The 144,179-nt window shown below is 37.6% G+C and overlaps 1 protein-coding gene across 1 annotated transcript; it reads left to right on the top strand.

Moving 5' to 3' along the window:
• Nucleotides 1-28,910: 28,910 nt before the first annotated feature.
• On the top strand, nt 28,911-140,661 carry SORCS2 (sortilin related VPS10 domain containing receptor 2). Its single transcript, XM_034064787.1, has 26 exons — nt 28,911-28,916; nt 31,045-31,209; nt 35,346-35,419; nt 47,399-47,463; nt 49,625-49,743; nt 54,033-54,122; nt 64,509-64,688; nt 69,731-69,877; nt 71,228-71,330; nt 80,750-80,826; nt 88,157-88,248; nt 89,660-89,767; nt 102,748-102,868; nt 104,200-104,333; nt 104,973-105,101; nt 106,490-106,661; nt 110,041-110,227; nt 113,979-114,112; nt 115,275-115,398; nt 117,176-117,288; nt 119,508-119,633; nt 123,892-123,991; nt 124,889-124,991; nt 134,451-134,608; nt 136,758-136,837; nt 137,166-140,661. Exons 1-26 carry the CDS (start codon nt 28,911-28,913, stop codon nt 137,187-137,189), a joined length of 2,931 nt encoding a protein of 976 aa, XP_033920678.1. The 3' UTR covers nt 137,190-140,661.
• Nucleotides 140,662-144,179: the final 3,518 nt, after the last annotated feature.

Raw genomic sequence — 144,179 nt, 5'->3', positions numbered from 1 at the left:
AGAAAAGCACATATGTTTACGCAAAAGACATGAACATTGGCTGCTAAGTAAGTGGCTGGCCTGCTGCCATCTTTGGGTAATCTACTACAATAGCATATGTTGGCAAGAAAACATGTTTATGTAAATGACCAATTTGTAGACAAGGAATGCTGAGTGGGATTTGTCTTGTCTGAGCATGCCTGACGTTAGAGGGCTGGAAGATTAGCCTTGTCAATAGTAATTACTCTCTCTTCCTCCAGCCCTTGCAGGGGAAAAATGATACTGCAAGCACTTTGCTGTTCACTACTTGCTGCCATGTGATAATTGCTTTGGCTCAGTCATTCCTTAGTTAAAAAGTTATTGATAATTTGTCTACAGAGAAATGCTCACATGTCTTAATGAAGGTCAAATCATAGAGTCACAGACTCATGTCATCACTTGCCTTAATCAGCTAAAACTTTTAATATGAAATAACTAAAATTTCCCTCGGTCTTTGCTTTATTGTGGAAATGTTGGTCAGTAAGTTTTCACACATTGATTTCCATATGTAGAACTAACTGGTGAAAGCAAAGACTATAGGATAAGATGCAAGGACCTCAAGGGATGGCATGCAAAAAAGTTGAATATAGAGGTAACACTTTGCAAGTAAGATATCAATTACTCAGCAACTATAGCTGAGCAAAGCTCAGCAATTTTATTTATTTTACATCTGTTTAAAGACTTTCACATAATTTTGGACCCAAAGTGTAACAATTTAATAAACAATTTTCAGTTAATATTCCAGTAAACTCCTGCCTTCTCCATACCCCCCCCACCCCAGTAGATTCTTAGTAAAACTCAGATCTGCATTGATTTGCACTGAAATACCTATTTAAAGTGATTTGAAAGAAAAATCACTGAGATTAACTCCACTCAGGTTACTTCAGGAAAAAAGATTTCCTAAATCTTAGCATGTTTGTAACACATCATCTTCTCTTTGGAATTCATAACGTGCAAGAATGCTTGAATAATGTGCTTCAGGTTAATTTGGTTTGCTGAAATAATAGCTATGTTTTGTGCTTACAAATCAGGTAAAGTTTGGTTGCCATGATAGCCACTAACACAATCATTTGCATGTTTTTAAATCAGTAGTAAATGCATGTAGATGTCATAGATGCAAGCAGTAGTTGCAGATGTGTTAGTAGATGCAAGTACCTTTAAATCATCTAGATGTATGCAATGAGTCAACTTTTATGCATCACATATGAGTTTACAATTCTGTTTTCATTAAATTGCCAAGTTAGCATTACTGTTGGTAGCATAAATGTCAGTAAATACTATTGACATATTATATGTGTGTGCATATGAATGTGTATATGTGCACATATATATATATATATATATATGAATTTCAAAACTGTATGGGGTTGTAGATGAAATCTGTTAAGATCTTGAATTGATCACATGTTTGGCCAAGAAATTTGGTTTCTTTGATCCCTGACAGCTCTTAAGTCCCACTTCAGAGAACATCACTATTAGCTATGTACCTGAAGGGATGATACCTTGGCAAAAATATCAGTGTGTGGAATGGTGCCAATGAAGAACAAGGGGTTTATATTAGCTGTTATTACTGTATACGTTTGTTTTGATTTCTGGTTGGAAAAAGCCTTTGGAGAAAACCTGTCATTGACAATACAGTCTGCTTTTGGCTGAGTCTTTCAACAAATATGTGATCAACTCTCTTTGGATATATTGCGGTAACCTGTGACTACTTTTTGTCCAGTATTTATTGGTCTTTCTTGACTATACATCCTGCTAGTGTATAGGATGTTGTCTCCACTTGCCTTTTCAGTGTTTTTTAGCATTACATTGTAACTGCTTTGTGAATTTCTGTATTGTACTATTTTCATTCTGAGGCTGAGAAACAATTTATACTTTAAACTACAAGGTAAGAGCAGTAGCTTGATTATAAGCTTGATGGAGCTAGTGAGTTTGGTTCTGTTAAAGGTTAAGTAAAATCTGACTGGGAAAGGTAATGATGCTGCAAGACAATGCTGTCTTAAATTTCTTCTAATATTGCACAGGAAGGAGTGATTCAGTTAACTGCAGTTGTCAGTGCACAGCCTTGTTTGTGTCATTTTGGGGGGAAGGTGGGAGGGGAAAGGACAAATTAGTGTGTTAACTTCAAATGACGTTTATTCAGAGAATATTATAATTTTCAGAAGCAAACCAGTTGTGCCCAGGAAATGTGTTGGCTAGCCTGTGGTCTGGGGCATCATTACTAAGCATTCTGTATTGATTTTAAATGTTTTTCAAACCGTTATAATTCTTACTTTGGAGAGTGATTTTCCTCTTTGGCCTTCATCCTCACATCAAAGTCTAAACATCCTGATTGCTTCCATGATTGAGGTAAATCTCTGTGGGAGATTTATTTCAGTATACATCTAGAAGATAGGGTGGTGTTTTGTTTGCCCTCATAAGTAGATTATGTAAAAGTAAGCATAAACTGAGTCTCATTAGTGCTGGATATAGGGAGGCCAGTTCCTTCATTCTCTTTCCACCAATAATGAGCATAAAATGTTGCTCCATGCTCCAATATGCTTTTGTGATCACTTTTTTCATAGCTGACATAACTCAAATACACTTTATGTTCAAATGGTGCTCCATATTACCAGAGTGTTGTACAAATCATTAACAGTCCTTGTCATTAGCCTTTCATTTTCGTGATGAGAAAGGTATCATCATCATCTTTACAGAAAATTCTAGCAGACAGGAATGTGAAGAGGCTTCTTTATCCTGATTCACTGGCAGAGAGTCAGCCCCAGATAATGACAACGCCTGGAGTAGAGTGGGTGGTCACTAGGGCACAATTCTGACTACTGAACCTTGCTGCCTTACTCAGAGGAGAGGTAAGAAAGGGTTTAATAAGAACTGCTAGGTGGCCGAAGGCAGCTATGTTAGGAAGTGAGGCAGTATATATTGCAAGATGCATATAGCTGTTATATTTTCTTGCCAGGGAAGTGAAAGCATAAATATTCAGCCAGATTTCTCCTTATTTTTAGCCAGTTAAGGGGACTATACAATCTGTTTAAAGCTAGATCTCTGTGAACAGTATAGCCATTTTTAGTTGCAAGACAGTTTCCCTCTCCTATTCTGCTGTCCTAAGCGGGGGTATGCATCAGATTTCTGCAGTTCCTCAATGCACTAGTCCTGTTTTCCTGCTTTGAATCTACCCAGTAGGTGAGCAGTTTCTGGTTAGATTTTTCAGAAGTGGTTTTGTTTCAGCTGTAGTGAGACCCAGTTTTTAAGTAAGAAATCTGATTGCACATCAAACATTTATTTTCTGGCTCCAGTGAAGCACTGCTTGATCATTTTTCTTCCAATTCACACTAGCCTTTAGACTGCTTTTGTGTTACAGTGAATATTTTTGTCACTGGCATATGAATAAAGAACTGAAGACAAATGACAGATGGAGACAAAGCACTATAAGTTGGGTTGAAAAGTAAACGTTTGTTTTGTCTCTTCCTGATAGCTTAGCATAAATGCTTCCCATTTAGCCTATTACATTGATGTCCTGTATTCTTAGTGTCTGACACATTTATGTCTCATCATAATTTGACCAACATAACCCGAAAGTATTAGCAAATTTCTTGTAGCTGCATAATATACCTTTCTGTGAAAGATAAGCCTTTCAAGTATGTACCCTATTAAAAGAAAAAAGCTGAAGGGGAATATGAAGCTGTGCATGGTGGTTTTGGATTCCTGCAGATGAAAAGTCCCAAGGACTTTGTATAATGAAATTTTGTCATAAAAAAAATATTATCCAACTGAAATTCTTCCCACTTCTATATACTATGTAGCTGTAGTTGTCAGATAATGCAGCAACCAACTAGTTCAGCCTTTGACAGGCTTGTATGTGTCTGAAAAGTCAAATGATGAAATAAAGTACAATCTCTTACCATAGGAGGTTCCATAGTTTTGTAGTTTGAGGTCTAAACAGAATTGCCAAAAATCGTGACCATGGGTTTGTGCCAAGATAACATCTCATGCTGTGGATCAAGTTCATCCAATCTGCCCGGTTTCTCTTATAGTCTAATGAATAATTTGTTTCCTGACTGGCTGTGAGAATAAAATCTTAAATAGGATCTGTAGGGGGGCATCAGAATTTTTGCTTGAATATTTATTTATTCAGGTCCTGATCATGTTTGTTTTTACCCTCTGCTCAGGTCTGGAAGTTGACCTTTTCTATGTTTGTGATACAGTGTTTAACTTGGAGATGACATACAGAAGTTTTTCAATAACTCCTCTCCTATTATACTTCATATTCAGCCTTGTATTCTTGGTCTAATAGGCATATTCTTTCCAATGAATCAGAAATGCAGCTCTTCCAACACAAGAATTGTTACAGCAGTGTTTTCCTGCCTGAGTCACTGATCTATTGTACAACTGTCTACTGAAGAAATTTCATCATTTCCTGAAATATTCACTGAAAGAGAAGGGAATAAAAAATCCTTACAGCAATAAAGAGTAGTGAAAGTGTGTGCAGAAGAAAATGTGCTTTTCTTTTGCTCTTCTTGCTAAGGTGTTTTATTTTCCTCCAAATATTTGTTTCCATTAAAATCCAGTGGCCTCTAGTCTAGAGTTTGTTTTACATAATTGATTTTTTGGCAGGGAAACCCTAAATGACACATTAAGGTATACTGCAAGCATCTGTTCTTAGATGGTAAGTCCTGATAGAACATTTTAAAGCCTTTCAACTACCAGATGGCTGTATGAGTTTAAAAAAAACTTCTTCATTTTGAACCTGGGTCAGGTTATCTCAGTCTAGTTATTTTTGTTTGTGAATTCTGAACAAAGTAGTGGAGAAGTACAGGAGTAAAATGCCACTCAGTTTAATGATACGTACTCATTGACGTTTTCCTTTTTCTATGTACCAACATTTAAAGGAACAAGTCAGAGTGGTCCGTTTAATGATGGGCTGGTTTCCTTAGCATTACATGCTTTTTTTTTTGAGTTTGTGACAGTTGGATCACTTGGGAAATAAATACTGAACTTTCATATTGAACCTGAAGAACCTAACTCTGCTTGGCACAAAGTGCTATGTCTTACCCAGTAGAATCAGTATGTCTCTTTGCGCTTCTTAAGATAAGGTCATGGTTTAACTGGGTTTTTAATTTAGAGACCTGCTCTTTAGTTTAGGGATTCCTACCATTGATTGTTTGAAAAACAAAATCAAACCACCACCAAAATAAAGGAAAAATTAGAAAAGGCCTTTATATGAGTTAATTACTTTAAATATTAGGTTCATTTAGAGTTTTAAAAACTTAATTAAGTAATCCCAATAGATACAGTCACCCTGTTTGATTTTGCTATTGCTCATCTTAATTAACCATAACAAGAAGAATTGTTTTAAGTCCCTAAATGACTTACAGGAACATGCAGCAGTGGCATTGGCGTATTTAGATACCTTTGAAAATACTGTATCCGCTGCTCACTGTAATCTGTGCAAATGATGAACTTTACAATTACATAGGGCAAAATGTGCATCAATCAACTCAAGCACTCTGATGCATTCAGTAATGATTTTGATAAAAATCCTTTTGGGGCATAAGCATTGCTTTAAAAATATTAAAAATGGGTTGGTGAAACCACAATGAGACCTGAAATCTTGGTGGGATTTGGTGTGGCCCTGTCAGTCGTAAGCAGAACCAGAAGTAACAGGAATATTTTAAACAGCCAAAGGGATGGAACATCCATAAATAATTGAGAGAATGGAATTGACTTTGACTGAAGTTTGGGTTCCTATATGGTCTGCAGTTAAACAGAATCTTACGTTTTGCTTTGCTTATCTGTTACACGAGAGCCTGATTTGAAGCTGAATCTCCCCATATCCTCCACTGGGATAGGAGGTTTTGATTAGGTTTCAGATGAATCTCACATGGTTATTATGAAGTTTAGTAAGTTAATGTTTGTGCACGCATAGAAAATTTAAAGTAATCCCTAGCCAGTGAATATGTTAAATTTAGATGCAGCTGAAGTCCAGGTGTAGATGGAGAGAAGGGAGGTGAACTGTTAAGGTAAGATACATATCTAAGCAACTATGACTGTGTCATGTGATTCAGGAATATATACTGCTGTGTCTAATGATAATTGCAGAGCTATAGCCTGTTTAAGCTTCATTATCCAATAAATTTATCCTATCTGAAATAAGTCTTTAAAGAAATCTAATGAGTGGCAGCCTCTGAGAAGACAATTGTTTCATGCTTTTTTTGTAGCTCCGAGTATGGTTTTACTCTTCTTTTAAAAAATTATCTGTTTCTTTGGAGAAAAAAAAAAAAAGACTTTCTTTGAGTTACATAGGTATTGTATTATGCTAAGTGTCAGGGATTCATAGAATCATAGAATAGTTAGGGTTGGAAAGATCATCTTAAGATCATCTAGTTCCAGCCCCCTGGGGAATGCTTCAATTTTGTAGCTTTGCTATTTGTATCTAGACTAACTAGTGATGCTAGCTTGTGGATTTTTTTCTTAAGCTGTTCTAGACAGGCAGAAGATTTGATTATCTACAAACATGTCCAAAGACCAGCTGTTAGAGTATGGTGGCATCATGGAATGGGATGCTTTCAGGTTAGCTCTTGTAAAACTTTCTTCCATAAGTGAAATAAATATAGGCATATTGCATTTGAGTCCCCAGTCATGATATGCCACCTTTGAATCTGAAGGATACCCTCTGGGGGAGGAAGCCATAAAGGGAGGATGATGAAGGCAGTGGAGGGATGGACTTGGAGACTATTCAAAGGAAACCTGTGTTGTGTCTAGAATAGTGAAACTAGTTAGTAGTATCCTGGACTTGTAGAGCAGTCTATACAGTCTTGTTAAGAGAGGAAAAAAACTACACTCTTTAACTTACTGGTGGGTACCTTTAAAGATGCTTGGCTTCCTGCTCAGTCTGCCCCTTCCACATGGAGATTAACTTAAGAGACTGTAATATCAAAAGAATGAATTGTTTAAATAATATTTAATGTGTTTTTCCTTGGAAGTAGAGGTACTGTTAAACTCTGCACTATTTGTTTTGTTGTGTTTTTTTGCTTTTTGTTTTGTTTTGGTTTTTAACAGAAAACTATTGCCAGAAGACTGATCCCATGTTTTATTACCTGACATTTCTTTGCCTCACTTTTTCAGTGTAGCAGAATTGAGATCAAAGAATATAATCAACATTTTAAGTAAAAATCAGGGACAGCTGCAAGGTGTGTTTTACAGCCAAGGAGGACCACTTATCTGTGCTGCTAGGAGCCATGTGGTATCTTCTGTCTCTATACATTTCTTGCAGAAGAACTTAGAGATAACCAGAGATGTTGAGAAACATTCTTTTAATCTTGCCTCCTACAACAAAATGCCTGAGAATTGAACAGAAATGCTTCTGGAGTGCTGCAATAAATAAATATATCTGGCTGTGGATAAAGTTGGCTGGATACATCTTCCTCCAGAGATGAAAAATGCAGCCCTGTGTGATAGCCAAAGGGATGAATTAAGGGTGATCTAAGTTGCTTGCAGCCCCCAGGCGATATTAACAATCACATTTAATGCTTGCTTACATAGCACTTTTCCAATGTTTAACTGGATTACTGGAGGCTTGTAGCTTAAAGGCTTCTGGTGACTTAAAACAGAAGAATAGCTGAAATCCATCAAAATAAAAAATACCCACGAAAAGCACAGTGTTCCCTGCATTAATCTCCAGCTCCACAACAAAAGCATGATAAAAACCAAATACAACCAGGGTATAGAAACATCCTGCTCCTTATGGACCTACCCTGGAAGAGGAGCACTCAAACAGGAAAATATGAAGACATGAGTCCTCTCAAACTTGAGCTTCACACAAAGTAGCTTGTTATGTACAGAGTATACATCAGGATATACTCAGCAATTGAACAAAACCTACAGATTGTGTCATATTGATAACAGTGGTAGATAACAGGGTTTTTTTCAGCATGATAGCAATAAATTAAACTCAAGTTCTTGCTAGCCAACATGTGATCTGGCCCTAACACGTTCATAAAAAAGACGGTGAGGAAGACATAAAATAAGTCTGAAATAAAGCTATACTATGTGAAAGAAGAAATATGTTGCAGTTTGTGAAGTTGGTATGAACAGCTAAAAATTTGTTTTTATCTGAAGTGAAAGTGAAGAAGTTGGTAAAGACTTTTGATGGTACAAAGTAAGAGTCCTCTCCCTGGGTTCTTTGCAAACTGATGGACCTAAGAATTGGTTCATGCACAGAACACTGAGCAGCAACATTCTAAACAAACCTCCTGTTAATATCGGGTACAGACAAGATAGCAAGGTTTTGAAGAAAATTATACCAGACACCTTTTGTAACCCAACAGTGACAATACATTATTGCCAGCAGATACTTTGGCATTATAAAGCACATTTAGAATCTGTACATTAAAATGGATGTATACCAAAGCCATGGGATTATGATGTGTGTGTTGTTGAAGGGATAATTTGTGATTGTCATTAACGTTGCCTAGTATTTCCTAATATGGGACTTACTTTTCATTTGCTTATAAGTCTGACTGGCTTTACTTTGATGAAATTTAGACTGAATTTTTGTGTTGCTTATCTGTTATGTGAAAGGAACATATCATCAAAGACTCATTTGTAAGACATACCTAAGAAGCTGAACCAAGTGGTACAAGCAGCATCAGTGTTAAGTTTTGGCAATTACCGCTCCAGTACTTTTGGTCCGTATCTCTGGGACAGGAGTGCTGGAATATTAAGATCTGAGTAAGCATGTTTGTGCTGGCCCATGTAAATTGAGTTCTGGATCACTTATTTCTGTGCCTTGTTCACCAAAAAAAATGAATTCTGGAGGCCTCTATCTGCTCAAGTGCACTCCTGTGCCTGCGGCATTCCCTGTTCCTTGAGAAGGAAGTGCTAAATCCTGTGGATCTCTCCTCCTGCGCTGTACGTGCTTCACCCTCCCATGTGCATGTGGCAGTAGAAGTATTATTTGTTTTTTCTTCCCTCCCCTTCCTTCAGCTCCTAAAACTGGAGGCTTGAGTCTGATGGTATTTTAGGCTATCTTCTGAAGAATATATCCTTTCCTGAACATTTATCCTTTTGATACAGGACAATTATGTAGCAGTTGTGTTACCTCTTTAATCTTTCCCCTGAAGTACAAGTGAAAACAAGTGTGGTTTTTTTTGTCAGCAGATAACATGTTGGAGCTCAGTTTCAGTGACTTTACTTGCCATGTACGTTAGCATCTAATTGCAGAAGCAGCCCTACTGGATTCATTTGGTTTGCTCATAGAGTAAGAGGTCTCCCACCATAAGTGAATGCAGAGAAGTGGTTCTCTAACATGACCAGACAGAAGATCTGGCAATAAAAAAAAAAATTGAGGTCTTCATTATTTCTTTCTGATTTTGACTTCTGGCAAGTTTTGTTAAAGCTGCTAGGAATTCATAGGAACATGCAAAGAAACAAATACTGAGGTAGTATATTAAGACTTGGCTTCTCTTGGTAAGGGAAAACAGACATTCTGATGCTAATAGCTCAGCACACTGCAAGTACAGCAATGCACAGGCCATGTGAGCAGTTATGTGCATGGTTGACCAAACAAATATAATTGTGCTCAGTCAACCTGATGAATGGTGACACATGACGTGTTCCTTCCCAGCAAGACATGATGTGCGGTTTCATCATGCCACATTGCATGGGCCAGTAATCAAATGCTTTTGGTATAGAAAATCGAGTAGTTCTGTTGTAAATATTAAGGAAAATACACTGCAGCTATAATTCTGTTTGGTGGTTTTTGCATCAATTTTTCTCTCAGGTGAAATTTGTTTTGCTTTATAAACCTCAAATCACTATCTAATTGAATACGCATTGTCATTTAATCACAAACTTAGCATTTTCTATTATTTGCACCTTGATTTCTTGGTTTGTTTTTTTTCAATTCAAAGTGTATGTGAAACCAGAAGATTATATTTTGTTTTCAATAAGTCTGGTGACTTTATTTGTATTTTTGGAACATGTACGTACAAAGATTTAGAGGTCTCTGTGAACACAAAACTCTAACCGGTGTTCATAGTGATGATAAAAATTCAGTAGTTGCTGCTATAAACATCCAGTTACATCTTTGTACCTACTTGCACACATAATTAGGCATGCAACATTTTAAAACTTAAGTTATTCATAATTGTGGTTATTCTGCAACTGACAAAATGGTGTTCATCTTTAATGCTTCTGGAGTGTGCTTGGCAGTATGTCCATTAGTATAAAATACAGGTAGCAAGTTTATGATTGCAAAAACACTTCAGTCCCCAGATAGTTGGGAAAGCTGATAAATTGTAGACAGTATAGGCAGCACCTTGGTAGCAAGAATACCTAAGTCTGTTTATATCAGCTGTCTGTCTACTCAGCTGTTCGGAGCATACCTGCTCTTTTGGGACCTAGAGAACCATCTTTTGCTTGGTTTTGGTTTGTTTGTGTGGCTTTTTTTTCATGGCAAAAGTGTAGAAAAGCAGCATTTCCATGCCATAGTCCATAACCAAACTGAAAAGAAGAATGCTAGAATCCTCTTCTATTTTCTTTATGAATAGAGGAGTGCTGTTAAAAGGCTTAAAATAACCAGTGTTTTTTCAAAGAATCTTTCTTATTGTGGTTTATTCTCATAACGGAGCTCAATGAGAAGAACTTGATGTCTTCATTTTTGTTATTCACACAAATCCTTCATGTCCTACTATGAACCTGAAGGGACATCACCCTGCCCACTGCCTTTTTACTTTTTCTCTTGCTATTTTAAACTGATGTTAAACTGAAGGGTGTGCTCAGTGGATTGCTGGTTGATTTCAGGACTTTGTGTAGCTTCTCTGTCAAGCGATTAATTTTTCTCTGGAATTTTAGTGGACAAAATAGGTTTAAAGTTTCTTAATCTATTTCAAAACCACACTTCAGCCAAACTTTACACTTCTGTTCCATCCTCCTTTTATGAATACCTGCTGAGATGGAAACTTATTTTTATTTCTTTGATGTTTTGGCCTTTTTTTTCCCTGCCACCTTGATTAAAAATGCCAAATAGCAACAAATACTTGTCTTAGACTGTGTCTGCACAATATTTTTTAGTAATTATGTAATCTGTCTGATTACATAGGCTGATTATAAAAGCAGGTGTTCATATCAATTACATAAACCAGCTTCCCTTTTGCAAATAACTGTCATGAAGGGGCAAATTGTGCTCTCATTCTAGTTTAATTCCAAAGTCACTCTGTTAAAGTGAATGGACAGTCTTTGGGTTTCAACCAAGATAAGGAGTTTAGTGAACAGTTGAGATGACAAACTGACAGCTGTATGTATCTGGTATCTTACTGTATAAATATTTTTTCCCAGGTGTTCTCTTACAGCCAAAGAGAATGTTTTAGAGTGATTGTGCAGAGGTCATTACCTGAAATACAGATTAGAGAAAGGAGCTTTGTAAAGTGGAATTTTTGTTTGTTTGATTTAAAGAGTGGGAATTTGAGGTCTGGTATAAACAAAGTATTTCATTTTGTTGATATCATTAATGGCACTGAAAATTTTCTTGGATTTAAGCCCCAGGCAAAAAATGCAGTGTATTTCAGGAGCACCATTTATTTGCTATGGATACCTCTGCAGCTCCTAATGTGGGTAGCGGTCTTCCTTGACAGCTGCACATCTTTCTTCAGTTGACATATATCTCCATTAACACAGAGATGCATTGAGGTTCCTTGGATACTAATGGTGTCCCAACATCTCATGATAAGACCTGAAGTATTCTTACCTCCCCTGCAGGAGATTCATTTGCTGTGATGCTGAGTAGGATGGTGTTAGTATGTCTCTCACCAGTCCCTCTTGATCTTTGGGTTATTCTGCTTCATGAGATTAAATACATTTTTACATGCAGTGAACCCTAATCTAAGAAATAAAGTTGTACCAGTTTGAAGTTTTACTCTATATGACAGTGTTTTTTTGTATAACAAGTATAGGCAGTATAGTATTAAACAGACAATTAGTAGAGATCTGGGGAAAAACCAGCAAGCCAGCAAAAACATGTCAGTGTAAAAGTGATGTTAGAAATCGACAGTACTATCACGTGGAATTTCAGCAGTGTTCTCTCTTAAGAGACTGTTGTAGTGGCCTCTTCTAGCCTTAAGAGGTAGGAATCTGTGATTTTTATAGTTAGGAAAAAGGCAGCAATTGTTATATATTTTTATGTCAGGTACTTCTAAAAATTGTTTGGTGTCAATAACTTAATGCATAACTGACTCACCTGTTTACATATGGGTTGCAGTCTGCCTTTTCAATAAATTCCTCCAACAGATATAAGCCTTATAATAGATATATTTGAGCACTGTCTGGTGCTCAGAGTTAACATTAAGCAAGGCAAAGCGTTTTGTGATTTTCTTGCAGGGCTTCATTGTCTTTTTTGTATCATGGAACAAGAGATAAAGGGTTCTATCTTTAAGGGTTTCAAGTTACTTGACTTTTTAAGCGTGCTCTGCATTTGAACAAGAACACTGCTTAATGCTGTTTATAACATTGCAATCCAAGTTCATTGCACTAAACACAACACTCAAAATTTGAGCACAGCTGAGTTGATTCTCTTGTCTAATCTGTGAATTCATAACCTGCTATACAAACGATAGCTTATCAAAATTTGATTAAGAGGTAGAGACTGGGGAGGCATAATAGGAATCTCAAATGTTACATCTTTTGAACTCTCTTGAAAACCCCAGCTGCAAATAGCTGATAGTAGTAGGTTGCTATCACAAAGGCTTGAACAAGCCAGTGGTGCACATCAGTGTCAGCTGCGTAACAGCAGTGATACCTGCCTCTCAATTACACTTATGTCTGAGGTTTCATGGGTATATACTACCTTCACAAGACATGCTAAACAAGAATATTCCATGCACAGAGCTCTGTAAAAAGTTGCCTGTTTTGTATGATGGTGAGTTGGAAAGTTACAGATGGAGGACCTGTGAAGGGGGGTGAAATTCAGAAGAGAAAAACACTTTAATAAATCCTAACTTTTGACTCTAATGGATGATGATTTGACTATGTAACTTTAGGTGGGTTTGAGTTGGAATAAATGTCAAATATAATTCAGTTCGCACAGCAGTGTGAAAAAAAAAACCTGTTACTTCTCTCAGAGAAAACCTGACAGCACAGCTTTCTTAAAGGGCTTTTCTGTCTTGCTCATTTGTTCTCTCTTTTTAATGAAGGCTTTCACAATTGACATTTCCTTAACAAAAGGTAACACAGGTCATTCTATTAAACAGAATATTCTTCCATCAGCAACATCACAGCTGTAATATGAGATCAGAAACTATTATTTCTCTTTCATCTGATAAGAAAGGATGAGTTGTTACTCATAAGAATAGTGTGTTATGAAGTGATGTCTGCAGACTGCAGGTGCTTGATATTAATGGCACATGTTGAGAAAAAGGTATTCAACTGCCATTTTAAAAGAAAGAAAAATAAATCTATACATACATGTAGTTCTTGAGTGAAGCAACAAAGGCACTACATTAATACCCAGTTCTGCAACAGACTTCACACTTACAGAATCCTTATAGGAATGGATCTGGGGGATGGTGGGAGAGGAGAGAAAAGATCAGAATTGCTTAATGCCTCTGATTAAGATCAGATTTTCAAGAGCTTAGAGTATCGAGTTCTGAGATAATTGGAAAACGTACTCATGGGGACACAACAGGAGCTGCTGTATGCGCAGCAGTTTTGAAAACCATGCCTTTGTTTGCATGCTTCAATTGAATATTTTCAGAAAGCTGGTCTTTTTCTCCATCAATTCACAACATGGAGAGTGATGGTAATATTTTTCCCTTGTACTTCAGTCTGTTTTCTGCATTACAAATAATGGTCAGGATTTGTCTCCCATTATTTGTGGTCACGTTTCTGATCTGCTGTGATTGGTACAGAGCCATAAAAGTATTCAGGAGTCCTTCAGGTCCATCTGTTGTATTTTAGCCTTCTGGGCCAGGATCACTCTGCTTTTGATTGCTGGGGATTTCTGAGAAGACAACAGTATGTGTGCCAGTCAAAGTTAGGAAGAATGAGAGTGTTGGATTTGCTTCTGATAGGGTAAAGACCAAACCAGGGTGGGCTGAAAAAGGAACTTTCCTTCCAGGTGCAATCAAGAAAGGTTCAAAAGCAGGGGAAAAAAAGGAAGAGCCGAAGCAGAAAGTTGTAGGAGCTGGAAATGCTTTTGACAAGTGATTCAGGAAGCAGCTGTTTTGTCAATAATTCAGCCATGTTGAGCCAAGCTACCTACGATGCCACTCCTTGTTGAATGTTGGGATATGAGTTAAGTCAGCATTGTACTGAAAATAAAGCAATAAATGTGTCTGAATAGCAGGGAGCTGGGTTGAACTACTAAGGGCTACTATGGAAACATAAAAAAGATTTGTCCTTGTAAAATGTAGCAAGTTCTGTTCTGGATGAAATTAAATAAGCAAGACTGACAGATAGTAAAGACATGATGGAGGAGAAAAGCACCTGTATTGTTCTCAGGTAAGAGTGAGATTCAGTTTGTTACAGAAAACATGGCAAATAGAGATTGGTGAAAATTGAATTATTTATGGACAGAGTAGGAATTGTGAAGAAAAATCTTTCCTATTATTGGCAGTGTTTTTTTATGTTTCTCTTGAGGTGATTAAGAAAATCATTTTGGTAAGCCAGTCTGAAGATAAATTTTGACATTTTCCAATCATTCCTTAATTATAGTCGTTTATGACTTGGGAGAAGCTGGCTGTATGGGGTGTGAGTAATGATGATATCCCCTGTGATTACTCAGAAGGCACCAGGACTTATAAGGTCTCCTGCAATTTTTATCTACGTGAATTGTACAAAAGCCACTCTGAGATATAGTATTTCTCAAGCAGCCAAATACTGTTCTTAAAGGGTTCTTTAAATTACTCTAGGAAATATATTTTCTATGGAGATAAAACCAAAATAACTTAAATCTTAGAATTATGTATACTGCTATATTTCTCTGTCATATTTTGCTGCCATGGCATGTATTTCCTCTTGCAGTGTAAATCTATAGTACTGCTTTGAAGTAAAAATCATACTTGACTTCCCTTCATTTTAGCCATTTGTGTTTTTACAAGATGACCATTTTGGGGTGGAAGGCTATGGTACACAATTAGTGCTTTCTTAATTGCTCTTCTGAATTGAATAGATTGAATTCAGGATGGCTACTGGGGAGTGAGGGAGACAAACATTCTGATTATTCAGCAGGATTTGCAAATCACACATTTATTTGTGTTGGGATTCCGAGGGTCTTGAACTCCTGCTTCATCCTATTACTCCAAAGCCCAGTGGAGAAACTTGTCTTTGCAAAAGACAAAAGTTTCTTGTGATTTGGACTAAGGGAACACTAAGAACTGCCAGCAGCCTTTTTGTCTTCCATCTGCAAGGGACACTCTTGACCTTGTATTTTCCAGAATGTGTATATTGTAATAAAACTTCAGATTGAGACTGTGCACGAGTCCCTCCTTGAAAAATATTTTCAAGGATCTCTCTATGATCAGGCTGTATCACTTTCTTAATTCAAATAAACAGATACAGAACTCAGTATCCAGAAACATCAGTAACTCTTAATGATGATGGAATGACTTTTTTCTTGGAGGCAAATAATGTTTTATACTGACTTGTAGTCAGCGTGATTTTGCATGATGTGACTTTTGATTCCTTTTTTGAGTGAGCCAAGTATGGTTCATTCAGAATTTGTAATATAATGGTGAATGCTGTGATTCAGCTTTTTGTTTAGAGTGGAGAGACCGCTAGTGGTAATTACTAGGTCTGAAAATATGCACATTACCTAACTTGCAAATCAGGAATGGGGGGAGGGATGGAGTGCTAGTACAAGTGTTAACTTTTCACACTGAATTGAGTACCCCTTGATAATATGAAAGTCACAGAACACTGGTGTGCTATAGAGGATAAACCAGCTCCAAGGCCTGAATTCTTATACCTCTGAAAACCAAGACATCCATCACAAGCTGTTTAACAGATGGTCACAGCAAACCTGATTCTGCAGCCTCCTCTTACATAAGAAAGGATTATTTATTTCGCTAACACACTGCATATATTAAAGTGAAGAAGCACTCTATAGACCCCTAACTTCAACACTTTGGGATTTTTTAAGATCAAATAGATCTGGACTTCACAGCTTTAAACACAATTTTTACACCAGAAAATGAAATTGAACCCTATTTTATAGCAAGGTTTTTATTTCTCATGGTAAATATTTGTATATGTTAGACTGAGCTTCAGCAGATTTAATGGTCTTCATCTTTGGCTCTGTCCTTTCTAGAGGGAACTAAGAAGTTGAATGGGTGGAAGTTACATTTAAATTAAGGAAAATCTGCTTTTGAGACTTCTTTTGACAGCACAGGTGATGTTTCTTTTTCTTTACTGTACTGTTTGTTTCCTTGTTCAGTGTCTACTACTATTTTAATCTACATTATGTCCATTACAACAACAGTTTTACATTAAATGGTCAGAATCCCAGCAAGGAAAATAAGAAGCTCACAGGAATGAAACCTCTTTGGTTTTTATTTTGGAGAAGTGTAAGTAGAGATATTCTAAAATGCTTACATCAGAGGACAGTTTCACATTAAGTTTAATAGTTTAAGTCCATCATCGTAGTCCTACAATACATATAAATATTACCTCCATTATAAAGCACAGGTAGTTGTGTTAAGCAGCTCTCTGAATCTTACACTGAATTGCTGAGAAATCTCACAATTCTCTAATGCCTTGGTTTGCTGCCTGATCCTAACAGCCATGCTCTTGTTGGGATCTAGGAGTCATCTTTAGGTGAATCCTGTTTAAGCTATCAGTGTAGGAGTTCATTGGTCCATGGCCGGAGAGGCATTTTGTTGTTCCTTTTCTAGAGTGTAACTTTCAGCAGAGAGGTTGCAGAGATCCATCTCAAAATACAGCAGAGTTCACATAACTTTAGGGTCTTGTGTTGAGGGAGGAGGCTTTATGAGCCTGTAATTTTATTACAAATCTTAAACTGAGAAAAAGCTGTATGATTCCTGCAGCTGTGATCTCTGTTTGTGGAATGCCATGTGCTTTGGGAAAACAGTTACCGTGCCTTGTCAGCTTGCATTATGCTACAGCATTCACAGCAAATTGTTTTGTTACCATCACTGTATTGTGAACGAATCTTTTGAAGGTGTGGGGTTTTTTTTCCCCTTATAAACCAGACAAGTATGGCTTAATAAAGATCACAGCTGATTATTTTGCCTAAAACTACAACAGCTGGGTTTAGGAATAGATACAAATAATACAATGCATTCATAAGCTCTGAAGGTGAGTATAGGCAGAATACTGACATAAAACCGAACTGGTTTTCATTATATGAGAATGCTATCATGCTACATAATAGGAAGTAAAGACCACCAAGTGCTTTCCCAAGGTGCCCAGATCTGATAAAGTTACAGGGCAGCAGAGAAATCACTTTCACTGCAACTTTTGATGGAGATGCTTATATGAATATTCAAATTACCTACACTGCTCATTCTCCTTCAGCGATACTTATCAACTTGCAGTGTCACCTAAATGTGAATAATAGGAGAGGTCAAAAGATGTTCTTGGGGGTTTGAAGAACAAAATACATAAAGTTCCAGCATGCGCATGGTGAATCTTGGACACTCATGACAATACAAACTTGAAGTGCAAATGAATGTAATTTGCATCCCATGAATAGTTCCAAAACATTGCAGACATGTGAAGATTGTGTCCATATTGACTTTATTGGTTAAAAACAACTTCTGGTTAATAGGTTATGATGTAGACATATGGATAGGCTGCAAAATATAACTTTTTCACTTCTTTCTGTGAATGTCTCAAAGTGAGGCAGACTTTATTCAATGGGACTTTTTTGTTGTAGAGCTGGTTTTAGTTGGAAACCAAATCTTCACTGTATTGAGCCATGCTGCACTATGTTGAGCCATATGGCCCCAGTTCACTGAACAGTGTTTCTCTCTTGTAGATATAGGTTCCATACTCCATAAGCAGCTCTGGCCTAAATCTGAAATCTCAAATTCTCTCAAAACCCAAAGACTAAACATAGTGAACAAGATTTTTTTATATATATATATATTAGGAGAATACTGGCGTCATGCTGCAGCTGTTCTACCTGGTTCAGTTTCTGTAACTGCTTGTATTGGTGACTTGTGCCCTGAACAGGGTCTGCTGAACACCAGAGGGACCTTAAAGTCCCCCAGTGTCACCAAGAGAGAAAGATGGGAACCAAATGGCAGATCTTACCTGAGGCTTTGACAAGTTGGCTATGTTGTTGAGAGTATGCAGGAATTTACTATTCCCTAGAATTGATATGGGCCACTCCAAAAACATAGCTTCAACTTCTTGTTTCATCTTGTTTTAACTAGCTGTTGGCAATGTGATATTTCTTAGTCAGAGTTTGTTTTCCAGGTGAATAGCACAGCTTCTCAATGGATTGCAGTGATTACTGTCAGTTAGCATGTTGCCACAACAGGTTATTTGAATGTGAACCTCCACTGTTCTCTTTTAATCTCTTCCTCTTTTGCTGCAGTGATTATAACACCCTGAATCCCATCTACCTTTTCATTAATGTCCACTGCTGTGGTTGTTTGAAAAGCCACATTCATAGCTCCAGAATGTTTTCTGTATATGATGGTGAAAATGAGGGCATTGTGTAGCTCATTTGAATTAATTTGCTGTAAATATTTGATGTCTCTTTAAAAATTGCCAAGTTTTCATTTAGGGGTTAAAAATAGTAGAACTGAGCTCAGAAAACAGCAGTTCTCAGCACTCAGTGTGACCAGTCTGGTTTTTTGCAGCTGTATTTATTTTTATCATGGTTGCATCTACAGACAAAGGTATGATTGAGCTTGGCACTGCCCAGATGTGAAGCAGAGACTGTCTTGCCCTGGGCAGCTTGTAATCAGGCTGACATAAAAGTGGATATGCTGAAGCTGTCTGAAAACTTAGCTAGGACTATAGGCATGCTGACTGCAGTGGGATCCTTTTGCTGCATTGTTTATGTTTTGATACTATTTCTTCATCCCTAATCATCACCTTGATTTATACAGCTAAAGCGCACAGAAATCTTGATTTAGGTTCCTTTGGTTCTGTATAAATATACAATGCTGTTTAGTCATCAAAGACAAATTATTTCGCAGACCACAGAGGTCTGTTTAGAGGCAATTTGGGAAGACTAGCTATCCTCCGGAGCAATCTTTCTTCTTGAATGAGGTTTATTTTTTCTCTGAGTTTTGGGTATTTCTGGGGGCTTCTTGGTTTGGGTTTTTTGTTGGTTTGTTTGTGTTTCTTCTTTTCTTTATAAATGTAGCATCTTTGATGTCTTTTAAGTCTCATGGGCCCATCCGTTTTCAATAGCAATCAATGAGTTATAGTTTATGACTCATACAAACTTGTTATTGTCTGCTTATTAGTCCTCTCAAAAGAAATGCTTAGGAGCAAGCTGATGAAGCAAGATAGATTTGACCGAGACACTGTTGGGCAAGAGAGTAAATGACCCACTTCCCTTCTTCCTCCTCCCTCCCCTTTTTTTGTTCTTTTTCACCTTCCTTCCTTCCTTCCCAGCTTGTCACCAAACTGTTTAACTTACAATAAATTATCAAGAACTGTTAGTAAATTAGTTTGCCACCTGGGATGGGCTGTTGATTATTGTGTGAGTTCTATTTACTTTTCTGGAATGGGCTGCAGTCCCAGGAGACTGCTTCTTTCAAGAAACTCACTTGTAGAAATGACAAAAGGCCACTTTTTTCCTGGATATAGATTATACTGAGAGGTTTTAATTAAATTTAAATTATGTGAAAGAGGCTTTTCATATCTCCTACTGTTTCTTTTTTTTCTATCTCATCCTTTAGAGCTAACTCACACCACTCAGCCTCTACCCACTCAGTTGTTTTGTATTATGGTGACTTTGGTGGTGCTTACAAGTTTTTAGGAGCATTACCTCAAATACAATAGATATAAAAGTTCATAAACCTTTTTATGCTTTTGATCAGTGGCTAGCCATGGTCCATGGCTGCAGTGGATTAAAACATAAGAGGTGAAGGACAAGGTGTCTTGGAAAGTTACACTGGGAAGGATTTTATAAAAATAAGCAAGTATGCTATGTAGTTTACAGGACTAATACTAATAGGGGACAAAAATGTAGATTAAACATTTATAATTATAACCAATGGCAGAAAATCAAGGGTGGAATCTTATCCTTCTAATATAGGAACCTGTGATCCTGCCTCATCAAAATGGTAGGGTCTTGGACTTTACCTAGGCATTTAGCTTTTTCCAACAAAATAGATAGAAACCTCTGAAAAAACAAAACAAAACAGAGGGTAATCCAGCCTTCCCAGCTTCAGTGCCTTCTCTTTGCTGTGGATTGTAAAGAGAGCAGCATTTGTGGAGGACACTTAGGTGGTGGTTGTAGCCACATAGCCTGCCTGTTAGCACAACAGGTGATCTGAGAAGCAAAGGAGAAGGAAAAACAGTGAGATAAGCTGACATTCTTATCTATGAATAAAAACATGTCCATTTGAAAGAAAGGGAAAGAAAGTGAAAGCATGCAACTTTCAAGTCAAAGAGCTATGTTCTAGTGCAACATCTGTACAGTATCAACCTGGGTCTGTCAAACACTGGAACTGTGACTCCCAGAACAATACCTAATTACCAACTGAGATTAATTGTTTTTATCCTACTTGTCTAACCCAGGTTATTAAAGACTGCCTGTTCAAATCTGAAGACATACAGGTCTGTGTTCTGTTTGCTGTGTATGTGCTTGTCAGTTGAATAGTAGATTTAATCAAAAACATACACATCTGCACAGCTGAGATTAGAAATAGGCTCTGGAGCAGTAAGGCATTCTTCCCTCATGGAAATTAACTCCAAGATGCTGAGACCTCTGAAAGCATCAGTACAGTGTGGTCTTAATGTATAGTAAAGAGATAAAATGCATTATTATACCTGCCCATGGCAGCGGGTTGGAGCTAGATGATCTTAAAGTCCTTTCAACCCTAACTATTCTATGATTCTGTGATTCTGTTATTGGAAGTGGACAGTACTTTAAACTGGAAGTTTGAGGTTACATTGCAATAGGTGGGAATTTTTGGATTTTGTTTGTTTTGGGGCTTGTTTGTTTGTTTGTTTGTGGTTGTTTTGTTTTTTGCATAACAACAGCAGATATTTATATGAATGCTGTCTTTATTAATACTTAATTCATTTGTATTTTACTGACAGCATTGGAGGAAAATTAAGGGGGTGTTGGTTTTTAAAAGGGAGGAGCTGCTTTTTTGTTTACTCCTAAAGTGTATTTTGTTGATGTGAGACTGTTTCCAGTAGCCCCATATTTGCTTCCAGTATTTTTTAAACATATTTCATTTAAACAATGAAATAAAAATGTGAATTATATAAAGATTCTGAGGATAATGGCAGATATGGGGTTTTTTTTCCTCCTTTCTTTGGTGAAATACAGATGTTCCTGTCAGTATACCTTCTATAATATTTTGTTCCCATTCTTGAATTTCTCTGGGTTTTTAGTTCCTCTGCTTCTCTTTTAAAACCACCTGTAAGCACATATTTTTATTCCCATCTTGTTGGTATTGATGTGAAATGTAGAGCAACTGTGATGTATGTAAAGTCTCACAAGACATTCGTGTTACAGCCTCAAGAACCACTGCAGACTCTTGTAAGTGCCAACACAGTGGTAAGACCAATGTTTTGTTTGGATTCTGATTTAGATGAGGTCAGTCCCAGGGTCTGTAAAAAGGTCAGTTTGCCAGAGTTCCAGCTGACTGAGAACAGAATTGGTACTCCAAGACTAACCTTGGTCTGCTGTTTTTTTAGAGCTCTCTGGCTGTAGTCATATAAGGGAAGAGAAACAATATCACCTGGATTTTCTTTTTCAGTATCAGTCATAATTCATAGCTGAATCTCTAGCAGCTCCTGAAATCTTCCTAGCTGCCTTTTGTGTCTGTAAACATCCGCAGTCCAGATCTGCAGTCTCCCACTTCTCATTTTCAGAAAATATTATGTTAAAAAAATAAAAATCCCCTGGATTAATTACAAACTTTTCATGAGGATTAAATGTTAGTGAAAGTGAGACAAAGAGGATTAGTAGAAATGTTTGTGCATTCATTTAATTTCCTTTTCTATTCACTTCTCAACTTTTCATTAAAATGTACTGAAAAAGAGCCAAAATAACATGCTTGGGAATAAATATAGAAGCAATAACCCTTGCACCTACATTTTACCAGTTTAGCAAATGAGCAAAATACCATTTTTGCTATTTCTGTCTTGGTTTTGATGATGTGCAGCCTTTTCTTTCTCTCATATATGAGAACGTGTACAGAATTGTCTAAGCTTCAGTAATGACAGCATTCAGCTAAGATACCAAGACTTGTAGCAACATATGCAAGTTCTCTAACAACCAGTCCACAAAGTCAGCATCTCTGTCGTAGCATATATTTTTTTTATCTATGTACATAAGGTGGAACAGTCCCAGAGGGAATAACCTCACCCCCTAATTCCCTCGTGGGCTTTAGGAACCATGCTGGTAAATCTTCTGATGTAAGTTTTCAGCAATACATTTCAGTTATGGCAAAATGATACTTTTCAACGCAAAAAGTGTTTTATACATCACCTTTCAAAAGCTCCAGTCACCAATCTCAAGTACACCTGATGACTAGCACAATGAGTGCCAGGTATGTGCATTTACTAAAACCCTACCTCAGTATAAAATGGTACTTCAGAACTGTAAAAATCTAAGCCCTGATGGAGATAGGTTTATTATCTACAGTGCCGCTAGAATCAGGCACAGCAGTACTGTATGCTTCTGAATATAAAAGGTCTATTCTTCACTGAAGTCCTTTTTCTATTAATGAGATTTGCTTTAATGGGACCAAAAATTACTTTAAAAGACATTTCCTTTCTGCTTTTTAAGAGCTTTTTTTCCAGTCCATTTGGACTGGATATCAAAGATAAGGGGGAATCTTTCAGTAGGAAGAGTTTTTGTAATTAAGCTTTGTAGCCTACATAATGGAGATATGGCAAAAGTGAAAAATTACTGTTTTCTGAGCGCTTCCTTCTGCTGCTCTGACTCCCTTTCTTCCACACTTCAGTTTTTCCCTTCAAAACCACATAATCAGTTGTGCCTTATTTATGAAAGACTTGCTCAACACAGCTCTTTCCCCCAGGTTTGTATTTTCCCCTGTGGCCTAGGAGAAAAGAGCTGTTCAATCTTTAACTATACCCGGACCTCCATTAAAGAGAGTGCCTACAATTCTCAAAAGGAAGCAGGTGCTTCCGAAAGGGTAGGGACTCTAACAACAGACTTCATAGTGCTAGCTACCCCTTTAGATATGGGAATGGAGAAATTCAAAATGCAATATGAGTCACATCTGAGAGACTGTAGGTGGTGCTAAAATGGTTATGATGCTAATTGTTTTCCAGTCTTCAGGAACATCTCCAAATCATTGGAGCCTTTCACAGCTCTCAGTGATTTCAGCCAGCTGCTTTAACAATTTCGGATGTAGCCCATCTGACTGCATGAACCTGTATGGTTTTGTGGTGTATATACACACCACCCCCCCTTACCCCCCCTCCAAGTCTGGAAAATGACACTTATTCCTTATGATTTGTAAGAAAGTACAGTGATCTGCATAAGAAGTGCTCTATAGAATTGGGAACGAGAGGAATAAAGATGCTGAACTTGATGCATCAAGTGGCACTAGGAACATTATGGTTTGGCCTTTGGCTTTGAGAATACCAGGAACCTGTTGATTGTTTGGGAGTGGAGCTGACAATTTGTGCAACGTGAGACTCCCCAGGGTAATGTTTTGCAATCTCCATTTTCTAATTTTCCCAGAAAATTCTTATGTGGCTTTACAATAGAGCTGAGTATAAAACACCAAAAGGCACACCTGTAATATTTTTAAGGCAGATGAGGGTTTTCCTATTACAGAAGACAATGAGGCCCTGATCAATCCCATATGACTGATATTCTTAACCACAATTGCTTTTTCTTCCTTCATATTTTCTCCTCATCCACTAGTTAACATTCATGTAATTTCTCTTTTAGTTTAGTGCAGTTTTGCTGCTGACAAATTAATGGCTGTAGACTAGGAACTGTTTGACCTCTTTCTTCATTAAATTAGATCAACATACACATGCAGTCATTTGTTGTGCATCCATTATCTTGTTTGGGAAGCATTGTTTTATATTTTTGCTTTATGATCTCTTCAGGCAGAATATATTTGCAGGTTTATTGGAGATCTGCAAAATAACTAAATGAATTAGATTAGTCTGTGAATGACCAAGTTTAAAAGATCAGTATGTGCCTGTTCCTGTGTGGGAAATACTAATATTCGTGGAGATGTTGGTGAGAGAGTAAAATTCACCCATTTCTGTTGTGCAGTCCAAACCCCTTTGTTTTCTCCAAGACCCTCAAATGTCCTTATTTTATGAACAGTATAAAACCTGGTTAGGGAATAGAATTAGTTGTGTGCTTCCCTACTCAAACTGCTGTTCTAGAGCATACTGGGAAATACTGTCTGATTTAGTTCCTGGTACACTGGAGGGCATAGTTTTAACTGAAACAGTTTGAATATGTAATTACACAGGAAAAAGAACTAGCTCTCTATGAATGTGAATATGATGAATATTCCACAAAACATCTCAACATTAAGTTTTGCTCTTTTTAGATTTATGAACTATACAAAGGCTACGTTAAGTGATTACTTTTGCTGAAGAATTAGCAATAACCAGGCTAACACTGGACCTTGCAGGAAAACCAAAGGGCTCTTCTGTTTACACTTTTAACAAAAACAAAAAAGTAGTATCTGTGACAAATAGTAGTAGGATCCTTTATGTCAACCTTAGGTACCTAATAAAGCTTGTATTCCTCTCAAAGTAAGTTCAGCCTGTGCCAAAAAGATTCATTGGGTATGCTAAATATACTCCTTATTAATTACTTGCTTGTAACAGTACCAACATATTTTTCAGAACATAAGCAATGCATGTGTATCTTAGCTCTGCAAGAAGGGGGCAAATAGCAGTAGAAAAATTAGCTATTAAAGAAAGGATTGTCTATGAAGATGTTGAATACTGTTTTTCCTCTCCCTCTGCTGTGACCTTTGGCATATTCATCCCTCTCATTATATTGCAGTAATACCAAGTTTGCTTAATATATTCTAGGGTTTCTTTAAATTCTTGGGCTGGCAGCACCAGTTACTGCTCTGAAACGGTTTTGAACAGAACATTCCTCATAGAGATTTGGCCAGTTGTGCTAGTCAAGTGGCAACAGTTTTTTGGTTCCAGCAGGTCGAAAATGGATGAGAGTTGTTCCCAGATAGGTAGAGGTAATGACCAATTTGCTTATCCTGCCTGACAGTTCTCTGAATAAAAAGACTGAAGAATTGACTCGTAATTGGTATCCCCTAGAAAGTTGGCATAGTTAGCATCATTGAGGTGTTCGGTTATACAGATCTGGCAGATTCAGATGTATACAGGTTGCCAACAAGTGTAACAGAGCAGGATTTTCGGGCTGGTTGTCAACATCAGTCAGAATTTTTGTAGCTGGTTCTCTGGGCATTCATTAATATGACATGTAACAACCCTTAAGCTTGTTTCCACTATGGTGGGTGCCCTGCAGATAAAGCCAAATATTTAAATATATATTTCCAGTATTTCAAAAGGGGTTCTTCAGGAGAAAGTAAATATGAATTCTAGAGGAAGCTGTGAATGAAAGGTGTTTCACATTGTTCTGGGATTCTGGGTTCACATTCCCACTGTTCTGGGATGTGTGTACATTCATATATATATACATCGATGTGCATTTATGTAATTCAGTTGCGCAGAGAAGCTGATTTTCTAGCTCTTGTTAATTCTCAGTGATAAGCTAGTAATTAGAGTCACTACTAACATTTGTGATAAGTGATACTGGGTGCAACTTCCAGGGATAATCTACAAGATTAAACTGCTATTTGGAAGGCATTTTATTTCACTCTCTGCTTAGAATTATCCTGGGTTGATTCTTAAATATTGTTTTTACCACTATGTAAGTAAAGCAACTACATTCACTCTGCAGCTTTGCCATTCTTCAGTTATCTGGTCTTTCATACCATCCAAGATAAAAATCATAACCCTTGGCAGTCCACTTTGTATGTTTTATGAATTCTGTCTGGGAAGCAACATCTCATTTACAATTGGGACCAGGAGCTAGAGTAATTTCTGTTTCAACCAAGCGTACCTAATAACACATAAATAATGTAAATTATGAAAACAAGAAAAACAGATGAGTTAGTTACTTAATCTGAAAAATGTGGAGGGTATGACTGCAGTACTGTTGAAGCTATATGAATACTTCATAGAGATTCGCAGTACTGCTACAAAGAATATTTCTTTTCAGAACACAGGTAGGCATGCAGGTTTATGGGATGGTGTCACTGGCAGAGTGGTGCAGCCCTGTGCCCAGCAGCCTTGTCTCCAGTTTAGCTAAACCCCTTCATCTAGGCATTAATGTAACATGTTCTTAATGGAAATTATTTGACCTTAGGGGGGATGGGTCATAACTTTGCATTGTTAAGATTTTGGCTGCAGTGAGTCCAGCACTCTTCAGGATTGAATCCCCACAGCCAGATTGTCTGTGTCCACCTGAGGGGACTAAACGGGTGTAGGCGGCTTGGCCTGTCAGTGTACGACTTCTGTGTGCTTAAATTGAGGGTTTCTGTGCTTTGATTTCTTACTCAGCCTGGTTTCTTCCTTCCAGGTCAGCTTAGAGTGCGGAGGCATGTGAGGTGTCTTGATTTCTGACCATATGCAGTATTATAGAATTAAAAATTGGTGTGTCTTATCTGTATTACCAGTTTCTGGAGAAACCTCCTGTGGCAAATTAGATGCTGTGAGTCTAGAAATTTCTTCATGATGGACATTCTGACTTGTTTTTTCCTTTTTTTATTACTAGAGAAACAAAAAGGAAAATAAAAACTAGAATTACAATTACGACCAGTTGCTGAAGCTGAAAGAGACAGCACAACTGTAGTATGTTAGAAGATTGCCTTGTTTTAGAGAAAGTGCTGATTAAGATCAAATTTGTCTTGAGTTTACATTTTGATAGGACCTAAACTGAGGGGAGGGGGGTTATATTTCAGACACAGTGCAAATGATGCATGTTAATATCCTGTGTTTATTGTCACTTGAAATTACAGCATAGCTTTGAATTGCTGCCATACCTACAGTTAAGACTCCCAAGTAATCACTGATTATTCCAAATCTTCATGGTAGAAGTGGAAGTAGTATGATACAAAAGGTACTGTAGCCTAAGTTGTCAGAGCTTTTTTATCTTTGGGGCTCTGATTGTGATTCCACCCAGTAGAGGGAATGGTTAGACATACACATTGGCCAATCATTCCTGAAAGAGAGATTAAATAAATGGATTTAATTATGTTATTTTCAGATTTATGTGGCTTTTGTATTACCTCCTGCCTCACTAGCTTTTCCTGAAGTGAGGAAAAGCATGGCTTTTCTTTTTTTGGAATGCTTTAATTCATATGTTGGCACGGTGTGGTATTTTTCATTTTTATTAGAAATCTTTTTTTGCTTTCCTCTCTGTTGATCTATAACATGTCTTATAGTTACTCATTTTATTTACAGTCCATGGGATAGTTTATCTCCTTGAAATATTATTTTACCTTTGCTTAACTATTTGAAGTTGTAAATTTACATCTGATCTGTATGTATACACATATGTTACTGTGTTTCATTTAACTGATGGTAGATTATGAAGTGAGGTCAGGATAAACACCAAAATATAAAGTTACAGTTTACTAAGAAAATACAAGAAGAGTCTCACAGGAGGGAGATATGCTCTGTAAAAAGTTGTTTAAAAGAAGCTTAAATGAAATTTAGATGTGATTAAAATCTGTTCTGGTTTTTGGATATGCAATTGTTCAAGCAAGTAGTTGTTTATTTTGAGTTCAAACCCTCAGCAATCACTGTTAGTTGGTTCTCCAGATAGTATGTCCCAGTTGCATCCCTTCAACAGTTGCTAGCAGGAAGGTTTTGCTATTTGTTCCACTTGCAAAGTAAATACAACTTATTATGGAAAGCATTTAAGGTGGTACAATATTTACTCTGGAATATTTTTCTCAATAAGTAGTGCTAGCCAGCAGGCAAGGCTGAGCACCCAGTGTGTTAGCTGTGGGTAGCAAATCTGTATGCTTGGCACATAATGATCAGTTTAAACTATTGAAATATAAATCAGAACATTGAGTGAAATTCAAAAACATTTCATTAAATGAATTATGATGTGTGTTGAGTAAAAGTATAGTTAGGGACTTTGCATATATATACTTAGATGTCTACAGTCTTTAGGCTATTTTTTTCCCAGTAGATTTAACTACAAAAGAGATAATACTTTTGAAGGACAAGATTAGCAAATATCACATTGTGTTTGCATTTCATTATAGCTAGCATTTTTCTAACAATTTCTGCAAGCTGCTCTGTGTCCTCATTATGAAACCTAGACATGCCTATACTTGAGTCTCAGTAACAATGAAAACCACTCCCAAATTTATAATCCGCATTCCTTCATTATTTGGAAGCCAAAATTAGTTATTTTTGGAAGTGTAAGATTTACTGGGCCAGAAAAAGAAAGCAACACAATAGTGCTGTAGGCCAGAGATTAATGTTCTGTGCAAGTGCAGTTCATTCGTTTTGTGGAGTACCTGACATACTGATTCGTTGTCTTAGTTGTATATGTTTTTTAAAACATTAACAGGAGAGAATGAAGAGATTGGTATTTACAGAAAGTGTTATTTGGACTAGAAGACTGTATCCAAAGCTATTAGGCTTTCTATATGGAATTACTACCATAATGCTTCCAGTGATACAGCATGGAGGTACTAGTACACACTACAAGCTAATCATGGGTCTCAGGAACAGCTTTGTGCTTGTATTCAAATACAAGAATGTGCGTAGATACAGGCATCATCAGGAATTGTGGAGCTCCTGTTGCAGTCTTGCTTGTGAAGTTTAGTTTAGCATAGGACCTGGTCCTTCTTTCTGTGATCTGGTGAGGAACCAAGAGGAATGAGCACACAGATAGTTTGTGCCCATTTATTTCTAAGGTAAACTAGATATCTGCCTGAGTTGCAGATGATAGTATGGCAAGAAAAGTACAAATCTCCATGCTGGCCATAAATGCTTCTTCATTCATCCTTGCAACGTAAGCAAAACAACAGGGAAGCACATACAACCCACATTCAGTTTTAGGTGGGTGCTGTGCCCTCTTGCAGAAAACCTGCCAAATTAGTGTGCTACAAGAATCCTTGAATCCTCTGTCTAGGCCACCAGCAGCATATGTGGAGCATGTATAGTAATAAATAGATACTGTCTGAAGAGTTTACCAAGAGATGGGAAACCATTGCATACAGCAGGAATAAAAGATGGCGTTTGTGATAGCCTCATTTATAGAGGCTTTCCAATAAAAAATACTGTTTCTTACTCTTGGGCTATGTGTATCATTAAAATAATACAAGATCACAGCACAGCTATAGGCTATTATCTTGCACTTTCTTCCTACCTAGTCACACAGCTAACAGAAGCAGATTTGGCTTCACATAGGCTTTAGTGTGCGGTTGCAGTAGTGGCTGTTGACCTGGGACTATGTGCAATTCTCTGTCTTGTTCAACAACGTGCTTCAGTATGTGCCCCATTTGAAGTATATGAAAGCTATGTAGAAATTAGTGCAACTGTGTATGTGCTTCAACTACAATTGCACATGCTTAAGTAACCTGTCAGATTAGAGCATCTAAAATTGTCGTATTTATAGTTTTTCCCCCAAGACCAATTGCACTAAAGGCTCAGTCCAGCTGTCGTATCTGTGTAATTCACTAGAAATTTCAAACTTCAAACTGCAGGTTCACTCTAAGAAAGTGTCTACATAAAAATTATCCTGGTTTGTCAGATATATTTCATTCTCTGTATTTGCATTATTGTAATTCTGTTTGCATAACTCATTGCCATTTATCTCTGTAAGCAATTTACAGTCAGTGTATCATGGTGATCAGTATTCTGTGGTGTTTTCTGCATCATTTGCTGAATATTCTAAAAACATTTTGAATTCAGGATTTTATTCTTTTTTATTGTTTTTGAAGTACAAGCCAAATAGAGCCCAGCTGGGCTTTGGAAATCCGTGTTTTGTTTCTAGGTTACCAACTGGGTCTGTTTGATCTGGAAGGACAATAAAAAAATGGATCCTCACATTGGCATTTTTAGACCCATGCTATAACGTGTTGGCTGGCTGCAAAATGTAAAGAAGTTGAAAAGAGTAAATTCTATTTAAATTATGTGGGGAGAATGTTTTTGTTGCTGAAAGCCTGACACAAAGTTCACACAAGGAAACAGCTCAAGATATTACTGTGTTTGAGTTAAGGCACTATTTGGGCCTGAAAAGGAAATACAAGCAATTGATTTGCATATTTTTCTGCATCAAAGTGAATTGTCTTTCTGTCCAAAATGTGTCAGCATGAGGAGAATGAGGAAGCAGTGGAGAGATGTTATGAGCTAGTTCTTTTTCCTGTGTAATTCTTCTGAGGTAACTGTAGCAGTGATTATTTTTAAAGTGATTATTTTTAGTATTTATAAAGGCAACCATACTAGATAAAGTGAGTATTTATATGTGTGTGTTTAAAACAGTCATTACTAGTATTATTTCTATTTGTTAGTCTGGAGACTAACATGGCTTCATGAACCTTGCACAAGGACCAAAATCTAAGGCAGTCATTTTGAGTAGAGATGGGGAGTATGATCAATTGCTGTGGTTTGCAAGAGAAATTATAGAACTTAACGTTCACATGTTTGAGGGAAGATTAACAGGATCTTGCAGTCCTTACCCCTTACATGCTTTCAGTTTCTTGTCCACAGAATTTTGATAGGTAAGGCATGAACAAAATCTGACACAAGAAAAATAAGGCTGTGTTCTTATAAACAGTCTTCTGAATGTATGCTGTCATTCTTGTCTTTTAGATAATTCTTGTAAGTTCTTCCCATAATGATCGTGACCAAAGCCTTTTCATAAGCACGGATGAAGGAGCCAGTTTCCAGAAGCAACCCATTACTTTCTTTGTGGAAACTCTCCTTTTTCACCCAAAAGAAGAAGACAAAGTACTTGCTTACACCAAGGATAGCAAGGTAAGGCTTGAAGATACTGCATCATTTGAAATTTAGTAATTATGTAGTTAAGGAGATGTAAAGCAGTTTTGATATGCTGATTAGTGTTGGGTTTTATGAAATATCAGTTGCTCAGAAACGAATCATATCTTGGCTTTGACTTTTATGTAGATATTGATTGTCTTCATGTCCAATGTTTGTTTTTAGTGAAATTTCAATCCTGGTATTTTCAGCTGATACAGATATTGGTAATACTTATTCTCCTGCTTAATATTGTTAAATAGTGCTTCTGAAATGTGCTCCTCCCTAGAAAGTGACCATAAGCAATTCTCCTGTAATTTATGGTGTAGTAGAAAGTTAATGAAGCTGAAATAGTGCCTCCAAAGGCCGTTCATGGAATGCAAAAGTAACATAAAACAAACTGCACAATAGTAGAGCAGAGGAGTATTTTGGGAATCAGTAAATCTGTAGAAATGTAAAATAATTCTCTCTCCTATGAGGTATTTCTGCTGATTTCTCATTCAGGATTTAGCATGTTTGTACATTTTAACCATCTTCCAGATTTCTTCTGGTAAAATTGTAAAGTCATTTTCCTGGATGGGTTAGGCTAAGCATGAACGAGTTTGCACAGTCTGCATATAGTTCATCTTTTTTTCACAGTGCCAAAGCTGCAGCTATAAAGTCACTGTGATTCTGGTCCTGGCCATGGTTTTGACTCACCTCCATTGTTGCACCTGTTTTAAACTGAAATTAGTAAATTGTAGCCCATTTTAATCCTTGTCAGACTTTACAGAATGTGCATATTTTGGTGGTGAGGTTAGTCAGAGACAGCTGCTCATGCTTCAGCCAAATATTACACGATTTTCAGTGGTGTTATATCAAGTCATCCTTTAGGATGTTTTCTGGGGTATATAAGTTAGCTGATCCCAAAGCAATTCTTGTTTACAGGCATTTGCGAATAAAGATAAAACTAGAATAAAATATTTAACAAACCCAACTCAGTCACAAATTACATTAAATATTTTACTTAGCAGTTTCAACTTGAAATCCTCACACCATTAAAAATATGTTGGATGCATGTTATATAAACAAAATACTTCAGGGAAGCCTGAAGTTACAAAATGCCTATATTATGATAGCCTTTTTTATTTCAGTTTGAATTTTGCTTCTAATGATATATATAACTCCTGAATTCTGTATAGTTACAGAATGGCAGAATCTTAAGTATGAGTTGAAAGAACTGTAGGGAAGAAGTTGACCAGCCCATAACAAGTGCTTGGAAATGTTTGCCAGAAAAGAGAAGGAGGCAGTAGCATGAAGTGAAGCATTTGCTTTATTTTTTTTTTTTATGACTTATGCATATTAAAGAGATTTTCAGGCATTTTATGCTTTTATAATCTTCCAAAAGGAGTGATGCTGTTATTTGCCAAACTTAAAATGTGATTGGACAAAAAAGCCCTACAAAATGTTCAGTAAAGAATAGATCTACAGGAGTAGCAGGAAGGGTTAGGTATTCTGCTGGACACTACTCAGGCTTTCAGTGTGACACTAAATGCAGTCAATCACAAAGACTTACTGGACAAATCCTACAGCTTTACATAAGATGTGTGGGAATAAAGGATGCCTTTGATGATAACTGAGTCAGCAACCTGCTTACATTTTGTTTAAAATCTAATGTAGTTGGCCTTAGAAGGGAGAAGGAAGATGAAGGGATGTTGGCAAAGAAAGAGTTGAAAATCAGAACTGTAACTTTACATAAGAAAAGGTCACTGCATTAAAATTAGTGGTCTTGAAAGTGTTGATCTGAATTTGGCCTAGAGAGATTGTATAGTCTAGAGTTTTGTGTTAAGTAACTTTACCTCTGCTGGAAAAAAGTAGTATCAGGATGTACCACAATCTAAAACTCAGGGGAAGCCATTACCCCTGCTACTCAAATGATTTCTTACAGAGGCACTTTTGAGAATACAAGGAGTACAGGATCACATCCTTCATAAATAGCAATCAGCAAGGCTTCTCTGTCTACTGGAGTCTCACAGCCTTTCTCACAACTTCTGATTTGATTTAGGGCATATTTTATGCTGCAAAATATGCATTTCGAACCCTAGATTTTGTTTAAATAAACCTCTAGCCTCTAGTTGACACTGTGAATGAATGCAAATCCAGTCAATATGGTTGGATTAATCCATTTGCTGCCTCAAATCTATATTCCCTTTTTCTGATTCTATCAGTTATAATGAATAACAGTCAGCCATTCACTGAGTCTATTTAAATACTTCTACATTATTCTTAAAACTCGACAAGGGTGCAGTAGATTTTAATTGTTCATTTGGAAGCTGAAAGGATGACAAAATGGCAAAACAGAGAAAAGCATTTTCAGGTTTTGAAAATCACACATTTATCATGTGGGTGATAATAAATGAAAGCGTAAGATCTAATAGATTTCTTTACTGAAGCTGGGGATGTTAACTATCTACTAATATAACTGTTTTCATCTCATATCTAATTTCATTTAGTAGTTTTATCACATGTATCTGTTAAAACCCGAAACACCTATGGGTATTTTTTTTAATTACATGAAGTTGAATGCGTGCATGTTAGCTGCATGTTATCTTTTATTAATTTCAAATACTGCATTAGTTAAGCATTCCTCTCAGTTTGAGTATACCTTATTAGTCCTACTTCACTGTCTCTTACAGGAAGCTTACATGGGCTTCTCTCTACATGAAAGCAAACTGTTCATTCATAAGCTCCCAGACTTCAGTCTTAACTGTGTGTGAGGGGAAGTAATTTGAGCTCTGCATCCCCGTCATTAAAGCATTTAGCTCTGAGGGTGAAAACCTTTTGATCCCTGATCACTCCTGTCTATGCATTGACTGAGCGAATGCTAAAGTAAGCAATCTGAGTCTAGACTGTGGTCTACCTGCTTTAACTGTGTGTGCAGTGGAGCAAAACCTGATCGTTGTGAGGTGAAGAGTAACTGAGAAATACTGGTTTATCTCCAATTCAAATTTCAGTAAATTTGCCCTTAAAGTTAATGGTAAGCTACTTCAGCCTCTATCTTTACATATTAATATTGCTGGGTTTCTATAGTAATGTGGGGTGAGGAGGAGCAGTGTTTTGTCATTGAACCTGTCATTTTAAACCAAAAACATTCCTCGCTAGTCCTCACAAGACACTTTCCCCCCCAACAATCCGTGACTGAACTGGTGACTTATTCCCACAGCAAAGGAGTTTTACCTGCCTTTTTCTTTTTTTCCTATTAGAGTTATTGAGAGAAAACCCATCATGTGTAAATTGGATCAAACAAGAAATGCATGCAAACAGCAGGGGGCTTTAAATCTGTCTGTTTAGAAGTTTGATAGATATTTCCTATTTTAGCTAAAGGAAGCATATTATGAATGTAAAAGCTGAAGGACAAAGATTTTTAATAGCTGTTTTATATTCCTCCTTTTTTTGTGGGAAAACAGCTTTTATCTGCATTCTGCATGAATATCCATCTATGTCATTAGCATTTGGTTAGAAGGAAGGGTGAGCTGGAGTTTTCCTCTAGGCCATCTTCTGCATCACTCTTGAGTGACCATTTCTCAACAGGTCACAAATTGATATCCATGAAGCAAGCTCTCAAGTGTCTCTGTCATCAAATCTCTTAAAAATTTCTCTTATATCTTTTGGTCCTATTTTAGTAGATTTTGAAATCCATTGACTTTCTATTTTACATGTGTTTGTTGGAATTAAGGCTTGAAGCATAAAGGGAGCATTTGTGCTTGTTTGGTCAATGAATGGGAAAAGGGGAAGGAAGGTGTAAACTTTTGTGTAACCATGCTGAGGTAAAAAGAATCTCAAAATGAAGACTTAAATCTAAAAAAGCCCCCTAAAACTCAAGATGAACTGTGAATTGTTTTCGTGGGAAACAAGAGGACATTGTCACTGAGTTTTGTTCATTCTAGATTATATTTAAAACAAATATTCTCCATGAAAGGTTATTACTCTGAAAAATGTTGTGGAGAGTTCCTGGTAATGCTTTGTTTGTTTGTTTGTTTGGTCTTTCTTATTGGTGTAAAATCTGTCATTTTAACAGTGACATAGGACTTGTCTCTGAAGATGTGCAACATTAACAGTTTCCTATCAGCTTTTGTTTTTCTTTCTCTCTTTTGTAGGTTTATGCATCCATTGACTTGGGGAAAAAATGGATCCTTCTGCAGGAAAGAGTTTCAAAAGATCATATTTTTTGGTAAGGAGTCTTTTATTTTGCAAATAAAAAATGAAGAGCAGAAGTGTTTAATTCTAATCAAGAAAGATGTTTTCAGACATGCTGACTGGGACAGTGTGAGCCTTGGCTTCTTTTGTAGATTATGTCAGCATTGCTGCATCTGCTATTGCAAATTCATACTCACACCAGTGATCGTACTGAGTGTCAGCACATATAAGGGTTATAGGTCTGGATCTGTGGAGCCCAAGATTTAAAGAGGGCTATAATGTCCAATGAAATTGCTTTTCATTTTACTGTTGGAATTGATCTTTAGAAAGCAGAGCAGTGTTTTTGCAGAGGAAAATCCATAACATTTTTTTAAGAGAGGTTGAATCAGACCTTTTAACTGGAGTCATATATAAACTTAACTATTAAGGAAATTGGTAAAAAATATAACTTTGTTTAGTACACATACATCAAATTATTTCACCTTCCGCTCAAACATTTTTCAGTCTCTCAAAATGTTTAAGAAGTGATTTCAGCAGGTTGATAAAATGTTTGAGGAGTAGGTTAGTGTCTTTTATATGAACTAAATTAATTTGAAAATATTATAACTTTTTCAGTACCAAAATTAACCTTTTGATAGTGTTTTAATTAATTTTATATTTTAATACTGTCAGTTTGCACACTCAACATTTATCTCATTTCTATAGAAAAAAATAGGGAATTCTCCATTTTACTTTGTAGTTCAGCGTTTAAGTATGGACTGTGCAGAACTGTATCATTACCAATAATTGTATTTTTTTTATTGCAGGATCGGTCATAATATGCTAGACACTTTCCCTAAATGACTTTCGATTTTAGTTTTAGAATGACTATGATCCATGTCAGTTGCGTAAAGTATAATTATCCATGTGTCTGTGAAGCCATATCTGGCTTTCAGCAATATTTTTGTGGTGTGCTAGTGGTGTCACCAGTATTGAAATGGATATACCTGATCTTGGCTGCAAGATTTACAATGTATTCGTGCTGTGATCTTCCTTGTTCTTCAGGTAGTTGTTTGCCTCTTGAGTTGAAATAGATACTCATCCTGGTCGTACTCAGGGAAAACCAAAACCATCAAAACCCCAAACTGATTAAACTCCTGATGAGTTTTTACAATACCTACAGAAACATTTGGCACTAGTCTAAAATGGAACTGGGCAAGTCCAAAGGTGTGCTGGCATGTGTGCTGCTGCTGCTGCTGCTGGGCCGCAGGGAGGTTGTGACCGAGGGCAGGGATACATTGACATGTTAAACCCTTTTAGAAAGAGCTAGGAGCATAAGACCTAACCTGCCATGGTGCCCTGTTGGTTTAATCATCCTTGGGCATATCAAGGGAGCTTTGTCATGTATTCAAGGACCTCTTTTTCAGTCAGCAACCTACTTATTGTCCATACTTTTAGAAAACCAGCCTGCAGTTGCTTTGTAGGAACAACTATTTGATTTACTCCAGCTTGTTTCGAACTTTTCTGCTGAGATACTTGAGTCAGCCTAACACTTTTTTCTTACTTACTTCTGCAAAATGCAGCCTCATTGAAGAAGTTATTTCTACACAGCAGCTAGAGTTTCACAGACGATGCAGTTTACAGGTCTCTTAACTGTAACATAGAAGAGTATAATCATTTAGAGGTAGCGCAGTAGGTCAGAAGTGTCATGTCTGCCTTAAACCCTATTTTTCCTTAGCAAGTTTATACAGGGTATAAATAAGGAGGGCATGTGGCTCTCTGTTTTTAATAAAAAAGAAAAAAATCATATGCATTAAGTCTGACAACAATCCACTAGAAGAGTGGAAGCCTCTCTCTTGCAGACTTGTTTAATGATGTTTTTCTTATCCGAGTCTCTGTATATGTAGCACACTCAAATAATGAAAAATGCAGCATACCACTGAAATACGTGTCAATTTTTCTCTGACTCAATCTGTCGATGTTTTTTGTATTAAGAATTAAAGCCAGAAAGTGCATGTTCAGTGTTAAGTCTATTTTGCTGTGTTTCAGTATCCTTATGTCTTTCAGTATTCCTTATATCATTCAGACACAATCAGGGAAATGTCCTGGAGCTTTGATAGGAATAACTGCCATATAGTATTTCAAAGACATGGTTGTTCATAAAAAATCGCATTCCTCTCAGATAAGAATAATAAATTCTAACAGTCTGTACATTTATAACCTTTAGAAATCTTTGATATATTCTAGGTTTTTGTTTTCCCATTTTCTGTATATAGACCATTCTGCTTTCTCTCAAGAACTGTATCAGCCAGCAGCAGCAATGATTGATGTTTGGTGCCTCCTCAGTATCAGATGATCCTTCTCTTAAGCTTCCTTAAGCATAAAGTTACATAAGTATACATAAATATTTCTGACTTCTATCATATGGGACGTTGCAATATACAAAGAATTTAGTGTGAGTGGAGACGTGTCCAGTCATATGAGTTGGACGTGGTCTTCCAGTGGAAGTTTGTTTGTCATTACACAAAACTTTCCACTATTTTAAGGCCTTCATCACCCAAGGTAGAAACAAATACTTGTGTAGTTTTCAAGAGCTGTAAGAACATGGGCTTTGTCATACCTTGACTATTAGAGCACTAAGTCCAGAATTATTTTCTTGACAATAGATAGCATCTGATGTGTTAAAGATTAGTGAAATTAATTCAAACTAATTTTACATCTCACTATAAATGAGGGTATGTGTCTTGCTGTTACTGGATGGTTATGCCAAGAACATTTTACTGGCCAGATCTTTAGCAGATGTTTCTTATTTGATTTCAGTTGACTGAGATTGGTAATACAGCCTAAGATTTTTATTTCAGCCTGGTAACTACAAATATTGTCAGTCATAATATTTTCCTGTGTTTTGTAAAAACATTTTTTTCCAGTGCCTTCTGCAGCAGCCAGATCTTCATGCAGTTCCCAAAGAAGCGTTATTTTTAGTCAATGAAAATGTAAATGCAATTAATTTAATGGAATGTCTTATGTATTTATATTAAGAGAAGCTCAGTAGGGACTATTTTAAACTGTTTATGCTAAGTTCTTATACCGTACATTTATAAGCAATATATTAAAAACAACTTCTGGGCTTTATTTGTTTTTCAAGTATTCTGGACCATCCCTGAAGTGTCTTTGCAGGTTTAATGTATGGAATGTGGTCTTTCATGGAAAGGTCATTGGTATCAGTGGAAAGTGTATACTGCCATCTCTTGTTTTAGGAGCACAGAGTACTTTCTTCCTATCTATGATATTGTGTAGCATTTTCTTACCCCCTCCCAGCCATTTTCCCAATTTGTTTCATTTATTCTTTTGGAGAGGAAAGTTGACTAATTCTTCATAGCAGTTTGTCTTACCATCTTAGGAGGCAAAACAGCCTTCCTAGAGAGATGGTTGATGCTCCACATCTGTCAGTGTTTGAGGTGAATGGACAATGCCCTTAATAACATGCTGTAACTTTTGGTCAGCCCTGAAATGATCAGACAGTTGGATTAGATGATTGTTGTAAATCCCTTCCAAGTGAAACAATTCTATTCTATTCTAAAACCAAACAAACAAACAAAAGGAGCTGTAAGGCTGCAAATAGATTAAAATATGACTGCAAACCAGATACATTGTAGAAGTTTGTTTAGTTTTATTTGATTGATTTGTCATTCAAGTTGAAATTAAAAAAAAAAGAAAAATATTGTTCCGAAAATATGGAAATACTGAAGAGAAATAGTTCATTAAAAGTCTGTTTTTGATATTTCAAAGAAAAATCAGGAAATATGGATTTAATAATTAATAAAATTAATCCTACCTCACACTAATTTAAAAAGAAAATTATCAGCATTTAGAAAATAAATCCGTTATTTTTATATATATAATAGCTAAGAAGATTCAAATCTTTTTTTTTTTTTATTGTGGAAACCTTTAATTTTGAGCAAGTTCTTCTGCTTTAAAACTATGAAACTTTGATTACCATGATTTCGATTACAGTTCTACTTCTGCATACAAACTGTAACTGGCCATGCAGCATTGCCTTAATGTGATGATTTCTGTTTAAGCGCTATTATAGTACCCATCTTTTATGAGTACTTTTTCCAGTTCTAGGTGTATTTATAGGAGGAAATACAAAAAGATAAGACATAGCACAGGCAAACATTAAAAAAACAACCACCACATATATCAATCCCATTTAAAAAAAAAAAAAGAATGATGAATTTTGTGGTAATCCTTGAGAGACAGTAGTCTAGTTTGGCATTCCTCTGGCTTTGCTGATATTCTTCACAATCCCCAAGGCTTTTATGCCATCTAAGTTCCTTCCAGTTGCTCAAAATAGTAATACGAAAGTGAAGAATAGATTGTGAATCAGCTGTCTACACCAGCACGAATATACCCCAGGACAGTCATGAATCAGTAATTACCAGAGAATTAAGCCCAGCACATTTCCTTTATGATTCTGTCTAGAGCCTTAGGAATGCTTTATCCTTGACTTGCTAGGGTATGGAATCCTGTACTGTGGGTATCTGTTACTCTTATTTTTAGCTATAGGTTCTCCATTTCCATGAGAGGTGAGAACATAAAAATAAAAAATGACGAGTTTATTTGGGTAGAGCAGTTGTTCTCAAGGGACCAAACTTCTGTTCTCATCATGAAATCCCATACAAGTAATCAATCACAGCTGTACCCATTAATGTCAAGTGTAGTGGGTTCCTGGCTGTTCAAGTGTCAGATGAAAGAGGAGATTTCAGCAATGTTATGCCCTGAAGGAGAAAGAAATGCAAAGAGGATTTCATTGAGCCTTTAACGTTGGATTTTTTGTGAGGAGTTCTTGTGTGGGAAGCCAAGAATCTGTGTGGGCAATCGTTCTTACACTGGGATGGTATTTGTTCTGTTTCTATCTGTGTGGTGATGCATATGACTGTTTTAGGTTTGTGTGGCAAGATTTGGTAGCAGGAGTGTTCAGGGCTTTTGTGAGAAGAGACTGTCAGACAGAGGCGGCTCCAGTCGGCTCAAAGACAGACCCATCTCTGTCCAAAGGTGATCCCATGAGCGACACTGGTGATGCCTCTATGCTAAAATATTTAAGAAGGGGTGAAAAAACTGTGCAACAGCTCTGGGAGAGAGGAGTGAGGATATGTGAGAAACACCCCTGCAGACCCCCGGGTGTGTGAAGAAGGAGGGCAGGAGGTACTCATGAACCAGAGCAGGGATTTGTCTGCAGCCTGTGGTCCAGCCCATGGTGAGGCAGGCTGTCCCCTGCAGCCAGTGGAGGTCCACAGTGGAGTAGATATCCAGCTGCAGCCCGTGGAGGACCTCAGAGCATGTAGATGTGCCCTGAAGGAGGCTCTGATCTTGTGGAAAGCCCTTGCTGGAGCAGCCTTTCGCACGAGTAGTTTAGGGTCACTCAAAGACTGACCAGGAAAGATATTAGCAAGAGCAGTTTTACTGTGATTTATAAAGGCACAACTAAACAGAATGTGATGGCAAGGTTCACTCTATTATGTATTACATGGATGAAGAATATAAAGACAAATTGAGGTAAAATCAAGCTGAAGATGATTGTATCATACTGAAGGCACAAAGGGTAAAGGACACGCTTCTGTTTAGTCACGAGGTTCAGAACAGACCCCTTGCTTTCTAAACTGACAGAGCCTAGATGTAGCTGGATCTAGTCTTAGAGCTGGTCAGTTGTATTCATATGGAGGGTTACATGTGTCATTTAACAGCAGTTTGCAGTTTTAAGGTGGATCTTACTGAGTGTGTCAATTTACCATGATTGCTATAACAATCTATACATGCATACATACATACAAAGATATAAAAGTATATGTATTAAAAATTCTCCTTGAATAAGTGAAATATTCATGTTTGATTTCTCAGTGGGTAAAGCATGAATGTTGGGGAGTGGGGTATTCATGATGGAGAAATTTGTGAAGGACTGTCTTCCATGGGTGGGACCCCATGCTGGCACAGGGGAAGAACACAAGGAGGAAGGAGCAGCAGTGCATGATGAACTGGCTGCCACCCCAATTCCCTATTCCCCTGTGCTGCTGTGGGGGGTGGAGGTAAAGAATGAAGTGAAGCTGAGCCTGGGAAAAAGGGAGGGGTGGGGGAAAGATGATGTTTTTAGTTTGGTTTTTGTTTCTTGCTATCTTACTCTGTTATTTATTGGCAGTAAATTTAATTGATCTTCCCCAAGTCAAGTCTCTTTCACCTGTGATGATAATTGGTGAGCAATTTTCCTGTGCTTATCTCAACCAAGGAGCTTTTCTTCATCTTATTTTCTCCCCCTGTCCTGTTGAGAGTGGGGAGTGATAGAGCGGCTTGCTGGGTACCTGGTGGCCAGCCAAGGTCAACCCACAGCAATGACAAACACTCCAGCTCTGTTTGGATAAAGGTGGCAGGAAAAAAGCATCTAAGCACAGGGAGGAAATTAGTAGCAGCACACGCTGGCTGTGTGCGGCATTGACTGAATCGCTGAAGGCGAGTCTTTCAAAGCAGATGCAAAGATTGCAAGGCCTGAAGCACAATCAGTCACAAGCTTGTATGAATCAAAACATAGTTTTTTCTCCCTCAGTTACCAGGTTGTCAATACCATTTTAAACTACTTAGTGAAAACATTTGCATGCTTTTGCCTTGCTTTGTAAGCAAGGCAGTGCTCTTCAGTCAATCGCTAGAAATCAGCCAATATAAACTGGGAATTTGTTACCTTCTGTATAAACTTAATATTCAGAGATTATGCGACGGGCAAATTGAGGAGGCTGTCATGTATTCAGATGTCTTTTGGTTGGAGGCTCCTGCACATCAGTGAGCAGGTTTCAGATGTCCTGTTTGAAGGTGTCTCTTCATTACTAGGCATCAAAGTGAACTACATCAAATATTTAACAAAGAAGGGATCCATTGGCAGGCTGTACTTGATTAAGTGTTTGCAGGCAACTGTTCCCCTACAAAACAGGCTTGAGCTACTAAAAACAAAGAAAAAAAATTCCCTGCTTGTAGTAAAATCAAACCATTATTACCATACAAGGGACTGATGCTGATGATTCATATTTTGAGATGTGTAGTGTTAGTGGTAATTTTTGTTCATGTATGTTACATAAATATCAAGTTTCAGCGAAGTATTGGTCATAATACTGCATATAACTAGAGTTAGAAAGTACTGGGGCAGTTTGTGAAGACAGGTACCTAAATAAAATTGAAAATATTGCAATAATGACAAAGGTCTCATAAGTAGAGTTTTTAACATGAAAATTCTAAATTATTAGAATTTTAGTATGGTTATTTAAAAATATAAAATACCTAATGGTCATATCATAGAGTATACATATATGCACAGACTGAGGCAAATGCAGAGGGCTTGTTACTCCCTTCCATTGCATGATTTTCATGCTGATGTAATGCTGTTAAGGAATTACCTGGTGAGCACTAAGGCAGAAACATTAAGGTCGTACAACAGATAATGTTACAGAAGAATCTCCCTTAATTCCAAAAAATGCATATGCATAATAAAGGGCTCTAGTGTCCTTCAGGAGACAAAATCCAGGCCTGAATGGAAACAAAAATGCCTTGATTTCTTCTGCTTCTCATTGTGTTTTATTAGATGCGGCATTATGACATAAATGAGGTTAGACATGCACAAACACTGCACTGGGGCTGAGGCGGTTTAGCTTCTGCACCGTCAAAAGGGGCTATTTTGCTGCTTTTCTTCCGCAGGATTGGAGCACAACTGCTGGAATGATCCGTTGATTTAAGTAAGAGAAAACTAATCCCTCCAAATAGTTCTAAGATTACATTCTGCAGGACTAGTTTTCCCAAAAGGCTCAACATGGTGTCAGACAAGCATCAGAGAGATAATAGAACGTGTGTTCACAGGGAAGAGAAGAAGCATATTGAGGCTGCCTATATTTACACTACCCTACAATCAAGTTGGGCTATTTTAATTCTGAAGTGTTGCAACCATGCTGTTACGTGATCTGTAGTGCTGGCGTGTTGCACTTGCTTTAACCAGCATGGTATATTTGGTCAAGAGATATTTCTTTTCCTAGAGGAAGAATTCTTTGATCTTAAAGTTAGTCTGAATTTCATTGGAAATTTTAATGGTTGAATGTAAAACACTAAAACAGCCTAAACCAGAAGACCCTAAATTCAGTGGCCAGACCTCCTTTACTGAAGTAAAACAAAGAAAGAAAGAAATAGTCCCAGACTGCTGAGATATGAACATTTTCATTGCAAACTACTGTGAGAAGTGGGGGAATCCTAACCAAGCCAAACCAAAACCCCTGCTGAAATTAAATAAAAATTGTTCCTGAGAAAGTTCTTATTCTGCTGGGGGAGGAAGTTGATGCAAAAATGTCAACTAAAAAAGGAGAAGCTGTTAGATTATCAGGGTCCGTTGAGTCTGTGCTTTATAAGACAGAGTAAGTCCTACCCTAAAGCCAGCTGAGGAACAATCAGTTGTGCTCGTGAATGGATGTGTGGGCACAATCCTCACACTGGTATAGTGTGTTTATGTTGTGGTAGGAGTAAGTTTGTAAATGAAAATGCATTAAAAAATTGTCTTACATTTCTCCCTCAACACAAAAAAAGCAGATAATTGAGCCTTCCTTTCAAGTGGATCATTTACTATATGTGTTTCTGCATGTTCATTGTTTGCTTATCATTTTAAGAAAACTATATTGCATGGGTAGAGGGACCTAGACTGTGGTTTGCCTGCGTAGTGACATATGACTTTTGCCTTGGTTCGTGATTTGAGCACAAGTAAAATAACTATTGCTTTGAGTACTGTTTGCAGAGGAGTCCACTGAAATGAGTAAAGTAATTTATTCTTCAGGAATATAGCTTCAAGTTCTCTGCATTTTTTATACACTTTTCTAAAGATTTTCTTAATAGGCATAATAGATGGGGGGGGGGGAAGGATTTATCAATAAAAATAGGTCTATTCCTAAGTGCTTGTAAAGCTGTGTAAAGGGACTTTGGAAACTCTGCTCTTTGGAGTATGGAAACTCTGCTGGTATTCAAAAGTAGACTGCAAGGTGTAATGTCTTCAGTGAGCAAACAAGATTCTTTTCTGTTACTAGAGTAGTGAAAAACAGAAAGCAAGTTTTTGGAATAATCTACTTAATTTTTGCCTTTCAGAATAGATAAACTCTGCACTTTAAGGATGCATCTCAGCTGTTACACTTGTTTGACGTTAGAGATCTACAGGTATAGCTTAATGATATTTTTTTTTGCAGCTGTATGGCTTACACCTTTAAATTAGAGAATTCCTAATGCTGTGGCCTGGTAGGTTCAATTGGACAGCTGAGGTGGTGAAAGAGAAGCAAGACTAAGGACAAAGAACAGGGTGGCTTAATCTGGCAGAACAACAACAAGAAATGCTTATGAAGCTGTTGTACTAAACATTTATAGTCAATGGACACTGTGAGAGGTGATCCATCTGGTTTAGGAATAGAGGACTTCCCTTTTGAACTGTTCTCATGGTTAATAAAAGGTAGTTTTAAGAGGGAGGGGTAGGAGAATTGCCTGAACTTCAGGGACAAAGAGGTATTACTTTTTCCCAGCTGGGCTAAAAAAACCCATTCATTGTGATTTATTCATATCTACTCAAATAAAAAACGAAAGAAAAGTGGTCTGGGTTGGAAACTTTCATTTTCTGTGTCTATAACAGTGTTCATTAAAATAGATCAGTTACAGCCTCTTGCACTAAAAGATTACACTGGAAACAAGATTAGAGGCTACTTGTGCCAGCCATCACAGTTAGGAGGAGCATGGTAGACATGAGACTGTTATCACTCTAAGCTGTTGAAAGAAATATGAGAAGGTAAAGATATTGACAAATATCTCAAACTGTGCATATGAAATCATGTGTGATAAGTAATAGACATGAGAGGTTGTTTCAGAAGTACCCAAAACCTATCTTTGCATTATTGATGCTGATCACTATGTCAGGCTGAGACTCAGAAAATTTCAACCCTGAGTTTCTATTAGATGGTGTTTCAGCTGCATGGGGCCCAACACAAAAAGTAAAATATTCATCAAACGTAATTTTCTTCTCTCAAAATGCTGACTGCAGTTGTTTGGTGTTGCGAGTGTCTAGAAAAGTATATAGAGCACACACAGCAAAAAAGTTCACATCCCTTGTCTTTGCTCATATCCATTCTTATCAGATCTCAGTGAACAGAACATCTTCTCTGACTTAATGTGTTGCCTGCAAAATACTAGAATAGTTCATGTTTCAGGGACCAATTTCTTAGTGAATGCAAGATTTTTCTGAGCATTTACTAAAAAATTCCCACTACAAGTTTCCCTCACATCTTGTGGTTTGGCGGAGACTTGTGCCTCCTCCACCCTTCCTTCTTTGGACTCATCATTTATCTGATTAGGGAAGAAAGAGCTTATGTGATGATTTCTGGTTGTTATGCAGTGGAAATCATCCAGCCTCTTCCCCCTGGCCTGTGCTCCCAAGGAGCCACCAATTACTGAGTCTGAGTTTCAACTCTCCTCATACATCAATCCTATTAAAATCATTAAACAGTGATGTAATTTCAGTCCAAAGTATAGTTTTATTGCATTTGATTATCAATAATTGTATCAAAATGATAATTTTCTCTTAAGTATTCTAATGGGCTTTTTAAGTATCTGCATCCAGGTGCACTTTATCAATCAATGTGTCACCTTTGCATATCTTCAGCTCACATCTGCTGATTCAATGGACTCTTACCATGCCTGTGAAGAGCAATGTGGTTGTGCTAGTGTGGCTGGATTCTGCTTTACTTAGTGACAGGACAGTTGTCAGCTCGAAACTTTCTCTGCAGAATCTGCCCAAATAATGATGATGGAAGGACCAGAAAAAAGCGTAGCTGGGGCTGCCATTCCCAAGTAGGGATGGAAGAAGCCCTTAGGGTAGAAAACTCATCTTTTGGCTTTTATCTTATATCGTCTTGACTTATATCATCTTTTGAGTATATTTGACATGGGAAATGTTATGAGAAAATCGGCCTGTATTCCCATTACACCTTTTATCTTTCTTTTCTTTCTTTCTTTCTTTCTTTCTTTCTTTCTTTCTTTCTTTCTTTCTTTCTTTCTTTCTTTCTTTCTTTCTTCTTTCTTTCTTTCTTTCTTTCTTTCTTTCTTTCTTTCTTTCTTTCTTTCTTTCTTTCTTTCTTTCTTTCTTTCTTTCTTTCTTTCTTTCTTTCTTTCTCTCTCTCTCTCTCTCTCTCTCTCTCTCTCTCTCTCTTTCTTTCTTTCTTTCTCTCTCTCTCTCTCTCTCTCTCTCTCCTTTCCTTTCCTTTCCTTTCCTTTCCTTTCCTTTCCTTTCCTTTCCTTTCCTTTCCTTTCCTTTCCTTTCCTTTCCTTTCCTTTCCTTTCCTTTCCTTTCCTTTCCTTTCCTTTCCTTTCCTTTCCTTTCCTTTCCTTTCCTTTCCTTTCCTTTCCTTTCCTTAATTCCTTCCTTCCTTTCTTTCCTTTCTCTTTATCAGAGTGGAATCTTCTCTTTAATATACTAACCAAAGATATACCAATTTGTTATGAAAGCTGTATGTCAAGTGTAAGATATTTCTAATAAGAATAGAATCTCAGTCCTTTTTAGCACTAAATCTGCCTTGTAGTCTCAAATGTCAAACATAATTGTAAAAAGATGCTCTGGCTCTTGCCAGTCAGTGCATGTGAGTATGTGTATCGGTATGTGTATATATGTCTCTCAATATGTTTCTCAATTTATGATTATGAAGTTTTGTTTCCAGTTTTGTACCTATTTCATTTCTCCAAGTGATCCTATTTGTATGTATATTTTAGTAAAAGAGATTCTGATTAAATTTGAGAAAAACATAATGGCAAGTACAGAAAAAAAATAGTTTCCAGCTAGATGTTAGTAATAGGACATTATAAATGAGGTTTATTTTAATTTCCTAGCTAGAATGTTAAAGCTGGTTAGTATGAAATCCTCTTTTCTTTCATCCACATAATTACTATTCTGTAGCTGGCTCTGCATAACTTGATTATATTATGTTCTCAGGGCTGTTGCTGGAGTTGACGGAGACCCTGATTTAGTTCATATGGAAATCCAGGACCCCAGTGGAGGTATGCAAATGAAAATGTTATTATCAATTTATACCCTAGTGTATAGTCATTTCTCTTTGGTTTAGAGCATACTTTTTGGATTGTTCTTAAACCTAGTCAGAAGAGAAACTGTGTAAGTCAGATTCATTCTCTGTTTATCTGTAGTCAGCAAAGCTGTCCCATTATATAAAAATGTAGTATAATTTCAAATTTACTTGTTTTCCACTCTGAGACAAATTGACGTCAAGATGCTATGCTCTGTTGAAAATGTCCATTAATAGTGCAATTTATTCTGGCAGTTAAACATTGAACATTTTATCCTGATTTGAAATAAAACTGGCAATGTAGTGTTAGTGCTGGATAAGGGTTTGTTAAAGTGAATGGTTGCATGTGCCAGTCCATCTGCACTAACCACCATCTCCCAGAATTTCTTCATGTTACAGTATCCATTTATTTTCAAGAGGAAAATAAATGAAAAAGAGATTAGCAGTCAGGATGTGCTGTACTAAAGAGTCACCACGCTTCCAAAAGCTTGCACAGTTTCTTGTTACCAGCTGTACTCTTGAAAGATAATTTAATTCCTTGAATCAGATCATCTAAGTTCTTGTGTACTCTTAAAAATGAGTTGTAAAGAATGCACAGTTTGACTTTCCCTGATCCAGAAGCTTTTCTTTATTTCAGTCCTATTAAAAAAATCAAAGTTACCATGTTAAAATTTGGATGGCAAGGTTTCTAAATCTTTTAGCACTGAGATTTCTGAGACATAGTGACTCCAACACAGCCCAGTCAGTTTCTCTGTTTAGAGACAGCGTAAGAAGATACTTCAGGAGCTGCATGAAAAGTATCTTTTTTTATTGAACAGAAACAGCAGAAAAATTAAAACTCCCATAACTGTCTGCTGGCCGGGTTCTCAACAAATGGATTTTGGGCACTTGTGTTCAGTACATGCACTGATTTTAGTGGAAAGAGCTTCTTTGTGCTGCCTATCCGATCAAGAGCTGTGGTCCTTGTCATGTGTATTATGAATAGCTACAAGACTTTTTGATGGCCCATTTTTGTGCTTACTCAAATATCCTCGTGATGATGATTTGGACATAAGCAGGAGAACTTAGATTGACTCTGGCTGCCTTTTAAATAGATACAGATTTTAAAACAAATATTTGTATCTAGTATACTGGATTAGCCTTTTCTAATTAAAAGTCAAAATGTGGAATGCATTTCCTATCACACTGCAAAAAATACTGAAGGATACAGGGATGCATTATTCACTCCTTCATACTGTTTCTGGAGCATGGGGAGAACTGGTGATCTGGACGCAGGATTGTGTAGTTAAGATTTTTCTCACTGCACTTCAGAAAGTCACTCAAGTACTTTGTGCTCAGAAGCTTGTGACAGAAGCTGAGCTGTACAAGGAGCTTGCATCTAGGAGAAGGTCTCTGGGCCACAGCTGGTGTAAGGTACGATTATTGGCTCTGCTCTCTCTGATAAGAGCATTGTGCATCAAAGAAGCGGTGATGCTGTTCTGACAGCCCAGGCAGAGAGGATATTCCTCACCCATTGCTAGCTGAAGAGGAAGACAGAGGCCATAGCCTCCAGTGATATAAATCAGTCCAGGCTTTTTCAACAAGGTATTAACTCTGAATATAGAAGTCTTGCCCCAACAGAGCAGTTCCAGTGGTCTGTTAAAAGCGTGTCTTAACTTTCCTACAGAGCTTTGAAAATAGCCTTTAAAATTCTGCACGCTGTCTATTAAATGGAGTCTGATTCTCTTTTCGCTCATCACAATTTTATAACACGCTTGATATATTGATTTCAGTTATGTTGTGTCAGGCTGCTATTTCTCCAAGTGAATAATACGTCTCTGTGCATAGGTTAAGTGAGAAAAGAGGCTCCTATTATCCCCACCCATGAATGTCTCATTCATCTAACCCCTAATCTCTCTGGACCAGCAAAATTTGGATAATAACAGGCTGCCTCCCAGGAATGATCTGAAGTGTAAGCAGTTAATATATTCTCGGTACATTGGAGATTGAAAAAATCTTGTATGAGGGTTTAATATAATAATTTTACAACTAACTCACCTGGCAAAGACAGCAATTCCCCTACATGAATAACATTTTATACTGCTTGCTTCTTCATCCCTTGATAGCCCTGTCATATGTTTCTGTCTCTGTTCCCTCAGGTTATCGCTACATCACTTGCCAGATTCAGAATTGCTCTGATAAGACAATGACAGTCCAGTTTTCTGGTGGCACTGATCGGGATTCCCTAACTGTGCAGGATGACTACATATTTCTTCAGGTACTGCCACGTCTTGGAGACACAGTCCATTTTCAAATCCAAAATTAAAATCTTATACAATGCAGTAATACAGCTGCACTGTGATAGTGTAATAGTGTGGAGAAACCTGCTCCAGAGTATAAATGATGATTGATAAATTTTTACATGGAACAAAGAATTCAGTCAAAAAATCCAAAGCCTCTTTAGTTTGTGCAACCCTTTGCCTATTTATCTGGTTGATTTTATCACTGATTTAGCTTTAATGGTATGAAAATTTCCAAGTGGATTGTGTGGTTCAGAGTTACTTTTTTTAAATATGTTTGTGCTTTAGGCAAAGCACAAGCCTTTTGTTCTTAAGCTTGCAACCTCTTCTGGGTCCTTTCCAGTACTTCCATAGTACAAAGTTGTCTGAGAAAAGCATTCAAGGAAAGCTACTGAGAGAATAGCTTCTTCTTATGGATTGGTTTTGCTGGGAAAAAGCTTTACATGTATGTGCTTAGGAAGCAAAAGAATGAAATGGCCATAGTTGAGGAGCTTAGAGCAACTTAGAATAATCATAGAATCATTTAGGTTGGAAAAGACCCTTAAGATCGAGCCCAACCATAAACCTAAAACTGCTAAGTCCACCACTAAACCATGTCCCTGAACACCATGTCTGTACCTCATGATGGTCCAAAGAACACTGGGTTTATTCCCAAACTGCAGGATCTGCATGCAGAAACTTGGGTGGGAACTCTGTCAGCTTTATGGCACCAGTACAGCTCAGGCACACTGGAAAATGTTAAGAGTATGTGGCTGGGGCTCGTGATTTGAATCATAGAATCATAGAATAGTTTGGGTTGGAAAGGACCTTCAGATCATCTAGTTCCAACCCCCTGCCAAGGGCAGGGACACCTCACACTAAACCATATCATCCAAGGCTTCATCCAACCTGGCCTTGAACACTGCCAGGGATGGAGCATTCAATACCTCCCTGGGCAACCCATTCCAGTACTTCAGCTACAAACTTCTCAAAGAATTTTTATGTTCTTCCTGTTTTTTAAGATTTTATAAGGGAAGGTGCCTGTGTTTTCCTTAGTGGTTGGCTCTCATTTTTCCCTTACTTTGGTATGATTTCCTTGTTGCAGGGCTTCTCTACTTACTGACTATTGCAGGAAAGCAATATCATGGCAAAGGATAGGTCTCCCCACCACTGTCATGGTGTACAGAGATTGACGTCTTTGCATCTTACCCCTCTTGTGTCTGTTTCTTCTAAAAGGATTTGTAAATTAATAGAGACACAAAATATCTGTCTTCCTCTCTTTTGGTACAGAAGTTTCAAGGACCCACGTGGTTTAGAACATTTAGCACCACAAAGTAACAGAAAAATGGACTTGGGAAATATTTTTTGAATAAAATTAAGCATTTTTCAGCCCAGGTCTAACACTTGTGGGACTTGTTTTGCTCAAAGGTATTTTTATTTGTGGCTCTCTCCCATGCACATTGTAAAATCCATTTCACGGTGTGTAGATGGTGTGAAGTGCTTCTCACCACGTGAACTTCCCAACTGCTGTGCTCAGCAGAACACTGGCTGCTTCCTCTTCAAGCATTTGTTTTGCCAGATGCCTTGTATAATTGCATCTTGAGCTGTTGTTATCCTGTCTCATGCCAGGCATGGGCAGACACAAAATGGAAGTGCAACCTGGAAAGGTACACATAAAGTAATAGCCAGTGGCTACTACCAGAAGGGTGCCATTGTTAATGTAGGCTCCGCAGATCTGAGACATGTTGAGGCCAGTAAATGAGATGTGCATGTATTCCACATAAAGGGGAAGTATCTCTAGTCTTTTCCTTTCAGATTTATCTGCAGTATGTAACATAAATCTTGTTGCTAAATTGGTTTACAGTTAGCCATATCTATATTACTGGAGGATAGAAAATAACTCTAGGATCTTACAGTCACATCGGAAGTGAGGCCACCCCTGAGGTGTGATGCAGGACCCTACTTGCCTGTTCCAGTGAAACCACACAGCAGCTGCACATCTGACAGACAGCACACTTTTGAAATCATGTGGCAATTCTTTTATCACTAGACTAAAATATTGCTATATAAGTTAGAATATTGCTTTATAAGTTAGACTAGGGACTTCTCTAAATATCACAGTAATATCCATCAGAAAGAAGATGGAACAGAATCATCTGTGAAAAGGAGAGCAAAGTTTGAGACTGTCTTATTGTCCCTGGCATTGCTCACATTCCCTGAGCTGTGCCGCTGTGAATTAGTGTTGCAGGTCTGCATTTCTAATCCTGGTCCAAATTTCAGACTTTCATGATCTTAAAGGAAGATCTCAACCCTGTTTCTTTAATATGTCTATACCCATGAAGATCAGGAACTTTCTAATAGTCATTTCGAGTTTGCACTGACAGTCAGACAGCTCCAAAGGTGATTTAAGTCAGACAGCTCCAAAGGTGATTTCAGTAGGAGGATTAAAGCTTCAACACTGTTTTTAAGCGCAGACCAGCTTTTAATGTCAGTGACACTAGACATGGCTTGCTGCTTCAGCCCTGATCCTCTGCTGCCTTTGCATCATCTTGAGTCATTTAAAATGAGTGACATTAAAAAAACGCATAATGAACAAAAAGGCTATGGAAAGATGGATAAGACTGCTATTTAACACTAATTAAATAAATGGTGAGGTTTTTGGTTTAATCCATCATTTACCAAATCACATTTCTAAAGGGCATCACATTCTTTCTAGTACAAAAAAAAAAAGAAATTGATCTAAAGAAAGAGTGAAAATTATTACAATATTAAATTCTTTGATATCTTTAAAATATTCAGTCAGTGGACCTGCTCTCATGCATCAACTCTATTTTTGCCAAGTGAAGACAAGTTTGCATCCTTCAGGAGAAGCTGTCTTCCAAATCAGGTTCCCTTTTTAAACAGAGAAGTTGAAGAGAAAAGCAGTGAGATTGGAGTAGGATTTTAAATGAATTTCCTAAGTCAAAGAAAGAAGATGAGTCTGTGCTTCTGTTCCACAATCTGACTTGTCATGGACAACCAGAGAAAAAATTTGGACATTTCGTTTCACTTCTTCCATTTTCTTTTTTGATCCATGCGTTCCTGCCAGGAGCCCACCCTTTATGAATTTAGTGAAAATGACTGAATAGCCCATACCCAGCTGATCTGAGGGAAAAAGAACATGAAAAAACAGTGAGATATTATTTACCAAAGGCTAAAACCTTTGCTAATCTCCTCTGGCAGTGCTCAAGAGGTTCAACTGTAAATGTGCCAATGTATGTATGGCTACAGATTTTGATGTTACATTTGTGACTAGGAAAACCTGGTGAGGCTGTTGGTTGAGTGTTTTCATCAATGTTAATTAGAATCATCCTTTTGGTACTTTGGAACAATATTTGCAGTAGACGCTTTTTATGAATAAGGTAAAAGTCTTAACATGACCAATGTGTCTTCTGTTATAAAGAGGAGAAAGGGGCTAATGGGTAAGATTCATACAGCGGTGTACCTTTTAATGTGTATTTCTGTTGGGTTTCTTTAGTGAAAATCTTCATGAGCCCTCAAGTATTTTACGTAAAACCTAATTTGTCTTCAGTTACACATGTGCAAGAAGTTGAAATGCATGGTTTACCTCTCTAATTATGCATATCATTGTGTCTTCAGGACATATCGCTGACTTTCAAACTGACTGACCAATGTATTCAAAGTTGCATCATTATCTTCCATGTGGCATGTCAGCATCTTCCACTGGCAAATGTTTTACCCTGTATAAAAAATATTAGTCAAATACAGTGAATTATTTACATACTGTTAGTGTGAATTTATTTAGCCTTTTGTGTTGTGCTTTGAATTTTGTTGCTAGAATATCACTTGCCCTTGAGGTACCTGGTGTTCATGGCCTGTGGGCCTCTTCCCTACCTCTTACCTGGAGGGTGCTGCTGCCTGGACTTTTATGAAAGGGCAAAGGTATGGGAGGCCAATGGGTGCAGATATATGAGTGAGGACTGGGGCAGAGAGATGCAGAAGTCTCAGGTATCACTCAAGACAGCTGAAATGGCAAAAGAGGGATTTAAATCACTTTTCCTAAAGAGGAGGAGAGCAAAAGAGTTTGAGTCTGTTTGGGGTCTATTTTGTAACAACTTTGATCTATTCTCTTAGGAGTACATTGTGCAAATTCATATCATGCAATAAAAATAATAGCTGTGTATTTCAGTTGCAGATTAGAAAGTCTGCAGGTTAGAGAGTCTTCCATCTCAGACTCTTTAGATTTAACATAAACTATCACAGATCTCATTTTTTTCCTTTGTTATAGACAACATCAGCAAATCGGACCAAGTATTATGTCTCTTACCGTCGAAATGCCTTTGTACAGATGAAGTTGCCAAAATATGCCTTGCCAAAAGTAAGTATACATCTTTTTCTTTCTATTTATACATTTGTTGTCCTCTCCTTCTACCTAAACTGGTTTTGTTCTTTTTTACACTTAATTATTCTGAGATCACAGTTTCCCTTGTAAAGATTTCTGAATCCTGATTTTGGTATATTATCAAATCTACCATTCTTATTTTTATTCTAGCAATGTAGTAGCTCATAAACTGTAGAGGGTAAGAACATATGCTAGCTTATTTGTCATCAAATTCACAGCAGTTTCTGAACTTTGCTTCCATGAAGCGGTGCTGCACACCCAATGGCAATGTAATGATTTTGAGTGAGTGATCTTTCAAGAATCAATTACAGTTTAATTCCACGTGGTGCTTTCTGGTATAAGCATGAATAGCAATATAAAGAGAATTTTACCAGTTGATGGTGCTCTCTTTCATTAAAGAATCCCAGTTTGGACTTAACAAAAACACAAGGATTCTTGAGAGGTTCATTCAATCTAGTGTATTTTTATAGTGACAGGGTTTCTGTATTTTTATTTGCACAGCCATTTAACCTTTTTTCATCTTTGATTTTTTTTTTGTCCAAATAGACCAACTGAAATCTGGTTTTAAATATAAAGCATATTAATAAAATCCTTAAATCAAATCCTCGTGTATTAGTTGAACAAGAATATGAAATTAGGGTATTCTAGTAGCAGTACAGATGTAGCTTTATATTTGTCTATTTTGACAGGAAATATATAGCTAATGAAAGGTCAAAAAATCAACTCTTCCACATGATTATTTCAGTGTTTTAAAGTCCTTCACAGTAGCCTTTATGCTTTCTCTGGATGAATTTGTAATTGGGAAGACAGCAGGAGAATATTCAGTTTTAAATTTTATAATGTGCCAAACATGGGCATTCCAAGAGACCACAGCCCAGGTATGACCCATGCTGGAGTAGAAGAAAAGTAAGGGGTGAGGGAGAAAGCAAAGAATGAGCAAGGAGCAGCAGAAGGAAACCCTTCTGCAGATGACTTCTGCACAGCACATTGCCTCACTGAAGGAGCCGGAAGGAAACAAATTATGACAAGGTGAAAACAGGGAGTCAAGAGTAGCAATGAGGGAGAAGAAGCATTTGATTAAGCTGAGCTTAGAGAAGAGAAGGAAGGATGTTTCCGTAAGTGATTTTTATGTCCTTTTTTTTTCATCAATACACAAATTAGTGATGTAAAGCTTGTGTTAATTGGAAATAACTTTAATCAGGTAACATTCCCCAAGCTGGGAATATTTTGCCCTTGGCAAATTTCCTGAAGAAATGCCAGCACATTAGTGCAGGTGTTGACTGTACTTTGTGTGGAAAAATATTGCATGTTGGGAAACAGTAGGGCAGAAATTTTGTAAGATAGAGCAGGGCATTTCTTCCTTTTGTTTCTGGATGTCCTGTGGAGGAGGAATCTGCACCTTTCCATTGCAGTTGCCTTCTCACACCCAGTAATCTGCTGCATTCGGCCAAGACAGCACTGTCCTTTCTGATTCTGCTGTCACATAGAAGATGAATATGCTAACTCAGCCTTTTTGGAGTTGCACAAAATGTTATGATTATAGATGCTATAGATGGTAGTTCACATTCCATGTGTGAGTGATTACTTCAAGAATTTGGGAAAATAAATTATTTTTAACAAGTTGGATGTGTATTATACCTCCTTAATGACACATGCCTCTGATTTAAGTATCAATATTGTAGCACACTGTGTTAATAAAGGGCATGTTATTTGGGTTCAGATCTAGCTGTCTGACAGATCAGAATGAATTGGTGGAGGTTGTCAGAACGCGAGAACTATAAGACTGTTGTCATTATAGGCATCCATTCACTTGTAATAAGTGACCTAGGGTCAGTTGTGAAGAAGTGCAGCAAATATGGGAGGGCTGGAGACAACTGCACGCAGTGGGTAACCTAGATCTGTGTCCCAAGGAGTTTTCCTTGGAAGCAAAATCATTTTAAGAAGTCCTCCACAGTCATTTATTTCTGCAGTCCATGAGGACCTCTGTTGTGTTTGTGGGACTGCACTATAAATAAGAGGAGTGTAGTGATCTCAGTGAAAAATAGCCCTGAAAAAAAGTGTAATTTGTTTTTCAGAAAGGCAGATTAAGAAGCATCTTTATTGCAGTGAAGAAGCCTCCTCAAGGGGACAAAATACTGACTCATAAAAGCACTTTAGTAGAGAAAGTCCCACTACAGTTGGGAGCTGAATCCAAATTAGAAACTGAGCTCAACTTCTTAATGATGTTGGTGATTATGTATTTGAAACAGTGCCAAGGAAAGTGACAGATATTCTGGGTTTTGAAGTTTTCAAATCATAACTGAGTGCCTTTCTGAGAGATTTCTTCTAACCATATAGATGTTATTCGCTCCTTATGTATCTTGTAAAATATATGCATCATATATAATATGCAGAAATAATTATTGGCAATTTCTGTGCTTGGAAAAATAGCAGAGAGCGAACTAAAGGAGCTAATAATTACTTTTAGCCTTAAAAGCCATTAATCTGCAAAGGGTGTTTAATTTACTTGGCATATGCTCTTCCTGAGTGCATTTCTGACATACTCACAAAGCATCAGGCGTAACTTCCCAGTGTTTGTATCATATGTAGTCTGGATTGTTTGAAATGGTGCTGCATGTGGAATTCTTTGTCTTCAAGAATATGTTTTTTGTTTATTTGGGTTTTGTTTTTTTCCCTAAGCAGATTAACTCCAGGCTTGACTGAATAAATAAATTAGAAGTTAATAGTTTCATTTTGGATAGAGTCAATAGCTAGCTGGAAACAGGATGACTGTGTCATTTGGAAAGGGATGGTTTTGTGTTCTTCCTAGTTCAGGCAGTACCCAATGAGTGGAACAAAATAAACTGTATCTCTTTAGCATTTTGATGATGCCTCCAAGAGAAGTTTCTTTGGTATCTGCACGCAACAGAGCTGAAAATTTCACTAAGAGGGCCTGGAAGCCAGACATCCATTAGAGCAGTGGTAAATGTAAGAGATTTTAACCTCTTCTGTAAAGATACTTTTCGTACCTTCACATTACAGCTGAAATTGTAGACATTGAAGTAAACAAGAAGAAATTTTTTATCACATCATAATTCAGTGAGGATCATCTGAGCACAGTAGAAATATATATTCCAATCTGGTTTGAACAGAAGGAAAAAGATTCATGTGAGCAAATTACTGTTGAAATTTTCCTGATGAAATTACTTTGCAAAGAAGCAGAAAATCAGTACATAAGGAGTACAACTAGAACACATGACTGTAGAGTCGCTACTTTTATGGTGGTAGGCGATAAACAGAACAAAAGAATTCACAAAGATATTACCTTTTTTCTTAAGACTGATTAAAGCACATAATTTTTGAAAGAATTGAGTTTCAGAGGTTTTAAAGTATTAGACACTGCCTAACCAGTGGATCTGCTATAGGCTTTATTTCATTTTATTCAAAAGAATTGAATGAGGCTTCAAGAAACCTCTTTCCAAGTGTTCTCTGTAAAGTGCTGAATGTCACTTACCAGAGTGTTTGAGCAATGATTGTGTACAGGGACGGAAGACTGTAGCTAAGTAAGAAGATACTACAGGCTGGTCAGGGATGTGTCTGACATTAGAAAAGCTGCGCTGGCACACCAGCCTCTAGCCTAAAGCAACTGTGCTGGGCTTTTCAGATACTATTCTTTTGCTGCACAGATGTGTTTCATGGTGATTGTACATATGGAGATAAAATAAACATTTTCAGACTGAGCAATTAGAAAACATTATTGATGTCTCAGTTTCCTTTTGATATGAAGAGGCTGAAAATCTGAAAAAAAAGTTTTATATTGTTTTTGCAATGTTTGTATTTGCATTTATGTTGTATTTTTCCAACTGTACCCCCAGTGAGGAACCTAAAAAGGGTTGTTCATCTTCGGACATATCTTGAGGCCTCTTTACTTGTGAATCAAAGGCTACTTTGATAAGCATAGCTTGTAAAGCTATAGCTATAGCTTCCAGCTATGCTTTACATGTGCTAAGTCTCTAGGCTCCAGCTCCACAGTGCCACTTACACCACTTTTTTGTAGCACATTGTAGCTCCATATATGTACAGAGGGCAGAGTCATTGGTGACCATCTAATGAACAGGATTCAGGTAAATTTTGTTATATTTTAGATGTTTTCTGTGCTGTTAAAAACTAAAAGAGCTCTTAAGAGCTATATTTATTTTTGTTTTAGTAGTTTTGTTCAATACTAATACTACATCGAGTCATACAACTGTCTCCTGAATTTGACTGGAGTCAAGTGCCGGCTGCTGCTGCAGGCTGGTAGCAAAGGTTGGTAAAAACATATTGAAGGCTGCCTGGATGCTCCTCAAAACAGAAGAGAAAATTCAGAGCAGTTGTTTTAAAAACAGGAATTGTTTCTTATACTACATTCCATTTCACCAAGACTGCTTGTTCTGTGCTGCTAAAACTAGATTATAAGTTAATAACTTGTAGGAAGGCAATATGAAACAAAAATCAAGCCAAGAACAGCAGGATTGCATTTTTGTGTTGAAATAGCTGGCTGGGCATGCAGAAGTGTTCCAGGGAGTTCCAGCATTCCCCCTTGGGCTGTTCTCAACCTGGAGCAAGGGCTCTGCTGCCCATGCTTGGAGAGCAGGTCTGCTCAGCAGCACAGGCTGCAGCTCTGTCCAGGGAGTCATCACACTTGTATTTCACAAAAGTTCCTGCAGTTCTTATTGTCCTCTCCTAGAGAAGTGTCCTGTGGACAAGGATGAGTACATTGGGTTCTGGTCCTTATTCAGGATGTTGAGTCATGGTCTAATGTGATCAGCAGGAAAACTGGGAATTCATTCATTTTGAGAGTTTAAGCGAAAAATTTGTTAACAAAATTGCTGACCAAACCAAGGAATCTGTTACAAATCATAGTAGTTTTGCTGTTAGAATTTGGGATAATTTAATTATTCTGAGTCCCCTTCCCACCTCTTGTAAATAAACTCCATTGATAATTACCTCCTTTTATGAACTGATACAGGACATTCATTGATTCTGTATTTGTTCATTCTAGCTACAAAATCTTAATGTGAGAGCTCTATTGTCTGTAATATCCTACTGCAATTCAGCATGTTTAGCTCTGAAAACCTATGGTGTGGAAAAAGCTTCATCTATTTCTATATGTCTTTTCAATCTTGTGAAATAGTCAATAACATAATTTTTTTGGGGGGTAACAAAGATAAAAGAGAATACAGGGGGGAAATAAACAGAAATAAAAGATTAAAAAAATCCTATTGCCTTAGAGATAAGTTAGTCTTTCATATATTCCTGGTAATAGGAATCTCCTGTACATGCCTTTCCTTAACTCCATATATGCTTTTTATTTGATTATCACTTTGTGCCCTCCTGAGGGGCTTGAAACAAGATCACCTCTTCTTTACCTGAAGTCTGAAATATGTCACTGTTTGAACCAGAGTTTTTTTTCCAAAGTAGTGTGTATCTTTCACTAATAGATGTAACACTTTCAAGAGGAAGATATTTTGAACAGTTTTATTCTTTATCCATAAATTGCCATGAAGCTTTTGAAGCATATATTCCCTTCTCTGTCAAGCTCCCTCTCACTTTTTCAAGCATTCTTTAAATGCATTTGTTAGCAGCAGAAATGTCAGGAGAGATTCCTGCATCCCTTGTGTTAGCAAAGTTCTCTTGAGGCTTTGGGCATGTGATGATAATGAAGGAATGAGGCTATGAGAGCTCGTTTAGCAAGGCTCTTAGTCTCCCAAGAACTGTTTCCCTGCTTGGGTAGCCCCTTCACCATCTCTGTCATTTGCCGCTTTGAGGCATCAGGTTGGTCCTCTTTGCCAGGTAGAAAAGCAGTTTGCAGCTGTAGCAGCACTAACTTATCCATTCTTCTGAAAGTCCATTGGAATGGCTGTTGAACAAAGAATAAAGAGGAAGGAAATAGAAATACAGGTAGCAGTGATATTTGATGCAGGAGAAATACTCTTTTCCAGGGCAGTGTCATGGCAGTAGGCAGTGAACTTGAGCTGTAGCAGCTGTATGGATCCCCAGTTGTACAAATCGATCCAAGGTAGGTTCAAGGAACTGTTCTTTTCTTCACGGTGTAACTCGTAATTGATTTTTCTCCTTGCACTGTTTTACTCAGCCGGACAAGGAAGATTAGGAATGTTATCTCTGGGATATGTGCCATCCAGTTACCTTGAATGCACTTAAGAGTTTACAGGGGTATAAATGTGATGCATTTGGAGGTCAAGGCTGAGACTACACAACCTTGAGTGCTTGCATCTGTTGTGCTTCTGATGCATTTACTCAAAGGAAAGTGTTTTGGACAATACAGCTAGTAGCATTTCAGAACTGTACAAAAGCTTACAGCCTGAGAACATGAGATAAAGTAAATAGAGAATACTTGTATTTGGGAATCAGTCTATTGCTGATACAAATTGTCATTGGTGAGCCTGGGGAGGGGGGGGGGGGGGGAGAAGGGAAATGACAAGGAAATGGATGCTTGGGCAGCAAGACATGGAACAGAGAAGACATGGCAGACAGGACAGAGCAAAGGTAAAGTAGTAGAGACAAGAGAAGGGATGTCCATGGAGGAATGGGTATGTGACAGAAGAAACAACATGCTTGCTACAGCAAATCTGGAAAATGGTGCTTTCTTGGGGCACCTGAGAGTTAGTGGACTCTGATTTGAGCATGGAAATGACAGGAAAGCACAAGAGCTCAAATACTGAAAGTATGCACAAAAAACAGTATGGAAAATAATAAAAATCTGAGTAGTGACAAAATCCTGAAGATCTCTCACAATAGTAAAGATCTTTTAAAATGAATTTGAATAAATCATGTGTGAATAGCATAATTACAGAAAAATTAGATGATCAGCAGGACTTTGAGTAGCCTGCAGACTGTGGAGGGAGAAAGCAGGAGGTCTAGCAAGAAGGCAATTACAGTAGTCCAAGCATGAAATCACCAAAGAATAAATGTTTTCCTTACAAGATTTGCTGAAATTACAGCTTAAGGTAGTATCTGTGGCCATGAAATAGATAAAGCAATAAAACCTTGCATTCCTTCTGTGAAGATATTTCTTCTTTCTCATGTGTCCTTACGATTTAACTCTTTAGTGACAGTAAATTCTATGTGGCAGTATTTGCTGACATCCCATCTTCATGTGCTTGTCATCTGTTGAACAGTAGGTAGCTGGGCTGAAGGATTGGACTTGACACACTGAAGACATGGCCTCTGTATTTGTCAATCAATGTCTTCTTCCTCTTTTTAAATTCACTGTTCCAGGATAAGAATAGTACAAGAGTGACAGGACTTTGCTTTAGCTAGATTTTCAGCAGTCTGTGTCATCCAGGGTTTCGAAAGTTAAATTTAAGAATCAGGCATGAAATTTGCAGTTTTCTCTACTTTGTCAATTAATTTTCCCAGAGGGTTATATCATAGCTGGGCAGAGGGTGTTGTGCAGGATTATTGTAGGACTGGTTTGCTTCTTGAGGGAAGTCATTGTGAAAGGAAAATAGCGGTAAGGCTGAAATGGAAATCTGAAAATGTAAATTTTGAATGGAAGGAAGAAAGTTCAAGACCATGAAGGACAATTTCACTTGTTAAAACCAGGATCTGTTAGGTTCTTGCCTCAGGAAAAAATTGGCATCTGGCAGTCTGCGTGTACAAATCTCTTCCTTGGTAACAGTCACTGCCAAGGGAAAGCTAAACTCATCTGCTGCAGTCAGCTTCTGCAGTCCAACCCTGTTCCCTTCACCTGATCCCTCCAGAATTAATCTTCCTGTCCTTCTGCACCACACATTTCAGCTCTTTGTAAATTGTTTCTGCTGGCTCGGCAGCAACTACCTCACACTGAGGTGAGAACCAAAACTGTTCCCATCCTGGCAGCTCTCACCTCTGCCACCACTGATGCTTGGGCCAAGGAAAGTGCCATTCACTGGAGTTTTACAGTTGTTTATGATGCTGTATAAATGTTTTATTATAATAACGTAGCTGGTAATTTTGCTGAAAGCTCCTAGCATCGCATTAGAGTAGGGTTTTTATAGAGATTTTCACAGTAAAATATGACTTTCTTTATCTCTTCTTTTGACTTTCTGCTTCATTTCTATCCTTACTTATTCGATAATCAGGGGAAGTTTTCTCATACTGCAAAAGAAGAGATGAATTCAGCATTTAGGTGCAGTGTAATGTGGGGCTACCCAGCCTCATGTAGCCCTGGTTTAAGGCAGGAGACAAAAGTATTCCATACACTTAAGAGGCTTTGCAAAAAACCTGTTGGGATCAGTTGCTGTGTTTTGCAGGCATTTCTGTTAGACTTTCTGCTTCTGAGTAATTTCTGAGTGCAAGGAAAAAGCAACTATTAATGGGATGCTAAACAAATATCTACTTTTGTACATAGTTCAACATGAAAGTCTTTGAAAACAGCATTGAGCTGTCATTGACAGGAGACTTCATTGAAGTTCTTTGAGATGTCACATGTGTAAATACTTTAAATTTAAATGATTACTTACTTAATAGCCAGCTTTTGTTCATATTAATTTTTTTTAACCATATTATTTCTACTGATGTATTTTTTAAATCTAATGGCCTCAGTCACATCGTGCACGTTGCCTGAAGTGTGACTGCCCTGCTTTGCCAAGTATTCAGATACGCACTGTTACTCGCATTTTCTTCAGTCTTAACTGGATTCTCATAGAATTTATTTTATTTCTGTCTTACAGATCGAAAAAGCTTTTTTTTCCTTACTTTTTTTTCTTTTTGTAAAAAAAAAAAAGTTGTTTATTTCCAAATTCATTTTCTCTTGACATTTTGGTGGCTTTATTTAATATTCATTCTTTTGCCTTAGTTATTTTCTTCTGGAATAAGATGACAGAACTGGATATAGTGTCACAGTTAAGGACCAAAATCATAAAGAGTTTACAAGTTTAAGTCTCTGTGACTAGATGCCATTTCATATGCAGTCCCAACAACTGCCTTTATGCTGCCATATCATGTTGCAAACTCATCTTCTTCTGTTTGCTGAGCTTAGTTCTGTGTTCTTACTTTCTGCTTTATTTCTTCTGTTTAATATTAGTGCTAAATTGTTTTCCCCAGCTGTGCTTTGTCTTTTGTCTGAGAAAGAAGTTTGGGGTGAAGAAATGTGAAAGCAAGCTGCTGCAATATCTGTTCCTGAAACTCTTAAGAAATTAATGCAGAATGTTGATTCTTGTGCTACTAGTGTTGAATATTTAAGTGAATCTGTCTACATAGATAAATTAGCCTTATATACTATAATATGCATGAGCTGTGTGCAGGATATGTACTGCTTTCTATGTGTAACTGCTGTAAATTATAGAATCATAGAATGATAGAATAGTTAGGGTTGGAAAGGACCTTAAGATCATCTAGTTCCAACACCCCTGCCATGGGCAGGGACACCTCACACTAAACTATATCACCCAAGGCTTCATCCAACCTGGTCTTATATCTGATTCTCTGTTCTATGTTATGCTTCACCCAGGACAAAATAGTTCTGAATTCTCTAGAAACCTGAGAATTTTTTTTTAGATCAGCTTTGTTTACGTTGTTTCAGTAGAATCACAGAATAGTTAGGGTTGGAAAGGACCTTAAGATCATCCAGTTCCAACCCCCCTGCCATAGGCAGGGACACCTCATATTAAACCATGTCACCCAAGGCTCTGTCCAACCTGGCCTTGAACACTGCCAGGGATTGAGCGCTCACAACTTCCCTGGGCAATCCATTCCAGTGCCTCACCACCCTTAGTAAAGAATTTCTTCCTTATATCCAATGTAAATGTCTCCTGTTTAAGTTTTAACACATTACACCTTGTCCTATCCAGGACAGCTAGTCACACTCCTTTTGATGCAACCCAGGATACGGTTGGCTTTCTGGGCTGTGAGTGCATACTGAAACGTGCTCATGTTCATTTTCTCATCGACCAACACCCTCAAGTCCTTCTCTGAAGTTCTTCTCTGCCCAACCTGTAGCTTTGCCTGGGATTGCTCTGACCCAGATATAGGACCTTGCACTTGACATGGTTAAACTTCATAAGGTTGGCATCAGTCCAACTCACAAGCGTGTCAAGGTCCCTCTGGATGGCATTCCTTCCCTCCAAAGTATCAACCAAACCACACAGCTTGGTGTCATCAGCAAACTAAAAGTTATTTAGAATTTTGATCTTCCCCATGATGTTTTCTGCTTATATACCCTATAGACAAAAAGCAGTGGTGGGGTACTGCCTGTTGGTTAGTACTGAGTTGAGAGATTACTGTTACTGAACTTGCAGATGCATCTTTTGTCCACCATATTAAAATCTCCTGGCCAGTTTATTGATTATAAAATAGAAATCATGGAAAAATTAACAATTCTGTGTCTCATTTTTTCTACAGGATTTACAGATAATCAGTACAGATGAAAACCAGGTGTTTGTGGCTGTTCAGGAGTGGTACCAGACAGACACGTACAACCTATACCAGTCTGACCCGCAAGGTGTTTACTACTCTATTCTTCTGGAGAATGTCCGTAGCACAAAGCAGCCAGAAGAAAATGTCCTGATAGATATTCTGGAGGTAGGTCTTTATCTTTTCCAATGCATGTAGTCCATGTGAAGTTTAAATTCTTTTTATTCTGGTTATGAGTATAATTAATTTTATGTTAATATATTTTCACAGTTATCTTTCATGTAAAAGGACTTCTCAGTAGTGCATTATTGCTTACATGTTTCCCTCTTGCTGTGCTAATGTGCTGTGTGCTCTAGGAACTAGATTCTTGGTAAGATGTTCCACAGATGTGCAAAACCACAATTAGCTGAGGGTCTTTTTCAAGATATTGAAAAGTGAAGCTGGCAGCAGAATTTATTATTGAAGCATGAAGTTACACAGCTGCTTACATAGAGCTTTTTTTCTTCTAGGTGTCTTAGTGATACACTTCCTGACTTAGAGCAGCACATCTTTTAGCCAGTTGGGTCTTAAAAACTGATCCTGTGAGCCTTGCGCTCCATGTATCAGCTCTATCAAGTGGAGAACTGACAAAATTAGATACTGGACAGCAAATCCACTTGCTTTCAGTAGGTATCTTGTGCCAACAGCATTTGGTATGAGACAGACTCTCCTGTAAACAAATTTATTTTGGATTTTAACATCAGTGTACTTGGCAAAGTAAAAGACTGAAGAATATAGTGTTTTGGAAGAGTAGCACAAACTGTTCTCAATTCCATCTGTTGGTGATGACATTTAAATGTAATAAGGTGTACATTCTGGTTCTGTTCTGTTCTTTCTTGCAGCACATAGGACTGGCCATTATCAGAATATTAAAATAATGGATCTTAGGTCCCACCCAGTTTGACCACTGTTACACTCTAATCTGCCTGGTGTCAGTTAATTAAAAAAAATAAATAAAAATCTCTATGAGAGCACCAGATTTCTTTGGGTACAAATCATATGCTTACAGAGTTGTTAAATGGCTGTAATTAGATTCTTCTTGGTGAGTGATAATTATAGCAATTTTTTCCCCCTTATCTCCTCTATCTTTGTTGATCTTGTCCTTTCCAAATGGCTTTAGTAAACCAAAAAAGTTTTATCGTTATCACCGATTATTGTCTGGACTCTACCATGTTATAAATGAGGCTTCCTAATGAGGGAAGCTATACATTATGTGTAGCCACATTCGCACAAGGTAATTTATCAAGAGCATTAGTTTGCATCTCTTTGCTCCTGGTCACTCACTCCTGCACAATACAAAGCTAAAGGGTAGTCAGGTATGATCTCTACTCCCTATGTTACATGTAGCATGTAATTTCAAATGAGTTTGTACAGAGATGCCACCCCTGACTGTCCTTTTGTCTGCAAAAGTTATTCTCTTAATTAAGTTTCACTGGTGATTTCAGAATTTCATAGTCTTGCTGAGGGCATATTTGGTAATGTACAAGAGAGAGAGAGATCCTAGATTATTGTGTGTGCTGGATTAATATGTAGGGTTGCATTAAAAAGAAAATGTGCACATGATAATTGAAAGACAATACACATGGAGCCATACAATTAAATTTTTAAAACTATGTTTGGAACAGATTTGCATTATAAGAGAACACTTATTTTTGCTTACAATAAGAAAGCCTACAGCTTTCTTTAGATAGCTTATACAATAAACAGTGTTCATCTTCTTTATTGGAATGTGATCAAGTACATGTGTACAAGTAATGCATGGGTTGTTTGCACAGTACAAATAGCTGATAAATATAACACATATTGCATTTCTTGATGGGATGATTTTTGCTCTAGTCTAGGTTTTCTCTCTGGGCATTTTAATGCAAGTATCGCCTCTTGGGAAGAGGAATCTTTAGTGCAACACAGAGACAACAACAGTCCTCAACAGCTGACAATTTCTCTTTCCATCAGTGAATAGATCTACTTAAAATTTGTGCTCTTCATCTTTGTTGTCTTCTGCTGACCTCACTTAGTCTTTTATATATATATACCTGCTACAACATCTTCTAGAGGTTTCTACCTGTCTGCATTAATTTTCTTTTATGTGCTTTATCTTTTTTATATCTTCTTTTCATGTTGTGTGTGTGAAAAGGGAGTAATTCACATACACTTGTTCAAACAAGGAAAGAAAAAGAAAGAAGTATTGAGTGGCTATCCAAAAGGAGCATGTCCTTGAAATTGTATCAAGTGATGCCACAGTGAACCAGTCACAAATTTGATATAGGCATATTTACAAAATGGGCATACTAATGTAATTCTTCTAGACTGGATCTTGCTGTGACTCCTCATATAGATAAGAGCTACACAAGTCACAGTACACATTATTCACGCTTTATTTCCCAAACAACAAACTGTATACATTTACATTTTAATCACAAGCGTATATTGTGTAGCACTATTTTTTGTATTTCAGTAACTGCTTCTGGTAAACACTGTTGGGCCATCTGAACTGTGCTTCTTGCTACCAATAACATAGAATATTGTTTGGCTGTAAAATAAACAATGTAACAGTACAGCAATTAATGTGTCACAAATTACATAGTCATGGCAGAAAACCTGTTTAGAAAATAGGTTTGTAAGGTACAAAGTGCTTTTCTAAGAGTACTATGGAACATGTAACACCTGAACTGTTGTGGAAAATAGGTGTTCTGAGAAATAATCCAAAAATCCAAAGGAAATCAAAAGAAAAACACTTTTGAATTTCCTCATGTTTATCTGTCTTGGGCAGCTACTGGACTGTTCATCCGAGTAACTGAATGCTCCACAGGGTTGAAATGTCTTCATTTCCATAGCAACTTATTATTAACGTCACTCTTTTTCCCTCCTTGGTAGAAAGATTCTAATCTCCCAATTTTAGATTAGGGAATTAAGTCAAGGAGGAAAAAGTACAGAAGCATTTGGATGCCTCAACATCACAGGTGAATCCAGAAGGTAGATATGGCATACAGCATTTACAGAAAGAGTCAGGCATGTATGTATGTCATTCACAGGACAAATCACAGAAAACCTACAGAGGCAGGGGAATATTTTAAAGCTGCCATTCTTTACAAACCATAATTTTATGTTAGTTAGGTTTTTAGGCTAATGCACCACTCTGAAAATTCTGAACTTGCTCTGTAGATAGATGTCTGAAACTTTTGCACTGTTTCAAACACTTCATTCAAAATACAACTGCTGAGGTGCTGGTTGGCTTTTATCTTATAGAGCAGCAGTGAGAGAAGTTAACTGAGATATTGGAAGAAATTTTTCCATAACCTTTCTGTGTCTGATAGATTCAAACATTTATGTCCCATATTGTAGAGAGGAAAGGTTATCCTAGTGCTTGGTTAGCTGGGAGTGGGAAGGGAGAAAAATTTGAGGCTGACTCCCATTTGATGATTATATGAAATCATTAAATATTCATTAAACAGGAATGAGAGGAAAAAAAAGAGAGGAAACAAAAGTATTCATGATGCAGCACTGTTTCTACCATCCACAAATGAAGAGGGTAAATCTCAGTTGTACTCCCTGATCTAATTATTGCTTAAATATTTAATATTGTGTTCACTGGAATAAAGATGTACAGAAATTGAATCCCAAGTCTACACTCCCACATAAATGTTTGAACTGCCAAGCTCTTCAGTCACATTCATGGCTGTGCCATCTCTGGAAGGTACAATATATAATAAAGCCCTAGCAAGATGAAAATGCTTTGAAAGTAAAGAAAACAGGTTCCTCATTTCTTCCCTCCCCTTCCTTTTCTCACCTGCACTGCAAAGCTGTTGGTTTTTATAATTTGTTTGACTTGGAGATGATGCTGAGCTTTCAGCACCCTGGATAAGTAAGCCAACCACACATGCATGTGGTTTAGAGAAGAAAGTGCTCACGAGAGTGTAGGTTATTAAAATGTGTATACAGAACTTAGTTATCTAAAATTATGTTTCCAAGTTCAAGGCTGTTACCATAACCAGCAGAACATTTTAATTCTCTGTGGATTTGGTTCAGGTCCTTAGGAAAAAAGCATATATTAATAAACAATAGTTATCGTGTCTGTAGTGTGCTGGAAGGGATGCCTTCTCTTCAACCTAAATGCAAACTTTTGCAAATGAATGTCAAAGGGAGTTAATAACAGGTAGTTGGGAGAAAAGGAAATGCTAAGTATTTAAAATACAAAATAAAAAGTAAGTACAGGAATGAATCACATCAGCGAGAGGCAAGTATTTCTGATCATGCAAAGAGCTGGCTGTCTTGTGCATTTATTTGTAATGAATGTGTCAGTTTGACTACATGTCAACACATTAGCAGGTTAGAGAGCTGTACTGTGTTGGAAATGGTGTACGTGTTGATATACATTGTCAAGTATTTATCAAAAATTCAAGAGGCCTCATAAATAATTGTAAAGGAAACAAGAGCACTCTTAAGGAAACCTTCAGATTTAATACAAGATCTCATCTCATGCCATTGGGTGGAATATTAACACAAAATAATTATTATTTACTGTTAGGGTGGTGAGGGACAGGAATGTGTTTCCCAGAGAGGTTGTGAATGCTCCATCCCTGGCAGTGTTCAAGGCCAGGTTGGATGAAGCCTTGAGTGATATGGTTTAGTGAGGTGTCCCTGCCTATGGCAGGGGGGTTGGAACTGGATGATCTTACAGTCCTTTCCAACCCTAACTATTCTATGTTTCTATGGCTAGAACTAAGCATACTAAGCTGCGACTATTGCAACTTTGACAGTCTTTAGTTGTAATAGTTTTCTAATGGAGATTGTTTTGAAATAACTGTTTGCCCAAGAGAAGGGAGACACTGTAAACTTTTTTCTTTTTCCCCAGAAGTTAAACAAGTGAAGGGAAGATAAATGTGTAAACTACTGTAATTTGATCAGCCTTCTGACACTGAATGCACTGTATATCTTTTTGAAATCCATATAGAAATAAAAATCAGTTAGTAATTTTCCTTCCTTTCCCCCTTTCTCACTTTCCTCTTATCCTTTTGCCTTCCTTATTTTTGTTATCATTCACTCTCCTAGTGGAGAACCTACCTGATGTACACAGTTCAGAGCCACAGAAGAGCAGTCAGTAATCAAGGATAATCCTTATTGAAAAAAATGTGTCTGTGCTGGTCATTAGCTCTCTCTCTTGTGTGCTTCAGGTCAGAGGGGTAAAAGGAGTCTTTTTGGCCAACCAGAAAATTGATGGGAAAGTTACAACTCTGATAACCTACAACAAAGGCCGTGACTGGGATTTTCTAAACCCTCCAGACATCGATATGAATGGGAAGCCAACAAACTGCAAACCTGTAAGTGGCTCTTTTTACCCTGTCCTTTCTTTAAGGTGCATAAGGATTATTTGTATATGTGCAGTAGTTACAACAGTCTGAGAGATTTGTGCTGTTTATCAGCCAAAATACCAGGCAAATCTACTTGCACTGCATAAGCAGTGGTTTCACAAGTGATTAGTCCAGCCATCTTGTAGAGTGAGTAGTCAGGACTCTCTGTTGCACTGCATTCATATTTTAGATCACTTTGACACAAAGCGAAAGTTTTTTCTTGTGCATCAACCAAACAACCCAGTTCAGAATAATCATGACGACAGTCATTTGTGCCTGGAGATAAGGGGCAGATCATCCGGATATAAGCTTACCAACACCTTTTCTTTTTTCATCCTTCTTTCATATTTTTGTTTCATCTCAAACTAAGGTAACCCCTTGGCTCCCTGTAAAAGGGAACTTGTGACAGTTGCTTGGAAATAAACACCACAGTTAACTGCATGAAAAAGTCTTTTTGTAAGATGATTTTATTTCAGTTGTGCAGCTACCTGTAACGTTTTGTTATTTGTGAGGCTATAGTGAAAACCTTGTCTTTTTCTCACCAATTCTCTGCTCCTGGAGACTCCAAGCTCTGCATTGCTGGGCAAAATAAATGCTTTTAGTCCTGCCAGTGCCAGAGCTCTGCTTTGATCCCTCTGCCCATAGCAGAAGTGGATGGCTGGAGCTGCTGGCTGCCTTTTGAAGAGTTCAAGACTGTGCTACATGGTTCAAGCCTGCAGGGCCTGATCCAGAATGCTCTGGGACAAATGGAAAAATCGCAGTGGCAGCAGCTTGCAGGCACTGCTGGCAGCCTGCTCCTGGTGAAATTGCTGTAAGCAATATGACCTTTGAGTGCCATGGCACAAAGAGCAAGAAACAGTAAGGTGCTTAGCAGGGAGAGATGATGGGATGTGTCCAGAAGTCCTCATGCTATTTTTCATACTACTTTTTTTTCTAAGAAAAAAAGAAAACAGTTGGTTTTAATCATCATTTACCAATTGCCTGGGACCAACAAACACACAATACTTGTTGCTGTTGGTTAACATTTTTAAGCAATTATTCTGTCAGAAGGGGATTTTATACAGTAATTTCATCCTGACTTCTTTGAGTTTCAAATCTTTTTGTTGAGACAGTGGCACACTACTCAGACATTACCAGAGATTCTCATGAGAAAGCTAAGGCTGATATTTCAGATTGGGATTTGGCTCCATGGGAAACAGCTATTCTCTTTCTCTATGAAGACACATTTGCTGAAACTGCTCTCTGAATGGGCTTTCATTACTGTAGGAGCATAATTGTTACACATCATTTTTAACACCTGTTTTCTTCTTCCCCCACAAGCCTGACTGCTACCTTCACCTCCATCTCCGCTGGGCAGATAATCCCTATGTGTCAGGAACAGTGCACACAAAGGACACTGCACCAGGGCTCATAATGGGAGCAGGTAAATGCAAGACATTATTTTTAAAGATTGAGATGTAGCAGTGTTTCTTTGTAGATCTAGTCTTTTGGTTTATAACAGTACCGTGCTACAAACATTGCTGAAATAAGGCTTTCCCTGCAGAATAATCCTGTATGGAATCTTTATGGGATGTTCCAGTATCTGAAGGGGGCCTCCAAGGATGCCAGAGAGGGACTCTTGATTAGGGTCGGCAGTGACAGGACAAGGGGTAATGGGTTCAAACTTAAATGGGAGACTTAGTTTGGATATAAGGAAGAAGTTTTTTACTATGAGGATGGTGAGGCACTGGAACAAGTTGCCCAAGGAAGCTGTGAATGCTCCATCCCTGGAAGTGTTCATGGCCAGGTTGGATGGGGCTTTGGCCAACCTAGTCTAGTTGAAGGTGTCCCTGCCTGTTGCAGAGGGATTGGAACTACATGATCTCAAGGCCCTTTCCAACCCAAACCATTCTATGACTCTATCTCTTAATCAAACAATACAATAAAAGTTGATTGAAGTCTGAGAACTGTGTCTTCTATGACAAATCTGTAACAGTCACCTGGATACATTATGCTTCTCTGCTGTGTAGTATCTCCTTCCCTATTAGTGTGGTGGCAAGTAGTAATGGTGGCTGAAGGACTTGGCCTGCATTGTGTTTTTTTTTCCTCTGGAAGCAGGGTGTCCAGCACCATGAATAGCCCAGCAAATCCAATAAACTGATTTAATGGTGGTCAGGCCTTTTTTAGTTTGAGCCTAGATGCAGATAATTTGTCTTCTAATTTTTATTAATTCCTTTCTGGCTAAAGAGAGATGACGTGGAAGAGGCAAATCTGTCTCTGTGTTAGGAACAATGTTGGTTGTGGCTTCTCCTTTATAACATACATATGGATGAAACCATGGTACTCTGAAGTGGCATTTAATAAATTCCACTGCAATGTTGACGACTCATCAAGAAAAATATTCACATGACTCTTTTTTACTCTGTACCCTTCTAATCATCTATTCATTTAATTTAATTTTCTGTTTCTTTGTTTCAAAATTATTGAAATCTTAACTGTTCTAAGAGCCTTTTTAAAATGGCAGTATTTTATTCTTACGTAATAGATTATGTTTAGGTGAAGTACACACCATGTACTGCTTCTGTTTTCATAAAAATATATCTGTTTTTAATCAATAATGGTTTCTGCCTTACCTGACACTAGTCTATTATAAATGGCTTACTAAATTGAAAATTTCCTGAGAATATAAAGATGAATATATTTGACGTTTAAAGAGAATGACAGCTGCCATTACTTCAATGTGACTGAAGATTTCAAGCTTCCCCCTAGTTTACAGGGAGCTTAAAGTATTTTACTTGAGGCAGACCTCCCTACTGAAAAGCTGCTATGTTTTTATTGACATGAACAAGACTAAGAATTTATGCAATGCCCTTGTCGATACATTTCTGTTAGGTATTTCGTTTATGAATTTCAGTATTAAAAAAATTAACTCCAGTCTTGGGGTTGTTCTTATTACATAAATTTACTCCTATTCTAATGTAGGTTCTTATTTTTGGCCTAATCATATTGTATCTGAATGTCTTCTAGTAGCAAATTAAGCACTGAGGTTTAATTATTTAGTCCATTACTTCTATTTCATTTTTCTCTTTCTTAGCATTATAATCTGATATCAGTGGTGAATTAATATTCGTTGAGATGTTGGGTTATTTTCCTTTCGTGTGGAGTTTTGTGGAGGTTTTTTTTAAGTGTACTGTTCCATGAGACTATATTAGAAATGGCAGGTTGGAGAAGAGTATTTTTCCCTTAACTCCTGCCTATAATGGGGTTAGATTTTATCACTGTGACATATCCATACCATGCCAAGTACATAAACTTGCTGACTGCTTGCCTCAACATGAGCATAAGGGAGTCTTTCTGATGAAATCCAGGTATCATTAAAAACTGAACTAGTATTTTAAGTCTGACTTGACTGTGGAGCATCCTGTAATGTAATGGATATGATAGAAAGGCAGCCTCGCTCCTAGGTGGCTAAAAAGCTGGTAGGGATTGCATTAAAGTGGGAAAATCTTGTCCAAGAGTAGTTCAGTATGTGCTTTCTCTGGTAGAAGGTCATATGGTTGCAAACACAGCCAAGGGACTTACTTTGGACTCTTGAAAATATTGAAGAGCAGCTGCATCTCCTTGCCAGCAGACAACCTGAATCAACTCTGATTTTGACTTACATTTACATTATTTGGATGCTCAGGTGATCTGGATTCAGTGCACATGTTCAGTCTTATCTGGCAAACCTGATATCCTTGTAAACTTACACTTCTTATCAGAAATACTTTACATACAATGAGCTTGAATTTCTTCTGGCCTGCTCCTTGAAACTGATAATGCTATGCAAATCAACACACATACTAGGCTCTTTACACAAACTGAAATCAGATTATTTGGGCCACATCACACACCACGGGAATTTTACTGTTATATTTAGGGAGAGCACATCTTGAAATGACTGAAGATGACAAAGATCGGTGAATGTCATTTGATCACACTATGTCTAGGAACCATTAGTGCCTTGTGCTATGAGAAACAGAAATATGCATTCTGAGGGTGAACTAGGTATATATTTGCCAGCAGAGAGAGGGAAATAAACTCTGGCAAAATACTGTACAGCAACCGTATTAATAGGAACATGTACAATTCTGATCATCAATTTTCAGGACCAGTGAGTAGGTGCTAAGAAGGACTACTTGGCAGTTAATGGAAATAACAAATATTTACAAGAGGAACCCCATTAACTGAGAAAAGTAAAGGACAATACAGAATGTGATTTTTTTTTTAACTTGAAAGTGTAACCATGGCATAGAAACAAGTGATGTAAACAAGTGGAAAAGAACTAGAAACTAAAAACCGGTTTCTAAACATAAGAGCTATGAAGTTCATCCTCTCAATGTAAGCACTGTGACTATCAATCAAAAAGCAGAAACCCCACCCACCCAATCAAACAACTCTTGGACATGGAGTTTAGCCACTTTATATGAAGCTTACACAACACAGCTGCTTGTGGTAATGGAAAACCTGGCCTGTGATTTGAGGATAGTTTTGACACTGTGCTTGAGAATCAGATCACAGAGACTATTGAGTATTGTTTTAATTTAAAAAATAATTAAATGGCTCACAGCGTGAATGCCTAGAGAATATGAGAAAAATGCAGTAATAGAATTTTAACATTGCATCTTTTAAAACTCATATTTACAATAAAATTTCCACTCTATTAAAGTTGCATAAATAGTTCTGAGGAATGCATATTTTTAGCTTATGTATATATAAATCCTGCAGACAGAATATTACATTTTATAGCTGCATATTAAAGTGCTCTTTTAAATAACTGCTTTGCTCCCTTTAAGAAATGTAATATGATTTTGCATTTATATTTGATTTTTGTACATTTTAATCTTGGCAACAGCTTCTATTTCTCACAGCATCAACTATGAAATGTGTGTCAATTGATGTGCAAATTTTTACTACAAACTTGTGAAGGACTTTTCTATGCAAAATGCTTAGAAAAGTGTGGATTTTTCAGGTGCTAGTTTATAATAATTGTCTGCTTAGCTTCCAATCCAGATGGCAAATCAAGCAAGCAGTAAATTCCACACATTCACACAAATTGAGGGAGTGCTGGGAAAGTTCAGTTTCCTTTTTGTCATATCATCCTGAAATACACTGTGATAAATTTCTATCATTTTTCACAAAAGTAACATTTCACGATGCCACTGTAGAAAGGGTGAGGGAACAGGGAGATGATTTCCTAATGCATTCTGGAGCGAACATCCTGCAGTTCCCTTAGGTTTTTCTCATGTCAGCATGTTCCCCCATTCTGATGGTGTGAATCATGTCTTCAGTTTGCCAGGCAAAAAATGTCTATCCTGGGATACTTAAACACAAATTGGTTGCATGTTTGTTCTACACTGTGACTACAAGTTTACAAATCATGAAATTTTAGCTTATTGTGCATTGACTGAAGTAACGTTATGACTGCATTAATTACGAGTAATCTAGCCAAGGCAAATCTCTCTCTTTGGAGTAGGTTTCTGCCTGTATGCTAAATTTAAGTGGCTGGAAAAGGTTTTCCATATTAGAAGGATTATTGAAGTGTTGCATACGGGGGTTATTTCTTCTCACAGTAAGCATGTCTAAAATCATGTATAAAAACATGGGTAAATGCAATGATAAGTAGTGCTTAAAACATGCAAATTAATAGTCAATTGTAAATTAATCTCCCACATTTGTGTGACCCAGTAGGAAGCAGCCAAAAATGCCTCAGCAAAGACAATCTTTTAATTACTCTAGAGATCTGTATGTGTTTTTCACAGCTGCATTACCTTTCAAGAGAGCTTGGCTGACCACCAGTCGTTACCAAATACATTGCTTTCTTTCCCATCCCTGTGCTACCAACTGCTAAGATGGCATGTGCAAAGTTACAGATAGCTTGGAAGAACTATATTGAACAATAATCAGTACGCCAGTATTCTAGTTTTTGGGACTGCTACACTTGCAGGGATGGAACATGGCATTTTACCCAGTTACTTTGAAATTAGCCTTTATTCAGGACAAGTAAGAAAAGCAAAAGAGCATTTTATATATCCTAGAGCATGGCTGGAAAACGTTTATAAGAATGTAAGCAACAGAAATGAAAAATGACTGTGCTTAATCAAAAAGTCCTAAATACAGGCCAAAATGTTTCCTTTTGTTTCTTAAATTGAAGAAAGAAGGTGTCAGAATATAACAGCTGCAGAGTCAGATTGGCTCAGGCCAGGAATCCATCTACCAGAGTATCCTGGCTTTGCTAATGACAAAAGCCTTTAGGGGACATGTTTAATAACAATTCATTATTCTCTAGGTCATGCGCTGGGAGAAGGCGCACATGAGACTGTAGGCAGCACGAGGTTTACTTCTCCTACCCTATGCAACTCAACTAAACTATCATACCTTGGCCTTCTACCCTTAAACACATCCATCACAACCATGCCACACACATCCTCAGTTTCATTACATGAAAACACCATTTTCATGGCCTATAACATAACCTTCATGTTATATCAGGTAATTTGAACTGGGGATTTGGGGGGAGCCTCACAAAAATACATTTTATGGCCATGGCAGCACCACCCCAGTACACAGGTGGGGCTGAGTGCTATGTAGTTTGAACGTGGTGGGGTCATGCCATGAGACCTCGGCTACAGACAGTCTGTGGCCTTCCCTTATTTCATATGCATGTGGTATTTGCAAATAATGCCGTACTTTTATACCATACAAGGTATGAACCTCTAACAATGCCTTTAACAACAAAATAATTAAAATAGGATGAGAAATGTAGAAAACAAAGTTGAAGCACATCCAGCAATTGAAGGGTCTTCTTTCCTGTTCCTGTCATTTAGCTACAAAAGGTTATAAAATAACGTAAGACAAACTTGAGAAGCTTCTGTATTACAAACAAGACTTCTTGAAACTAGATAGCAAAAGACTGTGTCATGTGTTGGAGGAGTTTCAGGCCATTTAGATCAAAAGAGAAGTGAAAATGATACCATTTATAGTTCTGGCTAATACAGCCTTGTTGTGGTTTAACCCCAGCCATCAACTAAACATCACACAGCTGATCACTCAATTCCCCCTGCAGTGGGGTGAGGGGAGGGGTAAAAGTGAGAAAACTCTGTGGGTTGAAATAAGCACAGTTTAGTAATTGAAATAGAGCAAAAACTAATGTAATTAAAAGGAAAATAACAGAGACAGATAAAACCCAGGAATGACAAGTGATGCAAATGAAAACCATTGCTCAACACCAAGCAACCACTGCCCATTCAGTCTCCCAGCAGTGCCCCTCCACGGCTGTCAATTTTCTCCCCAGCTTTATATGCTGAGCATGACACCATATGGTATGGGATATCCCTTTGGTCAGTTGGGGTCAGCTGTCCCAGCTGTGTCCCTGCCCAGACTCTTGTGCACCCCCAGCCTGCTCGCTGGTGAGGTGTGTGAGGCGCAGAAAAGGCCTTGGCTCTGTGTAAGCTCTGCTCAGCAGTAATGAAAACATCCCTGAGTTATCCACACTCTTTCCAGCACAAACCCAAAACTTAGTCCCTATTAGCTGCTATGAAGAAAATTATCTTTACCCCAGCCAAAACCAGCACAAGCCTGCATCTGATTACCCATTCCAGATGCAGTAACATTTTCAGGATGAATTTGAATTGCTTTCAGTGTATTAGGTTGCCTTTACTTCTTACAACAGATGGATTCTGAGATCTAACACAGACCCACTAAAGCGATAGAAAAGTTTCCATGTTGTAGTGGCACACCTGAGGAGTTACAGAAGATTTTTACAGTTGTAATAAGAAGCGCAGATTTTGGTGTGATTCACCAGACAAAGAGCACTCTGATGTTTGTGGGTGTGCAGTACAGTCCAAACACTTCAGCACATGCTGGGAACGGTACTTACACACTGTAAGTGTTGGCTTCCAGGCTTAGGGTTGAGCATTTAGCTGTTTCTCACCTTCTGTATCAGTTGATAATGGTATCAGTTGTGCATGTGTTGGCTGCCACACTGACCACAAATATGGTTCATAATTCTCAGTTAGGGCACAGAAACTTTCAGGCTGTCTCAGCTCTACTTTGAGTGTTCCTGTGACTTTGCAGTTGTTTGCTTGCAATGTTAATAATGTCAGGATTGTTTGCATTTCATATGATGTGAATTTGAGCTGTTGTAAAGGGGTTTATGGTGTGCTATTACATGTGCTTTGTTTAGCTACCTGGCTTAATCCAGTAACAGGACACACTGTGAGGTAGCTAGAGGCTAAAGTTACGTGCTTTGTTTTAAATCTCAAAAAGAACAGAATATCCCAAATCCTTGAAGTTATTTTTATTAGAACATAAAAAATAAAGTATAAACAATATAACTCTTTAAATAGAGAAAACTCATAACTCTAGTGTGACACATATGTTGAATAGGAAAGTTTGCAAATAAAACTGTGATGGGTCTGTTAAGTTCTTTGAAGGCTTAGTTTTATTCTGGTTCTACTTTTTCAGAGTAACTGATCTTACAAATATTCTTGGCTTAACAAATTTAGTCACACAGCCCTATGTGTTCCTGTGGAAATCTCAGTCTGCCCGTCACCTCTGAGATTTGGCTGTGTGGTTGCTTCCCACTGCAACTAGCCTCTGTCCTTTGCAGGAGCCTCCCTGTCTCCTTTGGTGGTACATATTTCCTTCTTGTTGCCTCACCTGCTTTTTCTTTCTTAATCCACTGATTCTGTTTTTCAGCAGGATGTTGTCTGTAGTACCCTCATAGCAAATTGCACCTTGAAAGGTTTTATTCTCATACACAGAAAGACATTTTCATAAAGTTTGCAAAACTATGTAATATAATAGGGTCTCCTTCAGAATCTGGTAATGGAAATTATAGCCTATATTAAGGCACAGAACACTGTCAGCAAGCAGAAGATCCTCTGTGCACCACTACTGGGTTTTCATCCTTCACTTGGGGATGGACTACTGTCAAAAGCCAGAGAGCACTGAAGTACTTTCCCCCAAGACAGTACACCAGCTTTTATGCCAAGTTTATCAGTTGTTTTTTGGAAAGAATGGCATTCCTCTGTAGTTATAACTGAGTCCACCAATTCCTTTTGCTGACTTACCAAGAAAAGGCAATAGAGGTAAAACCAAAACTAGAAGTAATGTTTGTCTTCTTACAGAGCTGCAATTATAAACCTGTTGCTAATATCTTTTAGTCATTACCATATCAGCAGGATATAAAAGACTTTCTAATGAAGCACAAGTTGATGCTGTTTAGTTTAGAGACCAATTCTCCATTAGCTAAGGCAATTCACCACTGCACTTTTAAAAGTGCAAATCCATAGCAGTTCTCAAAATAAAGGCCTTTTCATGGAAGTAGATTTCAGTAAGCGATGAAAAGAGGTAGAATAAACAGCATTTATTCAGGAGCAGAACTAACAATGCCTTCATGAAAGTTATCTGTATAAAGAAGGGTATAGACTGAGAGCAATACTTCATATTCTAACAAGTAAGTATTTCTATCCTTAGCTAGCCCAAAGAAAAAGTTCTGTGTGTAACTGCAGAGACCTATGCCAGTAAAGTTTATAGAGAGGGAAGTAAGAATAGCAAAATAGTAGCTAAATTATTCGATAAATGAGAGAGTGTGAAGTGTGCGGTAAAGATGAAGACCCAGTAAGGGGCAGTGGCGTCTTCTGAGATGTAAGGTACAGCTGAGAGAAACAAACTGACTCCTGTTAGTTGCATCATTCAAAATAAATATCCTGCTCGTGTCTAGGCTATATTTAGGGTTAAAAAATGTAGAGTTATACCATTGAACAGTAGAGCACATGCAATCTAGATGGTCCAAATAGCACATTTATTTTGGGCCGTGTCACTGCCATTCTTCTCATGAACCTTTCAGCACCAGTGAGTACACCCTGAACAAACAGGTCTGTTTTGGTGGTTAAAACCAGCTATTGATATAACACAGCAGTGAAATTTCATACTGCTATCCTAATCTCAAGTGTTTTTCTTTCCTCGTCTCTTCTGCTTAAGAGGATCTGATACCTTTTATCTTATTTCTACTGTATAAACATGCAAACCATATATTTAAGTCAAAATCTCCTGGAGGGTATCATTTACAAGGAATATTGTGCTATGATTGCTTCTCCCCTATAACACTATACACTGCCTGGTGGTTTAATAGTTTGCTATTTGAAATACCACATGTTAAAAGATGGAGATCTCAGGTAGATCTCAATTTGGGATTGCACCTACTAAAATGAGCTTCCACAGGTTTGTTTTAACACTTCTGTTTGCTTTGCAGCAATCTGCTGCTCCTCAGTGCTTTTCATCAAAATATTCACTAGCTTCCTGTCAATATTTAGGTAATTTAAGTAATTCTGCTTTATATTCTTTTACATTTAATACTTATTCAACCCCTCCCCAGCCCCTCTTTTCAGCGTTATTTCTCCAGATTGTAGATATTGCTACCACTTCATAAAGTCTTGCTGATAAAATATTCTTTATTTTAACAGTTGAAGTTCAAGTTTAATAATTTTACAGAATGTGATTAAAGTTCAGGCATGGCTTCTGAGTTTGTGGCCGTTTCAGGCATGCATCTTAAATACGTGTTCATTCAACATAATTTTTCAGTGTGCAGCAGCACAACTAAAATCTTGCTTTGGCCTTTGTGTTTCAGGATTAGAATTAAGCCTGCAAAAGAAGTTAAAAGGGTACCTATATTTTTAAAAGGGAGTATCTAGTGCTACCAGAAGTGACACAAACCTGCTGATCAACTGAGTTTAGTTCTTGCTCTGACCTGGAATATTCTCACTCCAATCTCTCTTGCTCATGTGGGTACAACCCTTCTTTCCTCCTGTTTCATGACAGGTAACCTGGGCTCCCAGCTGGTTGAGTATAAAGAAGAAATGTACATAACGTCTGACTGCGGGAACACGTGGCGTCAGGTAGGAAACAGAAACCATCAAAGACACTTGGAAATAATCTTAATGTACCAAATGTGATGAATTTTATAATGCTTTCTTAATGTGTATATACTCAGTCTTTTGAGGAAGGCACCTATTATTATCCACATTTTACTTGGAAACTGGGAGAGATTAAGAAGATGATTTGCAAAGACTCAAATTGGTTGGTCTGCAGGTTCTGCTGAAATTCAAATATTTTGGTCTCTTTAAAGAGCTAAGTATTTTACCTAAAAAAAAATAAACAGAGTCTGCTTAGGTTTTTAATAATGTAAGTAAACTTCCTGTGCTAATAATGAAGTGGACTTGGGCTAGGTCTTGCAGTACAAATATTCCAAGCTAAAAAACATGGTTTAGGTATAAAGTAATAGGTATAATGTAACTGAGAAAATGAAAAAAGATAAAACAAACAAACAAACAAAATACCCCAAAACCTTTGAATATCTCTTAGCATGTTATAAACAATTCTGGAACGACAACTGCCAAAGTATGAAAAATAGGCATGTAGTAGCTGTAATGCTGTTTGAATTCTGGATGTCCCTTGCTTCCAATGTTTAATGTCAATTTAAGCTTTGCACCTTCATTATGTATTTTTTCCTCAATTGCTCTGTCTCAGTGTGGTGGATTCAACCCTGGCTGGAAGCTGGGAGGAAAGCAAAGCCGCTCTATCACTCAACTGGGCAGCTGGGAGGAAATACAATGAAAGGCTCATGTGTCAAGATAAGGACAGGGAGAGGTCATTCACCAGTTACTGTCATGGGCAAAACAGACTCAACTTGAGGAAATTAATTTATTACCAGCTAAATCAGAGTAAGAAAATAAGAAATAAAATCAAATCTTAAAACACCTTCCTCCCACCCCTCCTTTCTTCCTGGTAATGGTAATTACCTGGTCACAGCCTCTTTCAGGCATCTCCCTGCTGTGGTGTGGAGTCCTCCATGGGCTGCAGATGGAGATCTGCTCCACCATAGACATCCATGGGCTGCAGGCGTGCAGCCTGCCTCCCCATCGGCTGTATCATGGGCTGCAGGGAATCTCTGCTCTGGTACCTGGAGCACCTCCTCCCCTCCTGCTGCACTGACCTTGGTATCTGCAGGGCTGTTTCTCACAAGTTCTCACTCCTCTCTATGGCTGCAATTGCTCTTGACTTTTCCCCTTCTTAAATTATCCCAGAAGTGCCACCACTGTCACAGATAGGCTTGGCTTTGGCCAGCAGTGTGTCTGTCTTAGAGTCAGCTGCTTTGGCTTTATTGGACATAGGGAAGCTTCCAGCAGTTTCTCACAGAAGCCACCCCTGCAGTGCAAATTCACATAAATCCAGTACACTCAGCAGTGCTTAATCACAGGGATATTTTCTTTCTTTGTGTATGTAGCAATAATGCACAATATGATCTGGAGTCTACTTCTAATGTATAGCCAGGAGAAAAAAAAAAACAAAACACCCTCAAAGTGTATCAAAAAGTCATTTCATTTCAGTTAAAGTAGTGGTTTACAGTTAAGCTGGGATAAAATTAAGGTGTGTTACTTTCCGAGAACAAGTAAGTGTGAAAATATTCTCACTAGTGTTACTGAGCTCGGGAAGTTTGAGGTTAAACGAGGAAAATGCAGACAGTTTCTTATGTTGCTAATGTAGGGTGTGATTAATACTTCACAGAAGGACTTTCTGAAATAAATATATTATTTTTGCCATGATAGCGTTCTTTGTGACTTGAAAGATAAAATTTTATGCCAGATTCCTTCTTTAAATCTAGCATATGATGCATAGGTGTTTAAATGAAAAAGCCTTCCAGGATTTACAGTGGGTACCGTGTTGTCTAATACTTCACAAAGGCCTCTCTAGTAATTTACTGTCACTATTTGCCAAAGTTCTATAGGTTTTCTGAGGTGAAAAATAAGGGTAATAGAGTGAAAGGGATCAAGTTCAGTCTTGTTGCTTTTTATTTGTGAGAAGCTCAGCAAATGATAGGTAATGAAACTTGACCTTAAGATGACTATTCAAGTTGTAAATCCATGAGCTGATCCCTCATTATGACAGTCAAAATGAAACACTCCATTGCTAGCTTTATTTTAATTAAAACTGCTATGAAGCCTTTTAAAGAGCTTATTCAATCTTAATATTTGTGATCAGAATGAAAATGTAGATTATTGTATGTATTTTATAGCCTCACTGTTCATGATCAAACAGTTTTTCCAGAGGACAGCAGTACATTTCCTTTCTCTGTTGGAGTTCATGCAACAAAAGACAAGGTTGATGATATGGGAATTATTTAGATAGTAAATTACAGGTCTCGTGAGTTGGCAAAAGCAGAGGAAAGCTCATGTTTTGGCACAAGTCTTTGGGCTGGTTTAAGTCATTGACTCGGAAAGTGCAGTTGTCATTAGTGAGTGCCTGTCACCTTTCTCACATGCCACACATGTTGTTGCAGAGCTGTCTACGGGCTAGCAGAGGAGCAGTCTGTGCTTGCATAGAGTGACAGAGCAATGCAGAAAATTAAATATAAAAGACTTTGGAGAAAAAGCAGTTCAAGGAGTTACTTAAAAGCTTGCCTGAAATAATAGCAGCATTGGTTCATAGGAATATAGGACTGAGAGGAAGGCTGAAGATTGTATGATTCAACCATGTGCTCTGAGAAAATATAAAACATACTAGGAACATCTCTAACAAAGGTGTGCCAGACCTATTTGTTAATCCTTCACTGTAGCAGATTCTGCAGTCTGGCTACATTGTGTTTCACCATTCTGCATAGTTTTTTTTTCTGAATATTTAACATAAGATGCCTATTCTCTTTGCTGTTGTTCTTGCAGCTTCAACAGTTCTGAAAGATAAGTTGATTTCTTCCTGTCTTTAGAGCAGAGTGGTTTCCAGTCACCTTTGAATAACTTTTCAGATGTTGAAAGGTGATCATCACGTCTACCCAGAGTATAGGGGTTTTCCCTTGGAAAAGAAACAAGCTCAAATCCCCTGATTTTTCCTAATGGTTAAAATTTCTGAACGTACTTTTCCTTTTTGTTGCTCATTGACTGGACTGTTTAATGCGACATCCCTCTCCTGAGGCATGGTAAAACTGGATGCAGGATTACAAATTTTATCAGTACTAACCAGTATGAAATGACTGCCCTTGATGTCTCGGTGTTATTGACATCGCATTTCATGTTTCTTCTCTGTGCACTAGCATCACATTATTGACTAATTATTGTACACTAGCATCACATTGTTGACTAAGATTGTTTGTGATTCATCACTGGGACCAGTACCCGAGTTCCTGAATTTGTAATATATTCTTAATTTAACAATGATCTACTGATCATTTTCCTTCCATAATTTCATATGGTAAGGCCATACAGGAGTTCAGGAAGACTTAACTAGGGCAGGATATACAGATAGTGATTACCGTCTAGAAATAAAAGAATGCCCTAATTGAGGATTTTGTGAAAATAAGTAAATAATGGTGATAAATGGAAAAGTGTGGGAAAATAATAGAAGATTGGCAAAGAGGATGGTAAATGTGCTCAAGTGACTTGCAGCTGGGGTGTCAAAAAAACATATATATCATACTAATTGTAGTTTGGCCTTGTGTGTTGGGCAAGTAGAACATCTGTGTTTAGATAACATAGGCCTGTGATAGACTGAGAGGCACCCTATCAAACATGCTTGAGATTCCTGTGTTGCTGTGGGAAAGATCAAAGCACAGTGGTAAATTACACCTGCATGAATTCCTGAAAGTCAGGTGAAAACAGTAGGTACAGTGATCCTGTAGCATGGATCATGGAGCAATACAGTGCCTGCATCCCTGCTTGTGTGCTTCTGTCTGGGTGCTGCTTCAGAGGTTGTCCTAGTTGGCAAGGTAACAAAGACAGATTTATGCTTTGCTTCTCATTCTTGGTTTTGTGGTTACTGCTTCTGCTGGCTCACACAAAAAGTGAAAACAAGGATTGTGATTATAAGTAGCCATAATCCAGCTTGGGCTACCTCCAGTTCTTCTGCCCTTCTGTTACATGATGCCTGAGGCACTTGTTAGTATTTCTTAGAACCATTGCTCCACTGCATGCCATTGTAAGGAAAACTGATTTTTTTTTGCCTGTGTTTTGTACAACATTGCATTTTAAATAGTAGCAATTTAGGAGCTGATTGACAAGTAACTTAAATATCCATGCGGCAGCAGTGATCTGGCTGCTGTATGGATAGGAGAAGGGAATCTGACCTTTACATTATCATGAACTATGTGGGCTTAGAATCATTTAGGTTGGAAAGGACATTTTAAGAGCATGAAGTGCCACCTTTAACCTAGCAATGCCAAATGAACCGCAAAGAAGTAGCCTATGAAATAGCCTCACTCATGGGACAGATATGTCTCTTTTGAAGATTTCTCTGTCTATTACACCAGGAAAACAATATCATAAAATGCATTAATGAACATAATATTGAGTCAAATAGGTAAATAAATCTTGTATCTGAGAAAAATGGGCTACCTTTGAAGAGAATTGAGACCACACAGGTTTTAAACCTTTTTTTTTTTCCTTATGGGGCTTGTTTTTTTCAGTCTTGATTTTTAAAATATTTATGCTACTTTGCCAAATGCTGAGGGTGACCTTGTGTTATCTTTAATGAAATACACTTCCTTGGAGTGTGTTTCATTTATTCTTAGAAAAAATATTTCTTTTCACAGTTATGGTTGCCACCGCTATTTCAACAACATGTGTTATAATGCTGTGCTTGAAATAGGGTAAAAAAGGAAAGAGAAAGGTCTGGCTTTCAAAAGAAATTGATTGAATAAAAGGAGAACATCATCAAGAAAAACCCTTTCATATGTGATCTGCCCCCAGAGTACCTAGTATAGCAACAGAATGATCAATTAAGCTAATATGGTTACACAGAAGCTCTGTTGTATGTCTAGGAACTGAATCTACATCTCTGGTGCTTTAGTCCAGTGTTTTGTTTGTTGGAATATTATTTCTCTATGTCAAATCTTTTTGTATCAGAGCAGTTTGGAAAATATCTGTTTAGGCAGGAATACTTATTTTTCTGCAGATATCTTAAGAGATGGTTGGCAACATCTTTACACGCAACAGGAAAGGCTATAGGCCCAGTCTCTTCCTATGGGGAGGTCCAACCGGTTATTGTGTAGAAAAACTGCTTCCAGATTTGAATTTAGAATTGGATGTCACTTGGTGAGAGGAGCAAGTGGCTTTGGGAATTTTTGTTTACTTTTAAAGCTTCTGTATCTCAGAGTAAACTTGTGTAACGTGTATGTCTCTAGCATCACTTAAATGTGTTTTCATTGATTTAGTGGAATTCTCCTAATTGCTCCCAATAGATATTCTGGCCTGAAATAGCTGTTGACATTATCAGTACAGACACAGGAAGAAAACAGAGCAGAGGGTGTAGAGGGAGGAGAGGGAGAGAAAAGAAGTTCACATCATGGTTATAAAGCACACACCATGCTTGAAAAATCACAGAAATAACCCCATAGAAATGTGTTATAAAAATCTAGTTCTGTAGTGGCTGGCTATTAGTAAGGATCATAATAAATTTATTACCTGACTTTAGTTAGGGGAGAGACATTTATCAGAATTTGTGGCTGGCTGTGTGAACACATTTCTCATATGCCTGGGTTTGAACTTCAGCTCTGACACTGGGATCACATCTGCCTAAATCCCTTGCAAACTGTTTGTTGTGGTTTTATTTCCAGAAAGTAGAGATATATATTTACTTTTCTGCATGAAACAGTTAATTATTTTCAATGTACTGAAGATGAAAAGCTGCTTTCATAAGGAATTTAATACATTTTGGGTATAAAATGTTTTAAATGTTTGCAAGAAGAGCATGATATAAAGATGGCATTAATATGCCTGTAATGTGTCAGCTGTGCTTTATAGTGTGCTAAAGCTGAGGTTCTAAAATGGTGCATGAGGAAGTGCCACGGTGCTTTTCTGGGAAAATCTAATTTGACTGAAGCGATGCAAATATCAGCTTGCTTTATCATTAGTATGATGGTGAGGCATTTGGAGACTTTGTGTCCCAGCATATTCTGTTTCATTTTGATTTGAGCAAAAGTTCAAACAGAGTTTAGAGGAGGATCAAAACTCTACTTGCTTATCTGACTTCAGCTGATCTCATCCTTTTGAAGTGCATCTAAAATTAATGTCTGTCCTTTACTGAATTCTCTTCTGAAATATGCAGCTGTGTGGAACAAGTAGATAGGACTGTAAATGCTTCATATCAGGGTTTTGCCTGTAAAATGGCAACATTGAAAAACTGATCAGACACTTGAAGCCTTAGGATCCTCATAAAATACACCCTTATTAGATGAGAGGAAGATTGAATTCTCAACTCAAATTAAATGCTTACTATTTTGAAGTATTTGTGAATGTGATGTAAGATACTTCCCCCTCCCTCCAGTTCAGTCTTTTAAATGCAGTATTGATAAAAAAAACAGAAACATTTAGTACTGTTAGTATTTTTTCATTCACAAGGCAAAGGAAAGCTAACCTTTGTGGTTTTCACCTTTGCTTTGACAAAGAGTGTACAAGTCTCTGTGTTCACCTATTAACTGATAAGTGTGTGTAGTAACTCTCACTTTATCACCTGCTGTTATGTTAAATGAACTTTCACAGATTAGTAACATAAGTAAGCCGTCTTAAAACAGGTCTCACGTGTAAAAAAAGGGAAGATATCTACCTGTTCACTTCTTTTAGTACTGCTGCTGACCTTCAGAAGTGACTGAAAATAATTTAGGAAATTTGAATCTTTCATACTATACATGTATTTTGGTTCAGAGCTCAGAGTGTGTGAGATCACATAAAGTTTCAATTTAAACACATCACTGACACTGGAAATGCAAAAAAGTATTCTTGCTCCAATTATTTGAAGTTTCATAAAGTCTGGAGGGCATTTGAGAAAGTCATGGACAGCCGTACTTTTCCTGTTTTTCTTAGAATTAGACTACAAAGCATTTTATTCTGCAAGATACATAGAATATGGCAAATACCAAAGTAAGGTGATAGGTCACTTGGTGATATATAATAGGAAGGAATGCAGAATGCATACTGTGGGAAATATATGTTTAGGCTAAAATCACTTTAGACAGTTTAATCTGGCTGTGATTTGAACCTGAACATTTTCTGATTCACCTGCTTACCTTTTTCTTTTACAGCTGGGAGAAACATAAGAGTTAAACCGACTTTTATGTCCTTTTCCATTTGAAGTGTGGACATTATAAAACATATAAGTCTTAATCCTGGTTTGTTTATGAATTTTATTCCTGCTGTTCTGTACATTTGCTTAGCTGGCTTTTTTTTTTCGTTTGACATGTAGGTCTTTGAAGAAGAGCACCACATCTTGTACCTGGACCATGGTGGAGTTATTGTGGCCATCAAAGATACCTCTATCCCTCTGAAAATACTCAAGTAATCCTACAGTCAATTAGAGTAGAGCATTGTGTATTCTAGACCTCAGACAAAGTTTGTAAAGATGAGCATTTCATGTTATCATGTATGAAACGCAGGTGGGGTTGGCTTAAATTAATGTTCATTAAGTCAACAAAATATAAGTAGATATTTTTTTAAAGACTACATTGTGGTGCTGCAGGTACATTAACCAAATATTTTTTTCTTGCATCAACATGAATATTTTTGCTTAAAAGGCTCTCTTGGAACTCTGTAGTACAAGCCACGCTCAGCATGATTGTTACCTGCTGCTGGTTTGCACCAGCAATGTAGGGCAATGCTGCTCAACCTATGATACATATGTGGCTTAGATGTTCAGTCAGGATAGTTCATTCATACTGTGATAAAGCTCTGTCCCATCCAGTGATCACATTAGTGAAGACTTGAAGAATAGCCTTGAGTTGCTTTGTCAAGAGGAGTATAATGTAGTCTTTGGGAGCCAGCAGGGAAAGGACTTATGTGTGCTTATGTGCTGAGTAAAACAGTAGGCAAGAAGCCTGATTCATTCAGATATTTGTGCATAAATTAACTGTGGTATGCATAGCTCCTTTCATATAGTGATAATGCACTTGATAGCTTTCTTAGCTTGTTTGGTAGGAAGGATTTGCTGCAAAGTTTTAAACTGCATGATAGTGAAGCAAAACATGGTAAACTTATGTAGTGGTATACCTGACTATTGTCTTTGGCATAAAACCCCTAAGATATCTTCATCAGTTCTGACTAGGTTAATTTTTGTGTGATTGTCTATTCACTATTAGGACTTAAGCTGTATACCTGGTTAGCTAGAATAAAGCCATCATTAACTATCCAAAAGTCCTGGAGGAGACGTACAGAAGAAAAGAGGCTTTGATTCATAAATTCTGGGTGCACAGAGAATTTGCTGTATGTTTTGCTGATTCATCAGCATCTTCTACAGGTTTTGAAGTGGATGGTAGCAGCTGTGAAGAGCCATCATCTTGGTGCCTGCAGTTACATGTTTTAGCAACGGGCTGTTTTGCCTCTCATGTTTCACTGACCTCTGATTCACAGGTCTCTAGCTCAGAGACTACTAGAAAGAATGAAGTGTAAATTAACTTCTTGAACCTACAAGGTAGCAAGATAGTTTGTTGACAGACCTCAGGTTTTATCCACCTGAGAATTTCTGTTGTGGCAAATTTATTATACACCTTCTAATAAAGACGTGAGCCCCTGGGTATGTTTCTGAGAAAAGATTGCATTACTATGATATACTGTCTAGGCATATTGTATTTTGGTGATTGTAAATCCTGGGCTTTAGTAGTGAGGGTATTTTTTTTGTTTGTTTGTTTGAATTAATGAGTTCTGTTATGTATAGCAATAGTTGTAAATGCAAGTCATTTCTGCTTTTTTACAGGTTCAGCATAGATGAAGGCCAGACTTGGAGTACACATAACTTTACTAGCACATCAGTCTTTGTAGATGGATTACTTAGTGAACCTGGAGATGAGACACTGGTCATGACGTAAGTTTTTGGTTTAATCTCCTTTTCTCAGGGTGCTCTCTGCTTACACACTGGAGTCTATTTTAAGCTGTGGGTGTTTGAGATAGTGTTTGAGTAACTGGCTTTTGCTTCTTACAGGCACACAGACTCACACTGATGTCTATTTTTTTTCTCTTCTCTACAGATTCTCAGGCAGACTTCAAATATGTTAAATACCTGTTGTTTTCATGGTATACACAACTATATTGTTGTCCTAGTAACTAGCATCCTAGTACTTTGAGTAACAAAACACTGGTAACAGCTACATGTTTTTATTCTGTGCAATGACTGAGGCAATCACTGTGAGTTATAAATAGCCAAATTCTGCAACTCAAGCCCCTGATTATCTATCTTTTTTCCAAAGGGCCAGGGACATCTGGATCTGGGCTGCAGGGTTTGCTTCATCTCTAGGATAAATGCTAATATTTTAGAAGTGTCTGAGTGCACAACACTCCTGTCCAGTTAGGGAAGAAGTCAAAAAATGTTGCCTGCAGCAGGGAAGGAGGATGCACTCAGAGATGTGCAGGTTGTTGTGTGTGCTCCTATCAGAACTGCTTGTGCGATCCTTTATGTTGGAGCAGTCTTTTATGTTGGAGCTCGGTGTGTTTATGACATGCTTTGTCTTCTAAGAGTTACAAATACAGCTGCCTTTGACATGTACGAGTAGTGTTTTCCTCAGGAAAAAAAATAAAAGTAAGCCAGCATGGAGCTGTGTAAAGGTTCCTCAGCAAAACAGAAATCCTGCCGAGGCACTTAAGAGCAACGCACCAAGTTTATGCTGTGCAGAGGTGAATTTGGTCAGCTTGTTCTTTCTTTCTTCCTCTACTGTCCCATTTGTCTTCCAGTTATACACATATATGCATATACTGAGAAGAAGGGTATTATCCCACCATCCTCTCCTCTCAAGTATAGGTTTGTTATGGTATAATGTATACTATGCAAAGAAACTTAAACCTCTGAATTAAGGATTTCCATTGATTTCAGTGGAAGTAGAAGAAGCAAAAGCTCATCCTAAACTGTGCTTACTGGCAGATGAAATTCATACTGGTGTGATGAATATATGCTCTGGGTTGTTTTTTTTTAATTATTAAATATCATTAAAAGCAGTGATTTTGTGAAGATGTATTTAAATAACCTGGTGAATGAGCTAAAAAAACTCTTGTAAAACATGATTCCTTTTTGAAATCATCCATCCGAACATGTAAAACTGTACCTAAATTTTGAACATGAGCCTAGATTGACAAAAAAAGTATCCTTTGTCTTCCGTGTTTCTAAGTGCACTCTTTACTACAGTATTTCAATGACAGCCTTGTGGGAACTTACTTTGCATTTAGTTCTACTGAATATAGAGGACGTCATACACTTAGTATCACAGACTGGCCCTGAAAGACTTGCAGCATTCCTACCGGACTTTAAAGATAATGAGAGGAATAAACCTGCACTGTTTCCTTGTTGAATTGTGTCAGCTCCCTTGTCTCTCCAACTGCCTTTGATTGTGTTTTACCTCCAGGGTGATGCTGTCTGCCTAATGGTGCTCTGTCTGACTTTACATCAAGACCTTTTGTCATTCTGCTTGGCTTAGGTCATTTCCTCACAAAACTTCACGCTTGTACTGAGCTGCTGTGCATGACTTAATCTGCAGTGATTTGCTGCTTTCAGAAATATCATCCATTGATATACTCCTGAGGAAAAAAAAATCGACTATGCCATCTTTTCCATTTTATTAGGTAAAAAGTGTTATTTCTTCTGGATTGAAGATGGTAAGATGAACTTGTGTATTGTAATGGAAATGGTGTCTTTCACCCTGAGGAATCCCCAAATCCATTACTAAAGGCCTAGTCTGACATTTCTCCCTTGTACAGGAATTTAGTTTTCTCTCTTTCGTATGGAGTTTGGTTGAATAAGGACTTTGAATAAAGGGTCCAATCTTAAAATCTTCATAAATTAGGAGAGAGCATAACCCTGAAGTGGGAAGGTAATAACTGGCCAAGTCTACAGCAAAATTGTGGGACACTATTGCATTTCAGGCTTCTAGAATAAACTCACAAAAGAGTCAGAGAATATTTTACTTGTACAGAAAGTGGCTGTGACCATAGGGTAAAATCCTGGTTCCACTGAAGTCATCTTAGGGATTTCCTTCAAGGTATGTAATTTGTATTTAAAAAAAAAGAAAAAGAATCTACAAAAAGTTTATCTGGAAAGATGTTAAGGAACCTAGTAACAACATGTGTAAGAGGGACTTCTCATTCCCAGGTGGTGACTGGGACATTGACCTGAGTTGTAAGGCACTTCTGTTTGAGTTAGTGTTCTAACATCCTAATGAAGCGGTCTGGTAGCTTTGCTGAAGAAACAAGGGAGTATGAACCTGGTTCCTCAAGTCCTCATTTCAGAAAGTTTTGTGTTTTCTCCAGAACAGAGTAATACAAATGTTGACTTGTCATAAGTTCTCATAAAACTGTGTTGTCATCTGCCAGTCAACATTAATCTAAATCATTCATCCGAATCCCCTGCAGTATTCAATATATGTACACTCAAATGCCAAGGAAAATATATTTTATTCTGTTGTGCTCTGCAATAGACCTAAGACTTTTAGGAGTTTTAAGTTGTAAAGTACTCAAAACTTCAAGAAACTCATTCTGTGTAAAAATCAATTTCTAAATGACCTAGTTAAGAGTTTTAGAAAAGATAAGCAAAGTATTCATAACATTTAGGAAACTCAATCTGTGTAAAAGTACATTTCTAAATGAAGAGCTCAAACCAACCATTTGTTGCTAAATGAGTAAGTAAGATTTGCTAAGAAATTTTCTCAACTGATATATATTCATCAATTCATATATACTTGCTTATATTATTCATATGTATATTCATGTATATTTTATGGTCTAGCAGGCTTTTGTTTTCCCTAAATTCTTTAGAAATGAAAGTTACTGCAACCTAGTGTTATACTTAACAATATGTTATGTTTGAGAAAAACTACATAATAATGCTGTATTGAGTAATGGCCTAGCTCAGTGGAAAAAGGAAGAATTTTTCTGTGTCTGAAATATTGATGTTCCTCTTCAGAGGAAGTAGTTCATATAATGAAAGTTTCAAACCTGTTAAAATGACTTCTAAATCACATTTTGGGTTCTCGGAGTGTTTCCCAAACTGGATTATTTAGATTGCAGTGTAAACCCAGTAGGCACGATAACCATGGTACCGCAGGCCATGGCCCCTTTTAAAAGGCCAGTAGAGGTTGCATAAAAGGACTGCTTTTCTTTATGTCAAGTAGAATCAAAATCTTCCTTATGGGTAATTTTATTTTTTTCCAGAGGGATTTTTTTTCTAAGGTCTCATAGAGTAGCAACTTAAGATGCTGCTGGGAACTTTATGACATTTTTGAACTGCAGAACTCCTGCGTGGGCATTTTGCTGTCTTGAAAGTCTGTTGTTCCTGTTGCATTCCTAGGTGATAGTGGAAGCAAGGAAATAGTCTTACTCGAAACAGGTGGATATGATATTAACAGGTGTTAGGGAGAACCATATGGATTTTTGCAGCTGTGAATTCTGCTAGGAATGTCAACCTCACCTTTAACAACATCAGTAAAAGTAGACATTACATGTATTTGTGGGGCTTATTGTAGTGCCACATGTGGCAGCACACTACCTTTCCTGTTTGAGTAATCTTATTAGGTGAAGGTACTTCTCAGTGTTGTGAATTCTTCACTTTGATCTTTCTCATACTGGAGCCCTTAAAAGGTGTGGATAGATGGTAGGTAAAGCTTCACTATGTAAAAAAATACCTGATTTCCCAAGGCAAATTCTAGGTTTTGTTTGCAGCTAGTTAATCTCTTGTTTGAAAAGCATTGCTCAGTTATGAAATGATTGTTCATAATGAGGAACATACCTGTTTGGCAATAGATAGAGAAAACTTATAGAAAGACAAGAAAAAAAAACTTATATGAGAAAAACTTATATAAGAGAAAGTTATATAAGAAAACTTATAGACAGTGATAAAAGCATTGAAAAAGCAAACCAATTACTCTGCTTCAGTCTAATCTACATACCTGCTAATCCAGCTGTACAGATGTCTGTTTAGTGACAAGTATAATGCCTTTACCATCATCTCTGTAGACACAGATGTTAGCAGAGCAAGTGAATGCCAACCTGTGGTCTTGAAGCCAAGACCATGGGACACCCCCTGTCTCTCCCTCTGCTCAGAAGTTCAGAGGGTAAAGCATTGTTTATTTCATTTCTTTCCATAGTTCTCAAAACATACTGAGAAGCATGGGAACATGGTTCTTTCATTGTTATGCTAAAGCCAATATTTAGAGCAGACCTGGAAATATATTCGAATATGAGAAACTGAAAGGTTAGGAATGCATGTCCTTTAAAAATCTTTCATCACTTTGTCCCTACTTAAAGGAGAAGGACAGAAAAAGGGTGACACTTGACTTTTTTATTCAGATGGAGTTTTTGTGTCACTTTGAGCCCCTGTCACTGGGTGCCTGCAGCTGTGATGCTCTAAATTTGCTTTCAGGGAGACAGTTCCATTTTAGCTTCTAGTTCTAATAAATGGTGACAATGAGGTAGACATTAGAAACTTGAACCAACACTAAAATATTTTAAACATTTTACTTATTTTTGGGTGGGGCCTTGAACTCCATTTTGCTATATTTGCTATATTCCTCTCAAAATGAAGGAGCTACCATTTAAGTGAGCGCAGGCTATTTACTCTGGCTTTGCCAGGTGAAGTCTGAATGAAGAATTTCCTACCTGTGACAAAAGAGACCTGATTTCTAAATATGTAAGCTGGAGGTTGGGAGGGAAGTATTAGCTAAGGAAGTAACTGTAACATTTTGCCATTATCCCAGATTAACTTGATTTGAAGTACGATGACAGCGGAGAGCTGAATGAAGCAAAGCTATTCTCTACAATGCCATATGTTTCTCTTTATTTTGTTCAGCATCCAATTTGTATTTACTTCTGCATAAGGCATCAGGCTAGGCATCAAATCTGCAATTTTTTACTAACAGCTTGCATGTTAAAACTTTGTTCTTGGATAGGAATTTACCAAATAGTTGGAAAAAAATGTTGGAGATAATTAACAAACATCATGGAGCCACTGAGCTTCTGGATAAAATGGGAACAGGCTCATCCTGGTCCTCCACAGCACTTCTAAGATCTTAAATATTCATTTCCATTATTTTTCCTCTGAAAAAGAGCCAAAAACAAGATGTTTGGGCATAAAAGAATGAATGGCAAATATTATTGGGGGTGGAGGGGTAGAAAACAATAAAAAAACATATTTTGGTTCAGTTGCAACTAGATTGTTTCCTCCCCTTATTTTTCACTTTGGCAGCCAAACAAAAAAAAATCAAAATAAAAACCCAACACCCGTACTCTTCTCTTTACTGCATTGAGTATATGCATGTGTTTGTAGTGTAAGGCACTTAAATCATAAGTGTCTCAGCATATTTGCACATGATCTGTTGTGTACATAAGAGCTTTTTATGTGCAGTTGCTTTATGCAGGCAGGTGTCCACTTTTGCACATGGAAGCATTCATCATTTCTGGAGTTGCAATTTAGGAAGGCCACTGAAAATGTGACCTCTGTTACGTTCTTTTGGGGAATTAGAAAAATATGCTGAATGATAATCTTGATGTATAACAGACTGCAGCTTGGATCTAATGTTACTTTCATCCATTTTACTAGTATGACCCCTTTGACTTATCTGGTCATTACTGATTTTACAATGGTGTAAAGGAAGCAAAGACAACTGTTGGAAGGAAAGCATGGCTATAAAGATTAATCTATCATTTTCTTTTTGAAAATGGTAAGCTTTAAATAGCACTGTAGGACATAGTCATGGCTAGCCTGCTCTTCCAACCCATATTCCCTTGGAAATTCTATCATTACTGATGTTACTGCCTCTGTGAGTTAAGGAGAAAACTACCTGTTGGTAGTGATTACCCTAAAGATAAAGCAAGTCCTTCCATGCCATGGCCTCATCACTTTACTTCCTCAGTTTGGTAATTTCTTTACAGATTTTGGCATGGGGAGGTCATATGTCTTGCTGTATGTTCAAAAGCACTGTAATAATACAAACTCCAAGAGGCAGAACAAAAAAATTGTGACATTTGCTTTTCCAGTTATCTTGATATTGTTTGTGTGAAGGTCTAAGCGAAGCAAAGGACTTGGATCCTTGAGTTCACCATAAATTGGAAAGAAACTTCTAATAAACTTCTCTAATGTAAAAGGCAACTGAGAATGTTGCCACTGGTTTTATGTAAATGGTCTCTGATACCTAGTGAACTATAAGGTAGATTAAATATTTAATGTGCAATTGCAGCTCTGTTATAAAAATAATTAGGGAGGTGTGACAGTTAAAAAAAACCCAAAACAATACATCAAGTTCACTGACAATTATATTTCCTAATATGATTTACTACAGTAAAGCAAGGCTTATATGGGGAGCAAGATCTAAATACCACTTTTTATCGTAGCTCTGTGACTACTTCCATTTAAACAAATACTTTCCCAGAGATGGAGAGCTGTTAAAATAATTAACTAGTATCTCTGAGAGTCTGGTTTCCTTTCCTAGCTAGGTCACATACTCACTGTTGAATGTGGAGGTTCAGATCCATAAAGAATTTAATGTCCTTGCCTTTTTGCACATATAGAATAGCTAGGGTTGGAAAGGATCTTAAGATCATCTAGTTCCAACCCCCCTGCCATGGGCAGGGACACCTCACGCTAAACCGTGTCACCCACGGCTGTGTCCAACCTGGCCTTGAACACTTGGACACATTTGCTTATGTGCTGCTCAGAGGAATTTAGAGATGTTATCTAACACAGAGCCACTGAGATTGCCCATACACCTGTATGTACTGTCCTCAACTGACTGATTCAAACCCTACCTTTTATGGTCAGTTTTATACATTTGAAGGCTCCACTCCCAACTGACAGGTTAAGTTAGCGGAGTGTGTCAATAGTGCAGTCAGCTTGCTCTTTCAAACATTGTGGTTGTTGACAAAGTCATATAGAGGAGAACAAAAGCCAACACAGCACTTGGGAGATTAAAGCAGTGTGTCTAGAATGAGAGTCATCTGATTTCAAACAGAAGTAACTGTGCATCACGCAGTTGTCATCACTAGTTTTCAGTACAACTGCAAAATTTGGACAATTTCAGGTGCTGGATTATATATCAATAAATTGCACACATGCTGTCTTGGTGGGATATTACAGCAGGATCACCCCTGCCACTCCACAGTCTTTGAGTGCTCTCAGATACTCACCAGTAAAGCAAACTGTTTCAGGTTCAGCTGTGCTGCTCTGAGACTGCTTAAAGCCATTCTCTTTGTCCAGAGATAATATAGCTAATGGCTCAGAGGTAAAGCAGCATAATATGACAGCTCAAGGTGTATCCATCTACTATGGCAAAGAATGTTTTGATGCTGTGGAAACCTATGAACAAGGTCCTGAAGAACACAGCAGAAAAGCAACAGAGGAAGGCAAGTGTAGAGGTTATAAAAAGTTATGGCTGTGACATCTGAAGTGAGCAGTGTGTTGTCAAAATCATTTCTCCCAAATGAGGTCAGGGAAGCCGAATATTTACCTGGTAAGACTCTGGGAGCCTCCAGCATCAGCACCAGCATAGCTGAAGTCAGGTTGTTTGCAGATGATACAGGCAGCAGATGACACAGCTACTACTGTGCATCTGAACTAGGAACAGCTATTGAATAATGCACTTTTTTATTGAATAGAAGTGTGAATTTAGTGGAAAAGATTATCATTGCATATAATTTCTGTTAAATTAGCTCCCCCTGATTATGAGCTTTATCAGGAACAGAAATAACTAGCAATCTCCAGCAAATAGTTTAAATGAGTTAGCTTAAAAACTACATGTAACTGTCTTATCTATTAACCGATGCAGTCAAATTAAAAAATTATGTGCTCATAAATGAACTAGGAACAAATGTACAAAGTTGGCTTGGCAACTGAAACACTGAAGTTAAAATTATGGATCACAAATTCTTGCAAATAAAACTAAATTAATTTCCAAGGTAATTGGAATTTCTTTCAAAAATTATTTATCACAGTGTCATCTTTCATAGTTTCAACAGAATTTATTTGATGGCTTTCTAATGAAATGTAATTCATCAGAGGAGGGTTTTAGTAGCTTATGAATTACTATCATCTTGATATTTAACTTCTAATCATCAGTTACACTTGCTGCACTGTTCCAGTTTTTTCCATTCGTATGATTTTATTGGACATATATATTTTGCACCTGAGCAATTAGATTGTGATTGCTGTTATGCATTGCTTTATTCCAGCTCGGGTTTTTTTTTTGTCTCATCTATTGACTCCTACTTAATACATGTATATCTTTTTTACTTTGGAAAAATACTTCTTTTTTGTTCTAATAAGATTTGGCAATACATTTAAGTGGGCCTTTCTGGTGCATGTGCAAAACCCCTTTCGTGTTACTGCAGCAACAGCATTAATAATCATTAAGTCTTTTTTGTCAAACAGTTTGCTAAGCTGGATTCCTTAGGAAATTTACCCCAGGAATTGCAAATCTGTATGACTGTATTTTTCATGGGGTTTGTGGCTGTGCTGGTACACTTCCTTGAATCTCAGGATTGTTACTTTAAGGCAAAGAATGATGGAATCAATAGTGCAGTTACTGTGCTCTGTCAAACATGGTTTTCAGTCTGTAGACTCAGAACAGCCCTAATGGAAATGAGTAATTTGTTTTTTTTTTTTTTTTTGAAAGAGGCTGGACCAAGAGGCAGAAAAGTTATTTCTGTCTCACTAAAAATCTACAGAGGAGAGGTTTATAGTTCACCCACTGAAGTAGTGCTTTTGCTGCATACACATATAGTTTGTATGTAGCTTCTGTATTACTTTAGGAGAATTCACATAATCTCTAGAGTAATTTATATACATTTTGTAACTTTATATAGGATGTGGGACTGAGCAATATAATCTCAAAAATCTGGCTCTAATCCTGTTGTTTCACTAATTTCTGGAGAATAAACAGCCTCGGTATCTTGTATTACCATCGCAGAATCACAAAATGGCTGAGGTTAGAAGGGTTCTCCGGAGGTTGTTACTGAAGCCAGCAGGGCTAGGGAAGTAATAATCTCCCTGTATTTGGCACTGGTGAGGCCACATCTCAAATACTGTGTTCAGTTTGGGGCCCCTCACTACAAAAGAGATACTGCATTGCTGGAACTGGGGTTGTTTAGTCTGGAGAAGACTCAGGCAGGACCATATCACTCTCTACAGCTAACCGAAAGGAGGATGGAGCAAGGAGGTGGCTATCTCTTCTCCCAAGTAACAAGTGATAGGACAGGAAGAAACAGCCTCAGCCTGCACCAGGAGAGGTTTAGACTGGATATTAGGAAAAAATTCTTCTCTGAAAGGGTAGTCAGGCATTAGAATAGGCTGCAACACGGCTTAGTGGCAGTCCTTGGGTAACAGTTGGACTTGATGATCTTAAAGGTCTTTTCCAACCTAGTTGATTCTGTGATTCTATGACCTTTTCTAACCCCCCCTGCTCAAGCAGAGCCACCAAGAGCCAGCCACCCAGGACCTTTTCCAGATGGCTTTTGAGTACCTCCAAGGTTGGAGACTCCACAGCCTCTCTGGGCAGCTTGTGCCAGTGCTCAGTCACCCTCACAGTAAAAACGTGTTATCCTGATGTTCAGAGGGAACCTCCCATGTTCCAGTTTGCTTCTATTGCCTCTCAGCCCCAGCTCTCTCAGCTTTTTGTCACAGGAGAGGTGCTCCAGCCCCTTCATCGACTTCGTGGCTCTTTTCGCTGGACTCCTTCCCATCTGTCCATGTCTCTCGTACTGAGGAGCCCAGATCTGGACACAGCACTCAAGTGTGACCTCACCAGTGCTGAGGAGTAGGAATGAGAGAATTGTGCAGCTGTAACTTTTTAAGTTTATTGATTTTTGTCCTTCCTGGGTTTTGCCCTTCTTCCAGGTCTCTTTGAAGACAACTCTTCAACCTATAACAAGACCCTCTGAAGACATTTCATTGTACTTCTCATCTTTATCTTTTCCGGAGAAAAATGCACTTCTTTCAAACTTTCTTTGTTAGTTATATTCTCTAAGCAGCTTATGAGTCATCCTTGCCCCTCTTCAAATTCATTTTTAGTGGGTGTGTAAACATGCATATAACATGCATATATATCTCCCAAATTTTAGGTGTTTGTTATTTGAACACATGGGTGTTAATAAAAATATTGACTGTGGACCCATCATATCTGTGTGATACTTACCTCAAAATATTTCTGTGTTTGATGACTCCTTTTTGAAAATGGATTCTTCTAATTGCATATGTACTGCTGTTCCTCATTACAATGATTTTATCTGCACTGATGCTTTCTTTTTTATCTTGCAACAGTGGCAGCTAGAACTGTGTTACAGTTTTAACAAAGGTCAAAATATGCTACATTTATCTACTAAGTGGTTATGCTGTAAAAGAAGTAAAAATTGCATTAGTTTGACATGATTTGGTTTTGACAAATCCACGGTGGCTGTTATCATTTTAATTATCTCCAAGGTGCTTATAAGTGGGTAGCTTAGTAATTTGCTTGGTATCTTTGTGGATACCACAATTAATTCTTTAATTCCCTGGGTGGGCTCTGTTTTGCTGCTTTGTATGTATGGTTATATACACACACACATACGTGTTTCTGCTGTTTCCATATATATGTGTGTGCACGCACGCATATATATATACGTATATATATGTGAAATGTTTCCCTTTCTGTATTCATCTGGAATCACCCTCTGTGATGCCTCAAAGATAATTATCAGTAGTTCAGTGATTATTCTGCTCTGTATTGAACTGAAGCATCCATCTCCTCTCCTTTTCTGAATAATCTGCCTGAAATAACTAACACAAATGAAGAAAATGCCATTTATTCATAAAAAAGCCTTTTTGAGGCAGGAGTGAAGATTTGGCTCCTTGCACTTGAATGTATTTGTTGATAAATGAGTTAACAAAAGAAATGTAACCAGTTTGTAAAGATTTGTGGTGCCTAAAGAATGATTTTTAAGGTGGGTAGCTATATAAGCACATAACGAAGTCTGCCTTATTTTAATACCTTGTATGGAAGAAAAAAATATTGTAAAAGAAAAAAAAATCAGGTATTTAGCATACAAAAGACACTTCATGCCTGTCAGCAAAGCAAGTCATATTGAAGCAGGCATTGTGGAAAAAGCATGAGACCACCTAAGTAGTCACTTTATTGAATATGTAACTACAAGTGATTAAGATTATATGATGACAGCAGCTCTCAGGATCCAGCTGAACCAGAAAAAGGGAACCAAACCTGTAGGTCTCAGTGAGAGAAGTGGGACCACACACCTATGTGCACATATAGCCACATTGTTTAATTTTTGTGTATTGTTTCTACCTCTAAGGTATGGGTACATTTAGAAGGAAAGTAGCTGCTTCAAGTCCTTTAATCTCAGAGCCTTACAAGAAACAGGAAGGCATGCAAACTAACTGCAGGTTTCTGCTTAGTTAAGTGTGCTTCTGATGGTGAAGTTTCCTGTGAGCATGGATTGTTCAGTCACTATAATGTGAGCAGTGTGGGCGATAATCTGTAGATATTTACATCCCTGTGCTATAACTGAGAAGCAAAGACAGGAGAAAGAAAATGGGGAAATTACTGTACATCTTTAGTCTCTACAACTATTTTTCAGCCTGTTTGGTAGACTTCAGAGCTCTACACCTATCTACCATAAAGGATGCTTATAAATATGATGATGTTGCCTCTGTGCTGCAGAGAATCCACTATTTCCTAAGTTCTGATGTACCCTAGTTCCACTTTGAACCTGGTATTCAGGACAAGAGAAGAGACTGCACACAGCAGAATGCTTTTAGCAAAACTGTACCATTCCTGCTTTGTCTGGATTTGGACAAAATTGAGGGCAAAACAAAAGGAATGAATTAGTTTAGAGAATGCTACTAAATCTTGAAACATGAACTCTGTGCAGTATGAACTGCACAGAAATTGTTGGCTTCAAAATCAAGCTTGAATTCTTTGGCAAGTAAATCACATCACATAAGCCTGATACAAACCACAAATACGTTTGACTTTTGCCCAAATAGAGTCTTTATCCTTTCTAATTTGTTGCTGGATGTCATTCTTAACAGTTTTGTTTTGGAAATAAGTATTCTGACTTTGAAAATTTTGGCTGCTTTGAAAGCGCAGTTTGGTTTTTAAAGCAATGAGATTTCCTTTCTTTTCCCCCTCTTTCCCTCAAAGAAATTTACAGTTTGTGACTTTTTTAATACATAGGACTAGCTGAAATGAGGAGGAGATTCAAGAGTTCATCAGAACAATGTGTAAATGCAGTGTATTCCTTAGAAATTAATACAATTTCATGATCCTGCTGTGAGTTTAAACAATAGCAGGTTGCCATCTAAAATCTGTAGAAGCTAAAAACAAAACAAAACCTCCACAAACAAAAAAACCCCCCCAAATAACTGAAGAAGTTGCACTATAGTTACACAGATTGAGTGACAGAGCTGAAAATTGAATCCAGTGATCCTTGATTCTGCTTCCTGATCTGATCTCCCTGTCAAAACCTGAGCATTCTGTATATTTCATATTACAATATAATAGACAAAGATGCTGGGCTCTAAATTAGAAATGGTAGTATTTTTCCATCTAAATTACTGGATAATTTTGCTGGGGAAAAAAACAAACAAAAAAACCCAACAAATTTATGACCTATGGTTTTTTTCATTGTACATTTTTGTGGACAATTAGTGTTTGCTAGCTAAGACTTTGTATATGAAGAGGAATGAAAGTGGAAGAAAAAAAGCGAGGGACTTTTAGGTAGGGAGCCATGACTGTAGAAAGGAAAAGATAGAGCTGAAAATTTGATTCTCAGATGTATGGTATTTATTTGCAGTAAGATTTTACTTTTGATTTTTCTGTTCAGAGTCTTTGGACATATAAGCTACCGTTCAGACTGGGAACTGGTAAAGGTGGACTTCAGACCATCTTTCCCCAGGGAGTGCACTGATGATGATTATGAGTCTTGGGAGCTCACAAATCTACAGGTATTCACATCCTTACGTTAACTGCCACAACTTTTCTATAGCTTTTGGATTCATGTAGAGCTGTGTGCTAGGAAAATGTTTTCAAATAGCATTTGGATGCTGCATCCTCAGCTTTGATCTCCATATGTTGGTATTTGCTGATTTTACAAGAGTTTGAAATGGGAGAGGATTTTATGTTCCCTTCAGTTGTGTGATCTGTGTCCTGGGAAAGACAGAAGTGTATCTGGTGGTTTGCCATAATAATAGGTGGTCCTACTGGGTTGAGAAGCATATACCATAAACTAAAGCATGTAATATTGATTGAAGCAATTTCAACATGCATTTGTGTGTTCTGCCAACTTTCGGACTACATACTGTACTCATGCATAAATTGCCATGAGTAAAGTCCATTCCAGAAGTAATTTAAGTTATCAGTGGACCAATCAGGTAATGGAGTCCAGTTGTTTTGGGCAATACCATTTCTGCAGTAATGCGTGAAGACTGTGCTAATCCTGGTGTTCTGGCCAAATGCAATTTTGGGAAGCCACATTCTCTATATGATTTATTGACTAAATGGGGTTTGGTTTTTGTTTTGTTTTGGGTTTTTGCCCCCCCCCCCCTTTTTTCTTTTTTTCATAAAATGAAATATGTCATAGAATTCATAATATATTAATCATAATTCTGATTATGTTTTGCTTCTTCCAGTACATTTGTTCTCAATCTCTCTGCAGGGTTGGGTTTTTTTGGCTTATGACTGTGCTTCTCCAGCTTTCATTTGCTCGTTCTCATGCCTAATTTTACACTGCTTGTTTGGGAATGCTGTGTATTTACAAGGAATGTTATGCGGATCTGAGCCTGAAGAGTAACAGTATCTGGGGTATTGGCATTGAATTGTCCTTCAGAAATTTGAAACTACTAAAATGACTTTGACAGAGTACTTGCAGTGCAGATAGTCCTTATTCTACCTGTGTTCGCATGGTTAATGCTTGTTGACTGCCGACACGAGACATAATGATTTAGGTAGAACTTCAGCCATCTGCATCCACACTGTATTTTTAAATGGCCAGTTGTAGTTGCACCTAGGTTGTGCACATGTGAAACATGGTGTTGAATTGAACTTGAATTTTCAGGAACATCTTTGGAGTTGTGCCCTGAAATAACACTGTATTTTACAACTGTGTGATGGCCCATTACTGTACAGCCATGGATAAGAGAGTTTTCTATTGAATATGAGAGAGTTTACACAAGTTTATAGTTTTGGTAGCAAGACCAGACTTTCTCAGAACAATATAAGGTCACATCTGTGCGATGTAAGTTAAAGTGTGCAATAAGTCCGGTGCTTTGATGTTCAGGGTGATCGTTGCATCATGGGCCAGCAGAGGAGCTTTCGAAAGAGGAAGATTACATCATGGTGCATTAAAGGGAGAAGTTTCACATCAGCTCTCACTTCCAAAGTCTGTGAATGTGTGAACTCTGATTTCCTATGGTAAGTCTGTCTGTGGACCTTTTGATTTATCGCTAGTAAATAGTTACTTAGCATTTTGGATGGATTTATTTTCTTCCTTTTGCCTCTCTCCCCACATACCCATGTATAAACAAATGGGCAGTCTGTTCTTTGAATAACATGTTGCTTTTGCATTTGCCTTTGTTTAAAAACACTGCCGGGTTTTAAGTATTTGTTTTACCTGACTGAACAAATCCTGATGTTTTTCTCTATTGATCAAGACTTGAAAAATGACTATTAGATTGATTTGTAAGGCAAGCAAACCCTTTCTATTTGCAAATAAAGCGAAAAAAGACAAAACCAAAAAACAACAAACCAAATCCAACCCAGAATAAATATATTGGTCTGAGTGGTAAAAAAACCTGTTAAAAATCTAGGCTACCAAAAGATTTAATTTTGCAGAACTGACAAAGTAATTGCAACCAATTTTTCTTCAAGTGTATGCAAGTCCTGTTGACATTCGACTTAGAACAGAACTGGCTTCACCAACTTGCATGTTCAGCTGGTAGATTAATACCAAAAATATGGTTTTACTCTTAAAAAAGTAGTCTCATCCGCCCTGAGTGAGACTGTTGAATGAAGTGGTGTTGAAGTAACACTCTTGGTGCTGATGTTTTTCAGTGATTATGGGTTTGAGCGCTCCGCACCTCTGAAGTCAGAGTCCAGCAAATGTTTTGCTGACTTTTGGTTTAACCCAGAAGCACCTCCTGAAGACTGTGTGCTGGGGCAGGCATACACCAGCAGCACTGGGTAAGATGATTTTGCGTTTTACTGGCTGGCAGAGCCTTCCAGAGAGGAGGAGAACGTTCTGACCAGGGGCCACAAAGGTAGTTTGAAAGAAATGTAAATAAGGCAAACTGGAAAAACTGGGAAATGTGGAAGTTCTGACTCTGCTTTAGAACACATGCAAAATCTGCCTGCAAACTAATGAAAGAGAAATATTACTTTACATGTTCACAGCAGTTAAAAAAATAATCCATTTGAAAAGAGGGCGAGCTGTCTTCTTATTAGTTTTTTCCTATAATTTTTGTGGTGTGTGGTAGCCATTGTTAGGAATGTCCATTCAGAGCTTTTTCTTTTAGCCCTTTGCTTGGGTTCAAACCAATTTTCAGTTTGAATGCAATTAACTACTCTAAGGAGCCAGTATCATCTCACAGAACATCCCACTTCACTTCTATAGGGGTAAGGATTTCTGTGGAGAATAGATTCTTTTCCTGACCATATGGGCCACTCAGAATCAAAGGAAAGCTTCAGTAACTGTAAACAATACAGCATAGAATATACAGTACAATGTAGTCTGACGTCTGTGCTGAGAATAACTTGCAGCTGGCATCTATTCTGGCTTATCATAACATCATCTCTGTCGGTTGTGGAGATGAGAACCAAACGATGAAATGTCAAATCTGGCAATAGAATCACAGTCTCTGTGTATATTTGCCTTACCGAGGAAAATGATGCCTTTTGGGTTGTGGCTGACAGCTGTGGTATACAGAATAGGAATTCAAAAGAGTGAAATCTGACTCCAATTTTAAAGGATGTTTAAGAATAACTTACCTGAGTGAAAATGGTCTGTAAATAGTTACTGTACACATCCGATATTCCATTATTATTTCTTTATAAGTGTTAGGTTTTTCAATCTTTTATACTGCTATGTTAAATAAATGCTTTAAGCATTTTAAGAAATGCATTGATTTGAGAGCAGCAGTTAAACAATTGGCTCTAGCTTAATGCAGAAGCTACTTAGTCTAATTTCTTCCTATTCTTTGGGGGTTGAACCAAGACCTCCATAGCATTGAGGACTGCTGAACACTAGGAAAGGGTATGGCAGAGAGAACAGAAGATGATCTAGCTCCTGGAGGGAGTCATGGTTCTAAGTTAGAAAAGGCGGAGTCTTCCAGTCCGTACAAATGAAATCATTATTGAGCTCCACACCCTCTTTCTTCAACAGGTTTCACTCAGTAAAGGCAATAACCCTTATCAAAGTATTTGCCTCATGAATTCGTTTAGATCATCTGTAATCTTGTCTGTTTGTGAACCCAAGGAATGTTCATTAGCTGCCATCACATTCATATTCAGTGCCTCTGATGGTATTCTCCTCACCTCTGATTCACTGTGCCCACTGTGTACTGTTTTTGCAGGTACAGGAAAGTTATTTCTAACGTGTGTGAAGGTGGCGTAGACCTGCAGCAGAACTTAGCACAGCATATGTGTCCACTGATTGCTCCCAAAGGACTTCAGATCAGCATCAGGGAAGAAAGCCTGGCCATTAAACCTGGGGAAGACATCACTTTCATTGTCAGACAAGAGCAGGTGGGAATGAACATTGCCTTTATGAAAGTTTCATCACTACTTTTAGGGTTCATTTCCTTCCTCCATGCTTTACTGCTAAATAAAGATTAATTTGTGATTGAGATAAAGACAAATAACTCTGAATATTGAAACTTCTGTCTTTAAGTGAATCAGACAATGCAGTAAGCTCAGTAAACCACCACGTTCTGTCCACAGAATGGGGTTTGTCTCCTCAGTGACGGAGTCAGTAATTATTCCTTAAAGGCAACTGCTTCTTGCAAAATCAAAGGAACTAAATTACCAGTCTCCTTAGACTGAAAATTTCAACTGCTCTATCAGAGAAGAGCAGAAATGCAGGCATTTAATATTCTGATGTGGTTTTGAGAATCTGCTTTTCAGAAAGGAATGAGGCAAAGGTTTACAGAAATCAGCAAAGAGCACAACAAAAGGACGTTTATTATATATTAGTTGTGTTCCCAGAGATATGGATTTTTTTCTATTTATTGAGAGAGACAACGCTCTAAAGCCCTGACCAACAGCAGTGAGTAACTTTTGGACGAATTGTTTGCTGTGGGTGTATTTCCTAACGCTTGCTTTTTAGCATTAGGGTATAACTGCTGTGCTCAGGTTACCACAGTGTTGTACTTCCTGGCTAACCCCACTGATTTGCAAGAACTTGAACAAAGTTCACACGTCTTGGCAAACCTGTGCAATATAAATCGGACACTTGGGATTAATTTCTGTAATGGAATCAAGAAGGTTATGTGCAGAACATCGGGCTGCTTAACAGTTCACAGGCTCTCTGTCCCAATGCTTGCAGTACCCCAACAGTTTGTGTGGCAAGCTATGCTGCCTTCTCTTTTTAGGATTTGTTTGGAAATGTTTATTGTAAGAATAGAGCATTTGGTTGCAATTTGGACTCCTAATGATTTTGACTGGCAGCTTGACTTTTTTTCCTACTGAAGCTTTCAGGAATCTCGGTGGCAATACTGAAAGCATTTAAAACTACTCAAAAATCTTCAGAAGTGAGGGATCTGGAAGGGAATCCCGTGCTGCGTTTTCTGATGAAGTCTGCTCAGTACGTAGAAGTGGAAGGCATATTTAGAAGAAACCTAGCGGTTTGCTGCCCCCTATGGCTAAGAATAATACTTATACTCAAATGTCCTGAAGCTGCTTTTAGTATTTAATCTATACAACAATGTCTAAAGAGAATTCATAACATTTACTGAGTTTAAGAAACAGCTCTACTAGGATAAACCAAAACATACCACTTTCTCTGCTGAAGAAAATTGATTTACTTATTTATGTGAATGCATGTTATTAGGCACAGGACAATCAGGAAGTAAAGAAAACAGGCTTTGGTAGCTTTTGGCAGTTTACAAGTGACCTTAGAAATAATAATGTACAGTTATAATTATTTTTCCTAAATTCTGTTGGCTGAATGTATAAATAAACAATGTCTTTACAATCATCTATTTTGCATGGAAGAGGAAGCCCCAGTTCCTTTTAAATTTAGCTATGTTTTCCCTCTCTGACTCTTTTGTTATCTGCCCACTGATAGCTGTCTTTCCTGGTCAGGGAAATAGAAAGTGCCTTGGCGTTTTGAAGACAGCATTCTCATCTCAGCAGTATGGAAGCTGTTAAAATAAAATGCTAAGAGAAGATTGCATCCATTGGCTTTCAACACTGGTTTCTGTCTCACCTGGAAAAAATATGCATGTGTACTTGTTAGCATAAGAAAGACTGAACAAGAACTGTTTGCAAGCTAGTATCACTTAAACAGATTCTACTTACTGGCATCTTGCTGGCAAGAAGACATCTCTTTTGCGTTAAACTTTAATAACATTATCTCCTTTGCTAAATTCTAGTCATCTGTTGTCAAAAAAAAAAGATGTTATTTGGAAAAAAATACAGTGAAGAAGCTTTTAAGTTCCTTTATGTGTGTTGAAATATGGTGTTTAGGTATTTGATAACCCTCCTTATCATGGGTATTCTTTTGCATTATAAGCAGTGCTCTTTCATCTGATAAAATATAGAAGAAAATCAACCAAACTGCAAAATAATAGAAAGAGGAAATAATAGTTTTGTAATGCCAGGGTACGTAAATTCTAGGCTTTGTTGCCTCCTTTGATTTTACATTAGTGCTGACTTTTGGGATTATGTTTTGATATAAACCTATTTCAGAGAGTGGCTTACAGGAAAGTGATTTTTGAATACTTTGAAGGGTGTCGACCCTCTGCTCCGATGGCCATTCAGGTCACCTGATTAGCATATGCATGTATATATTCCTTTTCTAGAGGCAATGAAGGGTTTTAAACCAACACTGTTTTTACAATACAAAGTATTTTCTACCAAGCCTGGACCTGCAGCCTGTTTTAATTGTATGACTGTGATGGCTGTGTGCTGTGGCAAGCAGGGAGGAACATATCGCTGAACACTACTGAGGCTGCAGGGCAGCTCACTAAGGCAGTGCTGCCAGGAGTGTTGAGAAAGTGTTGCTGCTAGAAGTTGAAATGAATTTTTGTTTGACTCTGTCCACATCACCAGTCGACTTAGCAAAAGCCTGATTTCTCTCCTGAGCAGCCACACCATGACATGAGTGATGGGCATATGTTTGTCCTCTGACAGTAGTATCAGTTTGGTAGTATTTTAGGCCTGAGTTTAGGAAGACAGTGTGATTTAAAGGAGCACTTAGCAGAAGTGCAATGAAATAAATTCTGTGAGATGTTTGACATGACGGAATTAGTTGGCTGGACTTTTAAACCCTTTCCCAAACCTAGCTCAATAATCTGCGTCATTAAGCATACATATGGCATTCTAAACATGCAGGTAGCTCTGTACAGTGTAGTATGACTGCGCAAAGATCCCAGTATAGATCTTGAAGGCCATGCGGTTGAGATGCCAGTGGTCTGCTTAGAAGGTGCTCTGAGGAATGTTTAAACTAATTAGTTTTATTTTATAATTACATAGCCTAGAAGTTCACTGGGTGAGTGGTGATTCACTACAATAACTATATTTAGCTGTTTGCAATCAAATGAACATCACTCCAGATCCTGGGGCTGCCCTGCACCATTATGTTAACTAATGTCCAGCTTCATTGAGACAAGAGTGATGGTTTCTGTGCCATACAGCTTGGTTAATGTGTTGGGATGTCTTTCTTATTTTAAGGTAGCACCTTACTGTCAAAATTTGGTATTTTTTTCTATTAATACACACATGACCTATTGCACTAAAATCATTGCCATGGGTATAGTGGTTTTCCTGCAACTATTGTGATTGAGTCAAAATATTTCGCTGGGGGTAGAAATACTATTGTGGTTCAGGAAATTATTATAACCATGTGTCCTGTCTATTTTGGTTTTGGCCATTTAGAATATTTTTTTATATATTTTCCTTTTAGGGTGATGTATTGAATACCAAATACCAGGTAGATCTTGGAGATGGCTTTAAGGCGATATATGTGAACCTTACGATGACCGGAGAACCCATCCGTCACCACTATGAGAATCCTGGGATTTACCGTGTCTCTGTGAAGGCTGAGAATGTGGCTGGGCATGATGAGGCTGTGGTGTTCATCCAAGTCAACTGTAAATCAGCTCTTTGGTTTTCTTACTTTTACTGCAGTATAAAAACCTCACGACAACTATACAGTAGTAAAGAAAATCACTAGTCACAATTGAGAAGAATGCATATTCTTTTTCAATAATCTCATGCAGTCTTGCAGTACTGTGTATTGCAGAGGCTTGCAAGCCTAATGTATTAGGGGGTCAGAGTTAGTTTTGTTTGGACCTGGGAGAAGGGTGGTGTATTAATCTTTTAAATAGCAAGCATGCCTGAGTTCAGATCTTCAGTTTGATCCATCTTGCTGACTCAAGACTCTGTTGGCTGTCTTAGCAGCTAAAATTTAACACTTCAAGCTCTGTCTTTTTAGGAGCTTCTAGTGTGAAGCAAGTGGACAGACATGTTGAGAAACATACGAGTTCTTGTATTTTTTTAAAAAACAAAATAGTCAAAATCTCGCTGTTTCTAAAAGTCATGCTACTCATTAAAGTACTAAAACCTGGATTTTGGGTAGTTAATTCTCAAAGAGTTTTGAAGTGGTACTTGGATATAACTTTGTGTTGACAAGCAGTATTGCTTGACATAGACTTCTCTCCTTCTCCTTAATTAAGAGCTTAAAAACTTCATCAAACAGATTTAAAAGAAAATAATAGCACAGCACAGGGGATACCATCCACCATTGCAAGCTTAATGTACCTCAATCATCTCATAATTGAAATGAAGAAGGAAAGTTATAACTGGAACTGAATTTTCCTCTTTCTCTGAGATTCAAGACAGCTATTGCTTTGCCTCTTTTCAGATGTGTCAAAAATTCAGAAACAAGTAACATCAAAAGAAAAGATACTCATCTTGAATTCTCTAGGTGTTTGTTTGCCTCTATTGTGATTGGCGTGTCTTCCATCCTAATCCCAAAGCAGTGGAAATTGCTAGAGCCACATACAAGACTGTGCACATACCCGTGTGCTTTATGTCAGCCTGTCTAGTGACTGCTGATGTTTATGTATTTTGCTAATCCTTAAGGTCAGAGTTTCCAGTCAAGCAGATGGAGCCCAGCCCATTAATGCTAATAGCCAATCTCTATTAAAATCAAATGAAAACGATCAGAATTGAATTCTCCACCTCAATATAATTGTCTATTTCTTTTTCTGTTTGTATTTTAAATGATTTTGCAACTCCAGATAAGTTATTTAGGACCAATACTTTTTAGGACCTTCTAGGTACTTAGAAGTAGATTAAGCATGCCAACTGTAGATCTGTACAAGCAATGAACGGCAAAAAACTCTGAGGAGAGCAGCTCACCATTCAGAGAATGACAAATAAGCCCTGATGGAAAACAGAACCACTGCTTTCTCAAAATATGCTTTTGCTGTAGCCTACATCAGGATAAACAGTAAAAATAAGAGGTGTTGATTGTGTTTTATACAGTGGATTTGAAATTACAGAAGCAAGAGGTATTTTTGTGTGACTGGTGTGGTAAGAGGACTGGTGCTGAAGTGCAGAGGCAGCTGAGCACTGAAGCAGATGTGGTCAATTCCTGAGCTTGTCTGTGGATGTGGCTCATGGTCTAGGGAACTCATGGAAGCATGTCACCCTGCCTGCTTGAATAAATGCTTTTGATGTGATTTGCTCTTTTTGATTTTTTTGGAATGATCTGAGGAAATCAGCTAGGACAAATTAAAATGCAATTTCTGCATTCTAGAGAAACTCATAGTCAGGGACACTTTTCACTGTGGAATATAATGAAAGCAGAAATGTCCATGGAGTCCTGCTTTCACTCTATTTCCAGTTGATATATTCTGAGGGAATTTTTTCAGGGACAAATGGCATAGGGAATATTTTTTACTTCTGACAAGTTCTATTGCTATGGGAATGCGCTGTAATGCAGGACATCATCCAGATCCCACAATTTGCAACTTGTTAATGAACTGTAAAAGAAATGAGAGCAAGTCTGATAGTATAAATGTGAGTAGGTAACCCAAAAATAAAGAGAAATTAAGATTTAGGCCTGCATTTTCTTTTTCATGATACCATAATCTCTATAGTGTGAATAATCAGAAAGCTTTGAAAATTACACTGAAATTGTAGCTCTGTCAAACAGAAATCGTGGTAGTCAACTTCATTCCTAATTGTACACAATGAAGGGTGCTACAAAGCTTGTTCAAATGCATTATGGAATTATGTGACTGAGACAAGCAGGAGAACCCGCAGTAATTATTTTTAGCTCTGTAATATATAGGAATGGCAAACTTAAAATAACAGCCTTCATTCAAGTACCAAACAATTTCCTTCTAAAAATTTTGGAAAAGAAAGTAATCTTCAGGAGCAAAACCATATCTCATAATGATCAGTTTCCTCTGGGAAAATGTAAATTTATGGCAAAATTAAAAGTGATGCAGATCTCTCCAGACTTCTTCGATTTACCTCATCAGAAGGAAAAACTATTTCTAGGAGGAACAAATTCCTACAATTTCTGAATTTTCACTTGAAGCTCTAGTAATAGGAGGGGCATCTTAACTCCCCCTTTGTAAAGAGGTTATTGGGAAATCATTTGTTTAAGCAGCAAACATGCCTTGAATTCACATACGTGGTTAAAGAGTCATTGGAGAAAATGCAGAATGAAAGTAGAGCCTTAACATCTGGATGAAGTAGCACACAGGCTGTTCAAGTGAGGTGTGCACAGCTCAGACAACTTGCTCTTTGGGACATTCAGTCAGTTTCTTAAGATGAATTTACTAAAATAATTTAGTAAAAATTAGAAGTGAATGGGCAATGGTTCAGTTCATGAAAGAAAGAGCAATAGGAAGGCGTTAGACCAGTGTTAATTTCCTTTAAGTCTGCACTGGGATTAAAGACTTTGTTTGAGTTAAAAGGTATTTAGAATGGAACTAAAATGGATGGCTTAGTATTCATTCTGTGTAATAAAGGCATGTTGGACCATACAGCTGTTTGATGTCCTGGATAGATGTTGCAGCTGAAGTTAAGAAATTTTAGTTACCACAGTATGCTATTATAAAGCTTTTACCCTCAGATGTTCTGAAAAAGATATACTGAAAACCCTCCAAGGGAAAGATTTTCTTTCAGTAAAGTTATTGTACTATGAAACAAAATACAACATTAAGCAGCAGATAAAATGATCGTAATGATGCCTTTGTTTCATACAAGTAATAATGTTTACAGCCATCATCGGCAGAAGTTCAGAAAGAAATAAGCTCACTCTAAGGCACATTTTGGAGTACAGAGGTTATCTATTTTGGTTTCCAAAAAAATGTTCCCCTGATGCACACGTCTATTTTAAATTGTGCGTTAATGAGAGGTTTTGTGTTCTGTGAGCCTAACAGCTGATATTTTATAATGAAAATGAGCAGTCAGCAACATTCCTTTTTAGTTTCTTGCTTTTTCCTTAGCAGTTTCAGGTTTATTAGATTTCTATTCATTTGATCATTTATTACTTAATGGAAAAAAAAAAAAGCTGAGATTGCTTTTTCCCACTTTATACCAGGGACTAAACCAGTGGATCAGAGAGGTACATTTTGGTGATCTGTCTCATTGCTTTAGGGGTTGTTTTGTGGGTTGGTTTGGTGGGGAGGAGGGTTGGAATGGTGTGTTGAAATGAGGTCCTTCCAATTATGCATGTAGCTTTCAACACAGATGTAAAAGCAGGAGGGAAGGAAAAGTAATTTCAGGACCTTATGGTGTGCAGCTGAGAGGCTTTGGGGAAAAGAGTCATTAATAAATTGATGGATTTTTGTTCAGTGATATTTTGGGAACTTTGTTCAGCTCCACTGCAGGCTTTAAATTTAGAAGTGGTTCCAGTCGTTGGGAGAAACCAGGAGGTGAACCTGACAGCCATCATACTGCCTAAGAACCCTAATTTGACAGTCTTCTACTGGTGGATAGGGAACAATCTACAGGTACATGAATGGTTTTGACTGAGATGATTTTCAATCTCTTTCTAATAAAGGTTGAGTGACAACTTTTGATAGAGGTACTGCCATGTTTCATGTCTTCTTTTAGAACATCTTTCATTCCAAAAAGCCAGTTATGTTTGGTGGCAAGCAGTATCTAACTTCACTTGGTTAATCACATACATTTAAGATGTTAATTTCCCGTTATTGCTACTTAACTGGAAATGGTATTTTCTCTTCTAGAATTAGTTTGAACTCTAAACGACTTTCTTTTTGGGGGGAGCAACAATTTATTCTATTTCATTACCCGTGGAAAAAATATTGTGGAGGAGGGTGCATTTATGATTATAGCATTGGTGAATGATGAGACTTGGATTTATGCGTTTTCATGTTGATAATATGAGTGCTGTATATTCACTGTGTAGATAAATATTTTCTGGGAGTTTAAAATAAACTGGCATATCGAAAATAATGAGGATCTAAGAGGATATGAAAACAGTGAGAGCACTCAAACAATCTAGTGATATTCATTTGGGGATAGAAAGTCGAGATAGACATATCTTAGAGCAATAAATATCCAGATATTTCTATTGGGAATATTTCTTGCCTGGCTGGGCTGGCTGGGTTAATTTCTTTCAAGGTAGTTCTTTCAATAACAGATCTGTATCTGTTCATAATATTGACTTTGCTATTGCTAGAACAGCCACTGCAGATCGATGTGAAGGGATTTTGTAATTCATATGGATGGTGGTTAGGGAACAGAACGTCTCAGCTCCTCCTTGGAGATTATGGTGGACTGGTGCACTTTCATGTTTGTGCTCTAAGTCAACAGAATTAATCCTTTTAACTCCGACATACTCTACATGTTTTGAGGCAAATGATTTATTACATATATCTTATAGAGATTGTTGAACCTGCCTCAAAATTACAGTGGGATCTGAATGTATTATTCTAAATGAAATGTTTGTCCCATCCAGCAGCTATTCTGTTTATAAAATATCCCTTTAGGGAAAGAAACATTCTATATTGAAAACTGTGATTGAATAAGTTGATAAAATGCTGATTAATTGTGTAATTGATGTGACATTTTTAATGACATTCTCTTAGGACACTGTTCCCATGGTTATTGCTGAAATTCTATTTTAAACTTTTCTGTGTATTTTTAAAGCCGCTCCTTACATTGGAGAGTTTTCTGGTGACAAAGTTTGCTGAGACAGGTGACATCAGAGTAACAGTGCAAGCTTCCTGTGGGAGCTCCATGCTTCAGGACTCAAAAGTTGTCCATGTTTTTGGTGAGAATTTATTCTTCATTTTCTTGGGGATTTTTTTGTTTGTTTCATGTGTACTTGTTTCTTATACCCCTTTAACCAGCTCTGACACTACTGAACCTGTTGTAAAATTATATCTAATGCTACATACAATTCTTAAAATTAGAGGGATGAACTGTCAATAGGTAACTCCATGAAGTTGAACAGTGTGATTGTATGGAAGGGTTTAATCTGAAACATTTTACTTTCTTTGCTTATTTCAGATGTTACTATGGTTCCTATATGCTATATATAGCAATAGTGCCTAGAAATTTTCTCAGTTTTTAGATAAAGTAGTTTAAATACCTCTAAAAAAAAGAAAGTTCTGTATATGCTCTCAGCACTGAAAACAATATGAAATAATTGCCTTTTTATCACAGTTGCTTTGGAGTTTGAGAGTTTTGATCAAGTATAGCTGTGCTGTAATTACTGAATAACCCTTCAGCTTTTGTTTCACAGTGTGCCCTGGTGTGTTTTGTTTTGTCATATAATGTGGTGAGAAGGTATAATATACTGCGAAAAATGTAGTGCCAACAAATTATATACATTTGTATTTGTGCTGTCACATATGGGAGTTGTGATAAGTGAAAAAGCTTCTTTCTAATGCAAGCTAAAAGCCTTCAGATATAAAATACACAACATGATACATCTCTATTGTCTGAAGAAGATTCTGTTCTTTTTGCTTTTAGTACACTTATTAATTTAATATAATGATAAAAGACTCCTGCTAAATGGAGCTTTTGTGAACCTTCTCCTTCCCTAAGATAAATGGATTTAACATTTATACTACCACTTATAATTCCATCCACTTTTTTAGAAATCCTTAGAAGTTTTAGTGTGACTAGATCAGCGACTTTGGCTTTCCAACACTCCTTCTGCTCTTAATGTTGGCCAATCTTGATAGTAAGAGCAAGAAAGTACTGGCTGTGGGGGAAATAAAGAAGTCTTTGGAAAAGAAAACCACATTAAAGTACAATTCTGATGGAAGTGTTAGGGAGGCCAGGTTTGCCTCATGCATTCCAGAGGATCTCTTTCTCTGCCTTGCATTAAGTTCTCCAGGTGTTCATCCAGGGAACATACATGAAGAAATTGAGAATTTTACAGTCTGTTCACTGAGGAACAGGTCATTTTTAGTATTTCAGATATTTTTGAAAATTTCCAGAGAAATATTGGATTTATTATTTCTAAGAGGGCAGTCGTTAGCCTTCGTTGCATCATTTCTATTCTTATTTTCGTAGCTATATTATGGAGTATGCAAAGTATTCATTTTACATGAAAAAAAATGTAACATGGAATATGTTACAAGGAATATGTAACAGGCAAAAAACATATGCTTATGATTCAGTGAGAATAAGATCCATCGGCACATTTCCATTACAAATAAATGAAACCAACCATGTTTCTGCAGTGTATTGTCCTAAGGAAAAAATACTGGTAACGTTATGACCTCAGATCACATATGTAAATTTCTTCAGGTTTTTTTTGTTCGTTTGTTTGTTTTTTTCTCTTCCTGCTTTTTTGTCTTTAGGCACAGATTTGATGATGTTGACCAAACTACAGAAAGAAATGGAGTGCCTGACAGGAGTGTTATCTTGTTCCACGCAAGAGTGCATAAACCCAGAGCAGTGGGGTTCCTAGATACTGCAGCACTGCACAGCAAATAATGCCAAATTATATATTTCATCTTTTATTTCTACAAAACTGTTTTTGCAACCTGGTTTGTTACTTGTTCAAAAAATGTTACTTTTTGGTCTTTTTCTAGATAATTTTCATGTTCTTCCTCTGAAGTTTACTAAGCACTTGGACGTGTACAACCCCGACATACCAGAGTGGAGGGAAGACATAGGACGGGTAGTAACACGACTTCTTGCAAAGGTGCTCTTTCAGATTGCTCGTAAAATGTTCCCTCACCAGTTGTAAAGCTTGAAGGTTAAGTTAATGCCTTCTCATTCGGAAAAAAGGACGCACAGCAGAATAATAAAGTGAACCTCATGAGCCACATTTCAAACAAGTTTGAGCCTAGTGTCACTTTTATGTGGAGGCTGTAGATGTTGATGTTGTAACATAGTCTAGGTCTAACCCAGCCTAATTGGCAATTAATGCTAAATATTGCTCTTAGGGATTAGACATAAACATATTGGTAAATACTGCTGACTCCAAAACAAGAAGAATATCTTAAATGTGATATCATAGAATCATAGAATAGTTAGTGTCGGAAAGGACATTAAGATCATCTAGTTCCAACCCCCCCAGCCATGGGCAGGGACACCTCACACTAAACCATGTCACCCAAGGCTCTGTCCAACCTGGCCTTGAACACTGCCAGGGATGAAGCATTCATAACTTCCCTGGGCAACCCATTCCAGTACCTCACCACCCTTACAGTAAAGAATGTCTTCCTTATATCCAATATAAACTTCCCCTTTATTTAAAAGTTAAACAAAGTAGGAGAAAGAGAAGGCTCCATGAGAACATTAGTACAGCCTTCCGGTACCTCATGGGAGCCTACAGGAAAGCTCTTTACAAGGGCATGTAGGGATAGGACAGGCAAAATGGCTTTAAAATAGAATAAGGTAGATTTAGGGACATTAGGAAGAAATTCATCACTATGAGAGTGGACTCTGGAACAGGCTGCCCAGAAGTTGTGAATGCTGTGTCCCTGCAAGGCCAGGTTGAATGAGACTTTGAGCTGCCTGGTCTTGTGGACGGTGTCCCTTGCCTGTGGCAGGGGATTGGAACTAGGTGATCTTTAAGGTCCCTTCCAACCAAAACTATTTTAAGATTCTGTGATTCTATGATGCTGAGTAATGTAAAAGACATAGTTTTTGTGTAAAAACAAAGCAGAATGAAAAAAACTTACAGTGCCAGTTTTGTAACTTTGAAAATTACACATAATATGTAGGCACACTATTTGTACAGCTGTTTTGTGGGATTTTTTTGAGATTTTTTTACAAAAGAAATGTAGATTGGCAGCAGCTGAGTCTTGTAGGTTAAATCAAGTACAGAGCCATGCAGCAGTACTCGGAGATAAGTAAATTAAAACTATGAGCTCTAGAGCTGTACTCTTCAGGAACACACACTGCCAGCAAGTGGGCATGCCCACACAGGCTTTTGTGAGGGCAGTAGCACTGAGGTGCAAGTTGACAATGTTCTTAAAGTATTTGCTTTTAAAATCACTTGTTTTTTCCTGGATTTGCAAATCAGGCTCTGGAATTTTGGCTTTTGTACTATTTTGTGCCCTTTTTTTTTTAAGGTTCACATCAAATATCAAATTAAATTAATTTCCCACTTTTATCAACATAAACCCATTCTATAACCAGTGTCAGTCAAACAAATATTTTAATCCCTTATACAATAGCTATTGCATTTTAATAATTACTGAATCATTTTCAAAAGAATATGAAAGATTTAATGGAATTTCAGAATCTGTTTGATAAAGGCTATAGAAAGTGCCAGGAGTGTTGTCATGAGTTGTGTGGCTGTATTCTATGGCACATGGAGGATTCTGGGACAAAAAGCAAAACTTGCACAAACTGCATTGAAAAGAGATGCACTTGACTTTCAGTGTGGGATGCAGGTATTCATTGCAATTTCAGGAACTCAATCTAGGTGCTCTTAGTGTTACCCTGGAAGGTTTTTCTCTGTCCATTATACACAGATGGAAAAGTAGCCTCCCTAAGCTAAAGTTAGCTGTAATGAATACTCCCTTCTAAGTCTACTATGTGTCTGAATGGCCCACAGAGGTCTTAAATCAGTTAGGATTTTTTTTTTTTCCCCTGTTGCCCTAGAAATGCACAGCCATTGCACAGTTTTGCTAACACTGCAAACCACTTGGTTTGGCTTCTTTGTATGATGCCACTAAATCACTTTAACGCGATAACAATGCTAAGATCTTCCAGTCTTCAAAGAGCTGCTCACATTTCATTTGATTTGTGTTTGGCTTTGTTCATGTTTTAGCTTCTGGTATAATATCCTCTAAATATTAAGGATCAGAATACCAAAGACTAAAAGACATATGTGGAATTACTCATGTTTTTTCTCTAAAATATAAAGCATACTGTCCTATAATTTGCCATATGCCTTTGTCGTTACAGGAAACAAATATACCCGAAGAAACACTCATGACAGTTGTGAAACCTGGTCTGCCCACAGCTGCTGACTTGCATGTGCTACTACCAGCAAACCAACCAAAAAGGAAGAGAAGTGTAACTAGCGATAAGGTAACCAGAGCAATGTATGTCTGGCTAGGACAGTCTTCTCTTTTGCAGTCACTATACTCTCATTGTCTTTATGTAATAATTAAAAGGTTTTCCTTACATAGGTAAAGATCTCAATCCCACCTGACAAGATACATGTAAAAGCTAGCAACTACTATCTCTGCTGTGTTTGACAGTATCAAGACCGGCATAATCTAGTGCTTACTGATATTAGTGTATTTCACAAGACTAGATAACACTCATCTGTTTTTTAAACAGAAAAATCAGTGGTGACATGTCAGTCTGTGAAGATCGGGGAGAGCAAAGAGTATGTTTAGAACACTGACACTTCTAATGAGGGAACAAAGCATCTCTGCACTCTTTTCATAAGCAAATTAGATTTCAGGTCAAACAGAAAAAAAAAACCTTGAGAGTTGACCTGTAAAGAGCATTGAGCAGGTAGTTTCTGTCTTAATGAGCAAAAGTCCTTTTCAAGGCAAGAAATAAATATAGGGAACACAAGAATAAAAATAAAACATTAGTTTCTGCCTTATTATTTTGGAAATGTGTTTCTTCCACAGGAACATTCGGCACTAATAATTTGTAGTAATTGTCCTTTTGCCGTGATAGAGAAGGAATAGATCCCAACCCTGTGCCTGTATCTAGCAGTTCAAGTCATGCCAAAGAATGACAGAAAATAAAATTTAATAATAATAATCATCATCATAAAAGAAAATAATAACAAATGATAAAAAAGAATAACAATGTAAGGTATCATTAATTTTGAAGGGCATTTTACAATTTCTTCAGACAAGGTCATAGCATCCAAAGAGCTGGAGAAGTAGTTAAGATGAAGCTCTTTATGTGAAAAAAAAGCCAGTAGATTGTGTTTGGAATTTATAGGGTATGGTTTGGAAAGTCCAAAGGAGTAGGTTGAAGTTCTTAAAGTACTTGAACAGATGTCTTTAAAATGCAGAGAATACAGTGTGAATGCAGTTTCTGAAGGAAATTCTTTTGTTCGACCATATACGGTATGCATATCTTTATTAATTTGAGGGAACTGATAGTGATAGATTCTTAGGTTGTTCAAACATATTATTTCAGTACAAAGTGTGATGCATATTAGTATCCTTTGTATCTCAACTGTTATATTAGCATTGTGCTTTAAGGCAGCTTAAAAAATACTCTGCCTTAAGGGTTTTTTTTCATGTTTGTTTATGAAATAGCCTGCAAGTTACTCCAAAACATGAAGAAAAACAGTTACATGTTGCAAATTATTTGGAAAAATTTTAATTTCAGTGGGACTATGGGGAAATTACAGTAGCTTACCAAGGAGCAGTTTCTGTAATAAATAGTCCTGCTTTAGCCAGTTACCTACATTTCTATTTTTTATATTGTAGCTAAGGGGCACTACCTTACTTTAGCTATTGGTTTGTGCATGTAAAATTGTTGATTTAGAATTGAATGGCACAAATTTCAATACAATATATGTTGAAACTCCACTGTGACTCAAGAAATGTCCTAAAAATACACCCTATGTAAATAAACCTACAAGCAGTAACTGGTTAAGTCAACAGGAAAACATTCATAGTGTCCTTTGTTTAAAGATTCCATACATTCTCCCAGAAGAGAATCTTGAAGGTTTTCATCATGTTTAACTGGAAGGATGTGCTTTCTCATGCTGCTAGTGCCAGTTCTCAGTCAGTGTTGTGACAATATTGTGATGACTCACCAATGCAGAAAGTTTTCTGCATATTTGGAGGTGTCCATGAAATCCTTAACATAGACATATTTCCAAAATGTCTTCCCTAAAAGAAGACCTACTTGTTCTTGACTGAAAACCTTTTAGATTTGGGTTACTATGTGATTTCAGAAGATCTTGGTCAGGCAGCAAGCACGTACGTGGAAGCCTTGGGTGATGTGGTTTAGTGTGAGGTATCCCTGCCCATGGCAGGGGGGTTGGAACTAGATGATCTTAAGGTCCTTTCCAACCCTAACTATTCTATGATTCTATGATTCTATTGGTATTTTACAGATGTGGTACCAGTGATTAAATTAGTGGTCTAGAGCAGGAGTCATAACTGATAAAAGTAGCCAGCAATAGCAAAGATCATAAGTGGGAAGTGCAGTAGTAGGAGCCCTTTGGATAATTCTGACAAAAGCCCTTTTTCTTTCAAATTTATGCATGTAGAAATAAAATGTGACTGTGATTTAACCTGGTTTTAAGAACACGGGAATTTCATTCAAATCATTGACTCAGGAGGAAGACTCAGTTGCTTAATTTATGCACATCTATTACATGTCTAATGTCAGGTGGGATGAGTCTAGTTAAAAGAGTCAATTAAAATGCATTTAAACTGTAGTCTGGAAAACAGTGGCTCTGAGGAAGATTTGGAGCTCTGTCTAGATACACTGCTACACGAAAATTCCCAGTGACTTGCTTTGGTAAAAAGGGCAACTCAAGCCCCACATGCTTAAGAAAGTAGGTAACAGTTTGAATACTGTCATTATTTTTATATTGTTATACCACAGTGCAGGAGCCACTTTGTTCACATATTCAAATATTTTAATTGGAAAGGATGTAGAAAAATAAGATAGAAAATTCAAATCCTGGTATAAGAACCTTAACTTAGAGACTCTAGAGAAGACCTCCACACTGTAGGTTGCTTTTTTGTAAATGTTGGAGAGGTGGCAGCATTGTGTTCAGTAAATGCCTCAAGTACTGAAACAACCATCAGTCTAACAGTGAAACAAATAAGCCTGGTGGTTCCCATGAGATTTAAATTTTCAACCTGTGGAAGTGTGGTTTGAGTATGCTTGGGTAGGGATAGAAATAATGGACAAGTGTTAGTCACTTAACACTTGGTGTCCCTGCCCATGGAAGGGGGGTTGGAACTAGATGATCTTAAGGTTCTTTCCAACCCGAACTATTCTATGATTCTATGATTAAGAAAAAACAGAGAAATATTTGGTTCCTCAAACACCTGCCAGGAAAATATGAGGTATCCAAAGTTATAGACCTTGCTAATTTCATTTCCTGCCTCAAAGTCTGATTAGCATAACATAGTTGACTCTCTTGCATGGTATAGCATGAACATGTGAACCTGGAGTGACATCAAGTAACTATTTCAGTGGTACCAGCATCACTTTAAAAGATGCTAATCAATGTATTATTATCATTGTATTATTATATGCTTATCATATCTATTCTCTTTTCAGACTTCGAGCAAAAAGATAAATACTTAGGAGCTATGTAGAATAATTTTCTTGTAAAATAACTGAGGCAATGATCGCATCACCCTTATGTTGAGTCATTCTCCCACAAAAAATGTAATAAAGTCAGTGGAATGGCTTCATAAGTTAGCTATTCCTGAATATTTGAACTTTTGTGTAGTCTATGACCATAACAACAGAGACTACAGGGATTTCTATCTATTATATGCAAAGGCTTGTCAAAGATGAGCACCATAATTGATGATATCATAAAAGAAGTTACTCATGAAGGTTTCATGGATATAAAGCATATTTCTAATTTGGCATCCTGTGTGAAGTCATGTCCTAAATGATAAGGTATAGAGTATAAAACTAGCTTTGATCTGTTAGAAAATTACCCATGTTGAAGACACTAGCAAGTAGAAGGAAATATTCAGACAATTTGTCATCTGGGGTTAGGATATGATAGTATATTTAATGGCTCTGCTCCATAAAATTGAGAGAGACCATATTTTACTATCTATTCACTGGAGAAAAATAGGAAGAATCCTGATTTTTTCCACATGGATGGATATATATATTTCTACAGAGTATTGTTTGAAATTAGGTATAAATGGAATCCCTACCATTATAGGTAAGGAAGTGAGGAAAATTATGACATGTTCATTATCAAATAGCAGTTACTTTTCGCAGCAAGAAATATACGTGACATTGCAGGTTTTCTTCTGATAGGTTAGAAGAATGGAGAATTTTTAATATGAATTATGCATTGTGTGAGTTATGACCAGGTAAACCAAATAGAGTGTGCAAATGATGTGCTGTCTGTCACATGCTGGGTAAATGTAAAGGCTTTGGTCTAAGCAGAATGATAGATTTAGCTATAAATCAGCTTTTATGGCTTGTAGAGTTTGGCATGATTTTTAAACACTGAATTTAAGCTCATTGTTGACAAATGCTTTTTTGAATTTCTTACCGTTTAATGAACCAGGGGTTTTCCTTTCTAGAACATTGAGTGACTCAGAGTGGAACATAGTGCAAAATGTCTGACTTCTTTCTGTTGTATTTTCAGAGAATAGCAGCTATAAAGCAGGCCTTGAATGCACACAACATCAGTTTCTTTCTGAGGGGAGGATACTGGGTCTTAGTGACTTTAGCTGACTCCAGTTCAGGTAAATACATACACAGCCCTCCTCCTAACAGAACAACCTTTGGGTACCTTTTTGAGTTCTAATAAGTTAAGGATAAAATCTTCATATCAACATATATGTCTACATACATATATACTTATTTTGTACTTGTTACATATAGATACACTCATAAATATATGTATATATATGTAAATATGTACATACATGTAAAATATAAAGTTGCTTAATTTTTATTTGTGTATCATCTCCCATAATATATCTTTATTATTTCAGCATGCTGTGGGAGAACAGCTTAGCTTACCACAATCAATTTATTTAAATACGGGTATGATATTTTATCTGTCAGCTCCCTCTAGAAGACAAAGCTCTTTTATCTCATCACTAATGTGGAATCATGCTACAGTCTTGCTGTAGTACTTCATCTGGTTTAAAGGGCTAACATTCATTAGCCAGCATAAAAGGCTGGGATTGAAAGAAGCCCGTGTTTGTTTCAGCCTTTACCAGTGTGGGACCTTGATGAATTAATTGTTCAGAGCCTTAGTTTTCCTTCTGTGACATTAACACAGCCCTGCTTTTGTAACACATATACTTTGGGGTATGTGATCATTTCCTGTGATAACTCTAGATTCTGAGAAAAAGACCCACTGAGCATGCAAATAATTAAATCTTCAAAGTTGTTGTGTTTTATTCTGGCTTTGGTTTTGCTTGTATTTGTTTTTAATTGGTCCTCTGCCCTTCAGTCACAAGTAACCAATTAATTTTGCATTGCTGCCTGCTTGAAGAGGCTACAGATGTAGTAAAAAGGGCTTACACAAATAGCAACAAATGTTTTTGCCCTGACAATTAAATAGGAAAGCCCAAGAATGTGAGTGACCTGAGAGAAGATGCACTAAGCTGTTGTTTTATTTTGTATTTCAGACTCTCAGAGGATTGGTGGAGGCAGTGGCTACTGGGCTATTGTGATTCTCTTTGTTATCTGTCTAGTTGCAGTTGGGGCTTTCATCCTCTACAAGTTCAAAAGGCAAGTAAACCTTAATCAACAACATACACACTTTAAGAATTAGGTTTATTCACAGACCAGCAAAACAGTGTTTGTTTGTTATTTGAAAAGGAGGCTTCTTGAAGAATTGTAAAAAATTCCTCTTTGAAAATCATGTTTTTCCAAACTTTTTAGGCATCAAGGTCCTGTACCGATGCTTGCTTTCACTTGCTGTGTTCCAAGAAAAATAGCAGCAATATGGGAACTATGTAGAGTTTCTTCAGCTTGTCTAAATAATATCATTAAGAAACAGAGCTGAGCTTAAATATTATTCCTGATTAATTCCTACCTTATTACTCTTAGCAGTTATGAATAAACTAAAGCTTTCGGGACAAAGAATCCGTCTGCAATGCTGATTTGCTTAAAAAGATAGTTTTATCAAAATGTGTAGCGCTCTGGAGTTTCTCTTCGCACACGTTACGTTTTAATTGTTGGGGCAATGCCATATAGAATGACTGACAGAAATAGATTAGCATTAATTTGACACTAAATTTTGTTAAGGGAAGAAATAATTCTGGAGATGGACTTTATGTAAGACATATTCTCAAAATTGGCAAGGGATGCCATGCCAGCCTTTGACAATCCAATATATCTCTAGTCTGCAACCGATTTTAATCAGAGCTACAAGGGTGCTAGGCAATTTAATGGATTTTGTGCTTGTTCATGAGTCTGTGTTATCATCAGCTATGCTCTTGGTATTTTTGTATCTCTGGAGCACTTAGAAGTTCTTGAGTTTAAGCGTACTGGAAGCAAGTCTTCATCATCATCAAATCCTGATGTCCTTACTCAGTGAGGTTTCCTGTTGATTTGCCTCATGTTTTAAAGATTGATTTTTATGTGAAATAAACGTAAGTTGTAGAAATGGGTGCAGCACTGAGTTTGTGATAGCAGTAAGAGTAGGTAGCATTTAAATAAGAGTTTGTTTAGATAAAGAGTTACTAAGTTAATATAGAGCCCCCCTTTTTTTCTAAGGATCTCTTCATTCTCCACTGCAGCAACTAAGTTTTTATTGCTCATACTGGCTGATTTCTTTAAAGGACAAAGCGCAGACTGTCAGACTGTCACCAGCTGAATAGAATTCCATTTTACTATTCTAGGTGCCTGCAGCAAGGAAAAGCATAAAAATGGTTGATGTGGTGTAATTATATTATTTCAGTAGCAATAGATGGAGGATTTGCTGTTTGTAGTGTGCGATCATAAAACTTGCTTGTGATATCTTTCAAAAGCTGTATGATTTATATCTTTTATTAGCTCTTAAATGAGAGCAATTAAATTACAGACACAATTACTGCATGGCAAAAGAAGTATGAAATATTCAAGAAAGGAGGAAAAAAATTATGTTCCTTGAGTTCTTTCTAAAATGCTCAATGAACCATTGCTTTATAAATAGAGCTTTTACTAAGGAGGAAACTATAGTACAATTTGCAAATTGCAAGCTTTAATGTCTCTCACACTTCTATATATAATTTGTGAAAATCATTTGCATTTAAATTTTGTGGGGATTCAATTTAGATGCGAGTGAGGAGAATCGTGAGAGTTATTCAAATGTTTATCAGTAGCCTGAAAACTGCAGTTGGCATTGATGAATGACCATGCAGTAGTATTCAATTTTAGTCCATCTCATATCTGTTTCGGAGATATTTGACGGAATTATTTTCAAATATTCCTGCTCATCTTTTCCAAGACAACAATTTTTGTTGTTGTTGTTGCATCCTTTATTTGTAATTTGATCTTCAAAGAATACTGAGTGCCTGATTGGTGCTGCGTTTGAAAAATCAATTTCCCCCGTGTGCTCCCTGTGAACTCCTCTCCCACCCAAGTCTTTAATCCCTTCAAAAAAGTCTTTCCTGTGTTTATAAAGATGGATGTTTCATTGCTGGATCCCCATGGAGTGCTTACTTGTGAGTAGAGTTCCTTTAAAGTCAGTACAGTGAGTATGTAAGTTTACAAACTTGTCCATAGGGACTGAGGCTATGAAATTGAGTGTCCTTTATAGATACAAAGGTTGCAAGTTGTAATGCACAAAGGCAGCTTGTCAGTATTATATGCCTGTATATTAAAAATTAATTTGCTGAAAGAATGCCATTGGCAACAAAAATTGTTCCATTTTAGAATATAATTTCAGCAGAACAACATTTACTGGGCTCTGTGGTAACTCAGACACACGCGCAAATATAAAAATGAGTTATTTCCACTTGCAGGCATGTACAAGGTGTTGAAATGTTAATAATATCCATAATTTTTATGTATGATTCACAAAATTAAGTAGGAGATGGAAGACATTTGCTTGTGCTTTCCTTTTACTTATGTAAGTCAGATACTCCCTTCAGAAAAGGGTTAAGGCTTTCTTTTTTTTCCTTCAAGTCAAAGAAATCTTTATTATATTTAGTTTTATTACTACACTGATTGGGTCTACAGGGCATGTAGATGGCATTGGGGCACAGGCAAAGCAGGTGGCTTGCAAAAGATTGTATGACTATTCTCTCTTTTCTGGCCTGGAAGACCGATCTTAAGATTGATACCTGGAAAGATGTAAGATAGAAAGACTGGGTTGCAGTTAAGATGGTGACTGCATTGGCAGGGAGGTTACAGCTTCATATGTGAGAGCACTTAATCTTTTTGCAGTGAGTCGAGGCACAGGTCAGGTGAAAATTAAAGAGAAAATAATAAACTTCTGTATAGACCATAGTAGAGCTTCAGTAGAAAAAGGAGAAACCTGCTCAAACTGCCTAATGGTTCTGGAGAGCCAGGGATTGGTTCCTGTTCCCAAGGAAAAGGCTTAATTTACACTAATTTATCACACAGAATTGCGAGATGAAAGACAGTGTTGACAAGATATCAGGACTAATCTAACAATTCTTTTTTATGAATCTTTCAGGGCAATCAGGACCTCTCTGATGAAACTTGCTGCTCCTGTTTAATTTCTCATTTTCTGAAAACTGCAATACCCAGCACTAAAAAATGGTGTCCCTCACACGAAATAAATCTCCCCAGATTAGTTTTTGGGAAAGCGGTAATCTAAAAATAACAACCCTGCATAAAATTATATGTCAGGTGCCTCGTATGCAGAAAACAGAGTATTTTGCCTAATTAAGTAGGGAGGGTAGGGGAAAGCAAAGGCAGATTCATTTAGAGGTGGTGGAATTTCAGGTGATTATTTATATGAATAGTAAAAGCCAACACTGTCTTATCACTCCTGAAGGAATTCCCATTTTAAAGAAAAGATTAAACTGTGTCATTTCCTACTAATCAAAACTAAAATTGTAGGGTCTGCTGGATAAGCAGATCTGTCATGGCTGTCTAGTAATGATTAGGTGACTAAATTACGTTGGTTCTGATATGCCCTAATCCCAAATAATTAAACACTGACTAGGAATACTGCTGTCCTGTGTTCTTATATGCAGTAAAATAGTGAACATTTATCATTTCATCTCCCTGCCTCTACTTTATCTAATGGTGTGTTTGTGTGTTCAGCCACTTATCATCAGGAACATATGCTTGAAAAACTGGTGCTGGAGTCCTGGGAGCTCATGGAGTGATTCCTGGCAATCCAGAGAGTAATTGGTTGCTTTAGACAAAAACAAAATTAGAAAGCCAGAAAGTCTTGAGACACACAGGGTTTCGATCTTCTGTGATCAGAGTAGGTAATCAATTCAGATTAGGGCTATGTTTATGTAGTAAATGAAAAGTAAATGTTAAATGGTAAGTGATGCTGGTTTTAGAGACTAATTCTGGTTGTATCCCACAAATGAACAAAGATTAGTTTAGCTACATTTGGGGCGGGGGGGGAATTTTCAGCATGGGAGTAAGGAGGGGTAATACCCCAACTGCTAAAACTGACTGTGGCTATGGCACAGGATGCAGTGCAGACAATGAACATGGATGGCTGGCAAGCCAAGAATAATGTGCCTTTTCTTTGCTCTTAATTTTTGAGGATGGAACTTACCAGTCTGATGCCTCAAGCAAACAGTATGTTACAGTACTCACTTGTATGCTTCAGTTGTTTAAGCATCCAGGTAAAATGGACTAGAGCTGTTTCTTTTGACCAGAACAATATGAAGCAGCTGGAAAATATATTTGAGAAGTCAGGTCTATTTTTTAATGCAGATCTGGGACTTTCATATATTTTTTCTATACCATACCATCTTTACTAAATTAAGTTCAGGAAAAACACTTCTTTTATTCCCTTTGAAAAAATGTTTATATTTTGTAGGTTTCAAGTTGCCATCCAGAAAAGATTTCTTCATCCTTTCACAGCAAGCTTCCATGGTGTGCGGTGCTGGGCAACAGTATAGAGAAGGCAAATAGAACTGTCTATACTAGGCAAAATGGAGGGAAAGAAAAATGCATTTTAGCCACATGAAAGCTGCCATGTAATCATCATGGATCTGAAATCCTTTCTTATTTTTTACATCTATATAACAGGATATCAGGGTAGCCAAACCAGAACAAATAGTTGGCTTTTCTGCTTAAGTATTTGTCATGGGTTCAGCTGTGGCAGTCATTTTTCTCTTTCTTGTGGCTGGTGCAGTGCTGTGTTTTGACTTCTGAGCTGGGAACTGTTGCTTGATAGCGAGCATGTTTTCGGGGTGTTTTTGTTCAGGGCCTTTTCTGAGCACGTGCTCCAGCCAGGTGGAGGAGGGGAGGCCAGGAGGAAGGAGAGACAGGACACCTGACCCAGGCTAGCCAATGATGTATTCCATACCATAGCATGTGATGCTCAGGATGCAACTGGGAGAGAGAGAGCAGGAGGGGTGGAGCTCTGGAGGAAAATGGAGGAAGGATCACGCGGTGCTCGGCCGGGCAGGGTGGAGTGAGTTATGGGTCGGTGGCTGGTGGGGTGTTGTATTCTTTTTGCTTGTTATTGGCTTTATCATTATTATTTGTAGTGGTAATGGCAGTAGTGATTTGTGTTATGCCTTAGTAATTAAACCATTCTTATCTCAATCCATGGGGGCTACATTCTTTGGATTCTCTTTCCTAACTCTCCGGGAGTTGGGGACTTGGTTTAAACTACGACAGTATTTTACCTGGTTAATAGTAGCAAATTTGGTTCTCTAAAAGAGTATGTGAAAATCTTCAACTTTTAATTTGTATGCAGATTACTACAGAGTACTTCAAGCTGCATGCATTGTTTTCACAAATTGCCATGAATCCAAAAAGCCAAATTTATACCATTCTGTGTGTATTCTTTATTCCCGAACTACTGTCAAGTGACACTTTTGGTAAATGAACCCCTTCCCTGGTCATTTCCACAATCTGGAGCAGAACTGTGTTATCTTTCTGCCTCATTGACTTACTGTCTCGTTTTCAGTCTCTGAAAAGCTATCTTTTTACCCACCTTGCTTATACTACTTTTATATTGCATGAGAGCAAGTTTAGTCCCAGTCTGTGTCATTTAGTTATAAAAATACAGGCACTAATTTAATGATCCACAATATTTCATAAAAACTTCCTCAAAAATCAAAGGAATAACATGTAGAAAAGATTTCTGAAATGGAAGAGGCAAGCAAATCAGAAGTGCCTTAAAGCACAAAGAAGTAATCTGAACATTAATCCAAGCATAATAAAGCCAGCACCACAATAAAGTATTCTATTTAATAGATTATTATTGTTAGTTTTATTTAAATTCCAAGAGAATTCTACATCATTCCATGTCTTTTGCCATGTGAATATGTTCCTATTTTTTTTTTATACTAAGCAGAATCTTAATCAAACCTCTGGGAAATGAATGAAGTTGAATAAAGGCCAATGAATATTGGCTCCACAAGGAAGGAACTGATAAGCCAAATAAACTAGAGAGCTAAAAAGAGTGGGAATCAATATCTCATCCCCCTCCTGCTGTTCCTTGCTCCTGAACATTTTAAGTGCAAATAGTTTCAGGTATGAACTGATTAGAATTTGTGAATATCAGGAATAAGAGAAAGAGAACTTTCTTGAATATCTTCTAAAAGATGTAAGGCCTGAAGAGCTTGGTGAAAGCCATGTGCTGTGATGTTCAATAGTAGTTCTGTGCAGAATTAAGTCTCCAGTACATATTTTTATGGTCCTCAGAGCAGACATGAATATTTCCTCTTCTTCATGATTGAAATAAAATGCTACAGAGAAAATAAAAGGATCTAAAAATGTAAACCATAGAGTGCTGCTCAGCAGAGGTAATTGTCTCCAGTGATGGATGTGAAGCACATGCATTTTGCAGCTGAAGAGTAAACCCCCAAAAGAATCTATTGCATAATCTTTTTCTCTGTACTTATAAATGTGCTTTCAATTTTCATATTGGTGATATAACTCTCTTGGGTCAGATTTCATGTCTTGTCATGTTTTCACAGTAGTCTTTTATGTAGACCCAAGCATTTCAGCTCTGCCTACTTCAAACAGTTACATTGCACTCAATAGAAATTGCTTCCTTAAGAAGAGAATGCACATCAGGGTACACAAGAGTTTGTGTAATTAGGGGTAGCAGCTTCTGTCCTACATATTAGAACAGTGAGAGGCAACTGAAAAATTTCCAGAGTCAGGCCCATCTTTAGCAAGGATTTGGTATCCACATCCTGATTCATTCCACAGTGCTTTTGTCCCTTTTAAGCAGAACATCTGGCACATGTGTTAAAAACACCTCTTGTAAAGGCTTGGACTATCATTTCCTTCAATCTGGTTGAGTCTCTTGCTTGTAAAACTGAACCATATGAAACACGTAGAGATCTCTATAGTGTATAAAAGGTCAAATGCCTACAGTATTTGTAGGCACAAGACCTTGTAGGCACAAGACGTTGTAAGCACAAGACCTTTACAAGACCTGCGATTCTCTCCTTCCCATCCATGGTCTGTATTACAATCTAAGGATGATTTCCTCTGTATCTGTGAGGAACAAAGAAAAGTGTGGGAGAGTCACTGATTATTTCAACTTTATTGCCTTTCTTGAAGGATCTATACTTAACAGGATTGGGCTCACAAAGTTTAGGTGAGTGAGAAATAAGAGCTTATGCCTCTCCTTTTACCCATAACTCATACAGAAGTACTCTTAACAATATGTTTAATGGTTATTTGTGAACTTGTGAGGTTTCTTCCTTTAGGAACCCCTTAATGCATTTAATAGCATGTATTGTGGCTGTTCAGTCTCTAACTAGTAAATCTTACCAGACACATGAGTTGAAGCCTCAAGATTTACACTAAAGGACACACCTTGTTGAGCTGGTTTCAGACAGGCTATTCAGGCTGGGCAGACAACAGTTACATTAGCAGCTCTGTTCCCTTTGCTTAACTGCAGAGGTCTCATGTGCCATATGGGTTCAAGATGGATAACATATTTATTGTGTCAAAAATATTATGATGATGCCGTTGATGCTTCTGCAGTCTGTCAGAAGTTTTGAGAAGGTTCCCTAATTATTGCAGAAACATATGTGCTAATTCTGCAGATGTGTTTCAAAGATGTTCCTCTGGGTTTTATTTCCCTTAGGCATTCAGCGTTGGACTGAAAGTGAGCATTTTGACAGGTTTGATGCAGGTCTGATTGAGAGGGATATTGTTTTCCACACGACCAGTTTCATTAGCAAACACATTAAAACAGTCTGGAGTTACTGGCCCTAGAGAAATAAATCAAAATTAATTACCTAATGTATTTGTTTTGGTAACAAGGAATGTCCTTCCCGTTTTCATCATGGCTTTTTTCAGGCAGTTAATAGGGGGAGAGTGATGCAGGGATTGGCTTTATGTGTATGTTTGTGTTTGAGGAAACTCTTGAAATGGTCATAATAGCACAGCGTTGTGGTGTTAGACCTTGTTTGTGTCCTTCTCCTTTGTATTTGGTTAGTACTTTATTTACTCTCAGCTCACAGAGATGCAGAAATATATATAAATATAATTTTGTGTGTACACATACAGGTATGCAGTATGCTATTAATCCCTTGGATAGTTCAGAATAAAGGCAGGAGATCTATTTCAGTTGTCTTTCATTTCTTAGCAATTTTGATTTATTCTAAGTATTCTGATGCAATGGAAGGTGCTGTTCAAACTAGTATGCTGCAGTAACTTTTATCTCAAACTAAAATGGTGCCACCTGGTAAATAACTTTCTTCTGAAATGACATTTAAAGACAGGTCATCTTCAAAAGCCTCGAGAAAACAGAGCAACCTGTGTGATTATCCAGCTTTCAAACTGCTGCCAGAATATGGAGCAGGAGATGGTTGTTTTTAGAGACTTGTCTACAAATTAGTGTCACTTTTTCTATTTTCTCACTGTCTAAAGGAGCTCAGCAGAAACCACAGCTTAACCTCAGCAATTCAACCATATTTTCTGTTTTCTTCTCGTTGTCTGCCCCTTGCAATAATCTGTGTTTAAGCACAGATTTTGACAGCCGTGTTCTGCTGTCATGCTGATCAAGCTGTGGAGCTGCTTCATGCAGTGTACAGCCTGCAGCTCCCTAATCAGAAGTGTCTGCTTGGTGCCTAGAAGAGGATGTCCTTATGTGCTTAGGCAGACTGCATGTGAATGCAGCTACAGCAAAGGGTATGGCTCTCAAGAAATTTTTAAACCATAAATTCTGTTGCACAGTTAGAAGTCCCTGATTATTCCGTTTGATTTTACAAAGTCTAATTTATCAAGTTAATCTAGTTAAGAAGTCTTTATCAATACTAAGACTTAAGGCTCCCAGTCTCAGACATAGTGCTAATTGTTCATTAGAGCTGATAGAGCTGTTTTAATCACATGCTTTTTGGTTTTCTAGATTCAAATCAGAATGAACAAATTAATTAAATGCTGTCTGCTATAGAGAGTTTTGTCTAATTCATCAGTTTCCAGTAGTCCTGGATCAAACTTTACACTCTGTCTCCTTCAGTGCTGCCTGCTTAACTTCTCTACTGTCCCCCGTCTTCTTATGTGCCCTGACCGGTGCTGGTTTGCCTCCTTACCCCTTGGTCCTGGCCTCCTGGCTCTTCACTCTCTGCTCCCTTTCGATTCCCTGCCTCCTGAATTTCTCCTGCTTCCTCTCCTCAGCCCTGATGGAGCATGAGAATGCTGTTCAATGTATTCACACTTCAGCATCAACCCACCACACCAGGGAGATGTGGTGATGATTGTGACCTAGCTTGATGCTTGCAAAGACACTTGGAAACAGGAATTAATATCTGTTTTGTATTTTTATTTCTTGAATTCTTAAAATAGTTTCTCTGTGCTTTTAGTAATTTTTTTTATATTATTGTTCATTGTTAGTCAGAAATTGATGCTTAATTATTATGTTGGTATGAACGTTGTGATAAGAAAAAACTGACTGAGAATGAGGAGTTGGTAAGTTTAGTTTGTGAGCGCAAAACTAAGGGAGGGTGGGATTGGTGCTAGTTTGTGATTCTGGAACACCTTTGGTCTGCTGAAGCTCTGCTCTGATACCAGCATGTGCGCAACACAAGGGAACTCCATTACAAGACTTTTTCTCCTTGTCCGATATAGGAAACTGCCAGGCAGAAATGTCTATGCCCAGATGCACAACGAAAAAGAGCAGGAAATGACAAGCCCTGTTAATCATAGTGAGGACACCCAGAACATCATCCAGGGTGAGGAGTTTATTGATGATGATCTGGACTCGCAAACACTAGGTAACGCAAGAGGTAACTTCATTTTTAATTTATAAATTTTCATAAGTAATTGATTTTTAATTGATATTTGTTTTCATTTTAGCTTTTTTTTCATTTTCTGCTCAGTCTCAGGAAGAAGCAAATAGTACACCACTAACAAAGGATTCTCCAAGTTACCTTCTTTCAGCTTGCTTGTGATAACAGGCCTATGTATGGATGACATGCTGTATTGAGGACGAGTACACAGATTATACATTTTCATGTTAGGAGATAGACATTTTTAGAGAGAAATTATATTTGGTAGAACAGTATATAATAGGTAACAATAATCCCCTGAATTAGTGGAAAATGTAATCTAATATAGAAGGATTTGTAGAGTCAAGGTTTCCATTCTTTCAAATGGATTGAATCTAGATCTATTGCTTTATTTGCCGTTGTACTAAAGTGGCATTTAAAGTTTTCATTATTAGAAATGTTACATTTATTCCTGTATAAAAAGTATCACAAGTCTTCCTTATGTAGGTAATTTAAGTAACTCCAGTGTTTATGGGATGGTGATAAGGAAGCCATGAGGGATACTTTCTGTGAATATCTCACAGTGTAAATTATTCCAGTGTCAGGTGGAAGTATATATCCTGGCACCCTGTGGTTATTTTTAATGTAACATGGAATGCTGATCTATAAAGTTCATTTCTTGTAAAATTTACCATTGTGTTCAGATTGCTTTCAGGTCACAGTCTGAAAAGTGTAGGACAATGGAAAAAGCTCCTCAGTTCCATTTCTACACATTTTGTGAAAATAAATCAGATAACCCAAAGCCTTTGGGATTTGTAGCAGTAGATTGATGGTGTAACAAGCAACTGTGATGTCTTCATGAACCCATGGAAAAAGATGTAGTTTAGCTGCACCAGAGGTAGCCTGGGGAAGGACAGAACTTTGAGAGAAAGGAGATTTCTTTATCTTGCGTTTCTTGTTTATATTTCTTGTCAATATCTTTATTTTCATTTGCTGAACTCTATGTTGCTTCTAGGTTCTTGGAGGTGTTAGCTTTGAGCACGTGGAAAGAATCCATTCTCTTTCTTTGCTTTGCACATTTATATCTTTTCTTTGACAACCTTTGTGTATGAGTATCACTGTTTTTTCATTCAGAGTTTGCAAGACGACCATGATTGCACTCCTGACTTTACTGGAGTTAGTTCCAAAAACAACCCTGGAAAAGCAAAGTCTATGTTAAAATTGTTTGATCAACTCATTTCCAAGGTCTTTAGAGGAGAAGGTTGAATGCAAAAAAGTTCCTTGCAGACATGCCTGTTAAAGTGGAGCATTCAAACACCTCTAGTAATGTACAGAAGCATAACTACTTTTAATGGTAGAAAATCCCTTATGGACTATTTGTATAGGGCAGCTTGGGATGCTGGAATAAAGAAATGCTGTCCTGACTTGTAATGCATTCAGAAATAATCTCTATTTGCCCTGCACACCTTACTCAGAGAGAGAGAAAAAAATCTTATGTCTGGGCAGAGCATTATTAGGGTTAAAGAGTGCAAGATCATGATGTTTTGCTGGGAAACTTACTACAGCAAATGCAGTTCTCAAGGTTATTTGTGCTTCTGCCAGGTTGTCAGCACCAGCAGCATTTCCAATAGAATGTAAAGAGCTCATTTCTATGGATGATAATCATCCGTATATTGTCAGCTACCGTACAGCTTTTAGACACAAGACTTTATTTAATACATAAAACTATCCTGCTTGCTGTACTGCTTTGCTAGTTGCAATATTTTCCACTAGCTTCAGTTTTGCTCAGTACTGCCAAGAAAATATTCCTGTTAATGATACTTTTCTATTTTATCTGGCCAGAGAATAAAATATGTTGTAATCTCTGCTTTATTAAATCCTGGTTTACGACATTATTTGCAGAAGGTTCCTGTATTATGGAGATCCCTTCTAGTTGTGGTGGGCTTTCTCCCTCCCTATTGGGAGATGTCAGTAGCAGCCTCCACTCCATGCACAGCAGGGAGTTGCAGGCCTGGGTTTCTGTTTGTTCTCTTTTCATAACTTTTGAATTTCCACAGTACAGTATTCCCAGACTCACCCATCCACTTTTTTTGTTTTCTATATATTTTATGTTGCCTACTTTATCGCAACCCCCACCTTGGGACTCCTCAACACCATTACCTTGCAGTGACTCCTTCTGGGAGAAGTGGCAACTTGAACAGCTACAGAGTTCCCTTATTGCTGATGCCGGTCAGTGTCCAGTCCCAGGTCAGTGGCATGTCGAATGGACGCCTCAGGTTCCATTCTCCTCCCTCACCTGCACCCCTCAAGACAACTACACCTTTTTAAGCCACAAAGAGAACCAACTTATGCAGTTACTGGGATAGAAACCCTAGGAATTCACCACAAACACATCACCATGAGCAAAAGCTTTGTGTGAAAGTATGCTGTAGGTACATGGAGCTGTTGCACCAACCTGTTGTTTGATAAAGCCACTCTCTTCATGCAATTGACTTGTCCCTGCAATAAAAGAGGGATTTAATGTGAAGTGCCTGAAATACACTAACGCTGGCCCTTTGTTTCTGTGTTTTTGTAGGCAATCACTCAGGCGTGGTTTTGAGCATCAACTCCCGAGAGATGCACAGTTACCTGGTTAGCTGATATTTGCAGCTGAACACAAAAATCAAAAGACTCTTCTCTGTATTGTTTTATTTTTCCCTGGTGATGTCACAAAATTGCAAATATGGCTGTAAACGCTGGTGGAGAGGAGGTTTCTTATCAGCCCCATGGAACAAAAAAAGTCTGTCATCAGTTACCGAGGGAGAAGGATAATACATCTTGTAGTTCACTCTATGGCCTGGGAACTCATTACAATTGAAACTCAAAATATGGTAGCAAATTTGTAGCTCTAGGCACCTCCAATGCCACCTTATTTCTTTTCTGTTTATGCTTTAGTTCTCTATGGTTATTTTTAGAAGGATTGACTGTAACTTTCTAATTATGTTTCTGAGGTATTCAGCTGAAGGGTTGAGACTTTTCAGCCTAAAAAGATGATTTTTACACAAGTGACTAGACCAGAACAGGAGGTTGGTTGATCACAATGATTTTTTAGGAGACCAAGTGTTTCTGTACTGTGGGAGAGAGCTGAGTGAGGAAACAAATGCACTCCTAGTTGATACAAGCTCTTAACTTAAGTGTGTCAGACAATCTAATGAATTTAGGCTTAGGCCCTTCTGTGGATAGGATAATGCTCTTGTAAGTGTAGCAAGTCATGACAAACCATCAGCACCAGTATCTCTCTGAGTCCCACCCCGTGTGAAAGAAAAACACCAGCTTGATGCTATTTCCAGACCAGGTGCCTTCACTTGCGGACAGTTACTTTGCTTGCTCACTTCTTGTCTCCTGAGTGAGCACCTCTAGGACGATGGCAGCTGCCAGATGAGTTATCATGTACAACCCCATGCTGGTGGCCTGTCTCTTTTTACATTCCCAGAGAGCATAAATACCTCTTTTAAGGCGCTTTCTTTGTATGGTTATTTTTTATAGATTTCCTGTAAGGGCAGAGGTGTCAGTTAGGTCAGAGCTCTCCTCCATGCAGGACTGGGTAGAGCACTGCCATCCCCTTCCCACCCACATCCTTCTGTGGAGTTTTCCCTGGCTGTTTGCCCTTGCAGGCAGGGGTGGGCAAACTCTGACCTGATCTTTTCCACTCGGGTTGGTTTGACAATCCGGAAGGACATGGGGAGGATAGGCTGATTTAGGGATTCGTATTTCCTTTCCATCACCACAGGGTGTCACTCAGTCCATACCACTGGTGGCCCTGATTTCTGCAGGGAATGCAGTGGGACTTCCGGTGGAACTTCCTACAGAAAAGTTTGTATGTCAGGTCAGAGTTTCCTAATCCCAGTTTTGTGAGTTGGACCAGATTTTCCTAGTACAAACCTCTGCATCCCTAGGGAATGGCAATGCAGTGAATCCACACCCTGCTGGTTTAACTCCGTGTGATTTATAGAGCCATGCTGGAAACAGACTGTGGTGTGATGAGTTTAAATATCTGGTGTCCTGTGTTTCACAGATACCTGGGATGAGGATGTTTCTCTCAGAAACCTATATGATCTCTTCACTTTTTGCCTTCTGTAGAAATAAATAGCTCTTAACTTACTGAATGTCATACTGATGCTAGTGACAGGCTCACACACCACCTTACTTAAGGAAGATACAGATAGTTAGCTACATCTTTCTGAATAAACAAACAGAAAATAACAAAATGCTGGTAAACCAGAAGAGAACTGTCCTAAAATTATTGTATGCATTAGAGACATTCTTCTATGTAATTGTGAGTATCCTAGAGCATATTGTCATCAAATGCAACGGACTGGGATGTAATAAGTCAGCGTAGTACTGTAGGCTCTCACAAACCCCACAGGATGTATGTGTAAAGCACAAGAAAATCTAGATTATAAACTTACTGTAAGGAACTACTGGAAAAGTTTAAGTGAAGATTCAGAAAAGTGCTTGCAAACTGCTCAGGAAAATAGTTTCTAAACTTTTTGCCTATTTAGTTGTAGAGCGCCATGCAAACTGACTTATGGAGAAGCAGTGCTCTAACTGACTGCTGTGGGCCAGACTCTGTAGAAATCCAGGGTGTTACATGTACCCGAGTTTCCAGAAAAGAAATGCAAATGCAAAATGTGCCATGCATTGGAAACTCTTGGGACAGTTGCACCAGAGGCTTTCCCTCCTTACCAGCTCTTTATGCTTTTTCAAATGGAAATGAGCTGGAGCAGAGAATAAAATCATATTACAAACAGTTAGTTTGTTCCTGTGAAATAAATCTGAAGTGGGTTATTAGTATAGGGCAGGTGAATGTCAGATTAGCCTCATGGACAAGGGATGGAAGATCTAGCTTGGGGTTGTTCTCCCACTCTGTCTCACTAGCAAAGGACACTGCTGGAACTAGGTCACACATCTAGTTTATGCTTTAACAGGTACTTTTATACATCTAATACAGGGTGATTTGTGTCTCTGGTAATAGGAGTCTTTTGGAACATGGCTGAATATTTAGCTGCTTGGTACTCTAATTAACACTTAGCACAATATAGTGCCTGTAATAATGTTTTTTGATGCTTATTAATTTGATTCATGCAGCACTCCTGTGAGGTTGGTTTGTCATGTCTTAAAACCACTGTTTTCTAAAGAGATGTCAGTATCGCCATAACTGTGTTAACACTACCCAGCAGATAATAAAGGAAGCCTTTGATTCTCTGGCAAGAATTACTTTAAAATGCATTATTTTAAAGCTGAGAAAATGCCATTAACATTTTCCCACTCATGGTGTCTTGGTTTATCTTTAAATTAAAAGTCCCACTAGTGCTAGGTTTCAAATCTCTTGAACTGAATCCATGGCATCTTAGCAAATGCTAATAATCCTTCATATGTATCTAAAATCCTGATACACGTGTATACAGAAACACAGAATAGTTTCTATGCACAAATGCTAGTTACACATGCATGCACACACATGCAGTATTTGTACATATTCCAGTTAAATTTATTAGTGAAGAAGGGTGATTTGATGTCTAAGAAACAGAAGATGGCTGTGGGATACCTGGATTTTGTACCCAGACTTTGGGCAATTTACTTAACTTGTATGTGCCTCAGTTTCCCCACCTGTAAATTGGGGCTTACAGTAATTACCTACCTCACAGGGGTATTGTGAGGCTAAATCAATTACTGCTTGTTCAGGTTTGCCAGTGTAAAAGAATTTTGTGAGCATAAATTATTAATAGTTTTACTTTCTTCATTTTACTTGTATTTACCACTGCTGTTATTAGTCTACTGAAACCAGCTGCAATTACGTATAAATGTAAAAACTGCATAATCAAAAAAAAAGGTACATCACTTAAAGAGGTAATTTTATTTAAAAACTGTTACTGGAACGTATTGTTATGTGGTAGCATTGCAACATTGGCTGTGATTTTGCTGTTACACACTACTATTTTATTTTTCTGCAATGTTATTTGGTCAAAAGCCTTATAATGATGTACTGTGAGATTTAACACTGATGTTGAACTACAGTGAAACCAACAAAACTGGCAGTGTATTGGCCTCATTTACATCTTCTGGTCTTAAACTCTGTTGTGTTTGCATTTCAAAAACACCCTGTACTTTTCAGAGTGCTCCAAGCAGTACTGATGGCAGCATTCTAATAGAGCCATCAAGATTTACAGCTGTTATCTTTGCTTTCCCTTTTGACACTGAATGTTTTAGGTGGATTTGGGTCCATCCACGTAAAGTGCTCAGAAATTCTCAGAAGACATTTAGGAGAAAGCCACACACAGTGTGAAGTAATTTCTCAAAAATAAAAGCAATATAAACCAGGCATGTTTTTATACCCTATAGAAGAGAGTGATGAAAATAACTGTGAAGAAATAGAAGGCACCAGCCTGAGGCAAGATGTTATCTCGAATTCACATCCATTTTCTTTGAACTCTTTTAGGATATTCTTATTGAATTAAATCCTTGATGAGTTTTCTGCTTTCAATGACCAGCGTAAAGAGAAGTCAAGTTTATTCATATAAAGTCGATGATTTGTTAAACCACTGTCTTCTAGATAGACAGACAAATCAGTGCTTTGCTGTTAGTAGTTACTAGTGCAAAGCAGATTTCATCTCACAAGATTATGATACTTAGTTGTGGTTTAGGTCCAATGAGACATCCTTTTCATAGGAATACTCTACCCCTGTATGCTGTCTCTTTAATAGAGGTCAATAGTGTGAAACTGCCATGGTTTCCATCCTCCTTCCACAAGTAAACACTCAAAGAAATGTGTGTGTGTGGGGGGGGGGTTATTATCCTTAAGGAATTAAATACATACATTTGTTTGCAGTAACTTTTTGATGATGAACCAGTGGTTCTGATAAGCTTTGAATTTCTAGTGTTATTTCAAGTCAAATACAATGTTACTAAGTTGATAGAATCGATGACAATTTCACTCATGGATTTTTCTTATGTTTCGTATAAAACAATGTTTTGTAATTTGTCATTAACAAGACTCTGGGGGGAAAAGAAGACTAAAATTTTTATTTCTTTGCATAGTCCCTGTCAGTCGGAGTTGTTATTGTGTATTGATTGATACAGCTGTATTGTTTCCATCTTCATTTTTATTTCAGACTTTTAGATGTGCACATTTCTATCAAAATACTGGCTTTCCACTGGGAAGAAATTGATAAGCATTTAACTTTATAAATATTGATTTTGAGATGCAAAATTCTGTTGTGTTTTCTAAGTCCATCAAGAAAGCTGCTTCCTGGCTCCTTTTCTCTGTTCTAGTCCCAATTGCACTTTGCTTCTACAACTTTCTTTATGAGACTGGCATACAGCCTAATCTTACTAGTCTAAGAAAGTCTAACTTCCTTTAAAATAGCACTTAATTGCCTAGAAGTCGTTACAGGATCTGCTTAGACCATTTTCCTAATGTTAAGTCTCTATTTTCATGTTCCTTATTTCCTTTCAATATTAGCCCCCTGAACGCTATTAAATGTGTGTTTATTCCTGTCATGGATATATAGGTAATGTTTTTCACATTTCTCAGACCCCCCAGTTATCTTTTGCAACTAAAAACGTTTCCCCCACAGTCTTTGGGAAATGTCAAGCTGGGCACTTTTAACTTTTTAATCTTCTAAAATCTGTCAAGATCTTTAATCTTTCAAGTATGTTGCTTAGAGGATTATATGTACTATCAGGGAAATAAGGACCTGTAATGGTACTTCAAGATGGTGTGAAGACTAAAGAGTTGCATTCCTCTGGGCATTTTTTCCCCCTGAAATTGATACCTACAGAAACTTAGTTTCGTGATTTTTAATATGCGAGATTTCATTTCTTTAAGCCTTCAGTCCCAGCCTTTTTCCTCCTGTTAAATGGAGTAGCAAATTATATGAATATGAATTGCAGAGCCATGTATGACTGAGTGAGGGATTTTAATTCTTTTCATCTCTTTTATTTATTTTTTATTTCTTCCTTATGTGAAGTTTGTCAGAATTACTGTCTTCAACTAGTTTGTGTGCTGGTAGCTGAGATGATCTTCTGGAAGACAGTATATGGAATCATAGAATCATAGAATAGTTAGGGTTGGAAAGAACCTTAAGATCAAGTTCCAACTCCCCTGCCATGGGCAGGGACACCTCACATGAAAGCAGGCCATGCAAGGCTTTGTCCAACCTGGCCTTGAACACTGCCAGGGATAGAGCATTCACAGCCTCCCTGGGCAACCCATTCCAGTACCTCACCCACCCTTACAGTAAAGAATTTCTTCCTTATATCCAATCTAAACCTCCCCTAAGTTTCAACCCGTTACCCCTTGTCCTATCACTACAGTCCCTAATGAATATTCCCTCCCCAGCATCCCTGTAGGCCCCCTTCAGATACTGGAAGGCTGCTATGAGGTCTCCATGCAGCCTTCTCTTCTCCAGGCTGAACAGACCCAACTTTCTCAGCCTGTCTTCATATGGGAGGTGCTCCAGTCCCCTGATCATCCTTGTGGCCTCCTCTGGACATATTCTAACAGCACCATGTCCTTTTTATGTTGAGGACACCAGAACTGCACACAATACTCCCGGTGAGGTCTCATGAGAGGAGAGCAGAGGGGCAGGATATATATATATATATATTTTTTTTTTGTCTTATATATAAGACAAAAAAACACTGGAGGGCTTAGAAATACATACCCTGTAGAGCAGTGATACAGCTATATGAACAACATCCTTATCAAAGAGCTGTTATGGTTTGTATTAAAATAGATTTTAAAATACTATCTCTAAAAATACAGGTTCTTATTTACATACTCTTTGTCTCTCTCCTTGCAGATGGATTTTCTTTTAGGAATGACATTTACTAATCCTAAAAAAATGTGGATTCTTAACCTTACACAAGTATTTCTGATTAAAATTATTTCCTTGCAACACTTGAAATCGTTACACAAAGTTGAGCTGTATCGATTGGACTTAATTTCTGAGTTTCTGTAGGATTTGCATCTTTACACTGATTAGTTCCGATTCAGTGGACTTACAGCCCTGTTGGGCTGCAATAACACAAGCAGCAGCACATGGTGCTACGTATATAATATTCCTTTGTTGCCAGGCGTTCCAAATAACTTTCTTAGCATGTCTTATATTTCTGTATTATTTGTTGCTAGTTTTAGCCAGCTTTTGAACTTATATTTAGTTCTTACTGACAGTGTCTGCTCTTGAAGATCAAAGGGCAAGAATTGGCTTATTCTTTTTTTATTTTTTTAAGAAAAAGTAGAAATTCACACCATTTACTTATTAATTAAAGCAGTTTGAAAAGGAAATCTTTCTGAAATGGTGAAAGAGATGGTTTTTAATGAGAACAACTTATAGGAAAACAGCAGACTTATATCCACATGGATTTTGGACATTCTGGTTATGGATTATGAATAGGCAGGACTATGCAGAAGGAGAAGTGTACACCCCAAACATCAGTAACATGCACATAGGCAGTTTACAAATGATAAAAATAGTTTAAAGGAGAATATTTTGATACACCACTTTTATGTTCCAGATTCACAGAAGGATATTTAAATAATTAAGAT

Source organism: Melopsittacus undulatus, chromosome 7 (assembly GCF_012275295.1).
Source record: "Melopsittacus undulatus isolate bMelUnd1 chromosome 7, bMelUnd1.mat.Z, whole genome shotgun sequence".
Classification (NCBI taxonomy): Eukaryota; Metazoa; Chordata; class Aves; order Psittaciformes; family Psittaculidae; genus Melopsittacus; species Melopsittacus undulatus.
The sequence above is the reverse complement of the archived record's forward strand: the minus strand, read 5'-3'. Positions and strand labels throughout refer to the sequence as shown.

Bases quoted from the DNA above. Each gene is read 5' to 3' on its own strand.
- SORCS2 (XM_034064787.1), top strand. The intron at 47,464-49,624 runs GTATGCAAATGA...CTGTTCCCTCAG, and splicing joins AATCCAGGACCCCAGTGGAG to GTTATCGCTACATCACTTGC. The intron at 119,634-123,891 runs GTAACCAGAGCA...TTGTATTTTCAG, and splicing joins GAAGTGTAACTAGCGATAAG to AGAATAGCAGCTATAAAGCA.